General features: G+C 45.2%; 9 protein-coding genes across 16 annotated transcripts; 5 read left to right on the forward strand and 4 right to left on the reverse strand.

The window, feature by feature from the left end:
• The first annotated feature begins 982 nt into the window (after positions 1-982).
• c1qtnf6a (C1q and TNF related 6a) lies at positions 983-5,851 on the forward strand. 3 transcript variants are annotated; one of them, XM_037475902.2, is made up of 4 exons: positions 983-1,346; positions 2,525-2,736; positions 3,435-3,638; positions 3,834-5,851. In XM_037475902.2, exons 3-4 carry the CDS (start codon positions 3,443-3,445, stop codon positions 4,385-4,387), a joined length of 750 nt encoding a protein of 249 aa, XP_037331799.1. In that variant the 5' UTR covers positions 983-1,346; positions 2,525-2,736; positions 3,435-3,442; the 3' UTR covers positions 4,388-5,851. The 3 variants fall into 3 exon arrangements, with proteins under 3 accessions (XP_037331799.1, XP_037331798.1, XP_037331800.1); XM_037475903.2 differs by lacking the exon at positions 983-1,346 and adding an exon at positions 1,369-2,026; XM_037475901.2 differs by lacking the exon at positions 2,525-2,736.
• Positions 5,852-5,938: 87 nt separating this feature from the next.
• LOC119220163 (carbohydrate sulfotransferase 12-like) lies at positions 5,939-12,635 on the reverse strand. 3 transcript variants are annotated; one of them, XM_037475898.2, is made up of 7 exons: positions 12,501-12,635; positions 10,884-10,953; positions 10,302-10,553; positions 9,837-10,223; positions 9,360-9,512; positions 9,089-9,268; positions 5,939-8,955 (listed from the first exon to the last, which is right to left on the reverse strand). In XM_037475898.2, exons 4-7 carry the CDS (start codon positions 10,206-10,208, stop codon positions 8,407-8,409), a joined length of 1,254 nt encoding a protein of 417 aa, XP_037331795.2. In that variant the 5' UTR covers positions 10,209-10,223; positions 10,302-10,553; positions 10,884-10,953; positions 12,501-12,635; the 3' UTR covers positions 5,939-8,406. The 3 variants fall into 3 exon arrangements, with proteins under 3 accessions (XP_037331795.2, XP_037331797.2, XP_037331796.2); XM_037475900.2 differs by having other exon boundaries at positions 10,302-10,435; positions 10,531-10,553; positions 10,884-12,608; XM_037475899.2 differs by lacking the exon at positions 10,884-10,953 and having other exon boundaries at positions 12,501-12,608.
• A 370-nt stretch (positions 12,636-13,005) lies between these two features.
• On the reverse strand, positions 13,006-31,901 carry card11 (caspase recruitment domain family, member 11). The gene is made up of 25 exons (XM_037475897.2): positions 31,145-31,901; positions 23,969-24,167; positions 23,644-23,781; positions 23,298-23,474; positions 22,327-22,475; positions 22,012-22,191; positions 21,691-21,837; positions 20,689-20,814; positions 20,405-20,599; positions 20,120-20,275; positions 19,764-19,830; positions 19,488-19,663; positions 19,272-19,375; positions 19,090-19,127; positions 18,878-19,001; positions 18,407-18,608; positions 17,951-18,077; positions 17,603-17,846; positions 17,057-17,138; positions 16,701-16,796; positions 16,441-16,558; positions 15,836-16,018; positions 15,503-15,624; positions 15,182-15,297; positions 13,006-14,496 (listed from the first exon to the last, which is right to left on the reverse strand). The coding sequence occupies exons 2-25, from the start codon at positions 24,156-24,158 to the stop codon at positions 14,292-14,294; spliced, it is 3,462 nt and encodes a 1,153-aa protein (XP_037331794.2). The 5' UTR covers positions 24,159-24,167; positions 31,145-31,901; the 3' UTR covers positions 13,006-14,291.
• Positions 31,902-32,260: 359 nt separating this feature from the next.
• ap5z1 (adaptor related protein complex 5 subunit zeta 1) lies at positions 32,261-38,804 on the forward strand. Of its 2 annotated transcripts, XM_037475667.2 has the most exons (18): positions 32,261-32,475; positions 32,886-33,023; positions 33,124-33,304; positions 33,731-33,881; positions 33,999-34,111; positions 34,193-34,367; positions 34,520-34,561; positions 35,224-35,364; positions 35,483-35,520; positions 36,049-36,211; positions 36,329-36,507; positions 36,615-36,757; positions 36,867-36,985; positions 37,406-37,533; positions 37,631-37,728; positions 37,815-37,947; positions 38,128-38,342; positions 38,427-38,804. In XM_037475667.2, the coding sequence occupies exons 1-18, from the start codon at positions 32,435-32,437 to the stop codon at positions 38,677-38,679; spliced, it is 2,451 nt and encodes an 816-aa protein (XP_037331564.1). In that variant the 5' UTR covers positions 32,261-32,434; the 3' UTR covers positions 38,680-38,804. The 2 variants fall into 2 exon arrangements, with proteins under 2 accessions (XP_037331564.1, XP_037331565.1); XM_037475668.2 differs by lacking the exon at positions 34,520-34,561 and having other exon boundaries at positions 32,262-32,475.
• Positions 38,805-38,860: 56 nt separating this feature from the next.
• Positions 38,861-46,140, reverse strand: mmd2a (monocyte to macrophage differentiation-associated 2a). The gene is made up of 7 exons (XM_037475671.2): positions 45,853-46,140; positions 42,653-42,734; positions 41,824-41,984; positions 41,274-41,348; positions 41,084-41,185; positions 40,848-40,917; positions 38,861-40,155 (listed from the first exon to the last, which is right to left on the reverse strand). The coding sequence occupies exons 1-7, from the start codon at positions 45,879-45,881 to the stop codon at positions 39,955-39,957; spliced, it is 720 nt and encodes a 239-aa protein (XP_037331568.1). The 5' UTR covers positions 45,882-46,140; the 3' UTR covers positions 38,861-39,954.
• A 2,496-nt stretch (positions 46,141-48,636) lies between these two features.
• On the forward strand, positions 48,637-54,961 carry wipi2 (WD repeat domain, phosphoinositide interacting 2). 2 transcript variants are annotated; one of them, XM_037475670.2, is made up of 12 exons: positions 48,637-48,892; positions 49,504-49,586; positions 49,934-50,103; positions 50,835-50,931; positions 51,403-51,500; positions 51,775-51,867; positions 51,976-52,046; positions 52,182-52,289; positions 52,454-52,618; positions 53,262-53,369; positions 53,501-53,595; positions 53,812-54,961. In XM_037475670.2, the coding sequence occupies exons 1-12, from the start codon at positions 48,819-48,821 to the stop codon at positions 53,922-53,924; spliced, it is 1,275 nt and encodes a 424-aa protein (XP_037331567.1). In that variant the 5' UTR covers positions 48,637-48,818; the 3' UTR covers positions 53,925-54,961. The 2 variants fall into 2 exon arrangements, with proteins under 2 accessions (XP_037331567.1, XP_037331566.1); XM_037475669.2 differs by having other exon boundaries at positions 48,638-48,892; positions 52,182-52,295.
• A 7,729-nt stretch (positions 54,962-62,690) lies between these two features.
• smurf1 (SMAD specific E3 ubiquitin protein ligase 1) lies at positions 62,691-75,790 on the forward strand. 2 transcript variants are annotated; one of them, XM_037476428.2, is made up of 18 exons: positions 62,691-62,975; positions 68,510-68,548; positions 69,029-69,137; positions 69,387-69,520; positions 69,644-69,709; positions 69,831-69,906; positions 70,264-70,475; positions 70,573-70,657; positions 71,138-71,284; positions 71,413-71,635; positions 71,892-71,995; positions 72,401-72,515; positions 72,618-72,796; positions 72,893-73,030; positions 73,144-73,264; positions 73,368-73,569; positions 74,011-74,095; positions 74,176-75,790. In XM_037476428.2, the coding sequence occupies exons 1-18, from the start codon at positions 62,921-62,923 to the stop codon at positions 74,273-74,275; spliced, it is 2,190 nt and encodes a 729-aa protein (XP_037332325.1). In that variant the 5' UTR covers positions 62,691-62,920; the 3' UTR covers positions 74,276-75,790. The 2 variants fall into 2 exon arrangements, with proteins under 2 accessions (XP_037332325.1, XP_037332326.1); XM_037476429.2 differs by having other exon boundaries at positions 74,020-74,095.
• Positions 75,791-76,302: 512 nt separating this feature from the next.
• On the forward strand, positions 76,303-91,100 carry rnf216 (ring finger protein 216). The gene is made up of 17 exons (XM_037476310.2): positions 76,303-76,398; positions 77,163-77,291; positions 78,363-78,484; positions 78,608-79,897; positions 80,033-80,109; positions 80,547-80,655; positions 81,233-81,394; positions 81,491-81,602; positions 81,816-81,949; positions 82,310-82,360; positions 82,710-82,847; positions 83,179-83,327; positions 83,860-83,938; positions 87,996-88,093; positions 89,055-89,277; positions 89,872-89,941; positions 90,201-91,100. The coding sequence occupies exons 2-17, from the start codon at positions 77,192-77,194 to the stop codon at positions 90,584-90,586; spliced, it is 3,300 nt and encodes a 1,099-aa protein (XP_037332207.1). The 5' UTR covers positions 76,303-76,398; positions 77,163-77,191; the 3' UTR covers positions 90,587-91,100.
• A 4,427-nt stretch (positions 91,101-95,527) lies between these two features.
• On the reverse strand, positions 95,528-107,742 carry fscn1a (fascin actin-bundling protein 1a). Its single transcript, XM_037476606.2, has 5 exons — positions 106,704-107,742; positions 99,999-100,155; positions 98,799-98,920; positions 98,055-98,222; positions 95,528-97,875 (listed from the first exon to the last, which is right to left on the reverse strand). The coding sequence occupies exons 1-5, from the start codon at positions 107,542-107,544 to the stop codon at positions 97,667-97,669; spliced, it is 1,497 nt and encodes a 498-aa protein (XP_037332503.1). The 5' UTR covers positions 107,545-107,742; the 3' UTR covers positions 95,528-97,666.
• Positions 107,743-121,869: the final 14,127 nt, after the last annotated feature.

Below are 121,869 nucleotides of genomic sequence, written 5' to 3' on the forward strand. Positions count from 1 at the left end.
TAGCTTAGCACAAAGACTGGAAACAGGGAGGACTGCTAGCCTCGCTCCGTCCAGACGCCACTCATTCACAGGCGGGCAAAAGTAACGGGGGGGGGGGGGGCAATTTGCATTTTTGCATCTTAGAATCCCGCGTCAAGTTCAACTTTGGTGAAGTCACAGACCCCCCCTTTGGCACCGCCGACCTTCAAAAAACAGACAGGGAATCTATGCGCGTGAGACGTGTTGTGTTGTCGCGTTGTTGTTTCGATGGCTGAGCTGTAGGCTAATATTCCCGCACATACTCAATATTTGTATTTCTCCGCAGGAAAACAGATTCTATTTCTTTAAGGGGCCACAAGCCAAAACGGTTGGGAGTTTCTGGCTTAAAAGATAACATTATTCAAATCCGGCCTGTTTAGGTTGGCCTAAGAAATAAAAAGGTGCTGCTTTGCCTTTTTGTTGCAGAACTTCAGCGTGTTGCTCTCCATCTTGAATGATACAGGGTCATGGAGGGCCTCCATGAAGCCAAGTGGTAGCAAGTCGAACAAATGATGCTTTATCCATTTCTAATAATGTGGGATCATGTAGTCTTTTTGGCCTCTAAGAAGCGGTGTGACTGATGTTGCATCTGCAGTGTGTGTGGGATCATGTGGATTACTCTGGTGAGAGATTCACTGCATCCGGCAACACACACACACACGCCCCGAGGCCCAGGGACACACTCTCATATTTCACATTTTCTTAGATGCCGTTTCTGTTCCAGACTTTCTCTCACCATGTATATTCTGCGTAGTTACACATGCAACTCGACCCCCAACTTTAGTCCTACTTTAGGTCTGTAAATATAGATTGCAGCCTCCCTCCCTCACTCTCTCTCTCACAATATGAGGCTAGAGAGCTGAAATGGAGGAATTCGGCACAGAGGAAATGCGGTCCCAGGAGAGAGGGGGAGGGGGGCAACCATCATTTTAGAGACATTTTTCCTTAAAGCCTGGAGGGTGGTCTACAGCTTCTGGGCACCATCCGGTTGATGTAACACAACATCTTCAACACTAGCATCAGTTTCCCATCTTCATTTCAAGGTCACCACCACCTCCTTTACGGGCTGTAACCATCCCAGCCCAGATGTGTTCGTCAGGCTGAATGGGAAGACACTTGTTGCCTCAGTCTGCGAGGAACTAGGAGGGATCCACAGGGCGCATCTCACACGGACCGGGGAGAGAGTGAGAGAGGGAGAGAGAGAGAGACAGAGAGAGAGGGAGAGAGAGAGAGAGACAGACAGACAGAGAGGGAGAGTGAGGGGGGGAGAGAGAGACAGAGAGAGGGCTGCCGACGCGGACTGAAGCGGCTACTGAGACGTGAACGAGGTGAGGTTCCTTCAGATTAACGTATCAACGTTGCGTGCGTGTGTGTGTGAGTGTGTGTGTGCACGCACGCGGGACGGGGGGGGAGGTGGATGCGCGCGTCCGTTCGCTCTCCAGCGGAGCCGCGCAGGGCTGAAGGAGAGCACAAAGAGAAAACACTTTACGACTTTAGTAAAAGCGTTAAAATGTTATTTTACATATCGATTCTCGTGTCGTGTCTTGAGGGGAAGTGGTGAAGTGGAGCCATTGAGTTCATGTGTACAGGAAATTAGAAAACCAGAGAGATCAAGAGGTGAAGTAAGTTAGGCAACAGCTGCTTCCACGCGGGATTTTTTCAATGTAATGCTTTTTTTAAAGGCTTTTTTTATTTAAAAAAGAGATTTCCAAGAAAACCAGTCATGTAATTTGCCCAAATCTCAGTCCGGAAAGCCCAGAAATTTTGGCACAGGCATCAGATTTCCACTGTAAAATGAATGTCAGCAGATTAAACTCCATCAGCGCCAAAAACAACATTTGGGATTGAAAGCACTCTGCAGCCGCAGGTTACACAAACAGAGCGTGATACATGTGGACGGGTATGTCAGCGGCAGAAAGCGGTTCTGGAAGAGCGAAGGGCCCTGCGGCAAGAGTGCATGTACGACACAGGGCCCGGTGACATGTAGGAGGCCCCCACAACAACACAAGTAAAGAGCAATGAACCTCTGTACTTGAATTGGTTCTCAGTTATGTTGCGTTTCCTTGTAGTTGTCCATCTCTTGGTTGTTTTATGCGTCTTCATTGTAATTTTGTCTCTTTGTGTCTCACTGTACGTAGGACAATATTGTGGTCCCTGGAATATCTCTTTTTGCTCACGATCTCTGTGAGTCAGCGCCCGTTCTGGCTGACTCATCATCATTGATGATGATAATTTCCAGTCAATATCCCAATACACGGCGTGTTCTTCTGTCTGAAATGTACAAACGACAGCAGAAATCTAGAAGTGTACCCATCAACCACATTAGTGGCTTACTGTTGGGACGCCATGTGTCTCTTTTCTGCCTTCGTTACGGTTCTTGAACCATTGATTGTTCAACAACAGGAAACGTTGCTTCTTTTCCCACAATCAAATGTGTTTATTTGTATATTTCTATATATTTATTAAAATGTAGATAATCTGGTAAAAGCCCTAACTTCATTCCCAGCCATGCCTTCTAGTATCTTTGTGGCCCCCGATGTGGTCCGTATGGATGCAGCTGTCCCGTATAAACACCACGCAGCACACACTGTTCTACTTTACTCTACACCGACACTGGCAGAGAGCCATCGCTTTTCCATTGAGAACTACTCAGCTCGGCCCTATGGACGGCAAAAGCTCCTCCGCTGACTTTGACCGGGTGAAATACACGCCGCCGCGGTGAGTCATCCTTTCCTGAGCTGAAAGGTGATGGATGCATGTTGGTGTTTCATGTGATTTGTGATCCTTGTAGTCAGGCCAGCTCCCACTATTTTATATTCTGACATTTTCTTTGCTTGTGGGATTTGGATGATAAGCCCATTAGTGAGTGTTTGATGTATGTTTTGACCCCTCAGTCAGCTCTGAGGATGTATGAGAGCAGTAATTCTGTTGTATCGTTTAGTTGTAAGACTGCTTTACTTTATCACTTTGCTTTTTTTGGACCTCAATTTCTGACTTCTGTTTTCTCTTAAAACGGATAGATGTTTTTTCTGGCTCAGGATGAAAGATTTCTTCTTTTTATCTTTCCACCCCCTCTGGGAATGACGCATAATTGTTTTTAAATCCTTACACTTGTCTTACAGTTATTTGAAAACTCTCCGGTGCCCGCTCAATTCAATTTACTGAGTTTGACATGTGAAATGTCCAAAACTATGGCTTTGATGGATTGAAAAGTGTTTATATTTACTATGTTATCTGTCCTTATGATCTAGCTTCAGCTGCTCTGTGTGTCTTTGTGCTAATTGGCTAAATGTCAGCAATCTGATATACAAGAAGGTCACATGGTTAACATTGTACTGCTGAACAATGGCAAACATTTGCAGCGGGTCCAGATCCACCAGCGGAAAGGAATTCAGAGTTTTCCCTTTTCCTTGTAGGTACAGCCATGTTGGGTGTCTTCACCCTTCTGTCCCTCGGCTCCATGGTGGCCCTGGTGCCTCCTCCCAACGTCCATCCTGTCCGCTGCAGGCACTGCTGTGATCACTTGGAGCCGCCAGAGGGCAGCGGAGACCAGCCTCCCACACTGGGGTTCAACCATGTGCCGGAGGTCCGCACCTACATCAACATGACCATCCTCAAAGGTACCTTCTCCATTAGCGTTCATCACGAGCGTGATTTAGGCTTCTTCGGGTATATTTGTCAAAGTAGCTCAAACGGATGCGTTTTGATTGGAGTTTAGTGGACACGACTCCTTTTCTAGACCTGTTCATCTCGGATTTATAGATAATGTGGCTTTTTATTCATGACAGCCGCATGACTAACATCACTCTGTGCAGGAGACAAAGGTGAACGTGGTGACAGAGGAACTTCAGGTAAAGCTGGACTAGAAGGCCCCCCGGGCTCCAGAGGTCCCATGGGCTCAAAAGGCTCCAAGGGCCAGGCGGGACTCCCAGGAGACCCCTGCAAAGTGCAGTACTCCGCCTTCTCCGTCGGCCGCCGCAAGTCCCTCCACAGCGTGGAGTCCTACCAGGCGCTGGTGTTCGACACCGTCTTCGTCAACCTCCACGACCACTTCAACATGTTTGACGGCAAGTTCCTGTGCCGAGTCCCGGGGATTTACTTTTTCAACGTCAACATCCACACGTGGAACTTCAAAGAGACGTACCTGCACATCATGCACAACGAGCGTGAGCAGGCCATCGTGTACGCGCAGCCCAGCGACCGCTCCATCATGCAGAGTCAGAGCCTCATGCTGCACCTGGAGCCCAAGGACGAGGTGTGGATCCGCCTGTACAAGAGGGAGAGAGAGAATGCGATCTACAGCGACGACGTAGATGTCTACATCACGTTCAACGGGTACATCATCACAGGCAGCCAAGAGGGCCACTGAGGCCCGAGGGCCAGAGAGCAGACAACATGGACGCGGCAGCTAAAGGCAATCCGATGAAAAGTAGTTTCTATATTTAGATTAAAATGGCAGTTCAGCTTGTTCCACAGTCACAAGGGTTACCAGAGGAGGAGTGTGAAGAAGTCAACTGATTCGTCCTAAAACATAAGAGGTCATTGAGCCTAACTAATACATTCTGGAAAGGTATTAGAAATGTAATAGTTAGTGTTTGCGATCCCAAATTGGGCTTATTCATTTCATAAACATTAGGTGGGCATTTTGGTGAGAAAACCTCCCTTAGAAACAGAATAATGGGGACCGCAGTTGAGTTTCATATGTGGTGCTAAATCGTAGTGCTAACTGAACTACACGTACTGAAATATGTATCGGATGCACTTCGATTTATTTTTTGTTAACTGAGCTATGTTTTTGCTTTATTAGTGTACTTGAAGGTTTGTCTCCCTCGCTTTTTATCACAGTGTCATGTGAAGATAAACTGGAAGCCCAACTGCAACAAAAAGCTCATTTTCATCAAGTTAAAAGGTAATTATAGTAAATTGACTTGTGTGAGTAAATGACACAAATACCTTCCATAAATACATTCATATTAGTTAGGTACTAAAGTGACTACTATAAAAGCATTAATTCAAATATCCAATTTTATAATACTATGTAAATAATTCTTAATTGCAGTAATCCCACTAATTGTTTTTAACACTAATATACTTTATACTGATATTAACAATATTTCATTCACATACTTAATGCAGTTCCTCATTGTAACCACTGGAGGGATGATGAGGGATCAAGTGCTCTCATTTCAACTCAATATTCAGTAAATTACTTTAAAAATAAACAAGTCTAAATGGACAGAGTGTGTTTCTGTTCATGTGAAGTCTTTGCTGTTCACACCATCACTGATGATCGGTCTAGTTGCTCTGATGCTGTTTTTCTGCCAGCCAGTCAGTCAACACTTCTTCACAGTTTGTTTAATGTTTCATTTTCACGTCTGACGGTTGAGGATTCATGTTTGTTTGAGTTCGACAGACAGAAAATGGACCCAGACGGGGACTGTCTCCACAGGGTGGAGGGAGCCAGTAAGGGGTCCCACCCATGTTGCACATCTGAACCGCCTCCAAAATGTCTCGAAATGAAGGTTTTAGTATAATGTGTAGTTTGAAGTAATTAACTGGTTCCTCTCCCAGGATCCGGTGTTATCCCAGGTTTTCTTTAATCCTTCCAGGTTTGGGATGACAGCTGTTTGCTGTTTTGCACGTGAAACACATTGCACACTACGATGCACATTAAAGGGTGTCCCGTTCAAGTTTCAGGCATAAACATTTCTTGATTTTAATAATATTGTCCACATTTCCTGTTTAGATTTTTGCGGGTGCAGTTTTCCTTTCCTGTTGCACTGAGGTGATATTTCCACAGGCTCTTCATGTTGGCCGTTACAATACAAAGGGACTATTCTGCTTCAATATGATCTCATTTCAAATGTATTTAGTCAATATATCAGGCTGAATTGGATATTTTAATTCACAAAGAGACATATTCATCATGCCCCAAAACCTTTATTTCTCTTGTACAAAGACCAGATGCTGGGTGACATCATTACACTGATGAGTCTGAATGAACACTTTGCATCCCCCCCCCCCAACCCCCTGGAGAGAGGGAACAGGTTTGTCAAACAACAACTCTTGTGAAATATTAATAAATGTTTAACAAAACATGAATAATTAAGATATTTAGGGAGATCAACAGACATTTAAGCTGTTTAAGCTTTTAGCATCTGTGCTGTTGAAGCGGCAGGTCACTGCCCAAAAAAATGAACACCATCAGTCAAACCAATCTTCATAAAGATCGATTAACACCCACTTCAAAAGCAGCACGTATTCAGGTTTTTATTTTGCTAATAAATAAACTGTTTTCTTTTCCCTTACACTATGATTCCATCTTCTGGTGTTGCTGTTTGCACTTTAACCGAAAAGAGCAAAACTTCTCAACTCAAGCCGGTTAAACAATAAAACACGGCAAAAGAGCATAAGAAAAATAAAAAAGAGAGAACAAAAATACAAAAGAGATATAAAAACCCGACAATGCAAACACTGGTGAGGAGGGAGGGTGGGATGACTAGGTATGTTTTCTGCTCCTTTTTTTTTGTTCCCAGCATCTACCCGCTTTTCTGTGAGAACATTTAGATCTACATGGAAAAAAAAACAACGCACCACAAGACGATGGCAGAAACTTGAAGAAAACCACTAATTGATTCAGAATAAATACCATCCTATCCAGAACTCACTCAACCGAGTCATTCACGGGTCGAAAATGCCCCCTGTACTTTTACAAAACGAATAAACCAGAAGGCAGAAGGTGTGACTCACAGAAATATCACTTACAGTACAAACCGCACAGTGAACCCGTGTTAAAGGACACACAAAGAAAGCAATCCACTGGACACAAGTGCAGACAGAGGCCTCGCAGAATCATCGATTGCACAGACCCCCACAAAGGGCTCTGCTGTTTCCTACACAAGATGAGCCAGGCCCAGTAGATCAAATACACCTTGTGGCTTGATACAGATTCACAAAGTAAAAGTCCTTCTACAAAAATACTTTTTTTTTGCTGTGTAAACTTTTGCAACCAAAAGGCACGGTCTCATCTTCCCCCTCTTTTCTTATAAAAGATGCAGCCCAATCCACGCTGGAACCACGATTGATCCGGACCACCCTCATTAATCCTGGCCTTGCCTTGCAAAAACCTCACTTCTAGAGTGATGGATCATCACTGCAAATACAAGAAAGAGACAAAAAAGAAAACAACCTGTGTTGGCTTCTCATTATGTGCACAGCTCCTCGCTCCAACATCCTCTGGAAGCGCTGCCGGTGACACCACCCTGCTACCGTCTCCAGGGTAACCCGATGTAGGTCAGCGTTAATAACTGCAGCTTGTGTGTGATCAAAAGCTCAGGATGGCAGCGCCATGGCAACACAACAAGCGTTAAAAGATGATGATCCCTTTGGAAATCAGTGTGAATGCACAGAAGCTCACCTTTGTGCAGATGAAATGAAAAGAATGTAAAAAAAAAGCCTCCAGCCGTCTGCCTGAGAGGCGAGCTGAGACAAAGCCAGCTGTGCGGTCTTTAGGTCCACTGGAAGGGCTGTGCTTCCACTCGGGGAGAGGACTTCACGCTTTGACTCTGGTCAAATGGAGCTTGTTATCTGAAATGTAATCAAATGGACTCTCCACTCTGAAACGCTTTAGTGTAACATGATCATCGGCTTAAGCTGTGTATTAAAGTATGAAAGCACTCTTCCTATGTCCGATGTCATTATCCGTCTTTAGTATATTTTTAAACATCACTTGAAAGTCCCTTTTGTCCTCCGCCTTGACATTGCACTTTCACAATGTGAAATACATTTTATTACCACTGACAATCTAAAAGCTAATCTAGTAACACCTTGTTTTCACTAGTCGCCACACGTCTCCCTGTCCATTGCATATGTGTTGGCTTCCATGACATCACAAACACGCGGGGTATGGCTCTGTGACATCACCTCGGCGTCCTGCTACAAAGCCGGCGTGGTCGTCACAGCGGGTCACGGCGGGCGTGACATCAACGGCGAAGGGGCGGGGGGGGGCTATGGGTTAAGGACTACACTGAACGTACGACGCGTTCAGGGACACCCATCGTTTGCACAATCCGTATGTCGGCTGTCCCACAGTGTGCTTATCGTTATCTGTGTGATTTATGAGGGGAGAACAACGACATACGACATACGACAAATGAAAATGGCTGTTAACAGGGATTCACCTCATTAGTGTGCTTCTTTAAAAACAGCCAGCATCCTCAACGACGTGCACGCTCAGTGTAGGACACACACACACACACACACACACACACACACACACACACACACACACACACACACACACACAAGACCGGAGGATACATCTGCAAACCCCAGAACAACGGGAGCATTATATCATGGAAAACGTGTATGTGTGTGTGTGTGGGCCAGTCACTCGTTGAGGATGGAGTCCGGTCTGTCGTAGCCAAAGAGCCTGAAGTCGGGCTCGTACAGCTTGTAGAGTTCTCTCCGAGCCTCGGCCGACACCGAGCTGAACCAGTCGGACTCCCAGGTGTTCGCCGTGAGGTTCCTGTGGGAGGTGGGGAACTCCACCACGTTGTCCACGCGCAGCTGGCGCAGCAGGTGCTCGGCGTCCTCCTCCGCCGTCTCCAGGTGGCCTACGAAGTCGTACTGAATCTGGCACGGGTGGCAGAGGCGGTACACCTGCCGCCAGTGCTCGTTAAAGGGCATCTCCTTCTCCGTCTGCGGGTCCAGGAGGTACTGGATGAAGTTGGAGAAGGTGGGGTGGATGCCCACGCCGAACGCCTCGTCCACTGAGGCGGGAGGCGTCGGTTGGTTGGCGTAGCGGCGCAGCATGACCTGGGCGAAGCGCCGATAGAAGTCCTCGTTGCGCAGCACGAATTTGTTCCGGTAGGCGGAGATGAGGCGCACAAAGGGGTCCCGCACGAAAATGAACTTGGTGTATTTCTTCAGCTTCACCTTCGAAAGAACGCACAGCACATCAGCGTCACGCGTGAAATGACAATCCATTAAAACCCAGGCGATAGAAAGTAATCTACACCGCTTCATCAGGCTTAAAGAGACCACAGAGGACGCAAATGTTTGAACAGACCTTCATCAGGTGCCTGGCGAACTTGCCGTATCGTTTCCAGAACTTGTTGAAGGTGAAGTGCATGCTGCTGTTGTGGACCAGGTCCCGGGGGATGGCCAGCGGGTCCCTCTGTGGGACGCCGTCCCGCAGCATGCTTTCACTGAGAACTATCATTATGCGCTTCCAGTTGCTGCACGCCACCTGAGATGAGAGGTGTGGGGGGGGGGAGAAAGTCAAGTCAGTACTCTGAATAGCGCGTCACTAACGTGTCGGTTTGGGGAGGTTCGCCTGCCTTGGGAACGTAGCAGTAGATGACGCCGTGCCTGTCGTCCACAATCAGGTGATCCAGCTCCCTGTTGGGAATGTCGTCGAAGGAGCGGTTTTTTCCAGGGAACACCACGCTGTCGTTGGCGCACATCTCCTGGAGTAACCTCCGCCGCTGCTCCTGCAGCACACACACGTTCACTGTTTTTAATTTAGCTTACGTATACATATGCAGTCAAAACAAGATCATCCATCTCAAGGTACCGCATTACATTTTTTAATACTCATAGCACAAAAAAACAGAATTGCATTGGCATCAATATAGGAAACAACAATTCAGTTTAGTTTCAAATGATGCGAGCCAGCATGTGGCTCACTCCCCGGCAGACTTCAATATTATTCATGAACCCTATTATTTATACTGGTGCTTTTCTTGCTATTTGAAAAATGTATTGAAAAAAACATTGAGCACCACCAGTTCTACTAAAGCAAAAATGATGCTGACCTGTCTCTCCCGGAGCTCGGCTGCCAGTGGAGTGAGGTGGATCTTCCACTCCCGCCGCGGGATGTACCGCTCCTCAGCTTTCTCCGATTGGTTGGCTGTGTCGGCGGGGGCGGGGTCCGTGGGCTCACCAGTTCCCGGCTCCAGGAACTGGTTAACGAAAGCGTCGATGTCGGACAGGAAGGACGGGGTCCGCGAGGTCTGGGGCCGCTGAGGATGAGGAGGGGCAGGGTGCGGGATTTTGGGGCCCGGCGAGACGGGGGTGTGCAAATACAGATGGGAGGCTCCGACGTCGTCCCAGTAGATGATGATGAGAAGAATCATGAAGGCCGAGCCCAGGACCACGAAAATACGGAACATCCTGGACGTTCCCATAGTGACTGTTGCTCTCTACAGAAACACCATAGCAACTGGCTGGAAAAGTGGAGTCTCTACAGCATCACCATGGCAGCAGATTGGGACACTTACCTGGGTCTTTTAATTTGATCAACGGTGCAATAGATTGGAGTCATAGAGCTTTTGGTGCAGGGTCACCATGGCAACAGAATCCAGGTCCATAAGCTATCTCTTCCCATGGCGATAAATAGGTAGAAAAACTGGAACTAAAGCAGAGGCTGGTGGGCTTATCATGATGCCGCTGGGCTGCAGGAATGTGCTCTTCACGAGTGTAACTGACCACCCATAAAGAAGGTCTCACCTCTGCTTCATGCCAGCTGCAGCCTGCCGACAGAGAGGCAGAGAAAACCACCATTAAAGACTCAATCCGTCGCACGCATCTGGTTCCTTGTTTCGTCACTCGCTGGCATTTCAACGACAAAAACAAAAATTCTAAAAATCTAATTCTGTCTGTACATTGGAACAAAAGAATGTTTTGACACACAGATAAGCTCGCAAAAACACAGCGAATTCAGGAGTGAGAGAGATCAAATACACATGAATGACAAACCAAGAAACACATGAGGCATAATAAGAAACTGGTACCCTTGCAACGTTGCTAAATCAAATTCCTTGTCTTTTTTGTATTTTTAACTAAATAAGAGCAAGTCTGACCGTTTATTGGCTTCAATTTCTTTTAGTGCATTTCTGCCTCACCCCTCAGCGTTGACTCAACTCCCACCGCCTGCAGGAAAAATCACAAGAAGTCGTCAAATGTGTGCGTGCCCAAGGCTCTGCATACCGCAGAGTAAGAACTTTTGCATTGAACAAGTATCCTGCTGTACCCATATCCGGGCTTCCTATGGATTATGCTACAGCATCGGCACCCCTGAAGTATAAGAAGGGCCTTGATGTTTAGCAGCCTTTGAAAGAGGGCCAATCGTAAACAGTTTACACGCCTCACCGAGTAGAGAAAGACAGTGAAGCTTACAGTGCAATGCAAAAAAGCACCAGCTTCATAGAGAAATGGCCTTCCGCTCTTCCGCCTTTGCCTTATCTCAACTGTGATTCATGTTTCCTAATTCCCCCTTTTATCTCCCGTGCAGTTTATTAGCCGCAGGAGCGTCACTTTCTCACTCCGACACTCGTCTGTGTAGCTCTCCTGCAAGAGCCATCGCATTATTTCTTCTTTGCTGGAGCTGAGAGGGGACCATTGACTCGGAAAATCATCATCAGCCTCTCCAGAGGCGGCAGGCTACACTCCTCTTCCTCTCTGCATGCCAGGGAGGCAACGGCTGCCCCATGAAAGTATATTAAATCAGGCGTAGGGCAGAAGACATTCAAAGGGGGTCTGCGGTGGGATGTGGAAATGGAATCTATCCCAATAACAGCAGGAAAGAATAGTAGTTCAGTAGCCTAAAATCACCATTATTGTAGTCATTTTACTACAATACAACAGCATCACTTTTCAGGATAAATGAGGGTGCATTGATAGAACTTCAAATACTCATATGAGACATTTGATGCTCCTCACCTCAATCAACTATAACAGTAATATGATTAGAATTATACAATGCATCAAACACTTTGACTTAAGATATTCCGTTTCGCTGAAGGCACCTTCACCGAGGACTTGGGCAGGAGTTTCTTGTGACGAAGCAATGCAGCTGACGTCTTCCGCCACCCGTCTAGTTTGAAGCGATAGATCAGTACGCTTCAACAACTTTTCTTGTCTTTTCTTTCCTTTCACATATTTGTGGACTTTTACGCAGCATCGCGTCAACAAGTCAACAAGCCTCTGTGTCGTAGTGCACGTCAGCCGGCTGGTGTCTAACCCGCAGCCCGCTCTGCTGACCCGACCAACGGGGGAGGGGGAGGGGGGCGTGGGGTGAGGGTGGGGGGCTTAAATCACACCGTCCTGTCCGCAGCAGCCTCCGGACCGGACACAATGTCGCCTTTGACGGGGGAGCAGCGCCCCGGAACGGGCTGTTCCTGTCGGGCTCCAAGGGCCCCTTATAAAGCGCCGCGAGGAGCCCTCGGCCTTAATGGAGACAACGCAGAGTAGCGAAAGAACAAAAAACAATATCAATATATCAACAGACACGCTATGAGCGGGACCATAGCGGCGGGTGCGCGTGTGCGCGGGCGCGCGCGTGTGTGTGTGTGTGTCCAACGCACCGCATTGAGCTGAGAAGCAGCGTCGTTACCGCCGAGAGGAGACACGGTGTGTCACTTCCTACAATTATAGTTAGTAATGTCAAAGATGAGTCAAAGGAAACGATACATTCTCACCTCCTCTTCCAGTGCCCGTGATCTCCCAGCGCCGCGTCAGCTGAGCCTGTGATGCGAGTCCTCGTTTTTTTCTGTCCTGAAGAAAGATGGAGCGTGAACCACGCAAAGCACCGCGAGAGTTTGTAGTTGGAAGTAGTTTCTGCAGAGTGAGCTCATGAGGGGAAAATGTTTCACTTTTTTTTCTGGGTCAACTCCAGCAAAACATGTCTCTTTGCTAAGGGAAGATTTATGTAGACACCCCCCACCCCCCTCCCCGTCCCACCGGAGCAGTGTGCTGAAAATAACCTGCAAAAGCAAATGTCATCATCAGAGCAAAAGAATGACGATGAAGAGACGTGGCTGTGGGGGATCTGTGTCTATTTCTGTTGCCTCGGGCTGATGCGTCTAAAATCGTGTTATTTGTGAACTCTTTTCATCCAGTGACATCAAACGTAGCAACGGACCCCCGAGACACACGCGCGCGCGTACACACCCACACTCACACGCGCGCGCACACACATCTGCTTTTAATCAGCGTCACACATTTAACCTCCACTCCGGATTTTACACTGTTCTCTCATTAATATGCTTAGTATACATTTGTAATGCGACAGTCATTCTAATGAACACACACGCGCACACACACACACACACACAATAATGAATCCATAACAATGGGATGAAAGGTTATGATCAACAACATAATTTCCACCGACAGACTTGTATTTATCATGTGTACACAATCATCTGACGTTTCATGATGTTTATTACGTTTGTATATTTGATCACTTCCGATTACATTTAACCACAAAAATGGATGAGCTTCCCACAGTCAAAGTAGAATAAATATTAGCCTTGGTTTGCCACTAGAGCAAAGATGCAGTATTGACTTAAGGGAGGCTGAGAGTGTGAGTTTGGTTTCTTTCTGACAGTATGTGTCTGATATGATCATCTTAGGGAACACTGTATAGTGCTAGATGTCTTTCCTCTCAGAAGAGATTATCCGGCCCCCTTATGAAATAGGTTACTCTTAATCCCCTCTGCTTGTTTTTCTCAAATCAGAACGGCTGGTGGCCTCAAAAAAAAAAAGATTTGTGTGCGTTAGGAATCAACAAACGTGTTTACTTATTCATGGTAAATGTCACTAAATAAAATAGTGTTTTTACATGAGCAGCTCAGGGGTTGTTAATGATGAGCCTACATAATATAAATCTGAATATAATAGATATTTGCACAACCTGTGTAATAACTAGGCCATGTCAAGCTTTCCATCACAATTTCCTGAGTAAACCTTGATGTGTTCTCTATAAGATACACATTCAGCTCTATTCAACTTTATTATATTTATATAGCAGCGGTTTATGTAATATTCCTATTTCTGTAACGTTTTTTAGAAGACGCGCTGCACAACAGATTTGCAACAAAACAAATAAATAAAAGACTGATATGATATAATCCATTTTGACTTAAATGTACCACATCAAAGCTTGACGGCAGCCACAAGAGGACGATGTAATCAAAGTGAAGTCAGATCACACGGAAAATGAAATTACTGCTCACACAAGTGATTGTTGAACGCCTTCCCTTTAAATGCTCTTAAAGTCCCCTTTTGTTGTTTTTCATTTGTTTATTCATCTAAATCAAGGTAAACACACCCATTTACAAAATGTATAATTCAAGTCATCCCAAGTCTCCAGCGGTGCGAGTATCCACGAGAGCACCTGTGAGATTCGGCATGAATATGCAGAAGAGCACAGTGTTCACGAGTGTTTTATGGTGCTCGGCTGCACCGTGTGTTTTGCATCTGTGCGTCTACAGGAGGTCCTGCTCCACCCACACCGTCTTCTTCTGCTCCTCCAGTATCCGCTCTTTGACCACCCTGATGAGGTCGTCCGTCCCCGCCCAGGCCTCGGGCTCCACGCTGGCATAGAGGCAGGGAATTCCCTCCAGCTCCTTTGATTTTGCCCGACACAACTTCACAAACTCCTCCTCCGACTCCACGCGCACAGGCAACTTCCTGTGTGGACAGGAAACAGGAAGGAAGCAGCGCGTCGGCGGTGAGTGTGGCATCTGGAGCCAACTAGAAGTGATCATGTAGACACTTTGCAACAGCCGCTTGTGTGCTTTGTTTTAATTCTCAAAAAGGCATACGTTCAATTCCACTTTTTATTCCTTTTCACTCCGATTATTTTAACTTCCTTTTTAATGGTATCTGTAAAACGTATTTAGGGCAAATTGCAGGTTGTTTAGAATGCTGCTGCCTTGATTTTGACAAAAAGGAGATCACATGAGCCCTCTGCTCACGTCTCCAAAATATCTGCATTCATCTTTTTTTCTAAAGTTGTTTAACCAATCTACAGATCCTTAAATAATCTGGTACACGTTCATTTAATAATTCTTGTTACCCTAATTAGTACTTTTGTTGTGTTGTCAGGCATTTTTATTGCCACCCGCTCATGTTTCTCCCCTGACATTTTCATCCAGACCCCCGACTGAGACAAGGCAGGACACGTGGTATTTTGACGAAGGTGTACACATCTCAGCTCCTTCGTGAAAAACTCCATTCCTTTAGCCGGTTCCACCTCCGGCTCGGAGCAAGACCCTCGTGCAAAAGGGTAGACGTTTTGGCCTTCGGAAAAAGGCTTGTGGTTCGCAGCTGTGGGTGAATGTGTGAACGTGAGTGAGTCTTTTTTCAAACCTACCGTAGCTTCTTCACATTCCTCTCACAGATCTTGACGTAGACGATGATCGGGTAGATTTCTCGCCGCAGAAGGTCTTTGACGCAGCTCAGCTCGGCCTCGAGCAGACAGTGTTTGCCCTGGTGACGGGTGGAAAGAAAAAGGCTTCAAAGATGAACAGAGATCTTTATTGTGAAACGTCAACACATGAGTACATGATGAAAGACACACATATGCACACAAAACGACAAAAACCTTTGTTTGGAGGGCACAAAGTGGTACTTCGCACATCATACGAATAAACGTAATTCAATCAAATCGTCCCTTTTAATACTTGTTGCTTACCTTGGAAGCAACAGCCTCTATGTTTTCTCGGGTGATGCATTCAAATATGGTGTGTTTCTCTTTGTAGTGAATGAATGGTTCCACGTTCTGTTTCAGATGAAACTCTTCTTTGGACAGCGTGTCTGATCCAGGGAATGGATCACAGGGTATCAACAGGGTAGAGAGAAAATAAACAATACATTTAAAAATGAAAATGGGACTGTTTTGTTTGTTAATGGTCACCACCTAACATTTAATGGACTTAACGAGACATCAGACAGTCTCTGGGCTCACTTTGTGTTCATTCTCTGTGTCCCCAAATAGGGATTTTTAAACTCCCCCACACACACAGACCTGGCTTGCAGATATCGAAATCCATGGCTCCCCCCATGTTGAGTATTTTCTGGATCACGGTTGTGGCTAGAGCAGCCGGAGTGAAGAGGACGGGCCTTCTCCTCTGAGCGCGCTGCAGGGTGACGGTGCTGTAGGGAATCAGGCTCAGGCTCCTGCTCAGCTCATTGTCTGGATAAGCAGCGTCTGTTTACACCCGAGACGTCACACGGATAGAGCCACACGTGATGACACACACACGAGATGGACCAAAAGGGCCACAAGGTTGTGTTATATTCATGCATTTCAACATGTGGACATACTACCAATGCTACCAATGCAAGTTACATGCTACATTGTGTACAATTAATCTTACTCTCTGACTGACGTTTCAATTTTCACTTCTTATATCTCAGCTGACCTTTCACTCTATTTCCGCTGTCACGTTTTGGACAATGACATAACAAACACCACAAACCGTCCATATTCCAATGTACTGCTTTTGATGTTAATACAACTGACATTGTCTTTCAGTTCCTTTATACAATTCTTTCACTGCTGTATCTATTCTGGTAATGTTGACTTTTCAACCTCTTGTTGCCCATGAGGAGTTTTGACTTTGTGCTCACCTTCTGGTCTCAAAGCTTCAAACCCTTGTCTGGGTAGCGTCGCGCTGGCTGAATTGATGATCCTAACACGTTCGTTGCTGTTCATCCGCTTGTACTTGATATCCACCCTGCTGACAAACTACAGGCCAAAACAGAGCGAAACAGAGTAGGCATTCAGCTATGTCTTTTATCATTTGTAGTGTTACGTCCATGATAACAATACATCCAGGCGGAGGTGCACTATTGCATCACAACAGGATGTTTATTTTACGCATCATCACCTGTAGTATCTGGGTGAGGAAGATGCTGGCTCTAGACATGCGTGGGCTGGATTTAGGATCAGGAGACGAGCCGGCTTCATCTGGCTGTAAATGGTTCTGCACAGGCACAGGCACACACATGTTCATCACACAAAAACTTGTTTTTCTGAAAGCATTACACAATCCCAGGTTGGAAAGAGTAAACCTTCTATGAGAGTTAAGAAAGGGATTGTGCCTGAAAGAGAACATGTGGTTGACTTCAGAAAAAAATGTGTTGTATGTGAATGAATTGATGCAGAAGATATATTTTTATTTTTAATATTATAACCTTTTTTTACATTGGTGAAAGGGAGAAAATAGTCAAGCAAGTTTCTTACCCTGCTGCGGTTGATCTCATTCTCTTCTTTTCCCCCTCGAGATACTAACTTCTGTATCTTTACTAGGAGCAGCTGCTGGGCCCTAAGTCCCCACACACACACACACACAATTTCTGAAACTCAAATTTCTGATACAAATAAAAAAAAAGATAAAACAACATATCAATGAAGCGGCTTCCTGTGCATCTTGGTGACAGGTTGTGGGGCTCTGTGAATGAAGCGAAAACATGTGTCTGTGTGTGTGTGTGTGTGTGTGTGTGTGCAGTGATGCATTAGAGTCACATGGTTGTTTCTCTCATTTCTTTGCACTCTGCTGTGTAACTCTCCTGTGTGTGTGTGTGTGTGTGTAGCTGGGCGCTGCCACTGGACTTTGCATGGTTGCTCAACTGTTACTGCACTTTTGTATCACACTCAGGAACAGATGCATGACACTCCGTTGCTTCCGGCATTTAAATTTCCTTTTAAGCCACGCGAGACAAAAGGCTCCATCTAAATCCAACATCCCCCCCAATGTCAGAAAGGTCTTTAGTTCTAACTGCTGTATACCTTGAGTTGCATGGTATGGTGCCCCGGTCAGCCAGGTCCGAGCCGTTGTACGGGTTGACGCGCGCGCACAGCCACTCGTTGCGGCCCTGGTGCCTGGTGTCCAGCACGTGCACCACCTCATCGCAGTGCACGCTCAGAGAGCAGCAGTCTGACTGGCCGGAGATGTTGAGGTTGACCCGTATGTAGAAGGAGTCGCCAGAAACCAGTGGGCCTTCCGCTAGGTCCCTCTGAAGGCGGCGGTAAGCTAGAGCACACACACGTTTGCACACACACATTTGTGTTGACATGCACAGTATACGTGTACTACACAAACGTGTGCATACACAGTCCAACACAAACAAGACTTACAGTCAAAGTTGGCTCGATAGTGCAGCTTGACCGGTCCAGAGCAGTGCTGCAGCGTCCAATAGGCTTCTTCCTGGGTGCTGGTATCCAATGAAATGCTTTGGTTCTCATCACGTATGCAACCTTCAAGCTGGTTAGAAAATCACAATAGAAGACTAATTAAAGCTATCATATTTTTGGTGTTTGGGTACTTTGGCAACGTATTCCCTCACTATAGATTGTAGTCATTAGATTAGGGAACTCGACAGACAGGCATCTGAAAATAGAAAATAAATATAGAGCTGTTGATGGTTAAAAAAAAAGAAAACTCTCAGTTTTGTTCATGGACGTTTGTCAGATGTCTAGTATCTTGCTCAAAACGGTTCATTAATGCAGCCAGTGGATTTCATTCTACACAAATTAAGCTATTACTCATTTTACAGCCTCGTGCGGACCTGGACTAGTGAGAAAGCTACACACCAGTAGGAGGTGGTGGCCCTCCCGAAGCCCCGCTTTCTCCGCGATGGAGCAAGGCTGGACAGCTGATATGAAAATCCCGCTTTCGTTGCCGCCAACCAGAGTGATGTCCCTCAGGAGGTTGTCACCGAGCAACGAAAGCTCCTGCACCGGCTTCAGGGAGCCGCTGCTCCTGGAGAAGGAGGAGAGAGACGGGCGGAAAGGCCTGCCCACAGAAGAAGAAGATGAAGTTTATGAGTGCCCTTGACTTGTCTCCGGTTTATTATCCATACATACAAATAAACAAGAAAAAACAAAGACAACATGTAGAACGGATGAAGAAGAACGGATGGAAGTATAGCCATTAAACAATACAATGTAATCATAAATATATATTTAAAGGTATATATATAAATATATGTATAGACCTAAAACAAAGACATACAAGAAGACAAAAAGACAAAAAGACCACAAGTGAGGTCTGTCTATCTGTACCGCTCCAGAGAGAGTTTCCTGAAGATAGTGTTGACCTGCTCCAGGTCGTAACTGTCCATCCCTTCTGAGTGATGGGACGAGGAAGATGAGTGGACAGAAGGTGGACCACAATGTACTTCGTCCTCTAAGGATGAGACAGGCAGATAGAAAAGAGATTAGTGATGAGTTAAGGAACATGTTTGTCATGTGCAAAGGGTAAAACTACACTTTACCAAACTCCATCTCCTTGTCGCTATCTAAGTCCGAGACGCTGAAAGAGAACAGAGACCGTCAGAAAATGAAAAACTGACCAGCCCAGATTCAAAATAAAATAGATGAAACTAGCGTTGCATCTTAAATTATTTAGTGGAACAGATTAACTGAAACGTATAATTCGGCATAGGGCCGTGGCTACCTGCGAGGGTGGAAGTCGCATTCCTTCTCCCTCTCTCTGCGGTAGAGCGATGCTTGCTCTGGCGGCTCAGCCACTATGGACAGCATGCTGCAGCGGGAACGCAGCTGAGATTTGTGAGCAAAGGTAGAAGTTCAGAATATATACTCGTAAACTCAACCTTGTCAACTCGAGTTGGCTTTCATGGAGAAAATCAATCAGACACAATAGTCATCTCACCATATTTTGCCTGTTGGACTGCTCCGCCACATTTAAGTAAAGTTGTGAGGAGGAGAGCGGGTGAGTCGAGAAGGGGGGGTACGTGGGGGACGTCATAAAGCTGGGGGAGGGCGGGAGGGACATGCTGTTTGCGTGCGAGTTCCGTTTCTGGGTTTCCAGAAACTCTCCGCTGTTGACTGTCAGGGTCGGAGACAAATGTGGACAAAGTTGCACAAAAGAAATGCCACGTTGCCAGTGGAAGATGACAGATGAAGGAACTTTATAATGGTGCGTTACCAGCAGATTGAGCGGGCTCTAAGGAGACCTCTTTGGGTCCACAGACTGGAGACTTTGAGACTCTGAGCTAAAACGCAGAATAATGAAAGTTACTGTTTCAAACAACTCACTCAAAGCTTCTAGTGTGCTTTTCTCCAGAAAGGATTTATTGCTGCGGTTAAGTTTACATTTTGTTTACAGTAACTTCCTCTTTATGTACAGGACCAGTTTGATTTGTACTCAAATTAAATCTATTCCTAAAGAATATAATATAAGTTCTTTCAAAAAACATGGTTGGTAAAATATGAAGACTTAACAACATTTGAGCTGTAGTGTAATCTACGCTTATTGGTCGTTGCTGCTCAAACGTAGCTCACCACGGCTTTGAGGTTAGGTCTGCGTTTGAGCCGCGGCTCATCAGAAGGGAACTTCTCCCCCGGCGACTCATCGCTGGACCATTCTGATTGGTCCTGAACAGGTTTATCGTCCCCCGCTTGAGAGAAGATGGTCGGAAGCAGGTCCCTTGGCAGACTCTGCGAAAACAGAGACATGTTTCATTTGTTGGCAATTTTTTCCAAAATTGGAAATACTTTGCAGAGATGCACTGGCAGCATTCATCGTGCAGGTTAACCGTGCACACTGATTGGCCTAATGTGTCTAACCTGGTCCAAAGGGATGTCCTTGGAAATCCGTCGCAGTCGAGACTCCAAGGTGACCAGCTTGGCTTCTTTGCGAACGATCTCGATGTGGAGTTCATCGCTCTTCTCCTCCAGCTCCCTGATCTGCTTGCGATATTTGTCTTTGTCGATGAGACTTTGGGAGAATTGGTTCTGGGCCTCGTCTCTGCCACGAAACGCCTGCAGCCGTTGGGGAGTACAGTTAAGACAACACAACAACAACAACAACTAAACAACCCCACTCACTCTGTGTCCCTATGTGTTTTCACCTGGTCCCTCTCCTTCTCCACCTCCTCCAGCTGTAATGTGATGGTGTCCATGCGGTTACGATACATCTCACAGTCCTTTTGCAGTGTGGAGGACTTCAGCTCCAGATCCTCCTTCTCCTCCAAGTACTACACACACACACACACACACACACAAGCAAGCAAGCAAGGTTGTTCTAGTTTATTAGACAAAGGCAGATACAAGAAGATAACACAGAGAGGCAGGGATTTGGTTTCTAGGGTGTGTTTGTTACCTGCTCCAACTCTGCCAACACTTACACCTTCAGAAACAATTGTATACTCGAACAAAGATTAGAACAAGCAACCAAGATCTTACACTTAGCTTTCCTCAGGGGGTAAACAAGTCAAGAAGTTATTTTTCTGCCGTGAAATGTGCACTGTGATTATATTATTAACATTTTGCTGTTACCCTGACAACAGTTTCAACAACTCTACTTTTGAGTTAGTTTAGTCCTCTGATTCCCATACGGACAAACTCTCCAATCTGTTGCCTGATCAATCATAAGATGATTAACGAAAAAACAAAAGAAAAACATCTTGAAGTGTATTTTAATTTGTTTTGCACTGTCTGGTGTTTGATTTTAGCTTGAAATTTTGAATAGCTGTGTAGCTATTTAAAGATAGGAGAAAGAAATAAGAGGGGAAGTTGGTCTTTAGTGAAACTGCCAGCAGATAACTGTGACAACGGGCTTCTATTTGAAGCCTTACACATGCACATTTGCACATGTCAAAGTAGTTGGACAGATTGTATATCTAACATTGCAACGGGTTTACAGAGTTTGTCATTATGTTTTCTTCGGCTAAATATAAATCTAAAATAAGTATTTTAGATTTATATTAATAAGGTTATAAAACAATCGAGATCAGGGAAAAGTAAAAGCGAAAAGTATGATGAGTAATTCTAAAACGGCATGTAAATTAACAACATACAAGTTTATAATAATTTGGCTAAATTTACTGCACCACTGCTTATCTATTTGTTACCTTATCTCGCAGCTCCTCCGCCTGACGGACTTCTTCGTGGAGGTTGTAGAGGCGATTGACCAGATCCTGTCTGTCTTCCAGTGCTTCTTGCCTGTCATGTTCTAAAATGTCAAGGATGGCCTTGTCCGAGGCAGGTAGTGGACCAGGCTGTGAATAAGGAAACACTGTGTGTAACCAGCTGCCTGCGAATGTGCATTCAACATCGTGGAGCTAAAGAGACCTCTCATGTGAGGTGCTCTGCAGGGTGCCTTCCACCCTAGGTACCATTTCTATTGCTAATCAATAGTGTGTGTGTGCGTGTGTGTGCATGGCGGGCCATACCTGTATGATGGACTGTAGGTCCTGAAGCTTGATCTTGAGCATTTCATTCTCTCTTTCCAGCTCAAAGATCTGCTCTCTCTTTGGCCGGTTCTCGATGTCGTTCTTCAGTTTAAGACTCTGCCTCCTCTCCATCTTGCACTCTTCCTCCAACTTGTTCAGCCTGTGTTTCAGCTGATCAACCTATACGGTGCATGCAATGAGGACGCTGAATCAATAGTGAGATATGGATAAAGGCATGTCCCACGCATTCTTTTAGTTTTAGCATCAATCATCATTTCTTGATGACAATGTTTTCATGCAGGTGTCCATCGGTACCTCTAGCTGCAGGTCTCTGCTCCTCATCACAGCCATGTTCTTCTCCTCACTCAAGGTGGCATACCTCATGGCCAGTTTGTAGTTTTCGTCCTTTACCCGCAGCAGCTCGTCACTGTAGGAGTTCCTCTCTTCCTTCAGCTTATTGTACCCTGGAGAACCAAGCGTAGTCATTTATTAAAAACACGAGTGTGGTGTCCAGGACTGTTAGGTGGTAACAGTGCCATCGTTTAAAATTAAGCAAGTGTAACAACTGCTACCAAAATTAGCCAGGTAGCCTCTGTTAGCTAGTGAAACAGGCAATGTCAACGTTAATCTGCACTAACTGCTATAAATAAACAAACATGCAGTAAACTAACTGCTTTAGTTTGAAAGATATATCTTAAAAAGGATCCTAACTCCTCACTACCTAGCTAACCCTGCTAAGTTCTGCTGACTTAAGCTGACAAAGAAAAATACATGCAATTTCTGTCTTTTTAATCTTTATTTCAAGCCTTCAGTGTTTAATAAACGTTTGCATACGGCTATTTCTAATGATTTGGAATATTGAACATGACATGACATTCATTTCAGCAAGGATGGATTTTTTTTGTTTTTGGATACTACAATTTTGCCAGGAATTTTGCAATAACAATGTCATGCAAACTGCCTCTTTCTGTTCGGGTTGTTAAACCCACATGTCAACCATGGCCCCGGTTATTTTAAGCATTTATTAATTGTGAAACATTCTTGTTGTTTCAACTAGATAGAACATGGTTACACATGTGGTTTCATAAATAGACTTTGGTAGACAATGTGATGAGTGATTGTCCTGAAAACTCAAACGATGAGCTCCAAGCTGGGGAAACCAGTCTTGTGGTTGCGTAGGTGTTTCAGTATAAACTGTGGTAGGTTTTTGAATTGGATTTAATGCACGCCATTTGAGACTTTTGGAAATGAATGAGATGACTGGAAATGTTAACTTGTATTTTTACTTTGTTGGAAGGCCTGAAGCTCCTGATTGGCCAACTTCAGCTTCTTCTGCTCGTCCTCCAGGGTGCAGTTCTTCCTGCTTAGCTCAACCGTCTGCAGGGTCTTGACTTTGGACTGCTGCTGCAGCTTCATCACTTCGTTCATCAGGAACTGGGTCACACCCTCGTGACCCTCTTCAACTGCAATCAGGAAATAGACGGTAGATAGACAAGGCGAAATAATACACATCACAGAGCGTAATATATATAAACTACTCAACACAAAAGTAAATCAGGATATCACCAAACGGTTTTAGACAAATGTCCATGCACACTCGTGGGTGTGTCTGCACCCAAAGGGGCGTCTCACCTACGATGGAGGAGAAGCGTCGCGTGGGAGCCTTCCCTGTGACAAGTTTGTACAGCTCAGGGTAGTAAAATTCCAGACTTTCCAAAAACGCCACATATCCACGCTCTCCTTTAGCGTGGAGGATGTCAAGAAGACGGCCTGCGAGATCAATGGACATAATTGAAGTTCAACACGCAGAAACACTTAAGTATCTGACCTTGGGTGCACACAGGTTACTAGGATACATAATACACATAAGGAAGAAATGCAGTACACAATGGTAAAACACAAATAATTGAAATGAGGACCAAAGCGCAACAACATGCACCCACATCCCTCCACCTACTTGTACGGTTTGTTTTGGAGACCAGCAGCATGGAGTTGAGGATCTCATCCTCATCCTGCTCATCCAGGACTTTGCACTGGCGGAGGTAGGGGGTCAGTTTCGAGGGAGAGATGGTGCGACACAGTTCATAACGTTTGCACTCCAACTTCTCCCACAGCGCCTCCACATCATCACACGTTCCGTTTTCCATCCCTTTAGCCTGAAAAGTGGTAAAACTTTATTAAATGTATTAATATTGATGATAACCGTTGGAGGAGGTTGTCAGGCTCATTTGTCTTACATTCTATTCAACGTTCAAAATGGTCAAAAAGGTAAATGAACAGAAACGTGATTTATTTTTTGGTTCTGAGGCCCTACAAGCTGACTTGTCTAATGAAAAAACATATTATAAAATGGACCCTAAAATTCAACCTGACCCACTGTTGTGTGGACTGCCACTTTAGGCCGGTGTCCTCTTTTTTTGTTGTTTTGTTTGTCTATGTGATCGCCTTTTACAACCAGAAGGGACACAAGAGGGCGTAAGTAAGTACAACCGAAAGTTTAATGTTCAGGCGCCCATAAGATACATTTAACTTTCATGAGCCGAAAACCTACCTCGACAGGGTTAAAGTCCTAAAACAAAAATACAGACAACGCTGGAACAATGACCTGTCAATCACAAGGGGACAAACGGGACCATTTGGGACTTGCATCATGTTAAATGAACGTCATGCTGCCAAACTTAAACTAGCGAGTGAGATCAGGAACTCGTGTAAACTATTTTTACTGGGTCAATGACAAAAGTGAAAGGTAAAGTAATTTCCTCAGAGACATCAACCACTCTTCTTTTTGTTATCAGAGAAGTTCTCAGAATAAAATGCAGGATTAGGGCACTGGCGCATGGCGCATGACATTCATGTGCCACGGTAGTTTTGGGCAGCGCCTTGGTTGCAGAATGATCACCTCTCCATGTTCGGTCACATCCACGTCACCTTCATCATCATCCCACTCTCCATCAAAAATGCCCCCAATGTCATTCTTTTTTAAAGGAAATACATAGTTTGTACTGCAATATTGGTCATACACAGATAAGGATGAGGAAACAACATCCAATTTAATCTACTGACGTCTTTCCATCCACGTCTCCTTTTCAAAAAAACTTTTCCAGTCACTCCCACTGGATGTCCTCTCTCTTATCATTTCACACACAAACACACACACATTGGGAACTGGGATTTGCATGCCGTCAGTCCCAGTGGGGGTTATACAACAATCCACCTTTGTGACTTGCAGCCTACAGTTAGGCAAATCAGTGCCTTCGGATGCCATTAATCATGTAAACACACACAATCACACACACCTTTGCGTACAGTGGTCATCTGAGTTCTGCATGTGAAAGTGTGAGCTTGTGCCTTTTTACGCTGAAGATATGCAGACACATGCTGCTTGGAAAGGATGAATCAGCTCTGCAAGTTATAACACAATGGATTTTCAATTTAATTTGGCTAATTCCAGTGACTTTGTATTAATCCTATAAAAGTTATAGACCCTCAGATGGTGAATGAACAACATCAGAGCTGCTTTTGTAATGCAGTCTGAAGCAGACAGAAACATCCCACTCTATCAACGCTTCAATCTATTATTTCTCTCTATAGCGTGTGTGTGTGTGTGTGTGTGTACTGCCACAGTCCCGGCGGATGATGAAACCACAAGCGCTCACACCAACACACACTCGTGCACTCATGCAGAAGTGAACAGCGCAGGCAGACACACACACACTGACTCCTTCAGTAACCACATGCATGTTTCCTCTTCTCTCTTCTCTTATTTTGGAGACCATTACCGAGAAAAATAATCCTTGCTTCCTCCTTTTCAGACCAGATGTGCGTCGTAGCTCTCTTCCTCTATACTGCTTTAGTCCTCCCAGTCACCCACTATTCTTTATAGTATTGTGGTCAGGGGATGTTTTTATAAAGCTGTGTAGGCGCACTTTTTGTCTGGGTAGGTGGATGTGAGTGTCCTCATTTTAAACCTTGCTTTTTCCCTTTTTTTCAGCAATTGCAGATTTAGACACACAAACACAACTACGCAGTGTGATGCATCAGAGCCACGTGGTTGTTTCCATCATTTCCTTAGTGTTTAACTGTTTACCACCTCGCATTGCTGCCTTTATCTGTCTCATACACCACAACAACCGGGTTACAACTCATAACATTGGCCCTCTGAATAACAGTTTCCCTGCAACGAAAGTGGATAATAAAACTTAATGTGAAATACTGTGTAATAGACCATCATTTTGTCAATAAAGTACATGGAGAAGCCTTCCAACACTATTCAGAAAAACTAAACACTAGACTGAACCTGTTTTTGAAAATGCATCATTTCTTCAATGTGCTATAATGCGTAGCATAGAAACTGCAAATGACATTTTCCCATTATGATTTCTTAGTTTTCCGTACAATGTCTGAGTTTGTAATTACAGTCAAAAAGTGACTGTAAAACAAAAGTGAAAAGGGGGGGGTTGCGGTGGAGAGGGGGGGGGGGTTATTTAACACTTTTCAGAGTAGGCTTGAGATTTTCCTCTCTGATAAAGCGTGTAAAGTTGCTCATACTTGGCTGGTCCAGGTCCAGACCCCTGGATGTGCTGTTAAAGAGGGGACTTCTTGCTCTCAAGTCATTTTACTATTTTTATAACTGACGGCGATACGGCATTATTAGTTTCTTTCTACCATATCCACTACAGCTGTTATTAGTGCTCATCATTTATTTTCCGTCATTATTCATGCCAACGGCCATCATTACAAGAATCATTTACTTTTATATATTACAATGTTTTGTATTTTGTTCACTCCATTCTGAAGGATCTCTGTTGCTCTAAATAAGGTTTCTGGTTTTTCTTCCTCCTTGTTAATGGCTCCAGGGACAAAAGATTAAAAGCGCTCGGAGGTGTAGCATATTAAAGAATGAATTGACGACCAGGTTCATTTGCATCTAGTGTACACCAAAATACAACCATGATTCTGGAGATATGTATTCAATAAAGTAGAGATGTCTTTTTAGCACAACGCCTTTTCCTTTGAAAATGTAATGAAATAAATAAAAGTTTCAGTCACCACCACACTCTGGAAATAGATTTATCTGTACTTTTCCAAGTCTAAATCAAATCTGAGCATTTAAACATTCAATGAATGGCGGCTGAAAAAGAAAAGACAAACAGAAAAGACGAGCCAGTTGACGGATCAAATACTGCTATAACTGTATGAAAAGCTTTAAAAAATGGCATGTTTTTTATGTTGGTAGTTTTTATATTTCTTGTATTCTTGTTTCCACAATGTAGCAGCATAACTTGTTTAAGTGAATACCTACGTTTAAAAAAAAAAGACATCAGGGACATCAGCAGGGTTCTTGCATCATAAAAGTATTTGCATGCAACAACTAAGACTGTCTCTCTTCTGCAATCCATCGTTCTCAAGCACCAGTCACTGCATGCTATTACTTGTATTCATATTTGAACATTGAATTGATCAATGGATTTATCATTTCATATTATATGGTTGTGCCATGTCGAAGTTTCCCTGAGCAAGACACCCAACCCCCAATTGCTCCCCAGGCAAAATGTAATGCATGGGTTATAAGGCAATGTAAGTCGCTTTGGATAAACGTCTCACCTAAAATGACATGTTTACAATGTAATGTTTAGACATGTAATGTCATTTTAGTAATGATGTTTAGTAGAAATTCAAATCAATTCGCATTGACATGTGTATGTTGATTCACACCTGTAAACATATTATGTTTTGATGAATCAATTAATATGATGATTACTGTTGCTTTAATTAAGTAGAAGTCCAAATTAGGGTTGTCACGATACCAAAATTATGACTTCGATACTATACCTGCCAAAATATTACGATACAATACCACAAATATGATACTGGAATATTTACCTATGATAGTAATAAATAAAACATCTGTAAAGTTCCTTTTTACCAGCTTGTTCCTACTCATCTTCTTGAACACGTAACAAATGGCATTAATATTAGTATTAACCCACAGCAATATATTAATGAATACAACATGGTAAAATCATGGCATTGATTATACACGGCGATGTAGGCCTATTGTCCGTATCTGACTATATGACTACATAGTTATTTCAATAAGTATGAATTACATGATTTTACAGACGTGTGTTTCTCTCCCCTTCAATGAAAAAACGACTAGTTATAATACGCTTGGACACTGATGCAAGTATTAAGTGCTCTTGAAAGTTGGCACAAAAGGTGCTCTTCGACATGCTCTATAAAAAAGTCAATCATGGTATGCAAATGCGCCGAACTAGATTTTCCGCCATTTTGAATTTTGTGAAAAACACATTTTTGGCAATTTTTCCTAAACGCTGGGTTTGATTGCCACGAAACCTTCGGTGTCTCATTATTGGGTCAATGTGCCTTTGATATATCAGAATGGTGCTGATAACTCATTGTTTTGATGAGATATGGGCTAATTAACTTCGCAAGGGGTGTGGCTTAATCTGGAAGATTTTTAACTTCGAAATGACTTGGCCTGCCCTCACCAAAATTATAGCATGTGTAAACATTGAAGCCCTGAACACACACTAATTCTTTCCTAATTTTTTAAGAATAGGGGGCGCTGTAATTAATGGTTGAAAATCTGCCTTTTTGGCCAGTTTTTGCCCTACTTTCATGATTTCTTACAGTTGTAAAAGACCGAACTCCTCCCAGGGAATAAACCCGATTCTTTTCAAATCCACGCAGTGTGCTCTTGAGACCTTGGCCTCTAAAAGTTGCATTTTGCCGGAAGAAATTATAAACTATGTGCGTACGGCGCAATTAAAAAAAAAACACCTTTTAAAAGATTTTGAACAAATTTGGGTCATGTATGGTATTTTGAGAGGCTTTTATTTTGGGATGGAACATCAGAATGTCCTGGTTACCCATAAGTGTCACCTTGGGGATGTGTACTATCAACCTGAAGAGGAATGGTCATGAAGGTATTGATTGTTTCCTTTTAAACCTAATCTGAAAATGACCAAATGTAGTCTGGTGATAGATTTTGAAGGAAATTGGCTCATATATGGTATTTTGAGAAGCTTTTAATTTAGACTGGTACATCAGAATGTCCTGGTTATCACCAAGTCACACCATGGTGATCTGTACTCTCTGCCTGAAGTGGAATGGTCATGAAAGTATTGATTGTTTCCTTTTAAATCTAATCTGAAAATGACTAAATGTAGTCTGGTGATTGAGATATTGAAGGAAATTGGCTCTCATATAGTATTTTGAGAGGCTTTAATTTTGGAATGGTACATCCGAAGGTCCTGGTTATCACCTAATCACATCCTGGTGATGTGTACTCTCTGCCTGAAGTGGAATGGTCATGAAAGTATTGATTGTTTCCTTTTAAATCTAATCTGAAAATGACTAAATGTAGTCTGGTGATTGAGCTATTGAAGGAAATTGACTCATCTATGGTATTCTGAGAGGCTTTCATTTCTTAATGGTACATCAGAAGCTCCTGGTTATATGTTGACATAAAAGGCCTAAGACCATGATAGTGTTATGACAAGATAAAGTTTGCAAAGCAGCCTTCCTGGCGTTGCTCCACACGGTTAACGACCGCTGACATGTGAACGCTTCGTCCGACGGCCGCATTTGTAACCGTCCGGCCAGTGCCCCGACGTGCAAGGAGTAGCGAGGACACGTCGCAGCTTTAATTTACAATTGTGTTTTTAGCCTGAGACATTGGGGTGAGTGCGTGTGATAACATGCAAAAGGGTGCGTCACAAGGGTAAAACGTGAATATTGCCAGCCCTGTAGCTGTGTTGGCTCAACAAGAACTTTCCTTACAGTCAAACATCAAGCAAGTGCAACACACAGTGGAACAGTGAGTGTGCGTTGGTTGCTGCTTTTTAAATGAAGTACCGGTACAAAAAATATTCAAAATCACACCGTTTTCAACGTAAGGGTACCGCGGTACCTTTCTAGTACCAGTACGCCGTCCAACATTAGTCCAAATGAATAGTGAAGAGTCACCTTGACGCATAAATCAGTCATGTTCCCTTTTTCATTTGAATTACCAAACCAGAATTTTTCTGAGAAAGTGTCAGTGTCCCAGAAAATGAGTACTCTCATCCAACCACAGGTATTTTCTGCAACAACAACCAAACTGAAGAATGTAAATGTCCCACTGACCCACTAGTAAGTGGGTTACAATCATAGTGTAATTCAACACAACTTTAATTAGTGTACCAAATTTACTGAACATATAGAATGGTTTTCTTCCCACTGTGGATGTTACAAATGTTTGGAGCACACACATAATCATGTTCCCGAGGGAGACGGATGGAGGTTTGAGCAGAGCTAGCTCAATGAACCCAAATGTTGCATGGTTTACTGGTTTACTGGTTGTGCGCTACACTGGGATTGGCTGGTCGGCTAGCTGATAGGAAGATATGATTGGTTCAGGTGTACACCATCATAAAGGCCCCATTGTCCAGGCGACATAGCCAGCACGTATGAGAATTTGATATGTGGGTTTTGTCCATGCAGCTCTTCTAAAGGCAAACTTTTACAGTTGTAATCATGCTTTTTTGGAAAGAAAAGTCAACTTACTTTAATAGTTGTGATGTTTTTATGTTTCTCTAAGGACAGCTTTGGACTTAATAATGTGATGTTTGAAAGGTTGATAAACATTGTTCACAAGCTGAAAAGGATAGAATTGGATGGATATTGTATTATAAGTTAAGATCCATGCAAGCCCAATAGAAAAAGCAGAATGGAGTCCCATCAGTGTGAATGCACAGCACATAACCTTTTGTCCTTCTGCATCTCCCTCACTTGATACTATTGTCTTATGCATCCGCTGTTGGAATCCCAAATATTTAGATGATTGCAGATAATAGACTGATGAAGACAGAATTTCAGCTATTGTATTACCTCACACACACACACACACACAACCACATACACACACTGAGCTGTCACCGCTGCAGTGATACGTGGTGTAGCGAATTTCACTTCTCAGCTTCCCGTTGTTTTTCAGTCATAAACCTGGTGGGCCACTTTGTAAAGTATATTTCCTTATTTCTGAACTGATCAACACTTCACTTATATGCGTACGAAGAGTTATCTTTTATAGATACATATATATTTACTGTATAAATGTTTTGCCTACCTCAGATGCCTCAGGGAGTTGTCCGAAGAGCTGAAGGGAAGTTAAACTTGGCCGAGGTGAGGTTGATTTTGCTGTATTGTAGTTTTTTTGTGCGGTTGGTTAACCATGAATCCCAGAGGGTCAGGTAGTCTCCATTTATTCAAAAGTGAGGGGACTATAAAAATACCAGAGGAGGAGAACATGTGGCGAACTCTGGCACCGACTAACTGTGTGGCAGAGAGAGAGAAAGAGAGAGAGAGAGCGAGAGAGAGAGAGAGAGAGAGAGAGAGAGAAAGGGGCGGGCTGTGAACTGGAATGGAAATAACTAGTCTACTGCAGAGAGGTGAGGAAGAGCTCAACCTCAGCCTCTGTAAACCCGTGACTGTCATCAGGATGACGATGAGGTTTAATCGTTTAATCATTCAGATGCTTGAAATCAACGTCAGCTCCTTTCAACCCGGAATTAGTCATTCATTATACTAAAGAATCCAGTCTACTCCATCGGACCAAAACATGTTGACCGTATAAAATATGTGGCTCTTATAGATTCTTATATAACTATGATAGTGTTATTCTGCTTACATTAACGCTTCTGTGACAATAATAATTACCTATAATAGTAGGCTGTGACCATCACTGGGGCAATTTCTACATGAGTTGAAGTACTTTTAATTGAATGTAATCAAGACATTTAGGCCTGTTGCTTACTTTTACTTTAAGGACATTGTCAGTACCGGACTTTTGAATGTATTTTTGGAATAGCATTAGTATTATTTAGTACGAAAGATCCTGTTCTGTAAATAAAAGGTCAAAGTAAAAATCGGATTAATTTATGAAGTGGAGAAATCCCTTATGTGAATTGTGTAAGGCGATAACAGTGGGTATGTGCCATATTCTGAAATGTAGAATTTCGGTAGTATATCGCATAGGGGTCAATCGGAATTGCATAAATACATGTAAGTATTTTTTTAAATTGCTGACACTGAAAAATCGAGTTCTGCAAGAACACCTGTAAATTATTATTCCTCCCGTACAGACAGGACAAACTAAAGCCACCTGCTGCAAAATAACGGAAATTGTTTCTTTGTTCCTAATAGGACAAATTTGAGGAACAATAACGGTAAAGGCACGTGTTTAATATCATTACACACAATTAAACTGTGAATGATTGCGTTGGACCTCCATTACTTCCTTGGTGAAGACGGAACTAAAGGGGCGGTCATGTGACTCAGTCAGGACACCATTGCGGGGCGCACTGTTTACCTTCGTAGCGCGCAGAGCTGGCAGAGGAAGGCGAGGCTTTCTCTCACAATGTACTCACACGGTTCGGAAAGTTTAATTAAACAGGCAAGGTAAGAAAGACAAATAAAGGGCGAACTTTCTTCCGCCACCTTCAGCTCCTCTGACGTTAGTTACTTTGAGTTAGCATCTCCTCTACTAAGCTAACCCCAGATAGCCGGTCAAAAAACAACTTTGAGTTGTTGTTGTAACAAACAAAGGGATATATAACATTATCTTGCAATGTCATCGTCAAGTAGAACGAATAACAAGTATTTCATAAGCGTTTCATTTAATTTAAGGTAACGTTCATTTACTGTCTAGAAATGCTGCTTTCGTGTCACAGTTAAAAGGACACCGTTAAAGGCTGCGAAATTGGCTCGGTGCGTTACTTTGTACAATTAAACGACGAAATGTTTGTTAAATGATTTATTAATGTGTCAGTATTTAAGTGGTGAAATATTTGTGTGTGTGTCATCTCTAGAGAGATCCAGGAGCCGGAGCTGCAGCGGTTCCACAGCAGACTGGTCAAGCTTCTCCAGGGAAAGGAGCTCGGCCACGAGGCTGTCGACTCCCTGCAGAGGCTGCACATCATACTCTCTGCTACCAAGTACACCAGGACGTAAGAGCTCCCTCCGATACCCGCCGTGCACTCTCTTCCCCTCCCTGATCCGTCACGTAACCGCTGCATGTGTCCTCTCTTGCCATGCCAACGACCATAGGTTGCCCCCGGAGCTTCAGAAGAGCCTTCAATCCCTCCTTTCGTCCCCAGCGGAGCAGTTTCAGGTGCTGAGCTCCGCTGTGCTCAGAGAGACACTGCCTCTCTCTGGCCAGGAAGAGAACTACTGCCAGGAAAACTTCATTCAACTGAACAATCATGCTGCTGCCCTGGTGCTCTCACAGGTAGGCAGTGATGCATGCATGTCTTGTTTCTTTTTTTTCACGGCTTCAACCAGGTTTATTTTGAGGAACATATCTGATCCTAAGCTTTTAAATTGTTTGGGTCGTATCAGAAAACTGAAGTTGTTATGGTATGTGTGGAAAATCCTTTTGGAATATTTGGATGCAGTAAAATTACGTTACGATACATGTAATTTAGCTGCAACCATAAGGATACAAACTCGGACTAACAAACAACGAAGTGCAATTTCATTAAATAAGTAGCTTAAATACTAGCTATAGATAAGAGCCTTTATATGTACAATTAAGGTGCTACAATAGTGCTACAAATTAAACATATACAGTTCATGGGTTCAGTACACAGTGACACATAAACACATTATTTTTCAGATGACCTAAACACTGTCCTGCAATCTTATACCCCAACAGGCTGGATCCAGGGCTGAGCTGTCGTCACTTTGCGCTCAACTCCTCCGCAGTTTGGAAGGCCGACAATCAGAAGGGCCCGCCACGTCACTCACGCACATCCTGCCGATCCTCAACACCATTCTCACACACAGCCCAGAGAGCCTCACTGAAGGTAACAGACAGAGTGGGGTTAAGCTAAAACAAAACAGCTAAATCACATTAGTGATCAATCAAATTCCACATGCACGTAAATTAGCATCCTTTGTCCTTCCCTCCACTTGACTTGCAGATCACGTGACCCTTATGAGTAAAAAGCTTGTGGATTGGTTGCGTTATGCCAGCATCACGCAGGGAGGCAGTGCTCCCTCAGGGGGGTTCTTCACAGGGCCCCGGCCCCGTCAGGTAATTAATACACATTCATATCAGGTCTTTGATTTTTACTTCCTTTTAAAAAAAAATATTTGTTTGGGTGTTTTCTTTCAGCCGGTACCAATAGCAGAGCTGGATGGGACGGTCTCAGGGGATTTCTTCACTGTGCTCTGTGTGGGTCAGAGTTTCACTGAGGACCAGTGGTTGAACGTCTACTCCTTCTCCATGCTTCGCCATTGGCTCCTCACCTACCGCTGTGTTTCCAATGGCAACAACACAGCTGACACTGGTATGACCTCCCCACCAATAAAAAACGCAACCTTCTTTTCTCCTGATGCTAGACAGGCTCATTGCCTCATGTCTTAGCTACAGAGAACCTAGAGGGAACAAAAGTCTAAAAGCACCATTCGTATCACTCGACTCTGTTTCCATCGTCTCCAGCAAACAGGCTGCAGCTCAGCCTCTCCCTATCCTTTTCTAATGGTAAGACATGCCAGGTTCGTGAACTTTCCCTGCATGCACTTTCTTATAAGAAGCTGCACATCAGCTTACCGCTTTTAACTTCGAGGGTCAACTCCCCACACTTGACATGATTGTGACTCACACTTGATCTAACAAACTGGATCTGTGACTACCCGTGTGCCTTCTAACCTTCCTTTAATCTCCTGGTGAGTTTCCAAGCTTGGATCAATCCCGTTGATTGATTACTAATAAACTGCTCCTCCAGTGGCCACATTCAGATGCTCGTTTGCATTCCTACACTGAACACATATTTGCCTTCTATGATTATGAGCCATGAATCGGAGTTTAAATGTTTTCTTCAACTTCAGCATATCCAAATAGATATCTAACTTATATTAATTCTGCTTAATTTGGGGCTTTTTCTATGCTGTTTTATATTTCCACCTGTAACTTTATCATATTTCTAGCGGGATGCATCAATGTTTAACTCTTGTCTTGAAACCGTTTCTAATTATTCAAATTTTTCTCCTCAACTTCCAAATAATCTTAACTCCTCTTCTACATTCACATTCAACATCAAGCAGTTTGATACTACATCCTGCGGAATGTGGTCATGATAAATTGCCACTTCTCTCAGAAGGTTTTCAGTCCTAACCTCTCGCTCCTAATCTGTCGCCTTGCAGATGACAGGTCGGAGGTGGACGGATCGGTGGTTTCCATGGTTTCGGCGACGTCCTCCTCCAGCCGATTGCTGCCTCCAAAGGAGCGCCTTAGAGAGAAGGCTTTCCAGTACTGCCAACGCCTCATCGAACAGAGCGATCGCAGTGAGTGTGCAGGCGTCTGTGTTGTGTGTGGGAGAGAAAAGTAGCTTGAGTAGTTCCAAATACTTTATACCTTATTCAGTGTGAACAGTTGTGATGCTTATTCTTCTTTTTGTCTCAGAGGCACACAAAAAGACGGATACAGACCTGCAGAAAGCGGTGAGTTTGCACAGATTATCAGTTCTACTGCAATATTTTCTTATGCACTTTATGAGTTTCTGGTACAAACAAGCCTCCACATGAGCATCTCACCTGTCCTCTTCATCCTGTGTAGGGACGCTAATCCATTTCAAAGACTTCTCATTGAGACAAGCAATAGTAGGGTGGTGGGGGAACATAAATAGTTTTTCTGTTTTGTTTTCTGTCTCCCTTCCGGTACATAAGCAAAAAATCTTGTCAGTGGTGTAAAGTTCTGTGGTGTCCCTCTTCTGTGCTTTTACCAATTCACTGCATAACTACACATGTAACGGCTCAACAAAATGTAATCTAATTTATCTGTGAGTAGAAAGCCGTCGTGGTAGATGTAGGAAAGATTGTTAAAATAGAGAAAAAAAGATGAGAATTTTTGAAGGATCATCGTCACAGAAAAAAAAGTCTGACTTTGTATTTCTTGTAATCCAAGCAACATTGGACCTCAGATTTATGTAGCGGTGCCTTTTATTGCGTCTGTCCTGTTTCCTCTCTTAGTGTCTGGTGGAGGCGGTGTGTATCCTCGACAGTGTGTGTGGGGAGGACGCCTCGCTGGTCTTCCGAGCGTTCCCGTGCATCAAGGCGCTCTTTGGTCGGCTCAGCTCCGACCTGTCGTTTGCCAGAGTGCTGCTGCCCATAGCTCAGTTCTACCTCAACCACGGTGTGTACGCACATCAAATCACACAAATAGGGATGTGCGCATACAAGTTCTTTCACATTGACAATTCAGTAGCTTGACTCCCTGACAACGCTTTGAATTGCACTTGACCCTTTCCAGGAGAGATGGCCGCTGTGGATTGCGAGAGTGTGTGGAATCTGGTTTTTGGACGATTCCCCGCCGAGCTGTTTGACCACCAATTCCTGGCGCACGAGTTCCTACGCTTCATTCGGCTGAACCTGGAGAGCCTGCAGCTCCGAGTCCCACAGTACCCCCACTCCTTTCCAAACCTGCTGAAGGTAAAAAGCTGGAGATGGCGATCTGTTTGACTGTTGCATACTCTACAGATACCTTCTGTCATGTTACACCACGTGAGGGATGCACAAGCTCATGTCTGTTCCTGTAGTTCTTAGCGTGGGACAGCCCGGCAGTGGTGGATGACTTTGTGGATCTGCTACCTTCTCTGGTGACGGCTGGGACTGCGGTGGAGCTTCTTCACACTCTGCTGGACCTGCCCTGTCTCTCGGCCACGCTGGTGTTGCAAGTCAGGTGCACCAGCACATCAGAGCAAAACCAATCTGCGTAACAGGCTGGTTTGACTATGTTCCCTTTTTTTAAACCACCATTCTTTGCCCTGTGTGTGCGCCACACGCTGCAGGTCGACTTGTTTGCCCATCTCTGAGCCGAGCGGGCGCGGCCTCCTCTCACTTGATGCATTCCGAAGCCAATCCTTCCGAGGGCTTTTCCTCTTCCTGCTTCGGGGGGAAGCAGGCTCAGGTAACCAGTCACAACTAACACAATTAAAGGAATAGTTTGACATTTTGGGAATTTCTTTTTTTTCCTAATAATACAATTAGTTAATTGATGAATCTTTGCAGGTGCAGATGTTACCTTTGGATCAAGACAAGCCTGTGGTTTCAGCATCCTTATGCTAAGCTAGATTAACAGGCTGCTGGTTGTAGCTTCATCTTTAGCGAACACACACACAAAAAATATCATTTTTAAAAAAACAGCGGTTTTTGAAACAAATGTGTAATATTTGTCAATATTATTGATAGATAATGAATCCAATGTAGATAGCTATGAAATAAGATGTGATTAAATCCTGTATTTTAAATCTCAATATGGGAAACCTGCTGGTGATTGTTGGTCTTTGCTCTGGATAAATAACTAATTAAACAACTTTTCGTTCCTCAGGTGACACAATTGACAGACTGAGCACGCTGCATGAGATGCTTACTGAGACCGCTGATTGGCCGAGGGTTGTTCAGTGTGCCCAGACCGTCCCTGTGCTGCTGCACATTTTTTTCAACACAGTCATTGCGGTGAACAAATTATACATTCAATACAACTACAGCCACTGCGCCCTTAAATGCTGGATGTTTAGTTTGCACTCATAAAAAACATCTTCTGTGTGTGTAGATAGCTGATCAGAAGCTTTTAGCTCACTTGGTTCAAGTGATGCTGGAGAGAAGCACCCTCCTCCTCAACATCCCAAAATACAATAAAGAGATACACAGGTACACTCAAATATACTCAGTAGAGCTGTGTTACTCGTGTCTTCAGCTGATCGCTCTCTCTCTCTACCTCTGTCTCTCTCTCTCAGGGTGTTCAGCAGGCACCTGCTGTTGTTGTGCAAGCTCCACCCGTCCGTGGTGGTGGACCAGTCTCACGAGCTGCTGGAGTTCGCTGGGGCCACGGCCAATGTGTACAGCAAAGAGGAAATCTACACGCACGTGGTAATGACGCTGGATGTGTGTCTGCATGAGACAGGTTGGCCATGCTGACTTAGGGATTATACTTACTGCCCTTTGTGTATGTTTTGGGTCTCTTTCAAATCTCAAGCTCCTTCACAGTGGATCACAGTACGGTAGAAAAACAGACTGCCACCGAGCTCATGTGGAACTGGTTTCTTTCAGGTGTGGGTGCTGGGAGAGTACCTCTCTGTGTCGTGTGACTCTCGCTGCTCCGTGATGCTCATCACTTCCTGTTTTGAGACGTTGGAGGCGGTGCTGTTTGAGATCACTTCATCTGCCCCACCCCCCGGAGCAGATTGCCCTGTCCCGAGAGCCGTCACCTCTCTAATGAGCGCACTGGCTAAGCTGGCGTCACGATCTCATGACCTCATACCAAGGTGACAACCATACATGTACATTTTTTAAATATATTTTTCTATCCGATGTAATGTATGTAAATGTTTTTTTTCTCCCTATTTCAGGGTGTCTCTGTTCCTCTCCAAGCTCAGAACGGTAACCAGAGGTGGGCCAGTTGCCTGGTGCTCGGACGAAGAGGACCTCGTTGCCATAGTAACTCGAGGTGAGGAGTTGTGGTCGCTGCTGAAGGCTCCCGGTGTGGCTCAGAGCGTCCTGACCCCACCCCAACCTGTCACCACACCCCAGTGGCACAGAGACACCAACGTTGCTTTGCCCCTGCAACTGCGGGCCCTAACCAACCTCACACACTCCCAGTGACACACACAAGCACACAAGCACAAGCACCTTGACATTGAGCCCACTCATTCACAATTCTCTCATTTAGTGGACATGATGATAAATGTGGTATGAATTTTGTTAATAAAAGGACATTATTTGATTGACCCTTTGATGAAACCCTTTTTACAACCACAAAATACATAGACCCCTCCCTGTGTAATACAGTCTCTGTTCTTTAATTCAGTGAAAATACAATTAAAAAAATAGATCATCTTTGATTTATCAAAAAAATAAAGAAAAAAAGCTCACTTCCTGAGTTTAACTACTGGGGGTTGGGAATAACCTGCCAATGTGAACTTTACAGGGGAAGAAGTATACAAATTTGGACAATATTGGTGTAATCAATTCTGTCATATTCAGAGGAAATTCTATTGTTGCTGATTGAAAAGTGCTCATGGGTATGAGTGCATATCTCGGAACACTGAATTTACCATGTGACTCAAAAACAGTGTTACACTAGCTTTAAATTAATGTTTTCATCTTTCAAATAAAATTAGAGTAAATTATGAAAATAGATTTTTGACAGATTCAAGACAAATCACAACACAAATTGACAACGTATCCTCAACCTTGATCTGGAAGAACAGCAGCTCAACTGTGTTATTAGACACAACACAAAATGCATTGTGGCTGTTCAAACTATTCAATGGCTGATAACTTACAAAATGAAATCATTATTTTTATGACACTGGTTTTCTCAAAGGTGCCGTATGTAGTAACAACTCTTCATTTTAATACTTGGCCGCTGTGCAAAATGGACAAAAATTTTAAAAAGTCTGAGTTGGCACCATTGTAAAGGAATGCCTTTTTGGTAGGTGATAGGAATTTAGAGAGGGTGGAGTCAACTAGCCCAGGCTGGTTCAGTAGATCGGTTACTGAGATGTTTGATTAAAGGGATAGTTCAACATCTTTTGGGCTCTTGTTTTCTGTGTCAATGAGCACATTGTCTAACTATTCTTTTAACTGAAGTGTATGTTTGCTCCCGTCAGCCGGAATGTTTTTGCATCAGTCTGCTCTACAATCAGCATGTTGAAATTACTTTTAGTTTGACAGTAAGAGTGTTTGGTCCCAGAGTTTTGGCACCAACAGTGGAAAATTTCATTTGATCTGCATCTGTCGGTCAGAATAGGTCCGCACAAGCCATCCAAGTGTAGCCTCAAGGGTCAGCTTGTTTGTTTTCAAAACACAGTCTGGTGACTTACTGACTTTTCTCTGTCAGTCCCGTGGCGAGCAACCTCAGGTGAGAGCGGCTAGTCACCTTGATGTCTGCAGCGGCGGCCCAGGTAAGTACAGGTACCTCCAGATGGCGTAATAATGAACGCTTGCTCCTGCTGCCACGAAAAGATGCCAGATGGCGTGGGCGAAAGGGACGACGCCGTCGCTCTTAAAGAAGACCGCGCCCACCACATAGCAGACCCCCCCCAGCGCCAGTTCAGACACGCCTGCACGCTCCACCTGTAACGGTTCAAACAGTCACACACGTGAAGAGTCAAGAATCGGTAGAGAAAGGGATACGCAGGTTAAACGAATAAAGAGAAGGTTAGGAAAAAATAATTTACTATTGCAAAAAAGGTAGAAAAAATCACAGTAGCGTTGTGTTACAAGAGCTTTCTGTCACTGTTTGGAACATAGAAGAAGAAGATGTTTTGGGGTCAAAGGTGAAAGTGAAATGGTTAATAATTTTTTTCAAAAGAACAAAGAATTGTTTTGTCAAAATGTGAATTACTCTGTTGTAGAAAATCAAACAAGAAAAAAAAATCAAACAAGATATACACATTCAAAGGAGAACCACAGACCTGAAAGTAAATTAGAGACAGTATAAACATTGATTGCTTTTGGTCTTTTCATTGGATTTGTAGACAATACAAAATATATGGAAAATATATATTTTTTTGTATTATAATTCATCACATAATAATAAAATCTCATACGTGAGAGAGAGGGCATCCACGGCGTATACTTGCATCTGCTGTTATGTTACAGTGACTAGATGTGATTTTAAGGTAAATCACCTGTTTGCTTCTTTAAATACTGACGGATTCCAGCACAATAGCAGGAAGCCTGCAGCAGCAGAAGGCAGCTTGCAGAAGAAAGCTTCTTTTGTTATTTCTCTTCCTCTCAAAAGAAGGTTTGTGTTATGTGCTTACCATAGACAGGATGACCAGAGCAGGAAACACCCCCATGGCCACATATCCAAAAAACTCAACCAGCTTGTACCTGCACGTGGAAAACAGGGGACGTGAAAAATAACACCTCGGATCTCCCGTGTAATTGTTTCCGCCTCAGAGCAGCAGCACAGTGTTTGCTGTCAACACTCGGGGACGATAGTTTGCTCTCACGCCGGGCGCCACGGAGGGACGCGAAGAAGACAGCGCCGCGTTACCTCTCGTGGAAGAAGAAGACGTACATGGATCCGACAACGGCCATGACCCAGATCAGCCAGCGCATGTGGCACGTCCAGGGGCCCAGCTCCCTCAGCATCAACCTGACGGGACACAGCCGGACACTCACTGTCTGAGCCAGGGGAGGGGGGGACGTTATCCTCACAAAATGTATGTGTCTCTGTGACCCACCAGGGAGAGTAGGAGGCGGCTATGAAGAAGTAGATGGCCATTCTGTCGCACATGTGGAAACGCTGCTCCACCTTCCTGTACAAGCACCAAGGCAGGGAGAGCTCATTTCTAGATCCAGACAATATTTAAATACCAAAATCTCTGCAGGGCAAAACAAACCCACATTCACAGGAAAAGGATTGAGTTACTTCGGAACTGAAGTCTGTGTCAGTGAACGGCAGGTGATTTTAGAAGACAAATACACTAATGCACAGATGCAAACATCCTGTGACCTTCCACATACTCTCATAGTTTGCTATGACAGAGCAGTGTGCATCTGTTCCCCACATTCCTAGTTACATAATGTGGCTCGATATGTTTGTGCTACTTTCAGATGTGTGAGTTGAAGGTGTGGAGGAGTATTTTGACTACCACGCCACATCTGTCGTTTGCCTTCTGGCTCGGTTTTAATTAACAAAACTATGAATGTCTACCGGAACATCTGCAGAATCCCTTCTAGTGTTCTGCCACACACACGCACACACACACACACACACACGGATGGACGGACCGGAGGTGGCTGATTTTCCAGGCGGCGGTGTGGAAGAGTGTTGAGGTGACAAACAGGCCGGTGAGACCACTCCCATAGAGCCAGGCAGCCACACAATGCCATTGGTCCACAGACAGGAAGTAGAGCACAGACCCGCCCACCAGGCTGGGAAGGATCCACAACTAGAAAAGACCAGAAGGACACATTTTACTTGGTAGATTGTCTTTTGATTGATACCACTCTGTCTGTTTGCTAAAAATGAAGCTACCAGCGGTAGCCCGTTAACTAGCCCTTGGTGTTATGTTGAATATGTTTAATCTGTGTAAAAACATTGATTTGCAGGTATAAATGTCAGTAAAACAACAGCGGCAAGTGGTAGCTTCCCTTTTGCTACACATGAGCATAAAAGTGGGCCTGATGTCCTTGTCCTGCCCCGAAACATCAAACTACTCCTTTAACTGATTCTGTGTTGAGCAACAGTGAGGATGACACTTGATGCTAATGTGATGCGCTGCTCTGAGAAATGAGACTGGTTGAATGAACCAATGTTTCAATGAAGGGAATGAAGAATCGGAAACCCCCGGTGCATTTGAGGCTTTACAGTCATCATGTTTAATCAGTTTCCTTCCTTGTCTGTCATTCACTTTCTGACAGTTGGCAGAAGCCCACAGGGATTACAGCAGATTAGAGAAAGCTACAGGCCGAATCACAGATTATAACCTCCATATTCCACCACGGTCCTCTCCATCTTTTCAGAGGCTCCTTTGAACCGACAGACTCGGCACACGCAGAGGACACGTGTGTGTGGCGTCCAGACTGAAGAGAAAGCGCGTGTGTGCGCTTGGCTCACCCCATGCGTGGCACAGTTTGCAGCGTGTTCGTACTCAGTGGGCTGGTATCTCATACTGGCCGGGACCCTGCAGTTCATGAACCTGAGAGAGACAGAGGTGAGGGAGGGAGACGGGGGAGGCAGAGTCACAAAGGGGAGAGAAGGGGGCGGCTGTTCAGCAAATGAAGGCATGTCCAGAGGGCAGTGCAAGGTTCTGCTTTTTTTGTTAATAAATGACTATGTGCTGAACCCACGATGGGTAATGGAGTGTGTGTGTGTGTGTGTGCGTGCGTGTGTGTGTGTCTGTCTGTGCGTGTGATGGTCATTCTTGAAAGATTTACAGGTCTCTAATCCAAGTCACGTTGCCTGAATTTCGATGAGTATGCCTCATCGTTGCCGGGGCAACTGTCCGCATTGCTATGGTCACCAGTGCAACAATAGTATACCACTGACCACCAACTATTAACTATATTTGCATTATTTGTTAGCTTGCCAAATACTACTGAGAATTAGACTCATAGTGTTATTGTGTGTGTGTGTGTGTGTGTACGTACGTACGTACGTGCGTGTCTGTGTGTGATTTAGCAGTAAATCCCTCAATCCCAGTTTACAAGGGAAAAACACATCTGGAAATGTTACGAAACCGCATTTTATTCATAGATGCGCGCGCACACACACACACTCACACACACAGACGCACAGAGCACAAGCACTCAACCAAGCACATGCACAGTTATTTGAACATGGCCTCTCGTGCAGGGCCACAGGTGTGTCTGCGTTGGTCAGCTGTGTCATTTGATTACACATTTAGGCCGACGCCTCCTCGCCACGCGCACATACAGGCATCACATTTACAACACCAAACGGTCCATAGTTGTTTGTTTTAATCGGCTGTCAACTGTCCGCCAGGAGGAGAAAGTAAATCAGGAGAAGAAGAAGCAGACAAAGGGACGCCATCACTTGCCACAACTATTCAATTCAATTCAATTCATTTTATTTTGTATAGCCCAAAATCACAAATTACAAATTTGCCTCAGAGGGCTTTACAGTCTGTACACATGCAACATCCTCTGTCCCGAAACCCTCACATCGGCACAGGAAAAACTCCCCAAAAAATGAAAAAACCCTTCCATGGGGAAGAAGGGAAGAAACCTTAGGGAGAACGTCAGAGGAGGGATCCCTCTCCCGGGATGGACAGACTGCAATGGATGTCATGTGTACAGAATCAACAATGTAAAAGACGTACAATACATTCAATTCCTCTAACAGAAATGAAACAAATAAGTGCAAGTAGCAGAACAAGTGTACGGCAGGACCACCACAGGAACAACAATCATCAGATAGAACCACCATCCACAGAGACTCTCACCTTTAAAGTCTATAGAAACCCTGATGACCTCGAAAGGCCCTGGTAATGTAGCTGACATCTGGCAAAATACATTTCCAGAGCGCCAACCTATCAAGCCATAAAAATGTCACTAAGAGAGCGTCTTCTGTGTGCTAACAAGTCAGATACGCTGCATATCTGACTTCGTAATGGATTGACTTTATTTTGGCATATTCAGATCGCCAATCTAAACTTCAAGGTCACGAGTGGCCAGGAAGAGAAGGAGGTCTTATTTTATGTTACAGCTCGAGAACCCTCATGACAACACAGCGGGAGTGTATTTTTTGTTTTGGGTGAGGGCTGCTGGTACAAAGCGCCAGGGCTGTCTAACCACACAAAACACATCCGTCCGTCCTTTTCACACACAACCTCCACAAGCACGCACACACCTGTTCGTTTTGTTTCTGCTCACCAGCACTAACGGAGCCCATCAGTCTTACTGACTTGCTGCTCTGGAAGTATTCTCGCTAGCACTTCACTAATCTGAACTCTTTTACCTTTTTTCTAAACGGTGCTAAATCCCAAATTAACAGCAAATATGGCGATGAAAGTCACACGCCAGCCGGGCCGTCTAAGTGAACAAAGCAAAGAAAATCTCAGATTATAAAACACAGAGAGGAAACCCTCCTCTATGTCTGGACGGAGCCAATAGTTTCATCCTGCTGAATCAATGCTCTGAATTTCAAATATAGCAGCTCTAAAGTTCTGTCTGCATGATTCCTACTGCAGGAATCCTGAAATAAACTTGAGTCAATTCTCTTGATGTAATCCACATGAAGAGAACGTTTAGGAACATTAGACTATTGTTTGGCTGCCATTCCTTTAGTTGTCCCCTGTAAGGGAGCACTTTTTCTTCTGAGCACTGTTGTGGTATTGTAGGGATATCAATGGACCTGAATGTAGCACTCGGATGTCCTCTAATCGGTCATGACAGAACTCCCCTGTGTGTGTGTGTGTGTGTGTGTGTGTGTGTGTGTGTGTGTGTGTGTGTGTGTGTGTGTGTGTGTGTGTGTGTGTGTGTGTGTAATGAACTGAAAGGACGGAATAGAGATTTGCAGGCTCTGATCAGAGAGGGCATTGTTGTCCTCGGTGACACACTAATATTTCTCCTTTCTCTCTCTCATGTTCTGAGATTCTCCACACATGTGTGTGTTATGGTTTCAACATGTTCACAATCAATGTGTCTGGCGTGTTTTCACCTCGCAGGGCGAGGGTTGGTCGTATTATAAAAGCACAATACAACGCATTCCTTACATTAATGGGATCGATTGCATAGGATCAGAACTTTTGGATCATGGTGGGATAGTGTACACACGATCGGAATGTGTGTGTGTGTGTGTGTGTGTTCCCTAGGCATATTCTCTTAAAAGCAAAGAAGAAGTTAATCTCCTGTGGGACTCAAACTCGGGTTCTCACGACGATCGCCATCTCCCACACACGCGCGCATACGCGCACATGGACCGAGGAATGCACTTATGATTTCAACTGTAAACTGCTGTGTAAGTGATGCCTTCTCCAATAAAACAAAAAGCAAAGTACTGCTGAAAGCCGACAGAGGAACCCGAGCGGCGGAGATGTTTGGAAACATAGATGGAGATGGAGAGTGTTTTGGTGGTACAACAGAAACGGAAAGTAGGCTCTTTTCAGCGTGTTTGGCTAGGTTGTTGTTGTTTTCTCTTAATTTATCTCTGTCAAACACACACACGCACACGCACGCACACACACGCTAATCGAAAACGTCCCGTGTTGCTGTGCCAGCGCGTCAGCTCGCATGGATGAACACGAGGTGTCACAAATAGGAAACATCCTGTCAAACTTTCCTTATTTTAAATACCTTCCAAATTTGGTCCTCTTCAAGTCCATCTCGTGCGCTTTGCACGTTGGCACCGCGCTCTATTTACCAAAGGCACAGGCAGCACGCGTCGACGTCTCCTCCTACGGATCCCCCATTCCGGATGTCCCACCGCCGCGCGTCTGAACATAAGCACACAAGGTCCGCCTGGAGCATCGAGCCGCGGGGCGGCGAAGTGTCGGTGCTCCTCCAACAAGGAGCCGGAGTTTTGTTCCGAGTCTCAGACGCGTTCGCAGGATGTTCCGCGGGACTTGGCTTGTGACACCTCCCCCCCTCTCCTCCTCCTCCCCCCCTCATGGAGGCTAATGAGGCAGCAAACAGCGACAGCTCCACACACCAACAACACCAACAACAACAACAGCAGCTGGATTATTTGTTGTAAATAATTTGTGAAAGTTGTTCATGTTGCAGTGGCTGAGAACACAATGTAAAGACACACTGACTGGCAGCTTGGTTCCAAGGTTCCCAAAACGCTTGCTTAGCCCTCAGAGAAAACGTTTCTAGGGTCCTTGGTGCATCAGAGCATTCCTGATTCATATCGTGGCTCTGCTAAAACACAAAAGTGCTGCTTACACGTTGATCTATTATTGTTGGATGAGAAAATATATTTCTTTATTGGGAAAATTCACAGGATCGCTGCAATGCATGGTATATATCAGTCACAGGTGGCATGTTTCCTATGGTTTATTGTGTTACCAGTTGACTTGAAAAAAAGATTAATTTCAATTTCCGTAATACTCCCCATTCTCCGCTTGGCAAAATTACAAGAATTAACAAATAAGATCTTGCATCTATTTATTAGTCGATGAAATGTAAGAGGAAATGCGAAGAATAATTAGAATTCTAGTCTTGCAATGCAAATCATTCTCAAACCAATACAACAAATAATGCAGCTGAAGCCTGAACCTGAGAAGTAAACAATTTAATGTCTCAAATACAGTTGACAGAGGGACTGCATGGATACAAAACAAATAACAGTTATTGGTATTTCAGCAGTGGTCCTTTGTGTAACTGTGCAGCAGCAGTGTGAGAAAGATACACTGTGCAAACACACACACACACACACACACACACACACACACATCCAAATACGTAAGACCAACTTTGTATCAAAGGCATGAAACAAAGCTGGATGTGCAGCTTTGCTTTCGATTTGAAGAACATCTGCCTCTCCGTCCCTCATGTTTATTTGGGGGATCTGGCTTGTGTAAACCAAAGGCCAGTACACGGTGTGTCGGAGCTCTGCCTCTGCGGACGGAACTGCTATCGGAGAGGCCGACACGCTGCCCCTGAAAACAGTAAACTGGGCCAAAGGACACATGGCACAGAATCACGACCACACAGGAGCAAACAGAGAGCCTCCTGAGTAACTAAACGGACGGAGTCACTGTGCTCTTTCTACAGAGGAAATGTCACAGTAAATGTGTCAACGATGCTCTTATCTCAGGTTTATGATTCACAGAATTCTCTACTTTACCTTACATTTAGCTAGTGAACTAATGCAACATTTGGTTTAATTAACGTTGCTGTTGTTAAGGACAACCGGCTAAAAGCAGTGGGTGAATGTGACAGAGCAACTTTAGTCAAGTGCTGTACAATTTCATCCTCAGTTATACTTCAACTCAACGCATTTAGGAGGCACTTGATGATTCTTGTATTTTTGTTACTTTCAGCATCTCACGCTAATGCTTGGACTGAAATAAGACTTTGAAAGCGGGACTTTTTTTTACACTGCAAAAGCTTTGTGGTTTTTCCACAGTTGTCAATTCTTGGCCTGGCTTTCTCTGCCTTTTTTGTAATAGTTCTGCCACCTACTGTTTCTACCCTAAATCCGTCTTTTGTTCTACTCACACAGGGTGACTAGCTGTCTGCAGACTCTGTCTCTTTTTAATAATTTTATCAAGTGAATAATTTATATCGCTCACAATCGCTCTCTGACACGCTCACACTTGTGAAACAAGTACAGGGAGACATGAAGCTAAAACCATCTCACGCATACTGTATGTCCCTCTGTGTTTGTGTGTGTGTGTGGTTGTGTGTGTGATTTTTCATTGGCTAATGGAATATCAATACATTCATAAGGCAAATGTGCTGTTTTAAGACAGCTGAGACCTTATAACAGGTGAATGCAGCAGGCATGAGCGATGAACAGTTCAACTGGTATTCTTTGCATGCACACAAAACAGAAGCATAGCAGTAAAATTAAATTAAATGAAAAACAGAAGGCTAAATAGTTCTATAGTTTTATATTGAGATTTTGTTTGGACGCTGAAGTAGGCAAAACGTTTAGGAGAGGTGAGATATGTATTGGAATGAAGATCGTTATCTATATTTTACTATGGTAGAAGCGTTGAAGTGAATAGCAGATTTATAAATGGTGCAATGACAAATAGATAATACATTAATATCCTATTTTAGGACGCAGCTGAGAAGAGATAAGAGCTGGACTGTATTATCAAGGACATTATGAAGAAATATGATTAATATAGTCCACCAATCAAAGTAGACTGTGAATCTCGCCCCTTCTTTTCAGATGTTGTTTGAACAAATTAAGGATAGGTGGCGCTAAATCACAAATAATGATTGTACAGTGATGTGTTTTCTGAAGAGCTGTGTTTACTATACAAGTCTCTGTCACCCGTGGACCAAACGTAAATAAAAATGTACATTCCCCCCACCCTGTATGATCACATTCATCATTATGGCATTATCGGCATTTGACAAAACGTCCCTGGCTCTTTAAGGGAGCTGCACGCTGCGTGCTCGGAGCATGCGCAGTGAGAGTGAGCAACAGCGCCTCGGAAAAACAACAACAATCACCACAGCGGAGCCAGGAGAAAGAGATGGCTCCTTGAAGCTCGACCCTTGTGGCCCTCATCCTAGCACGTAACCCAGCCCCACCCGCTGCCATTTCTACCGGAGCTGTATATGCCGATGTTGTCGAGTCCATGAACTTGGCCAGTCAAAGCGGGGATGCTGGCGGAAGCCAGCTTCTCTTCGCCAACTTCAACCAGGACAACACGTAAGACAGGGCCGAGGCGGAGAGTCTGGGGATCCGATGGCCCCGTGCTGTCAAGCTAGGGGACGTTAGCTAGCTCAACGTGGACTGGTCAGGAATCGATGCGAATCATTCCGACGGCGGGTTTTCACACGAGGAATGAACGTAATACTGATGCAGGCCCACTTTAGCCAGCTGTCCAGTTGACACTATAATGACGTTACGTGCCATTTCAGCCGTTACTAGCATAGCTAGCTCCTTTGAGCTAACATGATGCTGTGTGGTCCAAGGCTAACTTTAGCCACTATAGACATTTCGCTTTAGTGTCACGTATGTTTTTCTCGTTGTGCCCGTAGTGACTATTGTTGTTATTCTTTATATACTCCCTTATAGAAGAATTCCGTGTTACTTTTCTATATTTTTGTGCGCTCGCGCTAAACGTCTGTTCGATGGCGCTGCAGCGGTTTCCTTTTTAAACTGACTTCTAACGGAATGAGTGACGTGAGCTAACCGAGCAGCAGTGACGGGTGACGTCAGTCTGCTTAATTCACCGGTGGCCGGTAACGGAGCATCCTGTTAAAAGCGCCCCTCGCACGCGGTGTTGCTCAATGCTCTTGTGCGTGTTATTTCTGCAGGTCCTTGGCTGTTGGCACTAAATCAGGATACAAGTTTTTCTCCCTGTCCTCTGTGGACAAATTGGAGCAGATATATGAATGTAGTAAGTATTTTCTACCTGCTTTTTCAGAGTTTAAAGCTTCTTGCTTTACACTGACAGCGTCGCTGCTGTGTCACTTTGTTGTTCAGTTATGTCCTTGACCCCATGTTTTTAAATGTAGACTCTGTTGGGACACAATCGTTGCACATTCATAGCATCTGTGTCATTTTGAACGTTCATTACGTTTTAACGACACTCTTCCCTCACCGACATACCATAACTTCCAGTTTACTCCCAGTTATTGGATTTTTATAATTTACAACATGATCTATTCTTTGCATCAATGCATGTGAACTAACCACATGCTGTGAGCGTCACCATCTGATGATTTATGTCTGCTGTCCATGCAGCGGACACGGAGGATGTGTGCATCGTGGAGCGCCTGTTCTCCAGCAGCCTGGTGGCCATCGTGAGCCTAAAAGCGCCCAGGAAGCTCAAAGTCTGTCACTTCAAGAAGGGAACCGAGATCTGCAACTACTCCTATTCCAACACTATACTGGCAGTCAAGCTCAACAGACAGGTGGGAGGACAGGCGAGCCAAAGAAAGCCCAGTCTGTCAGATATTCTGGCTGGATTTGAATCGTCCTTTTTGTTGAGGGGGGTGCCTAACTGAGACCCAGAAGTAGTGAACGTGGCTGCTATGATAAGAGCCGTACAAATTCTTGAATGTCCAAGGAGGTTCAATGCTTCCTTACTTAGATCCTTTAGCATAGGCACCACTGGACCATCCTTTACAAAATTAAAGGAGTTAATTCTGACCCACAATTCCTTGCGGTGGCAATATTTAAATTGTGACATTTGGATCATTTGGTTGTTAGTTCACCCGATAATTAACAATCATGACCGAGAAACACAGATCATATAAGGACCTGTTGGCATTACTCATTTATATTGCAACCCATGTTAATAAAGTAACCCTTTACCTGGTTGTTTATGTTGTCTGCATGACTCGGCACTGAAACATCACACAAACGAATCTAAGATGCTTCTTTGTAGTGCATCTTTTGAGAAATCCACTGACATCACTGACCGGTGTCTCCAGTCGCATCATAAATACGTAGCTCTGTCGGAATCCCTAAGCACGGCGTTGGTCTTTTTCCAACTCCTCATGAATTCTCCTAACCATCTTTCCTTGACCCCGTGCCATTTTACTCGTACTCTTCAAGCCACAGAAGATGTAGTATTCACAGTTGGGTAATATATCAGTGTCTAGTTTGCCTTTGCTCAGGATGACGTGTGCTTGCTCTGCAGAGGCTGATAGTGTGTCTGGAGGAGTCCCTTTACATTCACAACATCCGTGACATGAAAGTGCTGCACACCATCAGAGAGACTCCACCCAACCCTTCAGGTGAGTGAACTGTATAGTAGGTTTACATGTGTTAAACATATCTACATACAGCATATTAGGTGGTACACTACAGTTAAATCCTCATTCCGTCAAGTTTTTTTCTCTCCATTATATTATGTGCTTAAACTGAAACCAGCGATTGGATTTTACTCAGCTTTTGGTTTCTCTTTTTAACCTTTTTCTATTTTTCTTTGTTCACAATCAATGCTTTACTTTTTTCAACAAACAAACAGTCACTGCACTCAGAGTTCCTTCTGTGATGTTTGTCTATTAAATACAACCAGTGAACCCCCCCCCATGCTGTCAGAGCTATTCCAAACATCTGGATGATTGTAGCGTCCCGTGTACTCGAGTTATTCCTTCAGCTTTTCTTGTCACGTTAAGATAAGCGTGGCTCTGTCGGAGTGTGATTTGTTCTTTCTTTGTCCCGCGTTTGTTAATCAGTTTGCATTTGTGACCATGTTTCTCTAGGATTGTGCGCCCTTTCCATCAGCAACGATAACTGTTACCTGGCGTACCCGGGCAGCGCTACAATAGGAGAAGTCCAGGTGTTCGACACAGTCAACCTGGTAAGTGAACAGCAAATCCATCCATCTATCCAACATGTGGATGTATTTCATCTTCATCCTTGTATACATGTTGTGCTACATAAATGCTGCTCAGTGTTTATTCTATGTCATTCTGTAAAAGACCCAAAGCTGAAGTGAAATTGTGTCCTCTAGGACTCAATGTCCTCGCTATCCCGTCAGCCAGTGCGTCCTCTCATCAGTCACAGCTGATATTCTCAATTTTCCTTTGTACCATCTGAAGCAGCGCTTCCCTAACTTGTGTGTGTTTTCCCAGCGAGCCGCTAACATGATTCCGGCCCACGACAGCCCATTAGCAGCTCTGGCTTTCGACGCCAGTGGAACCAAAATGGCCACGGCCTCGGAGAAGGTAAGACACCCGCTGTACAGTGCATTGACCCAATGATTATGTGGCTTATTTGTGTGCGCAGTCGCTTCATCCTCCTCTGCTTGTTATTTGGCTCCCACTTCCTCCCAGGGCACAGTCATTCGAGTCTTCTCCATCCCAGAGGGACAGAAGCTCTTTGAGTTTCGGAGAGGAGTCAAGAGGTAGATGGGTTTGTCCTTTTGATTGCACTTCAGAAATGAAATGCGTGTTTATTGTGTGTCGTTTTTTTGGTCTACGTTTGTACGTGCTGTATGTTTGTGTTCAACCGCGTCCCTGTACATGTGATCTTATTGCAGGTGTGTGAGCATTTGCTCGTTGGCGTTCAGCATGGAAGGGCTCTACCTGTCTGCTTCCAGCAACACAGAGACGGTCCATATCTTCAAATTAGAGACGCAGAAGGAGAAGTATGTGTACGTACCTTTCCTTTTGCAGCCTACTGCATCGGGCCTAAGACAAAAATGTTCTTTTTAATAAAAGCATCTGTGGGCTGGAGATGATTTCTGCCCATTTACTTATGTTTCATGGATAACAGAGGCTTCTCACATTCTGCGTGTGTGTTTGTGTTTAGGCCAGCGGAGGAGCCCACCACGTGGGGAGGGTACCTGGGCAAAGTCCTGATGGCGTCCACCACCTACTTGCCTTCTCAGGTTACGGAAATGTTCACCCAGGGGCGAGCCTTCGCTACCGTACGTCTGCCTTTCTGTGGACATAAGAACATCTGCGCCTTAGCTGTGTGAGTATAAGTCACACTCACAGTGCTGTCGCTGCTGTTGTTGTTGTTGTTGTTGTTATTGCTGTATAGGTCCAGCCTTTAGAAGTGAAAGGGGGATCACTAGCGTGACTCAGGGCCAGACTGCCTTCAGGTCCAAACGGGTCATGCACATTTGTGTTTGCACTTTTCATTTCCTCTTTGTTTGTTATAGAGAAAAAAGAACACAATGGTCACACATGATTTTCATGCTTTGGTCCCTGAAATAATTTTATCCCTGGAAGATATCATTAAAATGAATAATCTTCTTCTTAATGTTATGCGGGATCAGTCATGATAACTCCCTGTTATGCAGCTTCTATAAGATTTGAAACACTTAACCTCCTGTGGGCCTGGATATCGGCAAAGTAAATGTTCACTAACACAGTGGAGAGTGGCACTATTTCAAAAATGTCAAAACCCCCTTTGTGTTATATCAGTTTATAATAGTGCCATTTGATGAGACAGTGCTGCAGATCATTACTTCAGATTACAAAGATGACTGTGATCCAAGCACAGTTTCAGCAGTTGCATAACAACAACAGCATACAAGTTGTGGTAGCTGAAGGCACTTCCTCTTCCATCATTGTATGGAGCTAAAAAACTTTTTTCTGTTCTTTTAAATCAGAATTCAGAAGATTCCAAGGTTGTTGGTGGCAGCTGCTGATGGCTACCTGTATATGTACAACTTGGATCCACAAGAGGGAGGGGAGTGCACACTTATGAAGCAGCACAGGTAACGTACACACACACACACACACACACACACACACACAGTAGAGTGGAGAGTAATGACGAGTCGGTCACTGAACATTCCCTGAAGGATGGAGAGTTTTCCTGAGAGTTTTTTTTCCTGAATCTCTGCAGGTTGGATGGCAGTGCTGAGCCAGCCAATGAGATCCTTGAGCAGTCACATGACCGCCCTCTTATGGCCCAAACCTACAGTGCTGCTGCCACTAAAGGTTTGTCATTAGAATTTTTTTTCTCCTCGTTTTTTCCTAAGTTTGATTTAAAAAGGACGATGTTATTCAGTAATGACTTGTGATGAGTGAGTAAAGTTGTATATTTCTAGAGGAATTATTATATAAAAGGACTTTCTAGAAGTAAATCAAGAAACATCTTTCTCTGTTTATGACATTTGTTCAAATAAGACGGGATCCCTTGTCTTGTCTTGTTAGGTTACTGTGAAGAGCAGGGAGCCGTGGGAGGGGCGGGGCTAGAAGATGACCTCAACGACCTGCGCCTAGAGGAAGAGAACGAGCAACCGCCACTCATCCTTGAAACTGACTGACTTAGTACCTACCAATCAGAGGGCTCCTCTGGTGCTGCTACGAACGTGTGACACAAGGAGGGCAGGGGCGGGATCAGAGACAGAAGGGGGGGTGTTTTTAAACACTCCAAAGTGTTCGAGAGTCTGTCTGTTTGTGCGTCTGTCCGTTCACATACATGTCCATTTTTTCTCCCTCCCTCCTGCCTCGGGCCCCCCCTTTTTTCTCAGTTGGCCTGCGCAGGTCAAACTGATGCTTTGCATGTACATGTGCCAACTGCTAAAAACGTGTGTGTGTGTGTGTGTGTGTGTGTGTGTGTGTGTGTGTGTGTGTGTGTGTGTGTGTGTGTGTGTGTGTGTGTGTGTGTGTGTGTTGGACGTTTGAATAAAAGAAATGTAGCTGTGTCTTCACTTAAGACACACAGACGCAAGCACTGTGTATAATGAAAGTGTTTGTGTAAGTGCCTCTGCTTCAGCGCCGTGCTTTTCTTCTGTTTGAGGGGGGGGGGGGTTGCATTGGCTAAAAAATCTTCCAGAAAATCTATATTCAGATGTCGGATCTTAATCGACTGTGTACCCTTTTTTTTGGGCCTGATCTGGCTCAAGTTTAACCTCCAAAGATTGATTTAAGAGTGTTTGTGCGCTTGTGCTGAGAACTTGTGAGTGTGTGTGTTGGGCATGTACATCAGCAAAACACTGAGTGATTAGCCTCCTCTTGTCCCCAAAACGTCCCCCCCCCCCTCCTTCTCAGGCCTGCGGCCTTTGATTTGATTTTTAAACTCCAGTAGTGATGTTTTTTTTCTTAAAGCTACGTAACCGATCATAGCCAACAATGTGTCATGCGTAAGGAAACAAACATGCATGGTGTTGTCAACGTGGTACTTTGTCCATACATCAAAGACATTCGTGAGGGTCGGTGGAGAGAGGCAGGAAGCCGTCGGCGACGCGTGGTCATTGACGACCTCCTCGCTGTAACTCTACTCTGTACATTACCAGACGCGGAGGGATGTCGTCGGGTTATGGCCGAAGACGCTCAGAGGGAGAACTGGGTGTGTGTTTTAGTTTGATTGCTCTGGAGTGCAGGTTGAGCCTCATCGACCGGTCCAGGGTGCTGCATGATTCTCCCATTAAATCTTTTGGTGTCTGAAGCCGCTCATGGAGGATCTGGAGTAACAGGCATTTTCTAATGATTTTGTACAAAATGTGAAATGTTCATCTGAAATTAAAATGAAAATAAATTCCATGTGGATGTATGAGACAAGGTGCTGTTTCTTCTTGTTACAATTTTGCGACTTGGCAGCAGAACTTTTTATTGCCATTCTGTTGCTATGGCAACAGCACTGGTCCAAGTTCACTCCCTGTCAACCACTGCAGTAACGATTATTATAACTGTTAAATTCAAAGTGCCCATTTTGTGGTGCAGTTTGAAAAGCTCTTTATTTTAGTTACTATTTACATTTGTCTTATTATACAACACAAATGTATACACATTTTACGATAAAACATTTAATCATGCATGAATTGCTTTGTTTCCACTTGGGGGCGCTGCAGCAGTCTATAAAATCCTTATGATCACCGCTGGAAGCCATTCAGCAGACGCAGAGCAACATCAGCCTCCATATGGAGCCTTGTTTCTGCAGTCTGAGTCCAGTATGTCGTTCTCTCAACCAAACAGCCTCCCCTAAGCCGCTCAACGCAGCCATCTCCGTCTGCCGGTTGCTTGTATGCAGCTAACACGTCTCCATTGTTGATCATGATGTTCAATAAGTAACTTTGTGAATGAATACTGTGTAGTTATTTCATGAATCTATAGGTTTACTTGAGGGACCGTAGTCAGATGATTAGAGGGAGATGAGAAAAGGAGCTTTTTTGTTCCTGTGTGTTTTATTTTCCATACCTCAGATTTATATTAAATGTCAGCCTTTTCTTGAAAGTTAGCATCCAAATAGCTCCACCATGACAAATATGCACAAACTCGCCCACCTTGGATCTATTTTGACAATCAATAAACAATGGTTTTCTTTTTGGGTGTTGTTAACCAGCAGGACCAACAACAGTGTCCTTTAAATAATTCTTAGTAAGGAGTTTACTTAATTGAAAGAGGTTCTTTTCTCGTTCTCAGTGTAACAACGTTGTGTTTTCTGACCTGATGACTTCAAACTCCTCCTCCTCCCCGTGGATTGATGTCGGCCTCGACCTTACACACACAATTTGACTGCTGCACATTGGACAGAAGCAAACGTCCCTTGTTTAGTCCACCATTATAACTTTCCCCATCAAATCCGCCTGTTAATTTCTTTTCTTTCATATATCATTTTGTTCACATTATTCTAAAGCCAGAGCTCCCACATGGCAACTTTCTCCTGGTACCTTGAGACAGCCTCCTCCGGACCTCGTTGGAGCACAAACCTAAACTCCTGCAGATTGTTTGTCTATGTGTTGTTACATTAATTTGTATGTATGCAAGTATGTGTGATTATTTACACCCTCCAGGTCTACGTTGAGGTCTCTGGTTGGCCTTATTCAGGCTGGCAGCTCTGGCCAGAGCCGCCTCCTCGGCCTCCTGGGGACGCACTGCCAGTTTCCACCGCCTCAAGGAGAGTGGGCGTTAGGAAAGAGAGCAAAAGAGGAGATTGTGGGAATAAATTAAAAGTTATCACCCTTCGTGTCTCCACAAGATTGACATGTGTGGATCTTTTGACCACATTTTAATTCAAAGCGGCAGGCGCATTTAGTAGGTCGATTCCCTTTCCGAGTGGCCTCCTTGTTGACGTTGAACTCTTCGATTTCGCCTTCATACCCTGTCTGTTCGTCAGTTTGACTTCCACTCTGGTCAGGTCCTCCTCTACCTGCTTTTTTCCACAGCGCCGCTGCCGTGACCTCCGATTGGAGCACTGCCTCCTCCAGCTTACGCCTCAGCAGGCCCGCCTCCCGCTTCCTGTTCTATTCAATACGAAGGGTCGGCGTTCAAAAGGACCAAGGTCAGAGTTTTTCCCAGATTGCAACAAAATGGCGCAAACTGTGGTTTTACTTCCCTCTGTTCGATTGAGAGCTGTCAGTCACACTCAACTGGGCAAGAGTGGCCCCTCCCACCTCCTGATGTCTGGAAAGCTTTGCCCTCTTCGGCTTCTCCACCGGCCTGCTCATTAATAATTGTCACTGTGTGAACATTGTTCTGCAGTTATGTTCGAGGTGTGATTCATACCTTGGCTCTCACGACTCGCTTAGTGTCCAGATCCTCCTCCAGCTCCTCAATGCCGCCCCGAGACGAACGACAAACGAGTACAAACAACTATAAACGGGAGTCTTTGAAACCAGATCACTGATCAGCTCCTCATTTTCACACTTTGGCCATTTGCTATAACACCTTGGCTCCTCATCTCACATCTCCTCCTTTCTCACTCTAGTGGCCTTATAAAATATTCATAACCTCTAATTTATCACGGCCTAAAATAAATCGTGTCTGGCTGCTCAAAGAGAAGTCACAATTTTTGGAAAAGAATAAATGTATATATTTACATTGACGTAATCAACTCAAAATCAGAGTTTTATTATTTGTTGTTTTTAGCTCCTAAATAAATAAAGGTATGAGTAGGATTTAAAGCGAATTGTAACGTAATAGTGTGCTGGTCTTTTTCCATACTTGAAACCACAGAAGAAGAAACCAGCCCACATACCTGGTGCTCTTTCAGCTGGCGGCCCAGCGTGGCACTGAGAGCCGGTTGTTGGAAGTTGCTCTGATGTATCATAACCTTCTCTGCGAAAGAATCAGGTCTTGTGAATGAATAATAGATTGTATTGTGACTTTCTAATTGAATGAAAACGCCACCTTTGACACAGTTTTGAGTATTCGGAAGGAAAAATTAAAATAATCAAAGCCATGTTGTCTTTGGCTTGGTAGAAATAATTGTAGCCAAAAATGTTCATGAAATAAATCCTGCTATGAGTAACTTTGCACGATTGTAAGTGTTTATAAAGAGTTTCGTAAAGCCTGATAGATGTGTAACCACGTCTTATGACTGAGTTCATAATGACGCACGTATAAAGTGTCAGCGAATGGGTTTCGTATGTTACATGTAGAGAGGAAGTCATAGAAAGCTAAACCCAATGTGTCAGCTGCGTGTGTGTGTGTGTGTGTGTGTGTGTGTGTGTGTGTGTGTGTGTGTGTGTGTGTGTGTGTGTGTGCGTGTGTGTGTGTGCACGCTTCTGAGTTTAGGCTTTTTCTCTCTCACTTCTTGGTGACCTCCTCCGGGTCGAGCTTTGTGTCCAATAATCCAGATGTGTCCAAATCCTCACAGCATTTGGAGAAATAAACTACATCTCCATAAGCTGCTGCTTCTGCGTCTCTGCCAGCGAGGATTCCTGAGACTCTCTCTCCAGCTCAGCCAGTTCCCCCTCCAGTCGCCTCCTGTGGCCATGGAGGGAGGCGCGGTGCCGTCCACTTCCTTCTCGCGCAGACACAGGGCCTTCAGCTGCTTCCCTGACGTTCTACTCTCTAGTGTCTCATTATGAGAGTTTACACATATCACTGATGCTCCCAGAACGTTTGCAGCACACTTGGGATGCATTTTGCCCTTCTGCAGCTCCGGAGAGTAGGCGGCCATGAGGTGGACAACTTTTTCAGCCAGAGAAGGGACATGGAATTAATTAAATGACTCCAACAATGTCTTGTTAGACTTAATGGGTCGGAACCAAAATACACAAGAGAACGTCCAGAGAGAGAGAGAACAGGTGGACTCTTTATACGCTGAGTGGAATCCACATCAGCTTTTTCCTCTCTGGCTCTCTGTTTGAACTTCATGTTGTGTTATGCCTCCAGCCAACTCGTACACACTCGGCTTCTTGTGAACACATACAGAGAGAGACACTTACACATCAGCAGGCTCATCCCTCACACACCCACACACACTGTTTGGGGGTCTGCCTTCAGCAGCAGAGCCTCTGTGAGACGTAGTATCAAACGTAACAATGAGAACTCAAAAATGAGATACCTCAAAAGCTCGTCCCAAGGTCTAATAATGGATATAATTAATAATTCAGACGGAAAGGAACATTTCTCCCAGTGGTTCTCGAGTTTTTAGTGAGGCGCCCAAACCGCCACAGAAGAGCCCCCTCAACGCCACATTGAATCTAAAGTGGATGCTGTTCGGCCCTCGTAATATATATTACAATACTCAACTGTAAGTATTAGGTTTTGGTTTGAACAATTTTAGGCAAATGTTACATTTAAATATTGTAATTGTTAATCCATTAACTTTAGCTTACTTCGTTACACTTCTTCTCTAATCTTTTTTTATCTTAATCTTTAGCTAACTAGGGACTTCCGCAGTTCGTGAGGTTGCTTTACCGTTGGCTGGGTAGTATTTAGGAGGAACATCTGCTGAACATCACGCCTCCTCACAGTCACCGCTTGATCAGAAATGGATGATCGCTCAATCGTCATGATTACCGCAATCTCAGTGAGATTATTGACATTCCTCTTGACATCAGCTCAATATGTCTTAAAGTAAATGTAAATCTTTAAGACAAAAATAACGCTTTTGTGTCAGAGTCTGCAGGGGTTGACTTTGTCCCCATCTTTAGACTGAATATCCCTAGCGACAAAAACTCCTTCTCATTTCTGACCCAGCAGGATTGATGTTGCATGGTTTATTCACAGCATGCAGCCGCTACGTCCCCCGGGGGACCCGGAGTGGCACGGGGTCCACATCTGCCTCGCACTCCCCTTTTTATGGCACCAACACACGCCAAACAGCTGATCGGCTCAGTCACCTACTCAGTGACCCGCAGGCTGAGCAGAGGAGAGAAATCAGAATGTGTTAGAAAGAGGGCACGACTCTTAACAGGACCCAATATTTGCCTCAGATACTCACCAATGCAGGAGATGGAGGAAAGCTCCGGAGGAACATAGATGTGTAAGCTGAGGCCACACACATCAGGCTTTCTTCTTCTGGATATCGCCCCAACTCCAACCCCCCCACCCCCCGCATCTCTAAAAAGCAACAATGTTGTAGTTGTAGTAATGTGATTTTACTTTGCGCATTTGGCCAACAGATAAGATTTCAAAACTGTTCAGCTGAGAAATGACTTTTGCTTCATTGACCGTGTGTCTGTGTGAGAGCTTTAACTAAGTCTCTGTGATTGGAACTATTTAAGTAGTTGTGAACACACTCAACTGGTCTCAAGGGTTCCAATGAATCTTTGGCTGAATAAAATACACACACACACACACACATATATATACACATAATCACATAATCATAATAACAGCTGTACATGACTGATTCAGAGGGATAAGTCAATTTATGTGTGTGTGTGTGTGTTTGTGAGTTTCTGCACCTGTGGAGAAACACGAACACGAATTTTGTCAACCGGGTGGCTACTATACTTACCGAATATCTTTCGAACCTGATTTAGCAATGCTATTGATATTGTAGACTTTTTTGGTTCGATCACTTCCACCTGTGCCCCTTGCCTTTATGTGCGTGTGTGTGTGTATGTATGAGTGTGTGTGCGAGAGCGCCTCTGGAAGTTTGTGGTGTCCCATGAGCCGTTTCACTGCTTATGTGGATTTACTGTGTCCTGTAAACAGGCTGGTGAGAGGATCCATTGTTCCACCAGCTAATACTGCAGCCGGGCAGCCAAATCCCTGCAGCCATTATCCCTGCCCACCCAGTTCTCACTCAACCTTCAGCGGACTGGGCTTTACAATTCTGACAAAACATTTTGTGAAGCACGGCATATCATTCGAGATAAAGTGACTTTATTCTGAATTGATGTCAGCATTATATGATGTTGCATTATACACTCACCGGCCACTTTATTAGGTACACCTGTCCAACTGCTCGTTAACACTTAATTTCTAAGCAGCCAATCACATGGCGGCAACTCAGTGCATTTAGGCATGTAGACATTGTCAAGACAATCTCCTGCAGTTCAAACCGAGCATCAGTATGGGGAAGAAAGGTGATTTGAGTGACTTTGAACGTGGCATGATTGTTGGTGCCAGAAGGGCTGGTCTGAGTATTTCAGAAACTGCTAATCTACTGGGATTTTCACGCACAACCATCTCTAGGGTTTACAGAGAATGGTCCGAAAAAGAAAAAACATCCAGTGAGCGGCAGTTCTGTGGGCGGAAATGCCTTGGTGATGCCAGAGGTCAGAGGAGAATGGCCAGACTGGTTCGAGCTGATAGAAGGGCAACAGTGACTCAAATAACCACCCGTTACAACCAAGGTGGGCATAAGAGCATCTCTGAACGCACAGTACGTCCAACTTTGAGGCAGATGGGCTACAGCAGCAGAAGACCACACCGGGTGCCACTCCTTTCAGCTAAGAACAGGAAACTGACGCTACAATTTGCACAAGCTCATCGAAATTGGACAATAGAAGATTGGAAAAACGTTGCCTGGTCTGATGAGTCTCGATTTCTGCTGCGACATTTGGATGGTAGGGTCAGAATTTGGCGTCTACAACATGAAAGCATGGATCCATCCTGCCTTGTATCAACGGTTCAGGCTGGTGGTGGTGGTGTCATGGTGTGGGGAGTATTTTCTTGGCACTCTTTGGGCCCCTTGGTACCAATTGAGCATTGTTGCAATGCCACAGCCTACCTGAGTATTGTTGCTGACCATGTCCATCCCTTTATGACCACAATGTACCCAACTTCTGATGGCTACTTTCAGCAGGATAAAGCGCCATGTCATAAAGCTGGAATCATCTCAGACTGGTTTCTTGAACATGACAATGAGTTCGCTGTACTCAAATGGCCTCCACAATCACCAGATCTCAATCCAATAGAGCATCTTTGGGATGTGGTGGAACGGGAGATTCGCATCATGGATGTGCAGCCGACAAATCTGCGGCAACTGTGTGATGCCATCATGTCAATATGGACCAAACTCCCTGAGGAATGCTTCCAGCACCTTGTTGAATCTATGCCACGAAGAATTGAGGCAGTTCTGAAGGCAAAAGGGGGTCCAACCCGTTACTAGCATGGGGTACCTAATAAAGTGGCCGGTGAGTGTATGTTGATAGTCTCCTCCTTGTGAACCACAATTGTGCATAAATACAGTTAAAACTCTATTACGATGTCTTCTACCTTGCTGTATTCAAATACTTGTTTGAAAACAATCATCAACTAACTGCCTGGATTCTTCCTAATTACAAACCTGTTGGATGAAACAGTTCAAAACTTGGAGTTTACTGCCATCTCAAAAGTGATTCTGTAGTTTGGAAGTTTCTGCAGACCCTATCATGATTGAGTTTTCCAATTAATTCATTTTGTCACCCGGGTGGCTACTATACTTGCGGAATACCTTTCGGTCCTGATTTGGCAATGCTATTGATATTGTATACTTTTTTGTTTACTGTAAATTATAAAAATGAATTTGAAATAATCAAAAGACACACACATACATGATTATCAATTTGAAATGATTATATTATTAATCTTCTTTATATATATCCCGGGACTGGTGGTATTTGAGAGGTTTTGGGAGATGGGAAAAATCAGAAAACTCATTATCAAAAACTCAATATCATAACTCATGTCATAATTAAAAATTAAAAAACGTTATTGAACATTATTTATCGGTTAATTATCTTACTGCATTTCAAACAGGCATGGTAATTCAGTGTCTAATAACAATACGTTTTTTTATGTAGAATACAGCATCCTACCGAAAAGGAAAGCAAAACTGTACGTCTGAATGTTTTAAATATTAAAATCTGATATTTACGGGCATGCCCACGCTTCTCGGACGCGAGCCCGTAACGTGATACCCGTTAAGGACATGACGTCAGTACGTTCTTGAGCCTGCCCGAAAATGCTCTCCCGTGTAGTTGGATTTCGAAAGACCGCAGGACTTTGCGATGAAATAATACCTTTTTACCTGTGAGGAAAACCAAAACAAACCGCATGTTTTAAAACTGAAGTTACTCGCGTTCCCATTAAGTGGTGAAACGGTGTTTTAGGGGGACTCCGACGGGAAGTTTGAGTGATCGTTTTTCCCGGAGTGATGTCGAATCCTGGGACTCGAAGGAACGGGTCCAGCATCAAAATCCGACTGACAGGTAAAAAACGATACCGAAAGAAAGCGCTTACGGTGCATGTTTCTACTGGAGCTAAATGTTTCCCATAAACACTGCTTTTGTAACGTGTTGCTGATTGCAAACCCAACGAACACAGCAAAGCGTCTATGAGGCTCTCGCCTGTGCTGTTTGCCCAAACATCCGGTTTTTGTGTGGCAAACACAGCCGCACAATTGCTAGCTTGTTAGCTTCGATGCGAACCAAATTAGCGAGAGGACATCCAAGAAGCCATTCAGTATCATGTGGGGTCTCCACAGCACGGACACCCAGCTGGTGGCCTGGGAACGGGTCATTGGAAAAACCGACTCTATAAAAGACACGTTTAGAAACTTTAACAATTGCTAACACTTATCTCCTAGCCAGCTGTAACGTTAGCTTCACTAACACTGTAACGTTAGTTACCGTTGACCGCTAACGCTTGCTAGCTACACCCTTTTTTTTCTTTTTTTTTGGACCAGCAGAACCCATCGCTTGACCTGAATGCGACGAGCTGTGTATCCGGGACGAAAGCTAATGTCGAGCCACAGCGTCCCTGAGAATCAATCGCCTCGGTAGATTTGACAACGCTAGCCCGGATCACCCCGGACTGTGTCGGTGGCATTTGCTGCTGTGTCAGCTGTAGAAAAAACGAATCGTCTGACACGTTAAACTTGCCCAGAAACGCTTGTTCCTGTGGGCATCATGTAACGTTACTCAATTCATATATATATATATATATATATATAAATATATATATATATATATATATATATTATTATTATTATTATTATTATTATTATTATTATTATTTGAGGAGGGGGTCATGCTTTCCTCTGTAGGGCACACATGAGTGTCTCTGTCTTTTTGTCTCACACACAAACACACACACATGGACAGCTGGAACAATGGTTTTTACTGTAGCTAATGTAACCCCACTGTGCACCCAGGGGCCTCTATTCAAATGGAAATGACCACTCTTTGCCGCTGGGCAAACGCCTTGTCCCTTCTTCTGGTTCAAAGTTGAGCAGACACACAGCAGAATGTGCTCGCTGGTGGACTGAATACTTTGGGTGGTTTGTGTTCTCATATTAGGGCACGACAAGTGTACCAATTGTGACAGAGTGCGTTATTGAATGCGATGGGAGGCCACTTGTCGTCTGTTTTTCATTTTTCATTGCCTAGTCTGTTTCTTCTGAAAAAAGAGAGCAGAGCATGCACCATTTGTGACAGGAGAGGCCCGACCATCTGACACGCTCCTTGCGCTTATCATATTGTTTCAGTTTATCTTTACTGGCCAGTATCACCCACAGTGCCGTAACGTAAAGTAAGACTTGTACCAGTTCCTGGTCCTGCCTCTGTCAAACTTTATCCAAAAAACATAACATTCAGTAAGGAACATATCTTTTTTTATATAAGCGTGTTCCAGACAAAATTCAAAAGGGATTGTGAGTTATAAGTTGACAGAGCTACTGTAGCGAAAGTGTACAAAATTGACTGCCGACAGCTTCTCAGGTGTAAATGTTTCTTGCTCTTGTATGATAATAAACTCAAAATCTTCAAAGTGTTTGACAGACACAACACAGATTTGCAGACGGCCCAATTTTCTCTGAATTGGTATGATTTATTATCCAATATTTTATATACAAATCTATTAATGCATTAACCAAAACAATGAATAATAAATTGGTATTGTAAATAATCCTTAGCTGCTGGCCTCATTGGAAGAATTGCTGGTAAAGTGCTATCATCCATCAATATAATTCAGTACTAACATAGCAAAAGCAATATAGAAAGTCTGGTTGAAGAGAAGAAAGAAATTATTTTGGTGAATATTGTGCTATCAAACAGTTATGAAAGTGTGTCTCGGTGTATTAGACTGTGGAATGTTTTTTTGTGTGAAACCCATTATTTCAGCTCAGATAAAAATGTTTCTTTTTTTTCTTGCCCCTGACTGTGCCCCGCCCCCACAGGTATGAGTGGAATTCTAATTGGTGAGGAATGTTCAATGAGCCAATGGGAGCGCAATGCTGGCCGGCTGAACTGTGTTTGGTCTGCCAGAGGGACGGGTGGTCTGGCCACATTTGAAAGGCCCGTGTGTCTCTGTGGCAAATACACAAAGACCAGACAAGTTTGACACTGGTCTAGATAACGGAGGCGACGTTGGGTTTGCATGGACAGGTTTGAGTTAGATGAGGGGATTCTGTGGGGAAGCTCAAGAACCATGCTGCAATATATTTTAGATGTTATGATCTAATGTAGATGGATAGTACTGGACCTTATGAAGGCACCCTTTGCTTTAGGGTTGTCTATTGAACCTAATTACATAATATCACAAACACTGTTGAATGCTGGAAATATTGACTGTAGATCATTTGTTTGTGTTTCTTGTTTAATTTAATTATTGAGGATGTCTTTTGGTACTGACAAAACATGGTTCATACGGCCCAATTCGGGTTGTGGACACTTTGGTCCCCTACTGCTGCACGGTTTGAATGCAGGACAGGGCAATCTAAAATGCAGGGAGTTAATGAAATAGTCAAATAGGACTAAGTAATACATTTTTGCCAGGGATTTAATTAGCTTTATTGCGAGGAAAAAAGCCTTCCAATAAGTAAAATAATCTGTGACTCTGTGACCATGCAAGCAACACGTGCTGGTCAGATTTAGTTAGCAGGTATTCAGATTTAACACTGATGTCTTTATTCTTTTTTTTTCTTTTTTCCATGTGCCAGCACAGGGCTGCAGCAGTTGACTTGGGATACTCAGAAGAGCGGGAGGGAGGGAGGGAGGGGAGAATGAGAGATATCTGAGGGGGCAAAAAAAAGCAATAAAAAAAGAAGCAACACAAAAAGCAGCTCAAGTGTAAAAGAGAGTGAGAGAGGAAGGGGGGGGGGTAATCATGCTTACTTAGGAAGCAGCATAAGCACTCCTAATCCTCTCGCTTATTGAGCAGGCTGCTTGTGCAGAAACACACACTTAGAAAAGTGCACACAAAATAAGTGCAGAAAGGAGAGCCGACGAATGAGACATCGCTGCTCAAGCAGGCGATGGGCGAGACGGATGCAGTGCATTCAGAATACATTTTAAAAATGAATGAAATACTATACCTATTGTTTGTATTTGTGTGGCGGTTAGCTGAAGATCGGGTGGGTGGGTGCGTGTGTGTTTAGATGCATGTTGGTAAGTAAGTGACATATTTGCTCACTCGCCTGCTGGCCGCTGCTTTTGTTTCTCTGAGGGGAGAAGGTTACACAGGAAGTGACACTGTTGAAATCTCATACGCGTCTGGTCACTCTACTCCACTTGTAAACCTGTGATTGCCCTCTGGAACAGTACAGTACTCACTTTTTTTCTGGCTCGATTTTTGATCACAAGTAGTCATTTAAATGAATACATAATTGCACGTTGGCAACGTTTCATAAATTGGTATTGTAAAAAATCCTAATAATAATAATAAGGCTGCTGGCCTCATTGGAGGAATTGCTGGTAAAGTGCTATCATCCATCAATATAATTCAGTACTAACATTAACAAGCTTTCTAAGCTTCTCTACTTTTATGGCTGAAGGCAGTGCTCTCTGCGCTTAAAGTGCTGGAGTAGAGCTAAAATGCATTTATTTTGTTATTTTCAAGTGTCAGATTGTTGATTGGTGTAAAAGATGTTGTGGCTTCTTATATGGTGCTTCCTTTCCTCACTATCCACCCGCGAACTGTTTCTGCTGTGTTCCCTACAGATTGAATAGAATTTTCTCCCGCTGGCTCTCTCCAGCTCTCCGGGTCTTATTAAAAAAAAAAAAAAGGAAACCCATAAAGGCCAAAAAAGAAGGCGGCAGCAGGGAAATTGAGAACCAGCTGAGCTGTAGTTGTGTGTGTCTTTATCAGCCGCGACCTTGGCAAAATGAAAAATTTCCTGAGACGCCGAGAATGGGGCCTGTCACACATTGAGAGGCACAGAAGAGCCAGTCGGGAGGACAGACGGGGGGGGGGGGGGCGGTTGTCTCTGGGAAGAGATTGGAGGATGAGAGTGAGAGTGGGGGGGGGGCAGAGCAGACAGCGACAGAGAAGGTCTTCCTCTCTGCTTGTCTAAAAGGGGAAGTGGAGGCAAATTAGAAACTTGATTCTCTCCTACTCCAGCTGTGTTTCCTTCATTGCGTGTGTGCGTGTGTGTCGAAAGAAAATGAAGTCTCAGTGTGGAATGTTTGAGTCAGGATGAGGAATCGATGAGGAAGAGTGAAGGATATCCTGCAGCCATTCTCCACGGGTTAATCACAGGAAAGAAACCGCAGCATGCCAGACACATCTCCGCCACCACACACTCACCACATCCGAAGCTGCTGGCGGGATCGCAGACTTCCTCCATCGCTGTCTGGGACCCAAACCAGATCGTGCCAGATTAGAACTGGTGCCTCAGAGCAGCGGTAACGGTTCAGGTGGCGCAGCGAATCCGTTGGGACCAGTTTGTCTCTCCGGAGCCGATACTGTTGATACGAACTACAGAGCGTATTTAGGGTTGCAGAACAATGACTTTATTATTGCCATCACTGTAGCACTGTCTTGAATCATCTGGTTATCTCACTAAAAAGATCAATGCATTTGTCCCGAGTCTTGGTTGACATTCACTCCAAAGCTCTGTCGCCTACACGTCAACACCAAGAATGAAGAATATTCAATAGATTTTCCATCCATCTAATGTCTTATGAGGCAGAAAGACACCATAAATCGGTTGTGTGAAGAAGGAACATCTGCTTTAGACTGAGTGGACGATGCTGAACGAGAACGTTCTTGGGAAGTATTTCCATTTCTTACTTGCCCCCGGAGGTAATTTGCGGCGTGTACACGTCAGAGTACTTTCTTTGGACACATCCGGTTCCCAACAGGGGGCTTGAAGGCTGATCGTTAACGTTAGAGCTGGACATTTAGACATGTGGTGTAAATATTATTGTGCTTTCCACTCCGATGACTCCTTACGGTCGGGTGGCGTTCTGAGGGCATTGCATCAGCCACCAACACAAACACGCAGCTTGTTTTTGTGCCTCCGTAATCAAGACCTGTTCTTGTGGAGGACTGGACACAAGGTTCTGTTTCTAACAATTACTTTGTTGGGGTTCAGGTATGTTTTCTATTCATGTTTGGGGGGGATTTGCAGCAGTGTTTCCCAGCTGACTGTAGAATGACATCAGGCAACTTTCACCAAACCCAAGCAACTAACAAGGAAACGCACACAGTAAACTCAATTATTTGCACGTACTTAAACTCCCAAAGTCTGGGTCACTATGAGCTTTGTTCTCTGAATCCACAAAGTGTGTGTGTGTGTCACTGCACACACAGTGATTCTCACATTAGTCTACACTTACTTATTCTTGTCTGCACGTCACATCAGTTTTGCTGCTCATTACCATCCTGTGGCATTCATATATTATACCCTGACCGGCATTCTTCCTCCGCTCAGATAAACGTGCACCAGCATTTGTACCAGCCCACACAGTGAGATATCTTTGTGTGTGTGCCGTTTTGTTCATAATGATTGTCTCTCTTGCAGTATTATGTGCCAAGAACCTCGCAAAGAAAGACTTCTTTCGTAAGTACTTTTTTAAGTATGACTTTTTTTTTTTACTCACTGCGCTCATCATTCCGTGCATGAATCTTTCGACCTGACGATCCGTCTACACGATTAATCGGTGTGTTGATGAGGGCCTGTGCGGGCCGTCAAATGCAGCGCTGTTTGTGAGCTGCAGCTCTTGTGTCATGATCGTACACATCCCCACGTTTAACGCTCCCAAGACCTCAGAGTTCCGGGTGTTCATTTCCCCCGTTTCACCATCCCACCTTTGCATTTAGGCAGCAGCAACAGCTGAATACAGCATCCTGTTATTGAGTTAGAGCTCTCAAACAGCAGGCAAGTCTCAGCAGAGGAACGGATAAGATAAAAAATCAGCTTGATGTCTTTTAAAGCAGAATGCCAGTTGAGATATTACTCAGATATCATCTTCTCTGAGATTCAATGCGTTGAATGCAAACAATTAATTTGAGCTCTGTATGTGTGTGCACGCGTTTGCAGGCCTGCCGGATCCATTTGCCAAGGTTGTGGTGGACGGATCAGGCCAATGCCACTCCACAGATACAGTCAAGAGCACACTGGACCCCAAATGGAATCAGCACTATGACCTGTGAGTCTCCAGCACACTCACTCACAACTACTGCACAACATCTCTCTTAGAATGTCTCCTTACCGGTTTGCTTTCGACAGATTATACTTTAAGTAGAAGATGTGGCCCTTTTGATCTTCAGAAAACAAGGGCTTGCCTATGTATTAACTGTCTCCTGGTTGGCCGATTTAATCTATTTTTCTGTGTACATTGATACACTGATACCAAAGCCCGAGGTAGACCAACAAGCATATCCCATCTGTTTTTCAGCTACATCGGAAAGACCGACTCCATCACCATCAGCATATGGAACCACAAGAAGATCCATAAACGACAAGGGGCGGGCTTCCTGGGCTGCATACGACTGCTCTCAAATGCCATCAGCAGGCTAAAAGACACGGGGTGTACGTCTGTTTCTTGTGTCTCTCAGCCCACTGATTGTGGAAATCCACGTGAATGCAGATCACAGATGTTAATTAAAGAAGAAAGGCTTTTGGTTCACGTTTCCCTTTCTCCTCCTCTTCCAGACCAGCGTCTCGATCTATGTAAGCTGAACCCATCGGACAGTGACGCAGTGCGGGGGCAGATAGTAGGTAAGGTGAACCCCCCCCCCTTGCTCCCCCCGTGTCACCTTTGATTCACCACGTGCGCAACCGCCCCCCCGCTCCGACACAAAATCGCCTCTTTGACCTTTTACCACCTGCTTGTTTCCAGTGAGCTTACAGACGAGAGACCGCATCGGCAGCGGAGGTCCCGTGGTGGACTGTAGAGGGCTGTTGGAAAATGATGGGTGAGTGTGAGTCAGCAGATGTTTGCGCTAGCAGCGGTATAGAATCTACTCAAGAGAAGCAATTGTTGTTCGGTGCCGCTTCTCTCAGTTGTAAGATTTAAAAAAAAAAGGTGAGTCAAAGATGGGGATTAAACAGGGGACAATGTTTGTCCCAAAGATCACAATGTTTTTTTTTTCCCCCCAACTGGACCATCATTTACTAAATTAAAGTCATGCTTTGTTGAAGAAGAGTCTAGCGATTGAGATCATAAACTCATGATCACAATGTTTGAGTGAATAAATCTCACAGACCTATATATCTTCTTTTTGCGACCAGAGTAGAACACACCCAATATCAGTAGCTTGTGCGCTTTGCAGGCCCGTGTTCGAGGGGTGTTTTAGCGAAGAGCCGCTGCCCTACTCGGACCCCACTGGGGCGGCGGGGGGCGGGAACTGTCGACTCGACTCGCCCGGCCAGGAGGGCCGTCTTCAGACGCAGCGAATCAGAGGGCAGGACTCACGAGGCCATGGCCACACCCCTCAGAACAGACCTCATGGGCACCAACCGCCTGACCTGCCGGAGGGATACGGTCAGTCAATCATTGCTCTTGAGGTGTAAGTCGTCTCTAAATATCTGATGTTATGAAGCCGTGTGACGTCCTTCCCTTTCCTTCCACTCTACAACAGAGCAACGGACGACGGTGCAGGGCCAGGTTTACTTCCTTCACACACAGACGGGCGTCAGCACCTGGCACGACCCTCGGATACCTCGGTACGATTCCTCCCCGCTCCACTCGGGTCGGGTCCAGGCACAAGCTGAAATTAGATGAACCTTGAATAAACCCATTTGGACAAACTATGCAACAGGACACACATTGAGGAGAAAGCAAGGGAAAGAAAGAACAGGAGAAGTCACCACACATGGGATATGTTTTGGATTATACAGCTCTGAAGTTTAAACATATAATTGTGGCAATTCATAAAAATAAAAAATACGCCCCCACTTTCTTGTTAGCTGAACACCACACGCTGTTCCTGGTGCACCGCCCTGCCGGTCTCCTTTCTTTGTTACACACTAATTCCACCCGCCGATTACGATAAAGTCCCATGTTGGTTCCCTCGGCCCCTGGCGCCTGATCGTAGATCAGTGTGACGGGTTAAGAACGCACGCTGCGTCGGCTCTACGCGGAGGCCGCTCTGGTGGAAGGCTGCGTTCTCACAATGTTGACCTGCTTACTTGTCCCCGTCGCAGGGACCTCGCCAGCGTGAGCTGCGAGGAGCTCGGGCCGCTGCCGGTGGGCTGGGAGGTCCGGAGCACGGTGTCGGGCCGGATCTACTTTGTGGACCACAATAACCGAACCACGCAGTTCACCGACCCGCGCCTACACACCATCATCAGGTACGCACGCACGCCCGCCGGGTCGATCATCACCAGACGTCCATGACACTTACAATAAATGCTAAATCTGTGACAAGTCTGTCAAGTTGTCTCTTCCCCTCGCCACCCCTTCTTCTTCCCACCTCCAGCCAGCAGTCTCAAGCCAAGGAATCTTCACAAGCCCCCCAGATGGATGTGGGGGGCGAGGAAGGGGTAGGTGGAGGAGTCGGCGGAGGAGGCGAAGTAGACGTGGCCGCACGCTACGAGCGGGACTTGGTCCACAAGCTGAAACTGCTCCGCCACGAGCTGTCGTTGCAGCAGCCTCAAGCGGGACACTGTCGGATAGAGGTTTCCCGGGAGGAGATCTTTGAGGTGGGTGCCGTTCACAAACATTTCCAAGGCCGCTGTCTCCATCTGTCTGTCACACACACGCGGATAGATCTGTGGATGGAGTAAGAGTATGAAAAGGGCTCATACAGCAGCTACCACCACTGCCGATCCTTTCGGGTTTTCTTCTACGAACGTGCACCGATGTGCCCGTTTACAGACATCACTGATCTGAGGGAGTGTGTTTTGTGGGTTCCTATTTGTTTCTGATGATGTGTTAACGTTGTGTGGGTCGGTGTAGGAGTCGTATCGGCAGATAATGAAGATGAGGCCCAAAGACCTGAAGAAGCGTCTGATGGTGAAGTTCAGGGGAGAGGAGGGCCTCGACTATGGGGGGGTGGCCAGGTAATTTCATATTCACTCTGTGAGCTCTTCTCCATTTGTTAAAGGACGTTCATAAAAAATACGCCATATCGCCAGCACTGCCATTGTTTTAGTTATTCCAGATTTGAAAACTAAAAGTTAATGGACTTTTTTTACCTGCACCCTCAGAAATGATCTGGGTAAAGTGCGACATCTGTTCATTACCAGGAATCAAATTTGTCATGTCGGTTGGTGTGTAACATTGGACAATAAGACAATGGAAAACCAGACAAATAACATTTGGTGCATTTAGCTGCTGAAAGTAGAATTCCGCGTATCATATACTTTTTTTTCTTTTTCCCATTGTTCAATGATTAATTCATGTGTCACCAAGATTGGAAGAGAACATGTTTAACATTTTATTAACAATGTGGTGGTTGTCTGTAGGGAGTGGCTGTACCTGCTGTGTCATGAAATGTTGAACCCCTATTACGGCCTGTTCCAGTACTCCACAGACAATATCTACACACTACAGATCAACCCTGACTCCTCCATCAACCCTGTGAGTCTCCATGCACGTACACTCACACTCACACACACACGTGATCTGATCCTCTGTGACTGTTTCTGCCCATCTCTCCGGCTGTGTGACATCTCTTTTCAGGACCACCTGTCATATTTCCACTTTGTGGGCCGTGTGATGGGCCTAGCAGTTTTTCATGGCCACTACATCAACGGGAGCTTCACGCTGCCCTTCTATAAACAGCTGCTAGGCAAACCCATCCAGCTCAACGACCTGGAGACCACCGACCCGGAGTTGCACAAGAGCCTCGTCTGGATATTGTGAGCAAACGCACCGGCGCCATTAAGAACTGTCCTCCTCCGGGTGCTGATTTGTCACGAGCTCGGCACTAACTTGTCCTCATGCTTTTTGTGCAGAGAGAACGACATCACTTCAGTCCTCGACCACACGTTCTGCGTGGAGCACAATGCCTTTGGGAAGTTCTCGCAACACGAACTCAAACCTAATGGTCGCAATCTCCCCGTCACAGAGGAGAACAAAAAAGAATACGTGAGGTAGGAGTTATGCTACACCGTCGATGTGGGTGGAGTCCGAACTATGCCCTTGGTACAGTGTTAACCATGTACAATGCAGAAACTGTACTTATTTAGCCGTGTGTGTGTTTCAGGCTTTATGTGAACTGGAGGTTTATGCGTGGAATTGAAGCCCAGTTTCTGGCTCTACAGAAGGGATTCAGTGAGCTCATCCCCCAGCACCTCCTCAAACCCTTTGACCACAAAGAACTTGAGGTACATGTTGTCTCCAGGTCCTTACTTGTTTCCTTTTTCCTAAGTCCTATCTCATTGGATCTCTATCTTTCTTCTCCCTCCCAAACCTCTTCCTCTCCTCCAGCTGATCATTGGAGGGTTGGGGAAGATAGATCTTTCCGACTGGAAAACAAACACGCGCCTCAAGCACTGCACGAGTGAAAGCAACGTGGTGCGGTGGTTCTGGCAGGCGGTGGAGGCCTTCAGCGAGGAGAGGAGAGGACGCCTCCTGCAGTTTGTCACCGGCTCCACCAGGGTCCCTTTACAAGGGTTCAAGGCGCTTCAGGGTGGGTCATGCACTGGCTTAGACACCAAACACACACACACTGGATGTCCGTTACCTAGTTTATCGAATGCTAATAAATTCAATTTTTATGAAATTTCACTCATGAATACACATCGAGAATATACAGGACATGGAGATGTATTCAAATACTTTCCCCAGGATGGCAACTAACACTTGTGTTATTGATTACAATTTTTTCCTGGTAATCAGATAATTGTTTTATCTGTCGCTGAATAGTCTAAAGATAACTCGAAGATATTTGGTTTGACGACGCTTAACTTTCAGTAGTAAAAACTTAAATCCCCTAAGTATGAAATTGAAAGCATCACCTGATCAACTTGGTAAACGCTGACCTTTGTACATGATGTTTGACTATTTGGAGACTGGCGAATGTTCCGTGCACCAGAGTAGAGCAGTGATAACTAGAATGTATGTGTGTAAGGTTCTACAGGTTCTGCAGGACCAAGGCTCTTCACCATCCACTTGATAGACGCCAACACAGACAACCTGCCCAAGGCTCACACGTGGTGAGGACACACAAAAGACAATAGCAGGTTGTCCCCTTGTTTTATATTTGAGGCAACTGATTGTCCTTTTCCTTCCCTAGTTTTAACCGCATAGACGTCCCTCCCTATGAATCTTACGAGAAACTCTACGAGAAATTGCTGACGGCCGTGGAGGAGACGTGTGGCTTTGCTGTGGAGTGACTGACCCACAACCAACCCAACGTACACACAGTCCCACTTTCGCTTGCACTTGCACACAAACTAGTTGACTTTTTACGTATATATTTATATATATATACAGACACACAGACATCAGCAGAATATCAAGTATACGCGGAGTATACGGAGCGGTCAAGCATCACAAGAACACGCGGCATTCTGCCTACTCTTCTCCGCCAAACTGTTGGGGGTCAAAGGGAGGAAGCGCAGTGGGAGAGGAAAGGATTAAAAAGAAGACAAAACAGACAGACAAAATAATAAAGTATTTTAAAAATGTTCCGATGTTTTGAAGAAGCATTTTTATCCTTCAGTTTTAACAAGCTATGATGTCATTCTTCAGAATGTCTGCCACCCCAGCAAATGACTCCCAACATGCTCGAGTGAAAGGACAGAAACGGCCAATCACATGCCAGCATGGGAACAGAGACCTTGAATTTCGACGTATGGAGAACAAGGCGGAGACTGATTGTCTCTCCGTCTGACGAGTTGATTGAGTAGTATTCATGCGTCATGTTTAACCACTGTTGCGAGCCAGGGAGAGAGAGAGAGAGAGAGTGAGAGAGAGAGAGTGTGTGTGTGTGTGTGTGTGGTTACCCTGTAAACATGATCAATTGAGCCTGCTCTTCTGTTATGGTAACCTTTTTGTCTCTTCCGTTTATATCTGCTACCACTCTGATCAACTCTGATATTTTATTATTTATTACTAAGTGATTACTGACCAAGCTGCTATTTGCTCTACAAAGAGCCCACACTAATCCCTCGATCAACCCCCTCTATCAGAGTTAAAGGGTCAATTCACTTGCAATTCAAGTAATCCACGAAGTGGGTTTTATTGAACTTTGTTACATTTATATTCATATCATTGGGAAGAAATACTTTTGTCAGTGTGTAATAACTATTTTGGTGTTTTAGATGCCATTTTTCATTAATTTGACGTGAAAGGGAAAGATCCTACCAGCCCTATTTTTAATATCTAACTCTACTGATTTTATGGCGAGGTCACAACCTGAATATATAACTAAATGAGCCACTTGGATGGAAAGTCTGCTTCAGGAATTCTTTTGGTTTTATGTTTCATCTGTAATAAAAGCTCATAAGCATTTCCTACATGTTTCATCATCCATTTCATCAACTTTTTTTTTGTGACCTTGATGTCTCTGCCCATCTCATTTTCTCCACAATCCGTGATGTTAGTAAAAAGTAGTTTTTGTCCTTGAAGACCACCATGAATGAACAAAGTATCTTTGCAGTCATTGATCCTCCAAACAAGTGAATGAAATCAAATACCTAAAAGATGAGCAAGCAATGTGAAAAAAAGTTTAAATTTCTTGAAGATTGATTATAAAGACTGTTAAGCAGTATACATTTCAATCTGCATTTTCTAGGATCTGAGTTCACTGTGTAATGGATGCAAGAGTATTGTAACTTACTATGTACTAAACATTTATGAAAAATACAATGTAAATAAGATTATATTAAAAGAAATTAAATTGAAAATATCTTGCTTGTGTATGTTATTGTCTCATATGCATATATTATAATCCAAATGGACCATAACAAATATCTGTATATTAATGCATTTAATAAACTTTTTATGTATATACATTACTATTATTATTACATGTCATTTAGCTGACACTTATCCAACGTGACTTTCAATAAGTGCATACAATACAATTCCGCACGTGTTGGAAGCAAATCTGTATTTTATTTCATCAAACTTTTCTGCTGTCCAAAGAGGCAAATTATGTTCAAAATTGTCATCTCAATTTTTAATACATTTTAATATTTTTTAATTAAGGATTGTATGCCCGTCGTATGATTTTTCTCTTTGTGATTTTGATATTTTAAATAAATGAATACGTTTTAAGTTAAACTATGTTTTGAGACATCTAATGTTCGAGGTGTATTTGTGTCCACAGTCCCAATGAGATCCTAAAACCCCAACTGACTACATTTCCCAGAAGCCCTCCGCCTTACGTAGTGGCTGCTACCGTACGCGTGACGTTGATTCTGTTCTTGTTTTGGCAGTTTGTTTCGATATTAACGGTCTGTCAGTCCCTCTAAGAAGGCGTTTTATATTGGTTGTCCAACACAAATCTGCGGTAATATATATATCAGCATTTTTATATTATTCGTGCCTTGCCACTAAACGCTATGTGGTTTGTTTGAAGCAATGTTATGTATAGAAATCACGGCAGAAGTGAGCTAACTACTTAACCTACTAGCTAGCTAGCAAGCCAAGCTAATTAACATTAGCTTAGCGGAGAGCAGAGGTTTGTGTATGTCCTCGCGGAAATGATCGATTGCTGTTCTGACGTATTTGTTTTAAAAAACTCTCACTCAAATGTGCAGCTAATGCAACAGTGTCACGAGTAATGTCACACCGATGGATGCAAAGTGAGTTTACGTAGGTCGTGTTTCAACATTGTCAGCTTCTCGCAGTGTTCGCGTATGCTTTTCAACAACATAGAAGATTTAACGTTACATTGATTTCATGCCAACTTTGATCGAATCCCACTAGGACTGGGCTAGCGAGTAGAGATGACGGAGTGAATACGTCTATGCATTCCTATTGGATTGGCTGACCCATATAACTTTCAGTGAGCTAGCTACTAGTGCACTCTTAAGCTTCCTCATTGCTTAGTTCTCTTTTGCTTAACATGCCAGGTGAGCTAGTCACCGGATATAAGATCTTTATTTGCCTTGCGTGATACGATTATCTACTGTAACAGGGTGGAGTCCAACCTTTCTCGGGTTTGGTGTATATTAGGACAATTCACACATTGTTAACTGTGGGGAAATTCCAGTGTAATACCATCATTTTAATTGTGTGTGTGTGTGTGTGTGTGTGTGTGTGTTTGAGTAGATGGTATTGACTAAGCAGTGAGTCTGTGTATGGGCTTATTCAGGGATAAGCTTAGTTTCACGATGGCAGATGGAGGTAGTGATGATGATGTCATTCACCTGGCAAGCTTCAACGTCCACCGCAGCCAAGGTAAGACACTTCTGTGTCAGTCAACAGCATTGTATTTTGTTTGATATTTAGAGAAATGGGGTCTTGCACAGTGCGACCATTGTAGCTTTTCACTGCTGCTGACCCACTTTCCTTGTCATTTTGGTCCTGGTTTCCACGACATTTCAGACTAACCCTGTCCTGCTAGACATCGTTTCAGGGTTAAGGGTCTTAATACCAAGCTACATCGTGGTTTGAAGTGCAAAGAATGGATAGAATAAGTATAACAAGAATCGTAACATTAGTGTCCCTTTTTTAGTCTAGCATCCCAGACATCAATATGAATGTATCATGATAGTGTAATCTTTTCTAAATGACAGATTTTTTTAGACTCTGCTTGAAGAAGTCCAAAATTGATATTCTTGTCAGTGAGAGACGCAACCCTACCGTAAAGGCTACAGAATAATACAGCTTTTCCTAGTATTATTTTTTTAAACAACATATCAATCAACACATGAGATACAGTTAGGAATAGGAAATCTAAACTTTGTGCAGGCGCATTATACGTTAGTCTGCTTTCTAGAAAGTACAAATTGGGTGTGTAAAATGTCATTATAAGGCCCAGTCACCATTTAAGCATTTTATTTCAAGAGACAATGACATTTACATTAAAATATCAGCTTGGAAAAAACTGATTTGTATAAATGAATAATATATTGTCCAGGTCGATTTATCGCCTGGGTTCTTGCTCAATATTAGTTGATAAGTGACAGGAAAACACAAATATCTGTTTGTGTAGTTTGTTCATGACCATCTCAGGGTGTAAAGTCTCAAGTCTCTAACCAGTTATATTATATAATCCTGGCTGCCTCCTTCTTTACTTATCTACAATCCCCTCTGTTATTACTGTACTAAGTAATTTGTATTGTTCAAATGCAGATGGGACGTTTCCCCCGGATAAACATAAAAGGATTTAACCAGGCCGATATAATAATGATGCTAATCATGGAATTTGTTCTGTTTAGTTGTTTTCCACTCTCTGTTTAACACACTTTACATAACACGCCATATTAATTAATTAATTAATATTTACTTTAAATTTGGTCTGTTTAGGCTCTCGTTCCCGTAAGAGGGAGCTCATCACCATCTCCGATGACTCCGACGAGGAGCCTGTGACTCTGATACCTGGCAGCCCTGTCTTAGTCCCAGATGACGACGACATCAGCATATTGGAGGTGACTGATAAACCTGTGTCTTCAAAAGGGGACCGTTTTAGAGTTTAGTTTTCCTTGTTTAGTCGTACCCTTTTTTAAGAAAATGGCGTGACCATTCATCTTCCCTACTGTGTTTTCCTGCAGCCACTGACTCCTGCGCGCCGCCATGTGATTCGCCCCGCGGCAAAGTGGAGCGGGCCCTCGCACAACCCCGTTCAAGCTGTAGGTCACAGTAGCACATCTTCGGGGGGTCCCACGGGGGACCCTGGTTCAACCCCCCCTACCTCCAGAGATGCCCAGCCCCCTGCAGTAAGGCCAGCCGTAGGGTCACAGACTCCGGTGCAGTCAAGCTCCTCTGGACACAAACAGCAGCAACCCGGCTCTCTATCGCACATCCTCTCTCAGCCAAAACACAACACAAACTCTCAGCAGCCGGCCGGTACGTCAGCGCACACGAAAGTGGAACTCCATGCCGTTCCTATCCAAACCCCATCTACCTCTGCAGATGCCAACACAGCCAGAGAACCTGTACCTGCACTTGGTCCGCCGGGCGGCTCCTTGCAGCTCGCGGCGGCCGAGCCCCAGCCGAGTATCTTGAAAAATGCCACACACTTTTCTTCTGCGATCGCGTCAAGTTCCTCCTCCCAGACTGAAGAAAAGGCGAGTACCAGCACTCAGTCACACAACGATCCTCAGGCAGGCGCCTCGGCTGCACAGTCTCACGCACGAACAGCGCCTCAGCCCAGTACTTCTGCACCCCTCCAGTCCAGTGGGCCCAGCGCCCCGCAGCCCCGCCTTGCCCAGGCCAACGAGGTGAAACTGGCCATTCTTCCCCAGCAGCTGAGCATGCAAGCCTCGGCCCTCGCCACCCAACCACAGCTGCGGCTCAGGTCGCACAACGTGCTGCGGCCCGTGTCGCTCAATCTGATGCAGGGCAATCTCATTCAGATTCATCCCCAGCTCCTGGCCCAGGCCCCCGCCCAGCCTGCTGCCCAGCCCCTTCAACATCCACAGGTGATTCAGGTGGTCCCGCCGGCGGTGCTAATAGCCGCGGCCCCGGAGAGACTTGGACCGTTGGAGGTAGGCCACCGGATCATCCTGGGGAGTCAGGCGACCGGGGGAGCCGTTCCTAATCCGCTGCCTCAGGCCGGTGGCTCTGGCGCGCTCCCGACGGCCCGCGCCCTCCACATCAGGGGGCCCAACGTGAACTCTAACCTTCCCGTCCCTCCGCCTCCCGCGGCCGCAGTCCCCCACGACGGCAGAGAGGCCCGTCAGATTCCAAACCCAGACGGAGTTCATCCCGCCCCCGGTCTGGTCGCGGCACCTTCCGCCCCGGAGGAAGTTCCCCGAATTGAAGATGCGAGGCCCGGTCCCTCCGCGCCGCAGAGGAGGGCGGAGCAGCCCCCCCACGTTAGAGCCCTCATCGTTGGTGTTGTGAGTATCGCACGAGCGGACGAGCAATCGGCGTGGTCCGCATGTCTGCTGTCCCGTGAGCTCCGATCAGATCAGATCATTCGAATTGTGTTGTAACTGATTCTCGCCTCCTCTGTCCCAACCGCATTCCACCAGTTGGATCTATTCCCAGATGTCCACGAAGACTATGTAGCAGAACTGATCAAAAAGAATAATGTGGAAGACTTGAATGTGTAAGAAGCATCTTCTCCCCCTCAGTACTTCATATAAAGTGATGAAAAGTGACCCAGCTGCTTAAGAAATGAACACCTGATACGGTTTCTAGATATGCCGCTGTGTTTTCATACAGTGATTTATTCAGATGCAAGTTTCTTTATTTATATCCTATTAAGCATTTTAAATCTTTATACTATTCCTTTCTAGGCGTTTTTTGAATCAAACTTTAATATTATATATGTTATATATTATGTATTTTAGGTGTACACTTCACTGCAGCATGCGCAATAGGGCACAGTCCCAAATCTGTGCACTTTGAATCCGTACTGTCAATATTTTGGCTGCCCCGTATTGAAAGAGCATCTGGCTTGTAACTGTGTGTGTGTGTGTGTGTGTGTGTGTGTGTGTGTCGGTGCAAGCATGTTCATGCACTGCTCCTCTCTGCTGTTTCCAGTATCTGTAACCTGCTGCTGGAGAACCCGGAGTATCCGAGGGAAGGTACTGCAGCAGCCACAGCAGCTCCCACCAGCATCCTGCTGGAATGTGGGGACACGGAGACAGAGGTGTGTGTGTGTGTGTGTGTGTGTGTGTGTGTGTGTGTGTGTGTGTGTGTGTGTGTGTGTGTGTGTGTGTGTGTGTGTGTGTGTGTGTGTGTGTGTGTGTGTGTGTGTGTGTGTGTGTGTGTGTGTGTGTGTGTGTGTGTGTGTGTGTGTGTGTGTGTGTGTGTGTGTGTGAGCCTCTGCCATCCTTACCAGTATAACAACCATTATGGACAGTGTGTCTGCAAACTGACCATCTGGAAAATCGAGGAAGGATTGATTGTTTCTCATTATTACATCAGCAGAGAGCGTTGCAGATGAATCCATTTCACAATAGAGCTCTTTCTTGGTGTCGGTAGAATATTTGACTATAGCTGTTGGGAAGAGACTGAATGTACTAAAAAACTTCTACATTAAGATTACGTTTCACACGTTATTCTTTTCGGACGCAAACCAAGTACACACACATACACACGTATGAAAGCATCGAGAAGCAAAGAATCTCACTTCAGGCTGTGACACAAAACAGCTATACACTATGTAGCTGCAATTTCGCTCCGCTTGGTGTCTTGACGGTGTGCTCACTCGTCCGTATTCCCAGGTGACCGAGGACCTTTTCGACTATCCCAAGCTGGCCACGGTGGGACCCGAGGCCATCATGCAGGCCGCCGACTTGCTCATGGCAGATTTCCGGATGCTCAGCTGTCAGGACATCAAATGGGCCCTCAACGCCCTGAAGGGACACTATGCAATCACACGCAAGGTACCAGTGGACCGTGGTGCAGTGTAGATTCCACCTTTTCCTCTACCTTCTCTCTTTTTTCACCAACGTGTCTGAGAATGTCGCTGTGATTCGCAGGCCTTATGTGAAGCTCTGAAGAAGTGGCAGGAGTCGGGCGACCCCTCAGGAAAGCGTCGGCGGAGCAGGACCTCCTCGGAGCGCTGCTACGTGGATTTCCATTTCGAGCATGGTAAACAAGGGCACCATATTGTGTATTTTTCTTTTTCTCATCACACAAGCTGGTGTTTGTTGATAAAAGCTGCGCTCAGTCAGCGAGCTTGACCGCTGATCTGCAGGTGCATCGTGGGAGGACACATATCTCCGCGGTTTCAATCGGTGCTCCAATAAAAGCTGAGTGGCGGTGTTGTTTCGCTATGCTCAGCAGGTTAGTTCTCTCCTGCAGGTTCCGTGAAGTTTGAGAAGAGGATGTATTTCTTGGAGAACGACCGGCGCTACTGCAGAACGTACAGCAGCATGGAAGCGTCTGTGCAGAACGAGCTTTCATTCTATCAGCAGAAGGCCAAGGAATGGGCAGAGGTAGACACACACACACACACACACACACATATTCTGGTTATCCAGTACGGCATTTAAGCCTACACACTTGATCCAACTTCATATCTTTTTCTTTATAATATTGTGCATATGCAGTCTTTCATGCCATAAAACATGGAGCTGAGGGTCATGTCCACTCAAATAATAACAACTCAGGTGAACGGACACCAAACACTGAGCTGCTCATTTGGCACATTATGCAACAATTCTGCCATCAGTGAATATAACTGGATGACTTTCTGTCACTGCCAAGTACACACTTTACAGCCTTCACGTCTACTGGCTGCTCGTACAAAAAGCTAAATGCTCTTACTGAGACTTTCCCGCTTTCTCTCCCCGCAGCACGAGGACTTCCTCCTGGCTCTGCAGGTCAATGAGGATGAATACAAGAAGGTGGGAGGCGCACACAGCTTATCTAACCTCATGTGACCTTCACAGTGGCTCGTACTGTGTATTGGTTTTGTGTGAAAAATCTGTTTCAATACAGTGTGTATCAATGTTGTGTTATAATGACCGAAGGCCATACTTTCATAGGCAGGATAGTTTTGGCTCGGTCACAGGTTTGCCTTGTTATTGAAATCCTTGGAATTGAAAAAATGTTAGTACCACTTGAAAACCTAAACCAACTTGGATTATAACATCTAACGCTAACTCTAAAAAAAGAAGACGCCAGGAAAAATGGGCCACAGTTTGAAAGGCTCTGAGCTGCATGAGATATCTCCGGGTCTGGTTGTCTCTGCAGGACGGCCAGCTGATCGAGTGTGGCTGCTGCTTCGGGGAGTTTGCGTTCGAGAAGATGACGCAGTGTTCAGATGGTCACCTGTTCTGTAAAGAATGCCTCGTCAAATACGCTCAGGAGGCAGTATTTGGCTCCGGAAACGTATGGACGCTCACACACACACTTACTAACTTACACACACACTCTCTCTCTCTCTCTCTCTCACATACACACACATGTTGTGTATTCATCACATTAGAACAGGGCATCTTCATGTCGCCAGACAACTTTAAAAGCATTTTCCTATAAGGCTGATGTCTTCATGAGCGGGGCGATTAGTATACAAATGGATGTAATGGGTGAGGTGTGGAATATTAAGTTTGATCCAATGCAATAAACCTGCTTTGTGATAAAACCTCTGCTGTTGGTTTGTCTGTGCATGTGGGCCGATGGTTGTGAACGTACCTCAGCGTCTCCCACAACTCTGTTGCAGTCGGAGCTGAGCTGCATGGAGGGCGGCTGCCCGTGCTCCTACCCAGTGTGTGAGCTGGAGAAGGTCCTCCCCGAGAACATACTGTGTAAATACTATGAGAGGCAGGCGGAGGAGGCTGTCGCCGCCACCTGTGCTGATGAACTTGTGCGGTACGTGGGTGCATATGTTACGTTTGTAATAAGGTAATCATTTGTAAATGTATGCATCGTTTTATATGCTTTGTGTTCCGTGATATTTGCGTGATTACAGAACAGAAACCACCAGTGTAACTAATCAATCAATTAGCCAAGAGTTTGGATAATCGATTAAAAGGTAAAATGGCAAAAAGTTCTCTGGTTGAGTGTGAGGATGTGCTGCTTTTCTTTTGCCTACTTTGTAACGCGCTCAAGTCAGAACAGCAGATTCTTTGATGATGGAACTAGTTGCAGCCCTGATCCTTTTCGGAGGGCCGGCCAACACTCGTTTGCATCTTCCTGTCTCCACGTAGTGAGGTTCGGTTTGCTGTATTTTTTTATTAGCCACGTTATTCCTTTTGTTTATTACTTTTGTCTTGGACCTTTTAATTTGTTTTGAACTTTTAATCTGGTCAGGAAGGACGCTTGTTACTGTTACTGTACATGTGTCTCAGTTTTATCATACATGTCACTCCTTAACCCTCCTTCCTCTTTATGACTTTCTCAGGTGCCCGTTTTGCAACTTCCCAGCCTTGTTGGACAAAGACAGGTCTCTCTTTAGCTGTCCCAATCCTCGGTGCCGCAAGGTCAGTCCCCTTCTCTATTTATTTAGTTGAGTACACACTCTACGGTTCTCCCAAAGCTGTTTTACCACTGCTCCTCTTCCTCTACAGACTATACCTGTATAAAGGAATATTTAGCTTAACACTCCTGCTCACGCAGGATTAAACATTACTGTGCAAAGGAGAACTCAAGCCTGAATTTGAATTCGACATCATGAATAATTCAGTTCACCCTGAAGGCTTCGTGTGCGCAGCATCCACATCAGCATAAATCATCTGCGGGCGGCCTGGTCGAGAGGCGGCACTCGAGTCCGTCCAGACCGCAAAGATTGATGAGCATTTCTGTGCAGAGGACGAAACGGTTCCATCTGGTGAGGTCGCCACCTCAGACTCCCTCTCTGTTTATCTGTGGTCTGCCTCCCTCTGTCCGAGGAATGCAGGGGCCGGCGTTGCTTTGTGTCTTCAGGGGCCGTCGCAGTGGATTCCAATGTCCACTATTTGGCAAAGAGACGCACAAACACGCACATTTTCTCACTCTCTCTCACACGACACAAACGCAATCCTTCCCTTCTTTCTATCGGTGCATCTCTTTTTAGTTTATGTTCTTGTGTCTCACACTCGCTGCTTCCACGCCACAACAAACTCCTTCGGACTCAACACGCACACACACACTTTGCAAATATGTAGATTCAGGAACACACACTACGGCTAACCACCCTAACATAGTAAATGTGTATATTCACCTTTTCGCACCATGTCAGCAGCATTTAGAAATATTTTAATTTACTTCTTTTTGAAATAGTTCCAAATATAGTTATGATAACATGACATGGTGCTTGTTTTGCTAGTTGAGGCTTGTGCGGCCTCGAGTTCTCCCCAAGACAAAAACAATACTTTGGCTTGTTCCCCTTTGAGCTTGTTAGTGTTTTAATGATTCATGTTCTTAATGCTCTAGTAGCACACAGGTCGTTTGTCTCTGATCCGACTATAAAGAGTCATTATACATCTGCTGACTTGAGCATAGCTCCATTAGTTCCTCTGGCCAAACAGAAGTCTATTTCCTAAAACCTACTTCCTTGTAGTGATTTCTCTATGAACCACTAGATTATGCGATGTCCTTATAATATCCCTGTACACGTTGAATTTTGTCATTGCTGGAAAACAGAGCCTGAACCGAGCCTTGAATATACTTAGCTCCTACTAGTCAACTTAGTGTTTAATTGTGCTTTTTCCAGTAAAGTTCTGAATGAATCTCTGATAAATAAAACATTTAGTTACTAATTACAACAAAATAGCCTGAGTGTTGGCTACCTAAGCACGCGTTAGTTTGTGATAATCCGACAAACTGCTTCAGTCGCATGAATGTGAAAAGCTATGAGCCGATAAAGGTGTTCATCCTCTCTCCTGCTACTCCTCCACTGGCCTGTAAGTGGCGCCAGAGCTTCACACAAGCTGCCCTGCTGTGTCCTCCCACAGCTGCATCCCTTCACAAACTGATGCACACACACACACAGATACAAGGAAGTTAGACGCGCTCCAGATATCTTTTGGGCTGATCCTCGTTCTGAATACTTTTCTCCTGCGGCATGGAGAGAAACAGCTGCTGATTTAGACCATGTGTTGGAAGCAGTCTCACACAGACTCTTTGGACTTATGAAGGGAACTGGGCACTTCCTCATTTTAATTCTTTGCCTTTAAGTGAGCTAAGTGCTACAGAAAGTTAACCACCACTCGCTTCCCCTTTTAGTCTGTGTGGAAATAAGGATGTGTTTCTAGGTGTAGTCAGGAGAGTCCATTTCTTGCCACCACCCTCCCTTCCCCCAAACCTCAGTCAGAGGTGATCACTAGAATATCAGAATTACATCGACTAGCTTTTTAAAATATTAATATTTCATTAGATCATATTTTTTTGTCCTGTTCCCCAACAGTTGAAGGCGGTTGTTGTACCGTCGTCCCACTCCTCAAGCAGGGAGGGGCTCCATTATGTAACTGACACACATCCGCAAGCCCACCCGCCTTCTCCCACCCCGCCGCCTCATTGGCTGGCGCCATCCTCCACTCCCCTCAAGCTGCTTCCCTACTGGTTGGACACACTTCGTCCTCCATTTCAAATGTGGCTGAGGTCAAGTTTGACCCAGATTCTCCTCCCTCTCTGGTCCTTTGTGCTGCTCGCCTCCTAACGTTTTCCACATGTGTTTCATGAGGACATTTGGACGAGCCGGCCCCTCCCGCCTGCAAGTGATTAATTCATGGAAGTGGAGGAATGCGGCAGGCTGTCACTGTGCAAACAAGAGCTCCGTCTCTATGTGTCTGTGAGGGCTGCGTTCCTATGCATTATCTAATCTGCACTCTGAGTTGATGAATGCAGTAGTAGATTCCGATCCTCCCCACACACACACACACACACACACACTCCCGCCCCATCAGAAGCCGCCTGCATTGCCTTATAAGGGCTGCTGCTCGCACCGTGATATTTAGAAAAAAGAAAAGAAAATACAGAGGAAGAGGCGAAAAGTATGAATGAAGCAAGAGGAAGGTGTTACTATGGGGGTGGGGGAGAGGGGGGTAGGACCCAAGGGAAGGGAGCGAAGCAAGGGATTGCAGGATTGCTGGGGTGAATGAGTTGTGCGTGAATGTGTGTCTACAACCGTCATATTTGAGTCGGTGAGTGTGTGGGGACACGCCCCGTTCAAGGTTTGACTGCGACATCACCGGCTGTATTCTTAGCCGCGCTATAAAAACTCAGGTGTGTTCCTGCTTTTCAACAGCTTGTCAACCACGACACACACACGCACACACACTCATTCACTCTGCTTCTTCTCGGCCGGTAGGTTGCCACCAGGGGGAGATCTTTTACCGCTCTGCTTTCCGTCCTCCTCCCCTTCTCGCTCCCTCTTTGCCTCCCGGTCTTTGTGTGATACGGCTCTTCCCAACACTCGAGTCTGGCGCTGCGCCCTTCAGGCTTTCCCGCTACCCCCGTGCCCGAACCCCGGATGACGCACAATTCACTGGTATCGCAGACCGAAGAGGCTTTGTCTTTCTCCCGCTCGTCCCCATGCTTCACGAATGTGCTTTTCTGAATGTCACTGCTTTGGCAATCCCTTTATAAATCAGAAAGCGCCACAGAAATGTGAACAAAGTCGTTTACGCTTATCGTCTGTCTCGAGGTTTGAAAAGGGCTCTTCGTTCTGCTTGACGCCACCACGTTGCAGCTGTAAAGGTCCGTCTGTGTTTCCACGGGCGTCTTCACTGTTTGCATCCAAAACGCCAACGGAAACTCTGGCTTTTCCAACTCGGTCCCCCACCCTCTGGCTGACCTTGAATGGAGACACACACACACCGCTAGCTGTCTCAGTGAATATTGTGAGAACTCCAAACCCTTGTTGGCTGAAATGACAAAACACACACACACAGCGATTGAAGCATGTGTGAAAAGCACGCAAGGGGTTAAGGGTCAGACCGGAGGTTGCCGTGGAGAAATGGATCACATGGTGCTGCATCAGCTTCATCATTATATGCCGCGCTTTTCAATATTAGATGAGCGGTTGAAATATTTATGGCGACACCACTTAGCCACGGGTTAGCAAGGGAGGTGTGTGTGTGTGTGTGTGTGTGTGCGTGCGTACATGTGTTGGCAGCGATGCTTTTCTGACCAGCGCATCCTTTAGCTGATCGTCTTGGGCTGAACCACCGAAGGAGGATGGAGGTGCTGTTTCTAGGCAACCAAGCAGTCAGCAGCGATCAAATCACACTCTTGCTGCAGTCAAACACACACACACACACACAAGCTCACATTTGCAGGCAGAGCCACACCCTGTAGCTGTGTCTGTGCTAATCCAAGCCCTGCAGTGGCAGCAGCATATAGAGCAGACTGGGGAGGATCACTGGACTGCAGCGGCTCCGCTCATTCAGCACTAACTGGAATGGTGTTCCAGAGGGTGGATGTGGAAATGTGGGTTCATTCTTGGTATTTGATGATGTATGAAGAAGAAAATGCCACAATGTCTCAAGGAGATTCTTTCCTTCTACGTGTTCCAGACACACAACATTTGTCCAATGTCTCTCTTGTCTTCTTCTGCAGGAGAGTTGTAGAAAATGCCACGTCCAGTGGAAGCTGCACGTGGGCAAGACGTGTGAGCAGGTCCTGGAGAGGGACGAGATCCGCATGAGGGTGCTCTTGTAAGTGATCTGATACCAGCCAACATTCCCTTTATCAACACACTCCGATGTATGTCCTTTGATGGAATTTTATGAAGCTTATTATTACTCTCCATCATCCACGACCATCCCATGAGCTCATGCTGGCACGCCATTCTGTTGCAGGCCTTGTTCGTTTCTCTTGTTTTTTCTGCTACTCCTCCCTCGGAGAGGATGCTGGGTAAACATTTTAGTTTCCCGGACAACCTTCCAGGAAGTGGGGAGGCCAGCTGCTTCCTGTGGCCCACCAGGTCCACAGGCAGTACTTCCTGTTTTGAGCGGTACACAGCTCTTCTTCCTGGTGCTGAAAGAGGCAGGAAGTGGCCTGCTAGAGGGATCTGTGAAGCAGATCTGACCTGAGGGCGTAAATTAAACAATCACCATGGCAACATCAGCCCCTTCAGATTTTGGGGGTTTGTTCACTGATTTGCTCTGACGATCAAAATATTTGATTCTCCTGCAATTGAAGTAAAAGTAGTAGCTTCAAAGGTATCAATGGCACACAGACTTAAAACTAGAATGTTTGTAGAAGTGGTTAACAGACCCATAGTTATGTAATCCAAGCAAGTAAACACCAGATGAATGCATATTACATCTGCAATTAAATACATAATTTCTTTCTGTTTACATGCACCAATATAAACGCATGTTAAGACAATAATATCTACATCCCTACATCGACTTCATGCTGTGAAGGTTCAGCATCCCCGTGTTATTCTGTGTTCTTTTCATCTTTAAAATCATCTGTTACTGCCTTCAAGGAAATGCATTATTTCACATCAAGACCACCAGAAAACTACCAGAAAAGATTCATTGGTGCTTTTCTCAGCACCTTTCTGTCGTTCGGACTTCATTTCTTTCCCTGTCTGAATGTCCCGCCTCTTGTCTCCAACCGGTCTTGTTTGTCAATCTGTTCCTGCGTCTGTCTACATGTGGCACGCAGTGAGGAGCGCATGACGGCAGCTCGGGTGAGGAAGTGCGTGAAGTGCGGGACGGGCCTGGTCAAGTCGGAGGGCTGCAACCGGATGTCGTGCCGCTGCGGCAGCTTCATGTGCTACCTCTGCAGAGAGCCAATCACGGGCTACAACCACTTCTGCCAGCACGCTCGCTCGCCCGGCGCTCCCTGCAGACACTGCCGCAAGTGCTCCCTCTGGACGGACCCCACGGTAACCGATTCCCCCCCCCCCCCTCTCCCCCCCTCCCCAAACCCTTCCTTCCATCGGGCCCCATGAATTATAGCACCAAGCACCATCGCTTCAGGTTTTCTGTGTGTGTGTCGGGGATTTTGATGTTTGATGTTTGGCTGTATTTTATGTATTGTGCGCACACATCCGGTCCAGCACTTTAACCCTGGAGCGTCTGACTCTATGGCGGCCCCCAGCGACCGAAAGCGCCATCATTAGTCCCAGGGCTGTTAATGAGCTGGAGCTTCATAGAGAGGCACCAGAGATGAACAGCCGCTGGTCTCCAGGGCTCTGGCAGGAAGTGGATGAGTACTGGAATCAGAGGGCGGCTGAACGGCGTCCACTGCTGCCTCGTCGTTCTCTATTTATCCAGGCACAGAGGTCACTTAGCGAGTCACTAAATAAAGCTTGTTGTATAAGCTACGCTTATGCATACAATGTTAAAGCACATTTACCGTTTGAAGAACAGAGGTTTTATTCTAAAACCAAAAAGAGTTCATCTCACCATGATAGAACAGTGGCTGCCTTTAAACCTCCTTGGCATTACTAACAGCCTCTGTGTGCTTGTTCTTACAGCAAGACGACGAGCGAATCATTCAGGACATCCAGAAGGAAGGAGAGGCAGAGCTGAATAAGAAGACTGCAGGTCCGTACCAGCGCTCCCGTTAAGGGCAGATTACAGTTCTTTGGTGTTTCTCTTCTCCGCCGGCGTCTTTTTTACCTTATTTCAACTGATGTAGGACAGCGATGTGCTCAACGTTATCCTTCCTGCTGCCTTTTATGCCCTTATTTATTCAGACAAGTTGTGTTTCCTGTGTCGAGGGGTTCGGTCCAAACCGAACGTTCCACTAATTCATGGACCACTTACTTTCTTCTAAATTATTATTATTTCGTTCTTCTCGTAGATAATTCAGGGAAGCGAGTCGGCCCTCCTCCAGAGCCCATCACCGAGGTCAAACGACCACGGGTCGGCCCTCCGCACGAAAACCCCCCGATCCCCAACCCCGCGCCCCCCCCTCATCCGCAGGCGGTGCAAGCTCCACTCTTCGTGCCTCCACGCGGGCGCTACCCACCGGCTGCGCCCCAGGGCGGGATGTACCACCAGGTGATGATCCCACGGCTGGCACCAGCCCCCTACGTGCCCCCCTTACAACACCTGCCCCCCCTGAACAATAACAACAACAACCACCATCACATCCACAACCCTCCCGTCAACCCTCATCACCACAACATCGACATGATGGACCTGCCCATGCACTATGGACCGCATCGTTACTACAGACGCTTCTAACACGTCGGCCTGTCCCCCCGAATCACATGTTCGCTCTCTGCAGTTACACTTCTCATTTCAGTGCTGGTTTATTTGATACCTGACGTTATTTTGTATCTTTTTAGTGTGCAGCGTCGTTTTTTCTACCGCACTCCTCATAGCTCGCGTGTGCTCATGCAAATGCTTTCAGAGCTGCCGCTCGACGCATTCCTCTGTGTCGGGCTGATAAAACACTCTGAAATGATAAGTGCATCTGTGGAACGACACACACGTTAAGACACTTTGCCTTCTCTCGCTGAGCTTCAATAATGAAGATCCCCTTGTTACATGTTCCTTCTTTCATCTTTTGTTTATTCATCAGGGTTTGAACTGATGAAAGGTCTACAATCTTAAAACAATTTATTTCCCGTTTATTACTGATATTTTTGATTATGTGATTACAAAGATAATAACCATTAGCATTCCCTTCTGTATTTTTTTTGTGTAACAAGTGTGAGACCACACGATTTTGTAATAAAGTTTTATGTTCACATTGCTATGCTTTCTTTCTCTCCTATACCATTTAGTCTGCCTCCCCCTCCTTCCTCGTCTCATGCAGAAACAGGGGGCTGACTCATGATAACTGAGCCCCGCGGCTATGCACCAATCACATGACAGAGCTGGTGCTTTCCTCCAATCGTGGCGTTCCAACAGCCGGCCTTTGTGATGTTGTGGACTTCTTTGTTCAGCCAAGTGTGCTGTGAATGTGACAAATCATTTTGCTACACACGGACCCTCAGCCTCTCGTTTCTGGAGACTATAAAAGCACAGCAAACCCCCGTCATGGCCCAGGGCTCCTAATGGTTTTAGTCACGGCTGGTAAGCGACAGACCGTGTTTGTATGAGAGCCAGAATTAGACAATAATCATATTCAGCATCTTCTAATACCAGCCAAGCCGTCATGAATAAAATGCTGTGTGTTGTGTTTAACAAAGACACACACGACCACGTCTAGGCGTCCAGAGTCCACAGCTGTTTATTGCTGTGTAGTCAATTCAAAATCTAAATCAGTGTTCAATGATGCTACTTGATCATGTTGTGGAAATGAGAAGACGGAACGACGTGAAGGTAACAAAGGGGTCGTTATTCCTCCAATACCAGAATGAAGTCTTTGGAGGCCAAATAACATGTTCCTGGAATAACTCAATTAAACCAAAAGTATTCTATATAATACATGAATACCAACATCCATCCATCATTCAACATTTTTTTGTATAGAAGCTTTCATACGCATTCAATAAGGTTCACATGTGACCAACAAACCCCAAGTAACAGAAGTTTGGACAGTGAAAACTACAGCTAAACAAATGCAATTCAGAAATTTGACAATTTCAGACCAATGTACAGGAGATTATGAAATGCTAAAAAGGCAATGAAATACCATTGAAAGCTCTAATTATAAGCTAAAAAAATAACAAGGAGCTAAACAAGTAATAAATGCTGTAAGCAATTGAACTATTATGAGTGAATGAATGCTTGTATTTCTGTTATGATGCGCTCCAGGTGATGACAACATTGAGCTTCACAAAAGTTTTCACATGCAGACTAATGTTGGACTTAACAGCCCTCCGGATGAGTGTGTCGGCTGTGGATTACAGTCAAATAGCATTATAGGGTATTATCTGCTTATGACTAATTTAATTGAACGAACAAAGGACTGGCTTAACCGACGTGAAAGGGCTCAATAATGGAGATTCATGAAAAATATGAAATGCAACGCTGTCGCTCAGACAAACTTGGAAAATGCTTTTGGAGATGGGTTATCTAGAGTTAGAAACATGTATCTCACATAGTGGGGATGCGCAGAAAGTATGTGAGGTGAGTGGTATCTCTTTTCTAGTCTAGTGATGTGTTGAAGAACTACAAGTAGAAAGCTATCTTCAGGATTTTAGTACAACTAGAATACAAATACACAAATAGGAATTACTTTTTAGATTTACAATATATTTAAATGTCTACAGAGCGGCAACAGTAATGTTTACAACAAGGAAGGCTCTGTACTGTAGATGTAAAGAGATTCACTGTAAGCAAATGAAATAAAAATGAGTTTGGAGAAAAGATATAAAGAATGAACACATAAAAGAACACAAGACATCAGTATCAGCCATTCCTCGTGTCCTCCGTATAAAATCTACCCATCCTCTTCTTTGCATTATGAGCAGATACCAGCAATATGAATTACATTAACTTTACTCACGTCTCAGTAATTGTAATTGTTTATGAAGCGTCTCTCATCAACCTGGCTTATCGACATGTGAATAGTGTAAATCAGTCTGCAAAATAACACCGTTGACTATTGAAACCATTGAAAATACATTCCTCCCTCCATTGAATAGCTGGTGTATCGGATGCCTCCGATGCTTTTTTTTATTGGACAGATTTTAACATCAGTTCTGTGTTTGGTGATGAAAATACAAACCAGACTTGACCTGCATGTCTCCTGTGAGAACTGAGAGGGACAAACGCCAGCTCTGCTGCAGCTTCCTGTTTCTGTGAGAGCGAGTGTGTCTGTAACAGTTCCAGCGTCAACACACACATATATTTGTTCATCATCTGTGGTGACCGAGACAACCTTCACACCCCAGGGGCCCCACATTGTGTGTGTGTGTGTGTGTGTGTGTGTGTGTGTGTGTGTGTGTGCAGCCCTCTGCTGCCTCATCCACAGGGGCCGCTGGTGTCTGGCATCATTTGCTCCCCAGACAATTTTTGCTGCTCCACCTCCGCTGGCACTGTTTGTTTCTGTTATTGTTTGTGTGTGTCTTTAATGAATGTGTGTATTTCCAATGCTTTTTTAATGCAGCATCTCCACTCAGTAGAGCTGAAGGCTCTGTGTGCTGGTTCAACACCAAAATGCGCCCAAGTTGTCATTTTTTTGGCCTTTACAACATGCCCTACATGAGGATGATCGGTTTTTCTATTTTCCTATACCCAGTATGTGACTTGTGTGTTTCTGACTATGCTTTACTCCATATCAGGAACACTCAATAGAGCTGCCTGGGTACATTACAATGCAGAAGAATTTGCACAGCTGCTGTTTCCCTTGAAAGCCTTGTGAACTAAGGTTCTGAAATGAAGGTTTTGTCCCCCTTCACTGATTCCTAATAATTTTCTTGAAGCTGGTCCCCCAAATTGTCAATGCGAACATGTGAGCTCAAAGCACCGTGTCCGTACAGCAGCGCTGATGTGTTGATATTAATTGAAAGTGTGGAGCCGTCTACAATGGGTTAGAACTGAAAAAAACACTTAGATGTGAAAATATGCTGACCTGAGTCAACCCACACAGACACCATGTTGCTCCTTCACATCTACTAAGGAGATTACTGACTGACCCAGTGACCCCCCGATTCAGAGATGGGGAAAACACTAGCGGACATAGATTTGATTAGAGCGAGGAGATGAGATGGAAGAGACGACACACACTCCTGCAGTCAGTAGATGGGAGGAATACCAGAGGAACACAGATTCGGGCCTTGTACCGTTTCCTCGATAATGAGTTCTTCTCTGATCAAAGGCAGACGCCCCCGCGCCCCTCCTCCTCATCCTAACCCCTGTGAGCGCTGCACACCCCCACCCACTCAAACCACACAAGCCTCACTAGGCCCCCGTTCAGCCATCATTCTGCTTGCAATGAATGTTTTCTGACATTTCAGGCCCTGACGACGCCACACACTCGCTCGCCTCTTTGATCCAGGCCTCTCAGCTTCTAGCAGCTGCTGTTTCCATGGAAACAAGGCGGTTGTAGGGGGGCTCAGATATGGGTGGCGGAGACGGCAGCCATTTCGCACACAACCCCCCTCCCCCTTTACCCGTAGTCCGTCGTTCATTTGTCCTGAAAACAGGCCAGCAAGCTCTTTACCCACAAACCACTGCACCCATTTCTGGGATCTGGGTCATATTTTGAGTGACTCATCTTTTTAGCAGAAGTTGTTCAAAAGAGGGGGGAGGGAAATTATGTAGGCGAACGCAGAGGGAGCGAGAGGATGAGGGATTGATGGGAGGATGGTTAAAGCAGGCCCAGAGAGAGAAAGAGAGATTAAGTGGGTGAGGGAGAAGAGGCAGCAGAGGGGTGGAACGTTTGTTTTGCCATGTTGGGTGTTCCTCTGGGATCTGCATGCCTGACAGGGGGCAGGAGTTGGATTAGAGACTTGCACTGGAGGCTCCATCATTACATTACCGCCTGAATGGCGTTTATGCATGTGTGTATATTTTGGGGGTAGGGGGGTGGGGGGTGGGGGTTGCCCTTTCCCTGCAGAAGAAAGAATATTTCAACACAAAGGGTCTATTCAGGGCAGAGAAAAGTGTGCGTTTTCCATGTGTGTGTGTGTGTGTGTGTGTAAGTGGGACAGCACATGGAGTCATTTTTGTCAGAACCTGGCAGTCGAGTCGCACTGGGATTAAATGAGAAAATGTGCAGGGCAGGAAAAGACAGGTTGAACTATGACTCATTGGGTTTTGTGTTGAATCAATGAAAGTGTTCCTTTGGCTGGTCCACTGGTCCTCACAGCCCCTTTGCAATGTCTCACCAACCCGGTTTAGACGCAAGAGGAATGTGCACCGTGATGCACATATTCAGATTTCATTTTGCACACCCTGCTCCCGTGGTGGGTAAAGACCTGAAACGCATTGCGGCATCTGTCTAGAGCGGGTTGTCTTGAAACTGGATGATCAGCAATTCGATCCCCGGCTCCTCCAATCCATGTCAGTGTGTCCTAGGGCAAGGTGCTTAACCCCTTATTTCCCCCCTGCAGGCTGCCATGAGTGCATGCATTTTGGTGAATGACATCTAGGTTTAAAGCTTAGAAGATTAGAAAGGCGCTGTACAAATGCATCCTGTAAAGAGATCTACAGCTGATATCAGACTGTTTTCATTCATCAAAATCAGTAATTAACAGTGACTCGTCAAGCAAAGAGAAAAATGATCCGTAGCGTTCCAAATTCCAGTTTTATTGGTCGTTGGATTTCAGGTGAACCAAATGGCACAAGAGAGGTTAATCCACAATATCAAAAAAAAAGATACAAAACAATAATACAAAAAGAACTTCCAGTTATACAAAGCAAAGATGTGGATTCTTTTTTTAAATCTTTTTTTCTTCTACTGCCCAAAAACCCGAGTGTAAGGCACAGTCATTACCACATGTTTACCCTTCCACATCAGTTTGTCTCAGCCTTGGTCTTGGTTACCATGGAGACCCAGGTTTCTCCAAGGACAAACCGCTCCTTTTATTCGCATGAGATTCTCAACCTTTCGCGCATAAAAAAAACGCTCGAAACGTTAAAAACACAGTTGAGGAACTGGCTACAATCATGCATCATTCCACGTGGGGTACAGCCATACTTAGTGTCACATTAGAGGAATGTTTGATGGTGACGATGATGGTGGAAGAGCCAATAATTTAGGGGCCAAGTGCCAATCTTTGCTGTATTGTAAAAGTCGACAGAAACCATTGCGGCTTTGTGCTATGGAGAAAGCCGAAGGGCGCCGAGGAGGGCGGGACCCATGGGTGCTTTGCTACACGCAAGCATAAAAGATATTTGTCTCTTTTTTTTTTTTAACACATGTCTTCACCACCTTTAAGGAAAAGTCAGGAACGCAAAAGAAATCCAACAAAACCGAAAAACAAATCTTATCTCAAAAGGTTGCCATGATATTTCGAACAAAAATGAAATCTAAAGAAGCAGCAGATTAGTGTTAGTAAGGGCTCTCTTTCAGCCTTTTCTGTTACATGGAAAAGCTTTAATGTGCAGAGACACAGCGGAAAATCAACATTGGCTTGTCCAGACAGCGCGAGATAATCAACAGGACTGTAACATGTCATGAGTTAGTAGCACCAGGTTTCTCAGGTGTGTGTGTGTGTGTGTGTGTGTGTGTGTGTGAGATGATGTTTGTTAATCCAGTATCAAAGGTTTGGTCAAAATAAAGCCTAAGGTCTAGGTTTGGTTGAAGGATTCAAAAAGCAGCTTTCAAAATGGAATAATAAATCGTTCCGTTGCTATGGCTACCTACTGTACCCATGATAATGTCTGTGCCTTGGATGTAGGAAAAGAAATCCAACTGTATCAGGGAGCGCTGGTCTTCTTCCAGTACGACAAGTGATGCAGTAAACACACAGTATGTGACCGCACCATTTCTATTTTTAATTTCTTTTAACTGGTCTTGGGACAATAGGTTTGGCGCGTGGAGGGTCGGGGGGAGGGGGGGGTTTACGTGTTTTTGCTTCCTACATCCTGTTTGGTCCAATGAGAACAATACAGGAAACAGGTTTAGACTATTTTACAGTTGAGATGAATAAGGGTGTGTGTGTGGGCGGGGGGGGGGGGTTAAACCCGTAAGTTACATCGTTTTCTATATCATCAGATCCTCCCCAGGTAAATCACACATTCATGATGCCAAGGCCACGGGGCCTGCTCATGAAAAACAAACACACTGGGCCTGGTCAGATCAGAAAATCGGTTGCTACGCGATGAGAAACTCTCAAAGACGGACCCACCGTCTCCATGTTGTGCGTCCAGCTGACAGGAAGTAGCTGAAGCAGATTATATCGACGGTGGATTGGCTTCGGGAGATCCGATCAGGTAGAAGCAGATCTGGCAGACCGGGTCACAGAGAGTAAATACTGCCACCATGTGCTGCTCACACAGACAATAGAGACGGGTTGAAAGGGGTAGTGGTGGGGGGGGGGGCTCTTAAAATGTGGCTCTGCTCTGCGAGAGGGACGGCCCAATCCTAAGGCGAGGAGGGAGAGAGTGTGACAGGTCGAGCAGCGAACCAGATCGGAGCAGAAAAAGTGCACAGCCCCACGGTAACTATGGCAACAGATAAAGGGTGGCGGGAAGCTGGGAAAAGATGGGAGGGCTAGACTGCGGGGAAAAGAGCGCCTCCGTCCTTTCTCCTTCTATCCTTCATGGTCTCTATGCAGTTCATCAACAAATAAAGTCGTAGTACGAGATATAATATAAGGAGTGGGGGGCGGGGGGTGGTGGGGGTAATAGGGGGATGCACGGACAGGTTGTGCTGCGTCGCCACACTTTCACCCATCGGCTCCGCAGCAGCCACAGCCTCCCTCAGTACTCCCAGAGCGTGGCGGTCTCCAGGTCGTCGGCGTTGGCCTTCAGCACGCCGGCGTGGTCGCCACGGAGGTACTTGCCGTCGGCGGCGTGGCGGATAGCCAGCTTGTTGTAGTCGCAAAACTCAAAAAGGAAGTCGACGGGCGCATCGCTGCTGCTCACCACCGACTGCTCGTTGCCAACCATCCAGTATTTACCTGTGGAGTCTGGGGGGGGGGGGGGGGCAAAGATTTAGCTGGAAATTGCTTTGTTAGGAAATCATGCAAATCAAATCCCTCTTTTTGAACACAAGCGAAAATGTAATCCTGTGTATGCCCTCCAACCACTGTGTGACGCACATGTTAACATCCCACAACACATAAAATGTCCTGCAGCCAAAACGGACCTTGCAGGCTGTACGCTCCATCTCTGAACTCCAGGGTGAAGTAGTCGTAGGTGGAGCGGTTGGAGTCCAGCGTCCCCGTCACCTTCCTGCAGCCGATGAAGCCGTGCTCCCCGCGCAGCACGATGATCGGGCGGTTAATCAGCTTCATGAGAAACTCCTCGGACTCACCTGGAGGCAAACAAGAGGGGCGCAACATCTGTAAAAACATCTGTATTTTAAATACAAATTTGAAAGAAACCCTTTACACAACTTTCTCATTCAAAACAGACAGTTAGGTCAAAAGTGCCCTAAAAAGAGCCCAGTTGTAACAGAAGCACAAAGTGAAGGATTCAGCTTTGATCCATGTTGTCTTAAATCAGATTTGAAAGCTAACTGGAAACTATAGCAGTTAGAAAAAAGGCAGTATAAAGATGATGTATTGCCTCTGTAGTCGGGTTGAATAAGCAGACTGTATTTCCACCTCGAGTTTTGTCTTTTAGTGAAGGCTCGACTGTGACTCTGCAGTTTCACCGTTGTTTGAATGTTTGACTTAAAAACAAATACAGCATCAACGAGGCAAACAAGCAGAGGACAGCAGCTCTAAACCCCCAAAGGCTCAAGTTACATTCTGCCTTTGAGGCCAAGAAACAACTGGAACATCCAGCCCTTCACAGAACCCCTCCCCCCTCCCTCCCTCGGGACCAGTGCTGAAAAGGAAACCAGTCAGTCGTTGTCCGAGCGCCTGAATCAACAAATCTCACCGACCGGCAGAGTCGATGGTGGCCGCTAGCTGGCCGTTCTTCTTGGCGGCGACATATTTCCCGTTGGCAGCACGCAGAGTCAGCCTCTTCCCACGCCACTCGATGTCAAAGTAGCAATTAGCCGACCTGCAGAGAGGGAGCACAGGAGGATGAGTTCATGTACGTGGGAGGTAGACAGACGAGGAGACGACACCCAGCTGGTTGACCCCCATCTTAAGCAGCTGCTGGGTAATTAGAGAGGTAGGTTTAAGGTGGAGGGATGAGCTTCATGTGTACACCAAGTAGCTGGTTAATCCTTCTTCTGGGCACAGAGTGGGGTTTTAGTGCCACGTACCATGTCTTCTATCAATGAAGGCCTAAAAACACTCCCCAAAAGGTCTCCTCAAGCCACTGAAAGAGGACATGCAGGAAGGAGCAGATTTTTGCGGTCTGGTCTGCGAGGAGAGTCAAATGTCAAGAATGTGACTGAGGAATTCGGTGGACTTCCTGCAGAGTGATCCGCAAGAGTTAACTCTGGATACTTGGCTCTCTGACTTGTCTCACAGGATCAGATGTTTTCTGTGCTCTTTATGACTCCTGCACATCTGCAGCTTCTAGCTCTACAAAACACTCAAAAAAAGAGGAACCAAGTGCTCTACTTAGTGCTTGAGGATGTCGAGAAAAGTCCACTCGACTAAAACTGCAAGGGGTGGGGCCTCCCAGTGAAATCATCCAGGAGCACAGGGTGAGGGGTCAAAAGTCAGGGGTTAACAGCCAGCACTCTGGCTGGGCGGAACCACTGCACATAAAAATCACTCTATAGGTCGACTGCACTTAATCTCCCAAAACATGCCACGGCCATGAGTTCACACACACACACACACACACACACACACACACACACACACACACACACACACACACACACACACACACACACACACACACACACACACACACACACACACACACACACACACACACACACACACACACACACACACACACACACACACACACACACACACACACACACACACACACACACACTACTGGGCAGCGGACTGCAGACTAAAAGCTGTGACGGACCAGGATCAGGTTCTCACACACACAATGCGTGGCGCTGAGAGGTTAGAGAGTGGACAGATTGGAGCAGGTGTGAAAGGGAGTGAAGAGGAGACACGATGGGATTGTGTGTGTGTGTGTGTGGGGGGGGGTTGCGTACTTGGTAGAGGCGGTGCACTGCAGGCCACCATTAGCAGTCAGGGTCCAGTATTTCCCAGCGGCAGTCCGGAACGCACACTTGCGGTTTTCGCGACATATCTCCACCTGGAAGACTTCCTGGTCGCCCTCCTCGTCCTGATTGGCTGACAGGTCCATACCTGAGTGGGGTCAGACAGTGGAGGGGCAGGGTGGTTAAAATACAGGCTACTGGGTCAGACATTAGCTCAACGCACATTTGAGGGCTTTAAATAGATGAGGATGACCACCAACAGTCCAGATGTAGACACACACGCACGCACGCACGCGCTCTAAATGAGAAACATCAGGCGGGCTTGGATTAGTGAAGGATTTCTCTCACACACACACACAAAAAATTATTCTGATAACCAATGATGGCTTAGATTATTTGTTACACAACATGCTTTCAGGTCTGTAAGGCTTAAAAAAAAATAGCATGCACTTCCCGTCTCCTGCTGGCGTCGCGTTAGTCTCCCCCCCCCCACCTGATTTGGAAAAGTTTGTGTGCATGGAAATGAGGTTATATTTACATGATGTATTTATATAGTATATTCCAACATTGGATATTGAAATAGCTTAAACATATTTTTCTTTGGGGAAATCTGAGTCCTTCCTTCTGTCAGATGTGTTGAGAATATTTCAGAAGCTATTTGCCTTGTGAAAAATAGGACCAAGTTTTAATCTAGTGAATTTTGAGTGAAAGAATGGGCTCTGAACTGACTCTGCGGTCTGTTTTCAGCTAAATGCTAACGTCAACATGCTTAAGGACAAGGCAGCATGTGATGCATGAATATCTGTGCAACATTTCGGGGCAGTCCCTCCATTATTTTGTTCAGATATTTCAGCCTGGCAAACTGACCCTTTGCCAAGTCCCGCCCTCAAAACATTGACGATCCTATCAGAGCGCTGCATCGTCCATCTCCAACCAAGGTCTGACAACGCTGCTTGGCTTTTTGATGGGTGAATTGGCGTTGCTCGTTAAAAAAAATAATAATAATGGTCACCGCAAATAAAATATTTGGTGTTTTTAGACCAGCCAGCTAGAGCTCGAAAGAAAGAACTTGAGAGCAACAAAGAGGTAGCCAAACATAACTCAACTAAAGGACGCATAGGGTCAGTCAGTCACACGCACACACACTTGATGCGGCACAATGCAAACTGTTGTATGGGAAGAGGTCACGGCGTAGCTGGACCTAGAGGCCCAATAGAGAGCCATGGACTGTTGGGAGCGCTGTGTAAATGTGTGCAGAGCGAGACGGACTCAGAAAGAAAGATGTGTTTGAGAAAACAAACCAGCTCGCTCATGTGTTCTCCACCCGTCTCCCTTCACATGTGTGAGACCCTCCCCCAGCTCATGATGAACAGTGTCATCCTTTGTGTCAAAATCGGAAGCACGTTCTTTGGTATTTGATATTTGTCAGCTGACCATTTCTATATATTTGTTGGCCTCTAACCACGACAAGGTTTTTGTTTTTCCAGATTATTTTTTCAGTGTGCATTATGAAATGGTTGCTTATAGCTTATCTACCAGCAGAGACAACATTGGCATGTTTGGCATGATGTTCAAATCCAGTGTGGGGTCATAAGAACATTTACAGATGTAAACAAAGTTCAGTCCTCCTCAGCAGCTCGATCCTCTTCAGACGCTACAAACCAGATTTAAAAACCCTTCCCAGCACATGGTGCCTCGACACTAAATGTACGCAGTTAGTAGTCTCCAACTGAAGCCGAGCATGTGCTTTGATTTAAAAGTATGAACTCAGTAGCAAACTGGACTCACATTGGGAGTCTGAAAAGAGACGCACACCCTCCTCTCCTGTGCAGCGCTCACTAGAGTCAAACAACTCCAACCCCACAGGACAGATTGGGTTTCTGCAGAAATATGTGAGGCTGCACACGCAAGAACGCAGACAAACACACACACACACACACACACACACACACACACACACACACACACGTAACCATGATGAGAACCACATAGAGGAGAGGAGGGTCCTCTGCTCGACTCCTATCATCAGTCACAGTGCTTCCTGCTCCGCCAACACATCCACTAAGTACAGTAGCACCGCAGTCAGCATTTACTACCGAGGCAGGGGGGAGTAGACTAACTGATGGAGGCCTCCACCAACTGACAGCCATGTCATGTTTATCCCTTATTATACGGTTATAATTGTTCAAAACCCATTTTGTGTTAAAATATCCATCTGGTCTATTGTATTAATCTATTAATCATGCAGTTTGACTCTGAAAGATTATCAAGACAGTAATGAGTCTTTAGAAAGTGATTTGATCCCTTTGAGGAAGAAAAAAAATAACTAATTAATTCATAATATTTTAATCTTCACGCAAACTGGCTGCCAGTAAAAGCTTGATATTTATTGTACAGACATTAAAGAGTCTTTCAGTCTCTATGAGACACATGAGGCAATACCTCAAACCCCTAAAATCATTTAATTTGTCTCATGGTCTAAACCATCAGCTCGCAAGTTAATCCATTAAATGAGTAGTTTAATTTTAAAAAGTGCTTATATTTCTAGCATAAGACTTGTTCACATGAAAGACATTGAATAGGACACACACACACACACACACAAAGGGAAGAACATTTCACTATATGAAAATACACCAGGAAACTATCAAAAGACAGGCTTTACATGCTGTACTGTGTACTGATTGTAATCCCTTCCTCTGCGGAGCTGGTTTGAATAAATTATTCCCCAAAATCTTTATTTTGAATTTATGTGGGTTGAGTTTTTTTCACTGCTGTCAAAGAGGCTTTTAGCAACTTGTCAACATATTCCACAGGGCTGAACATTTCCACAAAAATTAGGATAATATTTGACTAGTCGGTTACTGGATAGGAGGAAGCGAGTCTGTCTGCTCTACAGTCAAAGGCTTAGTGTGATCCACACGCACGCACGCAACTGGTCCCGTGTTATCACAAGGATAGAAAAGCACTGGCGGGTACACAACATGAAAATAAGACCAACAGAACAAAGCAGTCACCCTGAGGCCTGTGCAGCCTCAGCCGTGACCCAGAGAGGGTCAGCCTTTATCTGTGTGTGTGTGTGTGTGTGTGTGTGCATACACAGATATGGCTTTGCTGATCACTTTAAGAAGCTCACAGGGTTATTGGTTGGTAGAGGGTCACTTACACACACGCAGCATCCCTCTTCAGAAAACTGCAAAAGAAGTTACCACACATAGCAAACACACACACACACACGCTGCTCTCTCCTTCTGTCCGCCCCACCCACCACATTGAGCCTGATGGCGGCAGGCACAGATTGTTGGCCCCAGTAGCTGTTGGCCAGAACCGGAGGCCTGCTGTGAACGCACGCCATTGTATCAAGTGCAGTTGTGTGCGTCCTATTGTTCAGCAGACCTGACTGAGGAGGCGACCAGCTGGGGCACAAACGGGGAGACAGATCATCAGCCTTTGTTGTCACACACACACACACATACACACACAGAAACTGTACCACCACTGCTCAAACAGTCTGACTTACTGAACACACACACACACACACACAAACTACGTCTAAACAAATTGAGGGAGAAAAAACAGGGCCAGACATGCAGGACACTGGGCCTGAGGACTCCATGTCTTCAGCTAAATGGCCTTTAACCTCATTCCGTTTAGTCTGCAGCAACAAAATAATATTTTCTTTAGTGAATAACAGATGACTGAGAAATAATGTGGCGACACACAGAAAAGACCAGTGGTCTAACCTTTAATTAAGTGGACAACATCAGGGAGGAGAGGCTGCACGGTGCTGTCGACATGAGGCCATTTGCCCCCTGGCACGCTCCCAACACACACACACACACACACCCCCATTAAAGCATGCACTCTGCCAACATTACCAAGGATGCACGGATTGATTGAGTCCCTGTCAGGGGGGGTGTGTGTGTGTGTTTATGAGCTGTAGATGGAGCAAATCACCATCCTCTGCCCTGTGGGGATTTAATACACACACACACACCAGCCAAGGTCGGAGTTGTGCGTCTCATGTCTCATTTCCTGCCAGCGGGTGAAGGATACAGAAAGGGTGTCAGGGCTGAATCATGAACAGACACAACACGAAGCCTCACTTTGTCTCCTGCTTTCACAGAACAAGAGTCAAGGCCCGATTTGAAATCAGATGACGTGAAAGTCTGCACAAATTGAGCTGCTTTCTAGATGTAATCTGAACAAATCGGGATTGTTTTCACTGCAACTTGTACAAGGTCGGTGGTTGACATTTTGGTGGAATAACCCAGTTGGCCTTACTGCAAAGATTCTGCGTCTGGTCAGTCGCCTCGTGTTTTCAGTAATGGAGAAACTATGCAGTTCAACGTCATCTTAATGATGAAAATATGACACGTTCTACGTATGTATCAATTTCATTGAGCTCAGCGAATACGTCAAACTTCACATTTTGCTTTTTGTCCAGGTTCAATCTACACAGAACTACTCTCCCCACTAACTGAATACAGACATAATTTGACAAAAGGTGTTTGTTCGAAGAAAAAAAAAAACTTGCGAGTTCAAGGAGAGAGATTTTATGACCAAATGGGAGATTGTTAGTATTGTCAATTAGAGCTACTTAAAAAATAAACATGGCCATTTGTATAGCGTGTGGTTATTTTTTTGTATTTGGCCATCATTCCATCTTCGTATCCTTTTATTCACTAGCCATGTTTTGGAGGTGCGGGGGACTCTGAGCCATCAAAGGGGCGGAAGAGTCCAAATAGTCATTTGGCGGCTTTGGGGCCGACCCACTCGAGCTGCTAATGAAAAGCAAACCAGCTCAAAGTCGCCATCTTGGTCGAGGTCTGCCAGCCAAATAGATGCTGACCTGTGAGCAGCTGTTGGCTGGAAAACACATCTGGAGCCAGTTTAATTATCCTCAACATTTAATCCACGTCACAATGACCCAGTTGTTGGTCTTCCTCCAACCATTCAGTCTCATTTTGGACCCATTTGAGCTGCAAAGAGGACATGGCCTGCATTGCACCAGTGCCCTGGAGCAAGGCAGCACATGAGACCAATGACCTCGGATTACTGGTGCACACATGGAACTTTTCTTGGACCAGTTCTGATTTCTCAAGTCAAGGCATCGGCTTCATTGCTGACCTCAGGGAGCAATCAATTTAGTCATTTGACCAAATGTATGATAATTGGTTATTTTAGTGTATTTTGTTTGGGTAAAAATGGACACAAATACTTTAAGTCTCAACTAAAGGACTTGGATGTTTGAATGTCAAATTAATGGTTGTTTTTCACTATTTTCAGACAACAAAAAAAGAGATTGTAGATTTAACTGAATAAAATAGATTGAATAGTTTATGGTAGCCCTGATTCATATCAGGGCTACCATAAACCATAAACTAAACCTGGCATTATTGTGTGAGCAGAATGTTGTGGTACTCCAGACATAATCTGATTTGGCAATATATCTCAGACAGCAATCATATTTTTTTCACTGGAGTATTATGAAAGTGCAATTCAGGATCTTTGTACAGCGCGTCATTGTATAACTCCATCAGATTGAATTTTAAAAAGGGCCAGCGTTTGGACCGCTTTCATGGCGTGACAATTTGTTATTTGATGTCCAGCTTCAAACACCAGCCTCCATTTTGTGTGGGCGACTGAGCCGATGCCTTAATATCCCTACAGCCAGTCAACAAAGCCGGGGGGCAGAACCAAAACCGGCTTTTTTAAAAAGGTTCAACGAGTCATACTTTCTGAACACAGGACTATGTTGTGGTCAGATCCCCATCATTACAGCTCAATGACACACACGCACGACTCATGTTTCTAATGGTCAACATGAGGAAAGCCGCAGTGTAGTGACAGAACACACACACACACACACACAAAGCAAGAGCAGCAGGGCCTGAAGGCTGGAAGAGGGGGGGCAGGGAGGTGGAGACGTTAAGGGAGGATGTGACAGGAGAAGCCATTAGGGAATGATGAAAGAGATGGAGGAAGAAAAAAAAAAAAAGACATGTTTCAAAGACGGGAGGCAAAGCGAGCAAAGGTAAAAAGGAGGCACCGCAAGGAAGAGATGGAAAACGGTTAGGAGGGGACGGAAGGGAAGGAAAGGAGATAGCATCATTGCACACACCAACAGCTGACACGCAGACACCGATAAACCAAATTAACCAGATAATATCTGAACTATGCGAGGAACCATGAACGTGTCTAAAGAGTTCAGCTGATGCAGATTCACAGATGAGGATTAGCCAATAAGGCCGTGTGAGCATTGCATTTCCAATAAGGGAGTCAAGTCAAATGCACAAAATACCATTTTAAATAAAGTACACTCTGCTGAATGTGTGTTCACAGGGCACCGTGCACTTCTTTATGTCTTTTAAAAAAGTGAACATGCACAACACCCAGTGTTCTTCCTCCAGCTTGTATTGTGTTTGGATTTGTGAGGGTTCCACTTCAATAGATGCAAAGGTTTAGTGTCTTAAGGACTGGTACATATTGGCATGTGGGCTCTGGTCAAACAAGACATTGTTACAGGCCAGGATATGCAAGTCATTAACATGCCCATATCTTACCCATCTGTGCATGTGTGCGTGATTTAGACCGACATGCCATCGCTTTAACCCATACTCAGCCAGAGGATAAGATACAGACACGCTCTCACAGGGGGGTCACTAGGACCACCAGGCCTGGACCCACACCCACCTTGCCGGGTGGAGACGTTCCTCTCGTTGGCGGCGGTCAGCACCACCTGCGGGTGGCTCTGCTCCAGCACGAACAGCTCGTCCTTGCCCACGCGCGCGCCTTTGCCGGACTTCATGGTGCCGGAGGGCCCGGATGGAGCGAGGTACCTGCCGCCGCAGTCCCTGAACGCCACCTTCCCGGAGCGGAACTCCAGCGTGTAGCCCGTGGTCTTGTCCGCGGGGGCGAGCAGCGTGCCGTCGTTCCTCAGGAAGCGGTTGTCGGAGGTCTGCAGGTGGTAGCGCTGATCTTGGAACACCAGCGTGATCATGGAGTCCACCCCCCACGGCACGTCCCGGTCGATGGCGATCTCGTCCACCTTGCCGCTCAGGTGCGCGTACCGCTTGCGCGTCATGCTGAAGATGTTCACCTGCGGGTGCATGGCGATGTGCACGCTCCATTTCTCCGCCACGGACGCGGTCTGCGCGAAGCAGATGATCCGGTCCTCGGTGCCGCCCAGGTAGCGGCCGTGCGGCTCGGACCGCAGGGACCAGCGGCCGTCGTCGTGGGCGGTGATGACGAACCGGCACTCCGGGCCCGGGCTCTCGGTGTCCCCGGTGACGTTGCCGTCCTTGTCGGCGGCGATGTACCGGCCCAGGTGGGACTTGAGGTGGAACACGTCGCCGCTGGAGTCGTCGCCGCTCTGCTCCAGGGTCCAGATCTGCTTCTTCTTCATGGACGACGCGCACGCGTTGATTTTGAAGCCGAAGGTCTCCGCCGTTAGGTATTTGTTGCCGCAGTTGATAAGACCGAACTGGATCTGCAGCATGTCGCTGGTCCCGTTAGTCGCGCCGTTGGTGGTCATCGTCGGTTCTGTGCTCTCGGACCGGACCGATTCTGTCTAAAGAGGGATGGGGGGGAGAGGGAGGGGGCGGTGGTTCTGCTAGTGGGATGCTGGGCTGCCTCGCGTGCTTCTCTTTGTTTGGGGTGTGCGTGCGTGTGCGTGTGAGCGAGTGGCTGAGAGGGGAGTCTTTGAGCGCGAGTCCGCCACCACAGCTGCAGCCTATATAAGCATCAGTGACGTGGCGCGACTGGACACGCCCCCTCAAATGGAGCGAAATCTGGGAGCTGAACTCCAGGTTTTGTTTCCCCCCTCCCTCCCGTTCATCTGTGTGTCTTTAAAGTTTGAAGGGTTCATATAACTGTGTTGGTGCGATGAAAGGCCGCAATTGATCAAAAAGTTCAAAAAGTAATAAACATTCATAGGCAACGTGTTTATCACCCACTGATATTATTATATCACTAACAAACATCTCTCTCTCTCTGATCAGATGGACTCAGCGTTTTGAATAATGAGGACTCCACACAGAACTCCATTCAGGGCCCGAGCTCGCACATCAGAGGCCAGGAAAGACCCGGTTCTATAAACAAAGAGGCCAAACAGATCACACTGGCATCTCTTCTGTGCAAGTGCATGAGCGTGCACTCAAACACACATACGCACACACATGCAAGCGTGTGAGGCGTTGGGGGGGTCATCACGAGCCTCCTCAGCAGCTGCACACTTAGGTCGTGTCTTTTGAACGCACACAGAAACGGCGGCCAAAGAAGAAGAAGCGGTTCGTACCTCACTCATCTCGTTGCTCCCTCCGGACGCCGCTCAGCTGATGTCCGATGACAGGGGGAGTGGTGGTAGCGTCTGACACACATCATTTATGCAGAGCAAGTCTCTAAAATGAGCAGATCTAGAAACAGAGCTCCGTTCTGCACACGTTGGCCTGTGAGTTGAAGAGACGACCTTTCAGCAGCGCAGCAGATGAGCCAAGCATTAAATCCCCACTAGCTCTTTGCCTCATCCTGACCTTGGAACGGATCAATACACATAATTGTATTATTATTTGGTGCGTGTCTGTTTTATTGCTTCTTTGCTTCATCTGGACAATTAAGATTGTCTTTCTAATTGTCTTTTTCACACTGTTATTCATAAATTATGGCCGTCACAGACGGTGTGCATCGGAATAGTTCAGTGTGTCTCCTTCACCTCCCTGCATGCAATTGGGGTTGCAAACTGAAAATAATCCGACCCTCAAATGTAATCTAATCACTAGTAATGTCTCTCTCTCCCCTGCAGTCCGGGGTAAATCCAATCTTCAGACAGAACATCTTCAAAACAAATCACATTTCAATGTCATTTCAGCTCCACAATCCCACAGTAATAAAATCACAAGGCATGTTCTGGTACATTTTTGCTTGTTCCTGTTGCACAATATTTTAGTGTATATACAATATAAGGTGTCTTTGTCATGACCGATGATATCTCACTGAAAGTCAATGTGATCCGAGTTCATACTGAGCAATAAATTCCATTTGCTGCTTCGGCCGTCTGACTTGAGGAGCTTTCTCATGGAAGCTTCCACCCTTTATTTACACAAAAAGCCTTTGTATTGTTGGCTGACTTTTAGAAGCAGATGTTTTTTGGGCCCGTTGGCAGAGCTGATGTAACGCCGCCTTCAGGTCTCGTAAGACATATCCAACTCTGAATCATCATCATGAAGCATGAAATGTTACGCTGCAACGGGTGCAGATATGGGGGGGGTATATATGTGCTTACTTTATATTTTCATTGTGGTTTCATACACAAATACCATAAAATAACAACTACAGAAGGTACTAAACTCACCCAGGTTTTTTCTTCTTCTTACAACTCTGTTTTCTAAAGCTATTTGTATGTGGGAAGCAGACCACTTAAAAATTATTTAATCGTTTTCTTTATTGTGAGAAATGTGCAGTAATTTACCGGTCTGCACTGATCGACGCTGTGCGGCCTGTAGAGTGTAAACGCTCGTCACTCAAATCCTCATCACAACTTTTTCCGGGAGATTCCGACTGATGGAATATTTCCCAGTATTCCTAAAATAACAGGTGTCCTGATAATCTCAGTTTGTTATGGCTCAGTTAACTCGTGTCCAGGACATGGAACTGAACCATCGTCAACCCTGTTGACAAATGACATGTTCATTTAAAAACTAATGTTTTGTCTTAGTCAATATTTAGGCGACAGATGTGTCCATGATCTTTAAACAGAGACACATTGTGTTCTGTTTAAACTGATATGAAAGATGATTTGTGTGTTAGTGTCCAGATAATCTCACAGGAACCCGTTTACTTAGAGTTAGTGTTTGTTCACTTTTGTTCTCCCCACATTCCCTCCTTCCTCCTCCAGACGAGCAGCAGTCATTGCAACTGCCCTCAGAACAGCGGCACCCGTCACAAGAGGCTGGTGCTCTTTGTTTAGTGCTGAACTTTGTCTTTTCCAGTGCTGTACGTACAGGTAACAGCTGAAGAGTAGTGAAGAGTGAGGGAACTACTCCCTCACACAAGGTGCAGTAACCGCTAGAGATAACACTGTTGCTTTATAAAGTGTGTGTGTGCGTGTGTCTGTGTGTGTAAATGTGTGTGTGCATGGTGCATATCTACTCATTCTTCGTCTATCTTTCCCACCAGATGGGTGCCTCCATTGTTGGAAATGTAACATTTTTAAGGGGGATGCTCTGACATGACCCCCTCGCAACCCACATCCCGCCTGACACTCATACACACACACACACACACACACACACACACACACACACAGTCTCCCCTTCTCTGATTATACGTATCTGCAAAAGACCCTGATAGGACATGACTAGTCATTACACCACACCTCATCCAAACACAAATGCACACACAAACAAAGGTCTCTTGTGCATCTCTTTAAGGAGTGTGTATACACACACACACACACAGAATTCCCACCGGAGTCCCTGTGCACTGTTGGTCTAAAGGAAGAGCGGAGGAAGAGAGGAAAGCTATTTTTGTTCACAAACCGGGCTTTGAGGATGGTTGCTATGGAGACCAGCCTCAGGTCTGTTGGTTGATGGAGGACCGGCGGTCTGCTGCAGCGGGCACAGACACATAAACACACTCTAGCACACAAAGTTAGAGTGCACAATGACACGCTGACACAATTACCACACTCACACCACGACACTTGCAGACGGCTCAGCTCTGCAGCACTGCGTCAGACGACACAAAGCGGGCCAATCGGCATCCTTGTGTAACTCACACCTCTGAGCTGGAGCCAATCAGAGCGTTGCTTTCCGCCGTCGCATTGCAATGTCCACCAATGGGGACACATCATTCCAGATGTGTCTGGACAATGTGGACCAACCAACATCCAGATTGTGAGATATTTTTCTTATGTATTAAATGTCTGAGTGTGATTCATTTAGTAGTCTTTTTTCCTCATTCTCGCCATGTCCAGGTTATTAACAGCCCTTAGTAACGGCTCTCAAACTGGACAGAGGTACGACAAAGATGCCTTTGACCCATATCCCGTCTGGCAGTCATAGAAACTATTGAATAACTATAGTGTGCATGCAGATGCAAATGTGTGTCATGCTGCTTCAACTTCGATCTCATCATGAAAATCAATGAACATAAAGGACATTGGCTACAAAAAGGCAGCGTCGGTATGTGTCACGACGGGGTTTGTACGTGAGTCATGATGTTACAAGTCATGTGACATTGCTTCAGGTAGACAACACAAATCTGTCATCATTCCTACAAAAGAATGTAACTCAATAATTTGTGTAACTGGATGGATTGTGGTCAGGGGAGCAGGTGACCCAACACTCGTCCCTGGTTACAGCCGGTCTTCCTCTTGATTGTATTGATGGTTTTCATGATGGCACATGTCCTGAGTCTCCTCTTTGTCTGGCTGTTCGGATCGCGTTTCCTTAGAAACAAGACGACTTTGCAGGGATCTTCAAAGACGTCCACTGACTCAAAAAAAAATTCTATCAACAGAATGAAACACCTCTGTCAAAATCATAGTCACCCGTAAGATGTGAGTCCTACTTACTGTTCGCACATTAATTCACCTTTAAAGCTTAAAGAATAAAACGCCTAAGTACTTTTGGCTCAAGGACCTGAGAACGTGACTAAGAAAGTAGTGATGAGGGAGTTAGAAGGCAGTGAAACAGCATCTTTTCATCTCATAATTATTTCCAAGCCACATCCACTTCTAAGCTCCATCTGTGCTAGACGAAAAATGAGCAAACTAGCCAATGTTAGAATGCTAACACGCATGGCAGACATCACACTCAAAAAACCTCTACACGTCAGCTTTCTTGCAAGCATTTTAGCGTGTTGGTGGCCCTGTGAAAATGGGGTCTTGTCTCTGTAGTGCTGATTTCTCCTCATTGTGCAGCAGTTTGTGATACACTCGTCATTCATTTGATCAAACATTGCTCTATTCTTATATCAACATCATCATTATTATTTTATTGAGGCTTGAGACATGTGAATGTGTTAAACGTGGGAGATGGTGGCAGTTGTGTGCGCTGGTGTCTCTTGCAATCACTGAGGAATGTGTGTGTTTGCTTGTGAGTGTGTGCGTGTGCACACAGCTGCAGCCCTACCAAGGGCCTCCTCTCCACCAACAAAGAGCTGGAGGCTGCAGCCACTGGGGAACACCAAACACTCCCCTCCTCTCCTCCGCCTCCATTCTACACACAGCGGTCAGGTCAGAGGTCAGTATGTGGGTGTGTGTGCGTGTGTGTTTTTGCCTGTATGTGTGTGTGCTTTGGGGGTTCCTCCAGCTCCTCCACCCCCTCATTGTCATGGTGACAGCAGAGCATTTGAGCCAAGATCAGCAGAGCAACTTCATAGCTTCTCCCTCTGTTTAACACATTATGAAGTGTGTGTAGCTGTGTGGGTGTGTGTGCGTGTGTGTGTGTGTGTCTCTGCGGCCATGATGCCTGCAGCCAACAGAAAGATGTGGGTCAGTCAAGAGAAACGGGGCAGTGAGGCTGGGCAGGAAACTCAATGCTGTTTGTTGGCGTGTGTTTGTGTGTACGTGCATTTGTGTTCATGTGTGTCATCATGTGTGTGTGTGTGTGTGTGCGTGTGTGTGTGTTTGTGTGTATGTGGTAGCACGACGGTCAGCTATGTGTGCAACATTGTCTTACTTCCCATCCCCCAACAGTAGACGAGAAGAAATTAGACGCTGAATTTCTTTTCAAGGTCATGCGAATGCAGCACTGTTGTGTGTGTGTGTCTGTGTCTGTATTCGTGTGGTTTGCGTGTGTGTGAGTGTGTGTGTGTGTGTGCTTGAATTGATTTTAGGGGCTGATTGCCGCCTCCAGCACTGACTGCAAGGAAACTTGATCAGGATGCCACTAAAAATACCGCTTCCTGTCTAACAGCGGGGGGCCTGTGACATCACATCCTGTCCTCATGAATCAACTGTCACTGTGGTCAGTAGCCTGAATAGCTCTCATTCCTTTTCCATTAGACCATGAGCCAACTCTTTGATCTGTGAGGTGTTGAGTATTTAAACTTAGGAAATGAACTCACCTATAGATTCAGTCCACTTATATGCAGATGTGGTATCTGATGTTTTGGCTACTACAAGCTGTATCTACAACATCAACGTAACGTAAAGCAGCATTAGTATTCTTGGAATTTTAGGAGTCATATTTGTGGATACCAATGTTCAATTCAATTCAATTCAATTCATTTTATTTTGTATAGCCCAAAATCGCAAATTACAAATTTGCCTCAGAGGGCTTTACAGTCTGTACACATGCAACATCCTCTGTCCCGAAACCCTCACATCGGCACAGGAAAAACTCCCCAAAATATGAAAAAACCCTTCAATGGGGAAAAAAGGGAAGAAACCTTAGGGAGAACGTCAGAGGAGGGATCCCTCTCCCGGGATGGACAGACTGCAATGGATGTCATGTGTACAGAATCAACAATGTAAAAGATGTACAATACATTCAATTTCTCTAACTGAAATGTAATGCAAGTAATGACAAGTAGCAGAACAAGTGTACGGCAGGACCACTGCAGGGACAACCTCCATCAGATCGAACCACCATCCACAGAGGCTTCTGTGGGGAGGGAGAGCAGAAAGATGTTGGTTTTTGATGACAGTAATATGAATCATATTTAAAGTAATGATGATGGCAGCAGCAGGTGTCAGCAGAGCCATGCCAGGAGTCAGAACCGGGGTCCGCACGAAACTATGATCCACGGAGACCTGCTAGGCGAGAAAGCACAAAAAACTCCCGGAAAGAAGCTTAATTAGTGATGTACATTAATAAAACAAAACATGGATGATTGTGGGAGGAGAGAGTGAGAGTGTGATAGTGAAAGAGGGGCTCGGTGTGTCCTAAGAAGTCCCCCGGCAGTCTAAGCCTAGAGCAGCTTAACTAAGGGCTGGTCCAGGCTAACCTGAGCCAGCCCTAACTATAAGCAATATCAAAGAGGAACGTTTTAAGCTTTATCTTAAATGAACTGACCGAGTCTGCCCCCCGGACTGAAAGTGGAAGCTGGTTCCACAAAAGAGGAGCTTGATAACTGAAGGCTCTGGCCCCCATCCTACTTTTTAAAACTCTAGGAACCACAAGTAGCCCAGCATCTATGGAGCGTAGATGCCTTGTAGGGCAATACGGTGTAACAAGCTCTTTAAGATAAGACGGTGCCTCACCAGCAAGTGCCTTGTAGGTGAGGAGAAGTACCTTAAATTCTATTCTTGATTTAACAGGAAGCCAGTGCAGAGAAGTTAATACAGGAGTTATATGATCCCATTTCTTAGTTCTTGTTCACTCTTTTAGCTCTGCTGTGGTCTCTTTAGCTGCTTAATGCCCCTCTATGTGGTGTACAGGTGGTGTACAGGTGGTGTACAGTGGGTTTATCTCCTGGAGAAGGGTGGATGAGAGCAGTCAGGGAGATCAGAGAAAGGCAGACCGTGGGTCGGGTATTGTAGGCCTATGCCACAAAACCATCAAGACTTTTGTTTTGGTGCTGTGCGGCAGAAGCTTCCCCCTCCATGGCGAGCTTTTCTTTCCTTGCCCGAAGTCTGGGGCTTCTTCTGTTTTCCATTTCCGATGTTTGAGTCATTCTTTGCTTTGGGCCTTGGATACCTCGAGTTCCAATAGTTCATTCACTTAAGATTAAAACCCTTAACATGCATTTCATTAAATGATAATACTACTTCCATCTTGATGTTATCATATTTCCTAAATCATGGAATTAACTATATTAAATAAACATTCCATAGTATTTGTTTGTTTCTGCATAGGGTATTATATACCACATACACTGTGTATTCATTTTTTGTACAAATTACACACATCTATGATTATATTTAGCTCACACATCATGGCTGCACTGTTATTTCGCGCAGATATTTGCTTTGAGATGAGGAGCTATTAAACTCAGCATGTTGGAGTACTCAGTACTCTGTCTCTGGTGTGTACTGTGTGTTGTGTACTTCTGTTTCACTCACGGAGTCTAAAAGAGCTCTGTTACTCCACCCACTGGTAACAGCAGCAAACTACACCAGTTGCACCATCCGCCTACTCATTGAACAATGTCATTGTTACACACACACACACACACACAGCTACATAGGGAGCATTACACGTGTCCACAACGGATGGTTTCTCTCTCTCACACACATACACACACACACACACACAGGGTACATTTATTTGAGCTGGCAGGTGTTACCGGTCATTGCAACCACTTTCCTGTTGTGTCCCCGGGTTCCCCCTCTCTCTCCCTCTCTCTCTCCCCATCTCTCTCTCCCCCTATCTCTCTCTCTCTCCCCCTTTTCCCTTCTCTGCGTGTTGCTCGATCCCTTCGTCTCTCCTCAGGGTTTCATCTCTCTTTATCTCTCTTCATGGGCAGTTAGGAGGTTCAGATGCTAATGATGTGCCCCCTTGCAACAAAGGGTTAGAGGCCCCCTAACGGAGCCTCTTTGGACACACACACACACACACACACAGACACACACGTCCTCTAGCACTAACACCAGCTGTTCTCTGTTGGCCTCTTATTACAGAGACCCCCTGAAAGATTTAGCTATGTTTCTGTTCATTTTAAGGTACACACACATATACACACATACCAGAATGAACTGACACACACTCAGTTTGATCAATTCAAATGTATTTTGTCATTTCTAAGAAATTAATGTTAAATGTCACTCATTTGTATTTTAATGTATTTGTTTTGGAATCGTCTTCATTGGTTTCAGTCTCCTGCTGTGAATAATTGATGATTGGGAACTGATAATGGAAGGCAGCATGTGTGTGACAGTGTGACAGACACATACCATCTGCTGACACACACACAGGCCCACACCATGATATTACCCAGTCAACACACACACACACACACACACACACACACACAGTGGGATGATTAACATCTGGTGCAGATTACCTTCTTAAACACAGTCACCAGTCGCCTTTGATGGCTGGACCAGTGGTTACACTGGTTTGATGCAGACAGATGCAGTATATCTATCTCATGTGTGTTTAATACAGCATTCATTAGCTCATTAATCCTGAATGAGTCATTTACATCAAAACGAGTTTAGAACAACTTCTCATTAATGAAACTTTTCTCCCAAGTGAACCATGAATTACTGCACTGGCTCGAATGGAGAGACATCTTCCATCAGAACCCCATCAGACCTCGATCGAAAGCAGAATTACACCAGCTTCCTGTTGAGACAGAATGAAAGAGGACTCATCGGGTTTCCCGTCATTTGCCCAAAGAAATAGAAACCCTTGTGAGTTGGTTGAGTCCTCGCAGTGCAGACACATTCTAATGGTTCATAAATTATTACTATATATATAACCCTTGCAGCCAAAGAGATAGTGATGAATTGTTACACAGAGCTGCTCAAGTAGCAGAGAGATGTCCAATGAGAAACTTAACAATATCACTCCACATTACGTTAAACAACATGACGGTCACTATAATGTACATCGACTGGAACAGATGATTCATGTTAAATGTGATTGAAGCTCAACATGTTCCATTTCCTCCCCAGAACAGCGTTGTCTCCTCTCTACAGACACGAGCAAATACCTCACACAAAGAAAATGTCAGTGGGACTAACCGAGTTATCTGGGTGTTACCGTGGAAACCGGAATACAACAAGACAGAAAATGGCCTGCTGCTCACTGTGTCTCTCAGGTTGTCTTCTCTCCTTTATGTAACAGCTTGCGAGTATGTTCCTGGTTATCAGCTTACAATCAGATGAGCCAAGAAAGGTGAAGCTGCCCCTCGCTCCCCTTTCCTCTGTCCCCTGCTGGCCTGTAATCTTCACGCAAAGCCAACAGGGGCGTCAAAACAGCGCCATGGAAAGAGAGGGCGAGTCGGCCAAAGTTTGCCAGAGGTGAGGAGAGAAAAACTGGAAGGGTGGAATGAAAAGAAAGGGAGGAGGAGAATTAAAAGAACGGTTATTCGAGACCCAGTTTTATAGAACGAGGGATTTACCGGCGGGCTGTGAGCACGAGTCTCCTTATAAGGCAATCCAGTCCAGGTGATTACCTGCAGCCCTCAGCCAATCACAGAGCAGCGCGTTATCTACCTGCAAACACCTAATCCCTCTCTCTTCTACCCTCTAGTCAAGACATACTTGGATAACTACCAAGCACACACACACACACACGCACACACACCCCTTAACATGATCCTATATGTGTGTCCTCTATAGGAAATAGCTGCAGCTGAAGGTTTTATAAAGAGCTTTAACAGCTGCTTACACGGAATGTCGTCCCAGCACATCAGCACACACACACCATGCAAGTTGTTGGTCGTGGGTCTACTCATTTGTGCATAGTTACAGCACAGGGATAACGCACTGCCTCTTGACCTACAATTTTGGAGTTTGACTGAATGCCACTGCTTGCGGGATCCCACATCATTAGCTGTAACACACACACACACACACAGACACACACAAACATTGTGTCCTTGGGTCCAGTCCTTATTTATTTTCATTCCTCTTATCCTTCCCTGGTGAAAGGTACCTTGAGCCAGCCCTTTAGAGCAAACGTTCCCACTATAAGGCGCAGACAGAAAGTCAAGGTGAACAGGAGGGAAAGAGGAGTGCAGCTATCGGCCTCACACAGAGGGAGAGGAGGAGGTCTGGGGAGTGGGAGTGACACATTGAAGCCAAACAAGCTTGTTAACCTTCACACACAGGGTGGAGTTAATTACCATGCATGAGAAACGTACTAATGTCTAGCTAAGATGATAAGGAAAGAGTGAAGGACTATATGAATAAAGCGAGACATGAGAGGCGACTTCACTCTTGAGGAGGATCATCGGACATTACATCGCCTCACCCACTTTCCTCCACTGTGTGTGTGTGTGTGTGTGTGTGCTCAGCTGGTGGAGGAGGGAGGCTGGGGATAGAGGGCTCTGGGTTGTTTCTGGGGGGGATTGGTGGTGGTGGTGTTGCCAGAGTCACAGAAGGAGCATGAATGAATCCACCTGACACCCCTGTCTGTCTTCCTCCATCGCTGCTCTTTCTGCTGCTCAGCTGCACCTCATTATTCTGTCTTTATGTTGCCAGATTCTCCTCCCTTCCCTCTTTTTCTCCCCCTGACTCTAAAAGCTGTGGGTGGGGGTGGAGGTGTGGTGTTGGGAATGCGGTCAACGGAGGTCACGCACAGATAAAAAAAACGCCAGGAATGACGGATGCCCGAATTAGGATCTGTGCAGTGATTTCCTGTGTGGTGGGGCACATTCCTCAGATGACACAAGCACCAAGAGCAGCAGCAGGGTGAGAGATAGTTCTATTCCCTGTGTTTTCTATCCATCTATCTAACTCATTATTCTGATATTTACTGACATAAATCTATTGATGGCCACCTCTTTGTCCCATATTTCCACACCTTTCAGATGAATTGTCATTAGATGTCTTTGTACATTTGGTACAAACATTAGAGCTCCCTTCAGGATGAATTGTAATAACTTCAGTCAGTAACTTCCTAGTCAGCATCCCCATCCGGTTCAACAAGTTTGTTAACAAATACAACTGGCACCATCAATGAGACTCCCATCAACCTCATCTGCGCTTTGCGCTTAGCTTGCAAGTGTGGCAAGGTGATATAAGATGGTGAGCCTGCCAGCAGTGTGATGTCTTAAGAAAATACCCAGCTGTGAAACTGAGTGCAACCACACATATTATAGAGGGTTTGATTGACACTAAAGCAGAAACTTGCTCATGTCATTGGTCCATTTTGCTGATGTCAATCAAACGTTGTGCGTTTCCCCCAAATGACCTGTCCTCCACGGCAACAAGCACCGAGACACGAGGGCGACGTGGAAGGCACGGCTTCACTGTTCCCTGTACCGATGCCACTGTGTGAGCCCTGCCAACTGTTCACCTTATATGGTGCGTGGCCTTGACTGAATTTAGAGGAAGTCACAGAAAGTGACAACGTCGTGGTTTCCTCAGACAGCCGGCGGCTGTAGGAGGCAGCACAGAGCAGCCATCTCTTCTTTCATTGCGCTTACATGAACACACACATGGTTTTATTTCATGCCTGGTCCCACGCAGCGCTGTGTAGCAAGTGGGGGATTTTATTTTGTTGTTTCTAATCCTCATGTAAAATTGGCAAATTTGGGCTCACCCACCTTTGTACGCTTTTGACTAACATGCACACACACACACACACACACACACAGAGACACACACTTCTCCTTCTGTCTGAGAAGGAAATTGGAACGTCCTCCTCTGCAGTTTCCAGTTACTGAAACCTAACTGAAAGAGAAGTGAAATCTCTCGAATTGTGAATTCCCCCGTGATCACACACACACACACACAACCAAAAGAACGCACATGCACACAAGAGAGACATTGTTCATCTCTGAGTCGTTAATATACACGTGGAGTTACTGTTGGTGCTCACAAATAGGAATCTAATGAGACAAACACACACAAATCTACACACAAAGAGACACACATATCATTTCACAGTCCTCAGAGGACGAAGCTGCTTTCCTTGAGACCATGTCCCATGTGACCGGTCTTACATTCCTCAGCTTGTTGTCGTGTGACAAACCTAAAGATTTCCTTTTATGGACGTCAATGTTAAAGGAGGTGTGGGGGGGGGTTACATACAAAAGCATGTAAACAAACACACACACAAAACAAACAATGCCCATAAATATATACACACACACACACACACACACTCCTGCCAACTGAAACACAAACAAACCTGCAAAGAGAGAGGAGCGGTTGTGAAATGAGGCTGGCAGCAGCAACGTCGTCTTCACTCAGACTGCTGCACGGCGCATCGCTCGCATACCAATGCTGTGCCCGGCATGAATGACCTGCTGTTTCTTAAAGCCATGCCAAGGCCGCCATGTCAAATGTGTCAGAAATACACATCAGTGACGTAAGAAAGGCATTGCTCTCAGGCCTCGGATGATGCTGCTCAGTTTGTTAGGGTATGATCTCCATGTATTCTACTCCTTTAACTTCAAGAAGCACTTCAGACAATTTTTTTTTTTAGATTTGTGGATTTGCTACTTAAGTATAGATAGCTCAACATTTCAGGAAAGACACTGCTGCTCTTTTTTTGCTGCCGTTAGAAGAGGAGATTGACCCCGATGATCTCCTCCACCTCTCACTCCGCTTATTCCTGGTGGCAGCAGACGAATCGAGTTCACTCATCCTTCTCCATACCCGTCCTTCAGCTGTCCTGAAGGATCACGAGGTGTTTCCAGGCCAGGTGGGCGATGCAACCTCTGCATTGTTTCCACCGTGGTCTCCTCACAGCCGGATGGTCTTGATCACCAACCTTTAAAATGGTTCTCGGAAAGAACTCATAAAATACACAGCATTACTGTTTAAAAAACGCCCGGATAAAGCCCAGCTTTATGTCTCAAACCAACACATTACGTCATAACTGACACTCGGCTGCACAACATCATGCAATGGTGCTGCATAGCTCTGAGTGGACTTCACCCGCTGGGCTGTAAAGCAAAGCCAGTACGCTGCACTAAGCTAAAAGAGCGCTGCCATGAGTGATTAAGAGGCCTCTAGTCACACACTTATAAGCCCAGCATGTAATACCAATGAGCTTGACACACCTTTTGGGTTTTTCTTTGGAATGCGCTAATGAGGAGAGGATGTAAAAAGAGGGCAAAGCAGAGGAATAGAGATGATGATGGGTGAGGATTGTAGTGAGAGAAAGCCATAATGTAATGGAGTAGACTGAAAAGAAACTGTGGAGAGGGGTCGCAGAGAAAGGTGTGGCAGTTTCTTCTGAAATCTCTACAGGCAGCACATTTCTTCTGCTTGCTGGTCTCCGTGAGCCGGCTCTCCGCTTCCTCTTTACCCCACTTCCTGTCTCTGCTGCTGGGCCCATGCCCTTATATGGCAACCACCGGCAGCCAATCGGGGCGGAGCAGGCAGCTCATTCAAACAGCGAGTGTGTGAGAGAGAAGTAGGGGGAGAGACAGCGAGGGGGGGGGAACTGCAAACAAAAATGAAACAATGCACCGTGCAAAACAATGAACCGCAGTAAATTACTGCACAGTTGTAGGTGGTTTTATATGGGGGAGGGGATTCATCACTAAAGCCACTGCTAAAATTCCTCTTTGCACTTTCACCAGTGGTCCACACTGTGGTCGGTGGTTATCGAGAGAGGAAGAGGATGACACAGCGATGTGAAGCAGGCGCTACCGGCTTACGTAAGGAAACGTCCAACCGGACCCCGGTCCAGAATGTAAGGGCGTGTGGAGGTGGACGACCTCTCCTCACTGCGACGGGGCCACCGCTGAGGAGGCAGCAAAGGGACGAGACCAGGAAGTAAAAGCAGGGGCCAATCAGGAGGCTGGAAAGTCCCGATAGGAGTCAATCAGAAGGCTGGTGTCTCGTGAAACGAGCCAATCAGAGAGGAGAAGCGCTCCCACCAGACAGACAGATGGCGGAGGGTAGATAAGCCTCCCTGGGTTCACCACCATACAAGTGGTGCATAAAGAGTGTGTCCTTGTTGTTGTGTGGGTATGCGTCAGTAGGAGATCGAATTAGAAAGAGGTTAATAAGTCTTAAATGGGCTGTAAAGTTATAGGTTCTCTCACAATACAAAATAAACATGTGGTTTATTTTGCTTGTGTGCACATTGTTTTGTATGTGAGACTGTGATCAAGTATATATTTGTGTCTTTGCGTCCATTAAACACAGCCGGATATCTTAACACGTTGCTGTGGCTTCGCTCTGTGACAGTTTTCCATTAATGGTGAAGGCGACGGAGGCTGTCATCAGTCCCTGGTTTGCACGACACCTGAATACAAAAAACACACAACCTTAAAAGGCACC

The sequence above is a fragment of the Pungitius pungitius genome, chromosome 12, assembly GCF_949316345.1.
Source record: "Pungitius pungitius chromosome 12, fPunPun2.1, whole genome shotgun sequence".
In the NCBI taxonomy this organism is placed as follows: Eukaryota; Metazoa; Chordata; class Actinopteri; order Perciformes; family Gasterosteidae; genus Pungitius; species Pungitius pungitius.

Bases quoted from the DNA above. Each gene is read 5' to 3' on its own strand.
- c1qtnf6a (XM_037475902.2), top strand. From the start codon at position 3,443: ATGTTGGGTGTCTTCACCCTTCTGTCCCTCGGCTCCATGGTGGCCCTG. The intron at 3,639-3,833 runs GTACCTTCTCCA...CACTCTGTGCAG, and splicing joins CAACATGACCATCCTCAAAG to GAGACAAAGGTGAACGTGGT.
- LOC119220163 (XM_037475898.2), bottom strand. From the start codon at position 10,208: ATGGGAACGTCCAGGATGTTCCGTATTTTCGTGGTCCTGGGCTCGGCC. The intron at 9,513-9,836 runs GTCAGCATCATT...TGTGTGCTGCAG, and splicing joins CCGAGCTCCGGGAGAGACAG to GAGCAGCGGCGGAGGTTACT. The intron at 8,956-9,088 runs GTCTGTTCAAAC...GTTCTTTCGAAG, and splicing joins TCGCCAGGCACCTGATGAAG to GTGAAGCTGAAGAAATACAC.
- card11 (XM_037475897.2), bottom strand. From the start codon at position 24,158: ATGGAAAACGGAACGTGTGATGATGTGGAGGCGCTGTGGGAGAAGTTG. The intron at 19,664-19,763 runs GTAACGCACCAT...CGACCCTGACAG, and splicing joins AGAGCCCGCTCAATCTGCTG to TCAACAGCGGAGAGTTTCTG. The intron at 15,625-15,835 runs GTCTGTGTGTGT...TCCCTGGATCAG, and splicing joins TTTCGATATCTGCAAGCCAG to ACACGCTGTCCAAAGAAGAG.
- ap5z1 (XM_037475667.2), top strand. From the start codon at position 32,435: ATGTACTCACACGGTTCGGAAAGTTTAATTAAACAGGCAAG. The intron at 35,521-36,048 runs GTGAGTTTGCAC...TTCCTCTCTTAG, and splicing joins ATACAGACCTGCAGAAAGCG to TGTCTGGTGGAGGCGGTGTG. The intron at 38,343-38,426 runs GTGACAACCATA...TCCCTATTTCAG, and splicing joins TCTCATGACCTCATACCAAG to GGTGTCTCTGTTCCTCTCCA.
- mmd2a (XM_037475671.2), bottom strand. From the start codon at position 45,881: ATGGACTTGAAGAGGACCAAATTTGGAAG. The intron at 41,985-42,652 runs GTGAGCCAAGCG...GGTCTTTTCTAG, and splicing joins CAAACTGTGCCACGCATGGG to TTGTGGATCCTTCCCAGCCT. The intron at 40,918-41,083 runs GTAACGCGGCGC...TTCCACGTGCAG, and splicing joins GTCTTCTTCTTCCACGAGAG to GTACAAGCTGGTTGAGTTTT.
- wipi2 (XM_037475669.2), top strand. From the start codon at position 48,819: ATGAACTTGGCCAGTCAAAGCGGGGATGCTGGCGGAAGCCAGCTTCTC. The intron at 50,104-50,834 runs GTGGGAGGACAG...CTTGCTCTGCAG, and splicing joins CAGTCAAGCTCAACAGACAG to AGGCTGATAGTGTGTCTGGA. The intron at 53,370-53,500 runs GTAACGTACACA...GAATCTCTGCAG, and splicing joins ACACTTATGAAGCAGCACAG to GTTGGATGGCAGTGCTGAGC.
- smurf1 (XM_037476428.2), top strand. From the start codon at position 62,921: ATGTCGAATCCTGGGACTCGAAGGAACGGGTCCAGCATCAAAATCCGA. The intron at 68,549-69,028 runs GTAAGTACTTTT...ACGCGTTTGCAG, and splicing joins CGCAAAGAAAGACTTCTTTC to GCCTGCCGGATCCATTTGCC. The intron at 71,285-71,412 runs GTACGCACGCAC...TCCCACCTCCAG, and splicing joins CGCCTACACACCATCATCAG to CCAGCAGTCTCAAGCCAAGG.
- rnf216 (XM_037476310.2), top strand. From the start codon at position 77,192: ATGGGCTTATTCAGGGATAAGCTTAGTTTCACGATGGCAGATGGAGGT. The intron at 77,292-78,362 runs GTAAGACACTTC...TGGTCTGTTTAG, and splicing joins CAACGTCCACCGCAGCCAAG to GCTCTCGTTCCCGTAAGAGG. The intron at 80,110-80,546 runs GTAAGAAGCATC...TGCTGTTTCCAG, and splicing joins AATGTGGAAGACTTGAATGT to TATCTGTAACCTGCTGCTGG.
- fscn1a (XM_037476606.2), bottom strand. From the start codon at position 107,544: ATGACCACCAACGGCGCGACTAACGGGACCAGCGACATGCTGCAGATC. The intron at 100,156-106,703 runs GTGGGTGTGGGT...GACCCCACTCAG, and splicing joins GAACGTCTCCACCCGGCAAG to GTATGGACCTGTCAGCCAAT. The intron at 98,223-98,798 runs GTCGGTGAGATT...GTTTGCCTCCAG, and splicing joins GGCCACCATCGACTCTGCCG to GTGAGTCCGAGGAGTTTCTC.